General features: G+C 45.0%; 2 protein-coding genes and 1 pseudogene across 2 annotated transcripts; 2 read left to right on the forward strand and 1 right to left on the reverse strand.

Moving 5' to 3' along the window:
- Window positions 1-10222: 10222 nt before the first annotated feature.
- Window positions 10223-13858, forward strand: LOC541874 (homocysteine S-methyltransferase-2). Its single transcript, NM_001111542.2, has 7 exons — window positions 10223-10517; window positions 11991-12047; window positions 12125-12330; window positions 12422-12551; window positions 12644-12847; window positions 13055-13126; window positions 13304-13858. The coding sequence occupies exons 1-7, from the start codon at window positions 10338-10340 to the stop codon at window positions 13472-13474; spliced, it is 1020 nt and encodes a 339-aa protein (NP_001105012.1). The 5' UTR covers window positions 10223-10337; the 3' UTR covers window positions 13475-13858.
- A 115-nt stretch (window positions 13859-13973) lies between these two features.
- LOC103645061 (L-type lectin-domain containing receptor kinase IX.1-like) lies at window positions 13974-77477 on the reverse strand (annotated as a pseudogene).
- Window positions 49414-50344, forward strand: LOC103640587 (uncharacterized). The gene is made up of 3 exons (XM_020546531.3): window positions 49414-49595; window positions 49671-49939; window positions 50028-50344. Exons 1-3 carry the CDS (start codon window positions 49422-49424, stop codon window positions 50272-50274), a joined length of 690 nt encoding a protein of 229 aa, XP_020402120.1. The 5' UTR covers window positions 49414-49421; the 3' UTR covers window positions 50275-50344.
- Window positions 77478-102655: the final 25178 nt, after the last annotated feature.

The following is a 102655-nucleotide window of genomic DNA, read 5'->3' on the forward strand; positions in this document are numbered from 1 at the left end:
GCACTCACATAGAGTTCGATCCGGTTGAAGAGCCCGAAGAACTCGTAGGAGAAGCCCCTGAGCAGCAGTCAGTTGGTGGAGGCAAGTGTCCCTTGACCTATCTCTGTCCTATTCATTATTTAATTCACCTCCCGCATTACACATTTATACCTAAGGATTGACTAACTTTTGTTATCCATGTCCTTGTTTACCTATTTGGGTTGGATTATTATTGCTTAGTCTTATGCTATTGCTCAACTATAATCAATGAACATGATGAGAATTATCTATGATACAATGTTTTCCCCTCTCTTATTATGATGTTATACTTGTGGCCTTTAAGGGGGCTCGAGCGGTTTCTCGAGTGCCTCTCCGTAAGGACCTGTTCTTTGGATGACCGCCCGGGAAAACAGTGCAACCATGAGGGTGGAATGGGGTGCCCTTAGCTGAATAATTAGAGGATCCGGGGTGTAGTTCGCTTAGCCGTCGTGCCGTCAATGGGGCTCGGTGTATGCGGCTCGCTCTGCCAAGCTTAGGTTCGCCCCTTGGGGAGGAGTGCGGTGCATTTAGGAAACCTAACAGGTGGCTACAGCCTTGGGGAATCTTTGTAAAGGCTATGTAGTGATGCCCTGCTAGGTCACCTTGGTAGTTGTAGGAGACGGGTGACGCCTAAGAGGGGGGGTGAATTAGGACTTCTAAAACTTTTACTAAACTAGGCCACAATTAAATCCCTAGAGCAAAACCTATGCAAGTAATCAAAACTAGAATGTGCAAACTAGGTTTTGTCTAAGTGTTGCTATCTCTACCGCAAAAGGCTAAGTTTCAATCTACACTAAATAAGTATGACTACAAGATTGAAACTTAAATGCTCAATATAAATGCGGAATGTAAAGAGCTAAGTAGAGAAGCAAACTCTCGTGGATGACGCCGGTATTTTTACCGAGGTATCCGGAACCGCGCAAGGTCCCGACTAATCCTCGTTGGTGCCCCTACGCAAAGGGAAGCCCACGCGAGGGCCAAGCACCACGGTCGAGTAACTCCGTAGAGAGCCGCGGGCCTTCTCCACGCGCAAGTGGTGCTCCGCTTCCGGCTCCTCTCGGACGCTCCCCGCCGTCTCCACTATCGAGCTTCCGGCCGAAACGCCGCGGGCCTCGTTCCCTCCGGTACACGGTGGCGGCCGTGACACAAACGCGGTTGTCACGGTCTCGCAAGACTCTCACCCCACTCGGTACAATTACAATGGCTCGCGCAAGAGCCGAGGGGTTGTGTGGTTTGTCTAAACTCACTCAACTAACTAGGGTTCACCTAGAGCAAGCGCTAAAGCGGTCTAACTAACCTAAGCACTTCGCAAAGCACCTACGCTAATCACCGAGTGATTCTATTAAGCACTTGGGTGTATGAGCACTTAGAAATGTCTACAATATGCCTTGGTATGTTGCTTGGGCTCCCACACTTGAGAATGGCCGGTTGGGGTGGTATTTATAGCCTCCACACCCCCAACTAGCCGTTGGACAGAAAGCAGCAGCTTTCTATCGTCGGGTGCACCGGACAGTCCGGTGCACCACCGGACACTGCACAGTGGATGTCCGGTGCACGCCACGTCAGCCGACCGTTGGCGCCTGTAGCAGTCGACCGTTGGATCCGACCGTTGCCTTCTGCCCGTTGGCACACCGGACAGTCCGGTGCACACCGGACAGACCGGTGCTACAGCCAGAGAGCGCCTGTCTGTGGCCTCTCTGCGCAGACTGTCCGGTGCCTCACCGGACAGTCCGGTGCCTCACCGGACAGTCCGGTGCACACCGGACACCAATGTCCGGTGCGCCACCAGGCGCTGGCTGACAGCCCTTGTCTTGGATTTCTTCGCTGATTTCTTCGGGCTTCTTTGTTCTTGAGTATTGGACTCCTATGCATCTTTTTATGTCTTCTTTTGAGGTGTTGCATCCTCATTGCCTTGGTCCAATTCTCTTCGCATCCTGTGAACTACAAACACAAACACTAGAAAACTTATTAGTTCACTGATTGTGTTGTTCATCAAACACCAAAACTCAATTAGCCAAATGGCCCGGGGTCCATTTTCCTTACAATCTCCCCCTTTTTGGTGATTGATGACAACACAACCAAAGCAAGCAAATAATATAAGTATTTGAATGAAAAGATGCAATCTACTTGCTAAGATGCATGATTGTCCCCACAATGTGACATTATGGACTTAAGCCTCCTCCTAACTCCATAATTCACTTACTTCCTATTTTTGGACCGAATAACCAAAACCACTTGAAAAGTCATTTGTAGATATAAAATTTTAAATTGGTGGTGTTTGGTGTTTGATAAAGTTTTCATTGCTTTGGTCCCTAAACTTCTCCCCCTTTGGCATCAACCACCGAAAAGGAAGACATTAAAAGCATGTAGGAAGTAAATAAAAGCTTGCCCTCAACAAGAATTGTATCAAATGATATCACTAGAAGGATATTAAATTTAGTCATGAAAGATACCACTTGTAGGAGTTCCTCAAAAGATTACTCCCCCTAAATGAGTATTCTCCTTTAGAAAGAGTTTTCTCCCCCTTTAGAGATGAAGAAATACTCCCCCTGACAGAGATCCTCTACTTAGGAAAAAGCATGTGAAAATTAGAGGTGCAAGACATGATTTGAAAAGACTAACTTCCCTTATGCATAGGTAACAGAATATGAGTTAACTACTTATGCATTTTTAGCAACATGGAAGCATATGATATGAAATATAGTCTAATCAAATATTGGAGAAGACATGTAAATGATACTAAAAGTAGTCTCAAAAGATACCAATTGAAGATCAATGGCGAGCTTGAGAGACATGAGAGTTCTTGGAGATTTTGCAGTGGAAGATTGTTGTCTTTCTCTGGGGACCTTATTTTCCTTACAATGAGACTATCACATAAAATAGACTTGAAAAGGTGTTAGTCTCAAAGTGTTAGATTATAGAGTAACCTCCCCCTAAAGGTGTGCATACAAGTTTTGAATACTTGTAGGAGACATGCACTTTGATTTGATATCAAGCGGGGCAAATTATCCATAATCCTAACTTTGGCACATATAAGTTAAATGATACAACTTGTAAAAATCAAAATTTTCAATTGATGCATCATTTACTATGGAGTGATATAAAAGCTATGTGCCGTGCTTAAATAATCATTTTAAGCCATGTAGGTTTGCTTAAGTATATGAATTAAAAACAAGCAATCCTACCATATGATTTACCTAGTATGCATGATTTTAAACAAAAGTACCTAACAAATGTAATACTAGGCAAGAAAGGTAAACTAGATACAAGGTAAAATAGATACGCATATCTAAAAACAAGAGAAATACAATAAACTAGTTACCTTAGTCACGGGTGGGAAATTTGGGTCCAAAATTTTCACTAACCCACTTGGCAATAAACTTGATCCAATATGATGTATCCCATGATATACATCCCAATTTTGCCAAGTCTCCAAATTTCCCGAAGACCTTTGGTCCACTCACTTCCCTTTCGGGATCCAAACCTTCTTGGTGCTTTTCATGGTTGAAATTATCTCTTTTGGCACCCAGATGCGTTTGGTCCCTTTTCCTTTGTTGGCTTGCTTGTTGGCCTTGATTGCTATCACCTTTCCATTCTTCTTCTTTTTGATCAAATATGGTGTAGCATCCTTTTTGTTCGCCTTTTTGATGTAGGTGTTGGAGATTTTGCTTGTTGGCTTTTGCTTGAGCTTTTGCCTTTGTTTATCCCCGGTCATCGCCTTGCATTGGAAAGACTTGTGGCCTTCTTTGTGGCATAGCCTACAAATCACAGTTTCTCCCTCTACAGGCTTGTTCACTCCCGCAGTGGTGTTATCCTGTGGAGGTCGGATTTGTTTGGCTTTGCCTTTCTTGTTATACAAGGCCTTGCCAAGGCGAGCCACTTCTTGCTTTAATTGTTCATTTTCCTTTGCAACCTCATCCGAACATGTCTCTACAACAATATTCTCAACAACAACTTGGTTGCAGGGGTTAGAATCATCAATTAAATCAAAGCAGGAAGTAGAAGCATCTTTCTTAATTATTTCAGGTATTTCAACTAAAGATGCTGCTGGGGTGCTACCAATGTTTTCTAGCTTAGTAGTTAGCTCATTATTGTGTATGCTAAGAATTTCCATTTTCTCTAGCAAATTTTCAATAGCTTCTTGGGAGCTAGCTAACTTAGCCTTAAGTTTTTCATTCTTTTTAATAAGGCTATCATCGGTAGCAGTGGATGGAGCACTAGACTCTAATAGCTCAATTTTAGTTGATAGCTCACTATTTAAGTTTGCAAAAGTTTCAAATTTATCTAGCAAACCTTTGTAATCATTTTGAGAGCTAACCAACTTATTTTTCAAAGTTTTAAGTTGAGCTTTTTGCTTAGTGCAAACATCCTGGAAGAAATTTACGGCTTCCGCAAGTTCTTCTAGAGAGGCCTTTCCCTCACCTTCATCATCACTACTACTTTCATCACTAGAGGATGGAATACTTCTGTTACCTCTTGCCATAAGGCATTTGTGTGATGAGCGTGATGATCGTGATGAGGACCGGTGGCTGCGCGTCCTTGGAGGCTCATCTTCACTTGAAGAGTCATCCCAAGTTCTAACACTTGTGAGCGCCTTGCCTTTGCTCCTCTCCTTTTTGGGTTTGGCCATATTTGGACAGTTGTCCCTGAAGTGGCCCTTCTCCCCACATGCGAAGCATCCTCTCTTCCTTTGCTTTTTCCTGTCAATGTTAAAGAGAAGATCCTCGACCTGCAGGGGCACACCCATTAGATTAATCTTGCGGATCATCCTCATTACCTTTCCGACGCGTCGGATTGTTTCTTCGTCCTCGGAGGATGATGTGCATGGTTGATTATCTTCATCATCATCACTTTCTTCTTCTTCCTCTTCTTCACTTGAGGAACTTGGAGTGGGAGCCTTCTTTTTGCCCTTCCTTTCATCACATACAAAAGCATATGGCTTTGAGGAAGTTGGCTTCTCTCCCCGACTCATTTTTCGCGACATCTCAAAGGCCGCGATTTTCCCAATCACAATAGTCGGGGTCATGTTGCTCAAGTCCTCCATGTTGTGAAGGATGGTGATGATGCTCCCATATCTTTGTTGTGGTAGCAGGGAGATAATCTTCCTCACAATGTCCGCATCACCTAGCTTATTAATGCCAATAGAATTGAGCTCATTGATAATTAGATTCAAGCGAGAATACATGTCTCTAACAAGCTCATCATCTTTCATGGCAAAAGAATTATACTCATTTAAGACTAGGCAATGTTTTTGCTCACGGACATTGGATGTGCCGTCATGGAGCTCATGCAATTTTAGCCAAATCTCATTAGCAGTTTTCAGGGTAAATACTTGATTGAAAATATCCATGCTAAGAGATTCATACAAGCAATTTTTGGCTCTAGCATTTAAATGAATTTCTTTTTCTTCACTCGTGGTGGGTTTCTCGGGATTCTTGAGGGGTTTCATCCCGTCACGAGTGACTCTCCAAACACCTAGATCAACGGCCTCTAGGTAACAAGCCATTCTAGCACTATAATATGGGAAGTTAGTGCCGTCAAAGTGTGGTGGCCTATGGGTATCCATCCCTTCCTCTAAAAAGCGTCGGCTCTTTTAGCGGTGAAGCTAAAGCGTTTCAAATGAGCCAAACCGGGCTCTGATACCAATTGTAGGAGACGGGTGACGCCTAAGAGGGGGGGTGAATTAGGACTTCTAAAACTTTTACTAAACTAGGCCACAATTAAATCCCTAGAGCAAAACCTATGCAAGTAATCAAAACTAGAATGTGCAAACTAGGTTTTGTCTAAGTGTTGCTATCTCTACCGCAAAAGGCTAAGTTTCAATCTACACTAAATAAGTATGACTACAAGATTGAAACTTAAATGCTCAATATAAATGCGGAATGTAAAGAGCTAAGTAGAGAAGCAAACTCTCGTGGATGACGCCGGTATTTTTACCGAGGTATCCGGAACCGCGCAAGGTCCCGACTAATCCTCGTTGGTGCCCCTACGCAAAGGGAAGCCCACGCGAGGGCCAAGCACCACGGTCGAGTAACTCCGTAGAGAGCCGCGGGCCTTCTCCACGCGCAAGTGGTGCTCCGCTTCCGGCTCCTCTCGGACGCTCCCCGCCGTCTCCACTATCGAGCTTCCGGCCGAAACGCCACGGGCCTCGTTCCCTCCGGTACACGGTGGCGGCCGTGACACAAACGCGGTTGTCACGGTCTCGCAAGACTCTCACCCCACTCGGTACAATTACAATGGCTCGCGCAAGAGCCGAGGGGTTGTGTGGTTTGTCTAAACTCACTCAACTAACTAGGGTTCACCTAGAGCAAGCGCTAAAGCGGTCTAACTAACCTAAGCACTTCGCAAAGCACCTACGCTAATCACCGAGTGATTCTATTAAGCACTTGGGTGTATGAGCACTTAGAAATGTCTACAATATGCCTTGGTATGTTGCTTGGGCTCCCACACTTGAGAATGGCCGGTTGGGGTGGTATTTATAGCCTCCACACCCCCAACTAGCCGTTGGACAGAAAGCAGCAGCTTTCTGTCGTCGGGTGCACCGGACAGTCCGGTGCACCACCGGACACTGCACAGTGGATGTCCGGTGCACGCCACGTCAGCCGACCGTTGGCGCCTGTAGCAGTCGACCGTTGGATCCGACCGTTGCCTTCTGCCCGTTGGCACACCGGACAGTCCGGTGCACACCGGACAGACCGGTGCTACAGCCAGAGAGCGCCTGTCTGTGGCCTCTCTGCGCAGACTGTCCGGTGCCTCACCGGACAGTCCGGTGCCTCACCGGACAGTCCGGTGCACACCGGACACCAATGTCCGGTGCGCCACCAGGCGCTGGCTGACAGCCCTTGTCTTGGATTTCTTCGCTGATTTCTTCGGGCTTCTTTGTTCTTGAGTATTGGACTCCTATGCATCTTTTTATGTCTTCTTTTGAGGTGTTGCATCCTCATTGCCTTGGTCCAATTCTCTTCGCATCCTGTGAACTACAAACACAAACACTAGAAAACTTATTAGTTCACTGATTGTGTTGTTCATCAAACACCAAAACTCAATTAGCCAAATGGCCCGGGGTCCATTTTCCTTACAGTAGTGATCAATGGAGAGTCATGATCTCCGGGCAGAAAGGGAATCACGGCTTGTGGGTAAAGTGCACAACCTCTGCAGAGTGTTTGAAAACTGATATATCAGCCGTGCTCGCGGTTATGAGCGGCCAAGGGAGCTCCAGTGATTAGTGGTACTTGATCAGAGACATTTTGGTTTACAGGTGACAATGAGATTGATGGTTCTGGTTATGACTATGGTACTGGTAAGTGGTATTCTTTCCGTCTGGAAAGGGTACATCGGGCTAATAACTTGGGTTAATGCTAAAACCTGGCTTTCTACTAGTAAATAATAATCTGACCAACTAAAAGCAACTGCTCGACTTATCCCCCACATAAAGCTAGTCCACTACAGCCAAACAAGACACTTGCTGAGTATGTTGATGTGTACTCACCCTTGCTCTACACACCAACCCCCCCCCCCCATCCCCAGGTTGTCAGCATTGCAACCACTGCTCAGGAGAAGATGAAGCCGTGGAAGGAGACTTCCAGGAGTTCCAAGACTACGACGAGTTCTAGGCGTGTGTTAGCGGCAACCCCCAGTCGGCTGCCTGTGAAGGCCGCGTTATCTACGTTTCGTTTTCGCACTTTGATTTATTGTAAAGACTATGTGGATGTCTCAGACTTATGATGTAATCGACTATTATTCCCTTTTTTAATACTATTTGAGCACTGTGTGATGATGTCCATTTTATGTAACTGCTGTGTACGTGAATTGCTGATCCTGGCACGTACATGGTTCGCATTCGGTTTGCCTTCTAAAACCGAGTGTGACATGGAGGAACTCATGAGCCAACAAGGGTTGGGGTTGTTCGTCTGCAGGGTCTGGACCCCACATCTTCTTTGAGTAGTATTGCTTGGGAGTCTCTATGTGTTGTTTGAGTCTCAGTTGGCCCTCGCCCAGACTTAGTCGAACTTGTTTCCAACCTTGTTCGGGTCTGTCCTCTACCGTGTATGTCCTCCCTTTTATAGCCCAAGGCAGGCACACACATGGTGACTAAGCCCCGACAAGTGGGCCCAATAATCTATTGCTAGATATGGGGTAAGTGGAGCGTCGATCTATGGAGAACGAATATCTTCACTTGGTCTTAGTGTAGATCTCCTGGCTTGTCGTGCCCTGGCCCTGTCTAATTGGAGTAGGGCGCGGGTGTAGGTTGTGGCGTAGGTTGACGCGCTACCGCTCGTAGGGATGATCAGGTGGCGTCCTGTCTTCTCCATCTGTCACCCTTCGTCTCGGTACCGTGTGGGATACAGTGGGAGTCATGATGATAGCAGTCCATGCGGCACAAAGAGTCAATGATCCTGCCTCGGTAACACGTGAGTTACTATGCGACCTGCGTACTATGGATGCACCGCCTGCCACTAGGGCGAGCAGGTATACGTCTTGTCCGCAGTAAATGTAGAGGCACACTATACTCAAAGGCTGATGTCGGGCTCTCCCCGATGGCTTATGTCACACGTCGTAGAACACGTGGCAGCACTAGGCCTCGCCTTGTTAGGGGAGTAGTGACTAGGACCGTCCTTCCTCACGACAGCTCTCGACCACCCTTGGTTGGGGGTCCGGATGGTGTTCGGGGGAGGTCCCGTCTCGTCCGGAGCTGGTCAACACGTGGCAGCACTGGACCCTCTTAGGCAGAGGTTTGGGTGGCCCTCCATGAGGGCCGGGCTGTTCCTGGGGTTCCGGCCGGCCGCAGGTTCCGAGAGCCCTCATCTTAAAGGCACATGGCAAACCCAGACCCTCTTTGAGGTTCTAGAGTGCTGATTATAGGTGTTGGCCTTCTCCCGAGCGCAGTGGGCTTACTGGGCAGGCCCAACCACTAGGTTAGGACAGATCACCATTAGCATGCTAGCTAATGGTAGTGCGGGATGGTCCGCCTTGACCTAGCAATAGTGTGTACTCCAATATTGAGGTACCGACAGTACCCAAACCATTTCCTATCTTATTTTTAGAGGAAATTTCGCTCCTTTATATGTTGTGTCTTTCTTTTAAATATAGAGAACTTTCCTTTGTTCTCTATATACATATAGAATCTTTCCTCTCTTCTCATTCTATTTTAATATTTTAAATAACGAAATAAGTCTAACTAAAATATTTATAAGCCATTTAAGTGTATAATAAATATGTACGTAAAAAAATCTAGAGCAAATATGTAGATGACTGAGATATAAAGGAAGGAATTTTTTTAGAAAGCCTTGTAAAGAGGGATATAAATGATACCGTTGGAGATAGTCTAAACCACCATAGTGAATACTCTATCAAACTTAGTCAATTTTGAATGGGACATATCATATGCAATCATCCATTTAGTGCGAGTGAGCAATCAAACAATTTATAACATCCAATCTAGATCCAACTATTTCATATGGAATGAGTTAAATATAAATAGGAGCTAGGTTTAAAGGGGAAGGAATTAAATATCAAATAATACTAACAGTTGGATTTTAATTGAATACACTAGATCGCTTTATTGTGCACGATATTTTCTCATTTTGAACTGACCTAAAAGATGGCGCGAACAACTTATCTATATCTCGTATTTCAAACTCTATATATAAATAGTGCAATCTATATAATGCAAAACAGTGGTTTGCACAATCATATATATGATCTGCTGGCTATAGCCTTAGGCCATCTTCAACAGACTTCGATCATGTGTGAATGCAATAGAGCTAATAGTTAGCTCGATAAAAAGTTGTTAGTAAATTAGCTAACTAACAGATAGTTGGCTACCTATTAGTTGATTTGCTAAAAGTAGCTATTAGCTGAAATATTAGCTAGACTGCTTGTATGTCTGCAGCTGATTTGAGTAGCTAACTATTATCTCTAGTGCATTAAAACATAACCTTTCTATCCACCTTTCATTCCACGTCTATTTTAAACTCTACTATATGAACAGTACACTATATAAAACAATATTTTACAGACAACTTAAATTATTAGAGACAGGTTTAAATTATCTCCAATAAATCTTCTATCTCATTTTTCTATAACATCTTATATTTAAAACTTCGTTCTACAAACAACTGCAGTTTCACATCACATATTGTATTTTATAAAGACGTCCCCCATCCTGCATCTGCAAAGGCCGCCCACTACCCTCTCCGGCTCTCCGCTAACAAAATCTAGAACCCTCTGAACCCTCCACATTCCTCCAGATCGAATAATAACCTAGCTCTGCACACCGCCCAGCCACCAGTGGCAGCAGGAGCAGGGGTCGGAACAAGATGGTGGTGACGGCGGCCGGCAGCGCGGAGGAGGCTGTGCGGCGGTGGGTGGACGCCGCCGGAGGACGCCTCGTCCTCGACGGCGGGCTGGCCACGGAGCTCGAGGCCAACGGCGCCGACCTCAACGACCCGCTCTGGAGCGCTAAGTGCCTCCTCTCCTCCCCGCACCTCATCCGCAAGGCAAACCACTCCCCTCAAACCCTGCTCTTCGTATGACGCGCATTCGGCCGCCGTTCCGCGCTTCCTCCCTACTAGAAAGTTGGCGGGTACTTCGTGGCGGTCTGCTGGATCTCCGCCCTCTGTCCTTCGAGCGAGGGAGAACCCAAGCGCGCACGCGGCGATGCGGCCGTGCTGCTCCTTTTTTTTTTACCCACCCTTCTTTTGTTTCTTCTGTATTCGGAACAGGCGAGTAACAAACGACGAGCCGCCGAGACCTTGACGGGGTGAGATCGACGCGTCACTGCTTGTTAAGACGTACTACTAGTTTATTACTGCAAGGTAGTAGTGGGGAGGCTTTCTTTTTGTTGTCATGGTCCGAGAGTATTGGAATGAAATATCGTTGCAGCAAAAGAATATCTGGGAGCGTCCCCACCAGGCACCAGCTACTACGACATCGTGAACAGGACAGGAGCATGTGTTCCTATGCGTATGGGTATGTTGTGGAGATTTGAACGAATAAGGCCCATGCGGCCATGCCTGCTGCTGAATTGGCTCATGCGTCAAGGGACAAAAGCTTATGCTAGCGACTGAATTTGGTGGCGGTCCAGGAATATGACTTTTATATATTCTAGTTGATGATTCTGAGCTTGCCCTGGATCGGTCTTCTTATCCAGACTTATCCCCAACTGAGCTGAGTCCTTTACTATGGCCTTCGTAAACCAGAACTCACGTTTGGCTCAATCCATCCATTACGGAGGAGGCCGGACAGGAACATCTGCCTGGATACTATTATGGGCCTGTTCTCCATTTTTAGTCTTATTCAGTTAGGAATAAAACAGAGATTAAACTGCTTTAGGGCATGTACAACCCTGAGCCTCTACCCTGAGCCTCTGGAACGGTTTTTTAAATACAAGAGACAGCTAAGAGACCGTATAATACAACTCTTAGCCCCTAAATAATAAATACAGTCAAGACATAATATGTATAGAATACCGTGTAGAGACGGGCTCTTGGTGAAGAGCCTATCTCTTGACTTTTTTCCATTTAGCCCCCTAAAGACTCCTCAAGAGCCCCCTCATTCAATTGGGTTGTACAGGCCCTTAGTCCCTAGGTGACTAAAAGGGACTAAACCATATTAATTTCACCTTTTGCTCCTCATTTATTTCAGTTGTATTAATGGCAGGAGAATGATAAGGTGCATATTAGCCTTATGAGTCATTTAATGTGTTCTAGATACTTTTAATCCTTTTCTAGAGTAAACTTTAGTCTATAGACTAAAGGAACAAAACAGACCCTATATTAACAGAACCGAATTAGCAATTTTCTGTCGTTACCATACTGTTCAAATCCCTTCTTTGTTCTGCCTGCAGTTTCTTAAGCGACAACTCATATTTTTTGTATTTTGGTTTAAGCAATTTTTTTTCATACGAAAACAGTCATTTTCAGATTGCCATGGTACATTAAATAACCGTTTATGTATATTTGGTGAACCAGGTCCACATGGACTATCTGGAAGCTGGCGCAAACATTATAATCACAGCATCGTATCAGGTTGAACACTCAACTTTTCAGCTTCATGTGGTGCCCATTTGTCAATATGATACTGACACTCATCTTGGGTACTGCAGGCCACTATTCAAGGGTTTGAATCAAAGGGTTTTTCAAAAGAACAGAGTGAAAACTTACTAACAAAGAGTGTCGAGATTGCACTGGAAGCTCGTGAGATGTTCTTGAAGGAACATCTGGAGAAGTCCACTCCTATACAGCACCCGGTTCTGGTCGCAGCGTCTTTAGGGAGTTATGGAGCTTATCTTGCCGATGGCTCCGAGTACAGGTATTTACAACCCACTTAACGGCACATAGCCACATACTATGGTTTCACAAACTTATGGCAGATACTCACTTTTGTTTTTCGCTGTAAATAGTGGGGATTATGGTGAAGCTGGTACGAAAGAGTTCCTGAAAGATTTCCATCGGCGGAGGCTCCAGGTTCTTGCGGAAGCAGGCCCCGATTTGATTGCTTTCGAAACGATTCCCAACAAACTGGAAGCTGAGGTCTACTATTTTGCGATCCGAGTCTTTTGCCTTGCATTTCTATCCATTCTTAGGAAACAGTTTCTGATTGTTGGCAACTTTGTCTTTTTTAGGCGTATGTCGAACTTCTCGAGGAGTGCAACATCAATATCCCTGCATGGTTTTCCTTCAACTCAAAAGATGGAGTGCATATTGTGAGCGGTGACTCGTTAATCGAATGCACTACTATTGCTGACAAGTGTGCAAAGGTTGGTGCGGTCGGGATAAACTGCACACCTCCAAGATTTATCCATGGACTGATACTCTCCATTCGAAAGGTATCCCTAGTATCCACCACACTTTGCACAGTATTCACCGCATGTTTGGCCCCGCCCTCGGTTATGGATGACTGTTCCACTTATCCCTGCGGAGTGCATATACCATGGTCTCCATTCTTGGTTTACCTTGGCACGAATCACTGTGTTGGAGATGGGGAAGGCTGCTGTTATGTTTTTACCTGGATAACTTTTGTTGCGTTACCACAGGTCACGGACAAGCCCATTCTGATATATCCCAACAGTGGCGAAAGATACGATGGTGAAAAAAAGGAGTGGGTGGTAGGTTCATTGAGCAAACTTAAGCCTATTCGTATAATAGAAGCTATCTTCTTTAGAACATGAAAAAAACAACAGGGGAAACACCCAGTTTTATCTCTTCCATAGTTTTAGGTTCTAGTGTTAAATGCAAGCCATCCTTTTAAAATTTTGAAATTAAATATAGTGATTTTGTTGCAGGAATCCACTGGTGTGTCAGATGGTGATTTTGTTTCTTATGTGAACGAGTGGTGCAAAGACGGGGCTGTGCTTATCGGTGGCTGCTGCAGGACAACTCCAAACACTATCAGGGCCATACACAGAACTCTGAACAAAAGCCCCAACAAGCAGCAGTTACCTGCTGTAGAATAAGAGCTGTGCTCTACTCTGATGCGCCCGCCTTCCTCCTAGCAGTACCTCGAGGCTATAACTCCATGATTCCGTAACCGTACGTGTTCGTTCTCTTGCAAACGAGATGTTTGTAAATAACGCTGTATTTCTGGGTTCTGAGATATGCAACTTGGATGGAGGTACAACCGGTGAAGGGGGGTGAGGAAGCAGCAACAATGGTAAGAGTTCTACTACTGAGTGGGGGAAAAACAACTTGCGGCTGGGTTAGTGAAGCTTAGTAGCTACCACTATTCAAGAGTTAAAGGGAGTTCGTATGACAGTTCCTCTGGAGATGTTATCTTCAAAGTCTTATATCACTGCTACTTGTGAGCTGTGTTAAAACCTATATATATAAGTTTTGTTTGACGTGACTGCATTAAAGATAGTACACCAAGCTTCTCCAGTTCTCCTAGCTATGTATGTTCTTGTCCATTCCTCCGCTTCCACAATTCTAAGCAATAAATTAAGGGCTAGCTTCTCCAGTTCTCCTAGCTATGTATGTTCTTGTCCATTCCTCCGCTTCCACAATTCTAAGCAATAAATTAAGGGCTAGTTTAGGAGCCACAAACTGGAGGGAATTAGAGGGATTAAAATCCCTAGCTTATTTAATTTTGAATTAGTTGAATAACTAGGAGATTTTAGCCCCTCCAATCCTCTTCGGTTTTTGAACTCCTAAACTAGCTCTAAGGGTGATGAGATGTGACAATTTATTAGGTAGCGACAACTAAAAAAAAACGGAGGGAGTATAAGGTTGTATGGTTCTGGGGCTGTCTTTCGTTGTCCTGTAATCGAACACATTATAAGTGTCTAGCTGGGATATGCTGTGGCGGCAGTTTATAAGATGTAGCGAGTTAGACCCTATTTGTTTCGGATTATAATCTCTTTAAATTATATAATTTAGTGTAAATAATTCAGTAAGTAAACAAATACCTAGATTATGGTTTTAGATTATATAATCTAAAACTCAGATTATAATAATCTCATAATCTACTCAAGAGTAGCTTATTTGAGATTATTTTTGGCAAAAGTCCCACTACCCATAGTTATATAAATAGAAATTATAATATATGATATCTTTTTTCCTCACATCGAATAAATAAATAAGGGTACCCTTGTATTTGTAAATAATCTATATTTTTATAATCTAGACTACCAAATATATACATGTAGATTATAACCTGTCTAAATTATAATCTAGATTATATAATCTATAAATTGAAACAAACATACCCTTAGCAGCCGTTTCATCCATCGATCCATCACCAATGCCCAATAATGTCGTCGTTGGGCCGGCGTCTCGTCTCCGGCTTCATCAACGTCGCGCGGCGGGCGAACAGCAGCCACGCATGCATGCGCCGGATGGACGCCTATTCACTTCGCTAGCAGGCGATCAAACCCGGCAGGCGCGGTCACTACTAGCTATTTCGCCGTCGGCGGCCGCAGGTGGCAGGGCCCCTCTACGGCTCTACCCCAACGGGAACGACACCGACCACCGTGGGTTCGTGCCCGCCGACCTCACGCTCGCACTCGACGGCAGTGGTCTGCCAGAGGCCACGGCCACGTACCGCGTGAGCATCCTCGATTACGCCACCAACCCGTTAAGTGGCAGTGGATATCGAGCCAGCTCAACTCGTTATAGCTCGTTATACTAACAAGCTAAACATCTGGCTCGGCTCGACTCGTTAGAAAGTTCGAGCCAGCTCGTTAGGCTCACGAGCTACACGATTAAATACAAATATATATATATATATATATATAACCGAAAAATCATATTTTAAGTGTTTAACACTACAAACCCTAAACTTTTATAATATTATTATCATATCATCGTCCTAGCTTCTAACTTTTAATATTAAATTAAATAACCAAATATGTATTAACCTACATATTTACAAACCCTTATTATAATAAGATAGCAACAAGCATCATTATAAAGCAATTTATCATCCATTCCACAAACATTTAACATTTCATCGCACAACACTAATATCATATGCTGCTAGAAACAAAGTTCACAAAATCATAACCAATAATCAAATATTAAATATACAATGTAGGTATGTAGCCATGCAATAATACAAATATTTAAGCACATGGCACGTCTACACATGTCCATATCATAGATCATAACTACGAGAAAACAAGACTATGAGAGATGAGACGACACCAACGACTAGACAAACTTGTGTTGTGGCTTGGCTCGTTTGGCTCGCGAGCTAGCTCACGAGCTAACCCGAGCTGGCTCATTAGAGAACCGAGCTAGAATGCTAGCTTGACTCGCTACAAAATTAAAACGAGCCGAGTCGAGCCGAGCTACTAACGAGCCGAGTCGAGCGAGTTATCGAGCCACGAGTATTTCGTCCAGCCCTACCGGCAAGCGCACAGCAACAGGCCGTGCCGCTTCGATGGATCGTGGTACACTACACCTGCGGTACAGCGGGTGGTTGTTGGGGAGGAAGGGCGAGGTGGAGGAGCTTGTGAAGAAGACGAGCGTCAAGTTGTGGAGAGGCGGAGGTCAGCGCCCTTCGTGCTCCGTAACGACCGCCTTAACGTCCAGGGCGACGACCCATTATGTTGCTGATGAATCGGCAGGTCCTAAGGTGAGTTCAGTCAAACCATCTCAACGGCCACGCCGCGGCCATTGGAGCCGGCCGCACTGGTATTAGGCGCGGCGCCACAACTGCTGGCTGCAGAATCAAACGACGACGCATCGGCCGCCACAGGCTAAAGGCGTGTTGCGACGGCCGACAACTTGGCCGGGAGGATTGGCAACGGCGCGTCGAGGCGCAGCACATTGAGGGCATGCCTGATGTCCGGCCTCTGGGTCTGGTCCGGTCCGGGCGCGCGAATTGGTATCAGAGGCAGGTTGGCCCAGTGCATTCTCAGACAAATCTTGGCTCACAATATGTGAGGGGGAGATTGTTGGGAATAGTCACACATTGTGTGGTGATGGTGGGAAAGCATGGTTTATATGGTTGAGGGTGCAACCCTTAAAAGGCTAGCTTTTTGGGGGGAGTGTTGGCCCAAGAGACCTAAAGCCCGCTGCTATACGTGCGGGCGCGTGTGTCGCGGCCCGACAGCCTGGGTGGGCGCGCCGTGTGTGCGGGCAGCCCCGATGGACACGCCATGTGTCGGCGGTCCGGTTCCAACATCGCGCACCAGAGCTCGACGACGAGAACACGCTCCATCCCCTGAACGTCGTAGTCCCCGCCCAGCCGCGCGTCCAGAACCCTCCCGGTTTCACGGAGCTCCCAGACCCTGTGCGCCAGGTGGAGCGTGTTCCCGTTCGACAGCGTCACCACGGGGCACTGGCCGGCCACAAGCGATCTCGAGGAGCACGATGCCAAAACTGTACACGTCGGACCCCACGCTCGTCCGCCCAGTGCTCAGGCACTCCGGGTCCACGTACCCGGTCGTGCCCGCCGCCGCCGCCGTCGTCCGTGACCATCGGCCGTCCTCGACCACCGCCCTCGCCAGCCCGAAGTCCCCGAGCTTGGCGGCGAACGACGCGTCCAGCATCACGTTGCTTGGCTTGACGTCGCGGTGCACGACGCACGACTCCGTCTCCTGGTGCAGGTACAGCAGCGCGGAGCCGATGCCAAGCACGATCTGGTACCTCGCGTCCTCGCCCCCACGCCAGCTTCTTGTCTGTGTCGTACAGGTGCCTATCCACGCTGCCTTTGCGCACCAGCTCGTAGACGAGCAGGAGGTCGTCGCCACCGCCGCCGCCGAAGCACCACCCGACGAGCAGCACGAGGTTCCAGGGCCGGAGTCGGCTGATGATCCTCACCTCCGACATGAACTTGTTCCAGCGCTGCGTGGAACTTTTGGAGTTGGAGAATCTTGATGACCACGTCTAAGTTGAGCTCACTACCGGAATCCGATCCTTTGTCGAGTGCTCGATGCTTTGCCGAGTGCTTTTTGTCGGGCACTCGGCAAAGTCCTGCTCCAGTGGCAGACCTAAGATTTTTATATAGAGTGTGCCGCAACAAAATTTTCATGTAGAATTCTATCTAATGTACATATAATTTATAGTAAATTTGGTAAACAATTCAATATATAGATATAAAGTTTGGCATTCAATAATTAAGCATGAAAGTTGCATACATTAAACATAAAGATTGCAATAATACTACTTATCTGGCCTGCGCTTCCTCAACGCCATAAAAGTCTCAATTATATGTGGCAGAACCTCCCAAGTTATTGGACCCACATGCACCTGCCCTTGTCTCAAAGACCTCAGACGACTATGCATGTGCACCAGATAACTTAACAGGATCTGTCCGAGTGCCCCAAGGACCTCGGATAAATCACTTACAACCAGAACCACGGGATTAAGTAAACACAAATCACACACCAACAATTTGCAGCGGAAATCTTATAACCAAATTTTACAAGTTACATGAAGTTTACAATGTACATGATCGGAGTGATTAAAAAATTTGGTTCAAAGCATAAACTTTGAAATGTTATAAATTATTTGTAGTTTTGAAATATATGCTAGCTCAAGTGACCATCCTCAATAAGAAGTATAGAAGAGGTACTTAGACTTATAAGAAGGTCGAGCCCACCGGCACTTAGCACCATCCACAACAACACACTTCTATTTCGGTTCTTCCTCCTACTAGGGAACCACCTTTGCACAAAAGTAGCAAAGCTCTGCAGGCTCTTCACCTAAAACAACATGGGACAAAGCCCTGAGTACGAAGTGTACTTTTGCAAGTCTTACCCGACTAAGGAAAAAGACTCTCAAGATATGCGGGATTTAGGAATCAAGGAGAGGCTTTTAGCAAGAATCAACTTAGATACTTTTTGCAGAAATAGCTTACTAAAGTGAGTCCTTACTTTCAATATTTTAACGCCAGATTAAATATTAATAGAATCTGGTTGCACCTAGTCTAATTTCACCATCTCATCAATACAACATCATTTTTATGCATAATGTTTACATCCTGACCATGGTTGCAGGTCAGTGATCAAGTATCCACTATCCGGGGATATAACGGCGATCCAAATCGATTTACTCAGCTGAGGATCTCTAACCACACGACATATGTAGCACTTAACCCTTGTATATGTCATCCGTTCCCACAGATCCTCCACAACGTGAACCAGTCCGCGCTACCCGGGAGCACAATACTCCTCTATCCATCTAGCCAGGAGGGTACACACTACTCCCACCATCTCCCACGCCCAGTGCACGGTTGTATTTTCACGTATGGAATAGCCGGGTTCAAGCTTATCCTGTCCCATATCTAGGGCATGTGGCCATTTAAGATAGTTCTTGATCATACAAGCCTACATACACATCCAATCCTTAATTAACCTGGGTGGAGCATCACCTGTTCCTAGCCCAAGTCTCGAGTTAAGTACTTCCACCCTTAGGATTGTTTTGTGTTCCTAAGGATGAAAAGAGCATTATAGGGAACTTTGCAGTAAGATCCCACCATGCTCCCAATGAAAATATTCTTGCAGGTAGAAGTCATGCTTCCTCAGGATAAACCTGAGCTAGGCATAAGTGCAAAGGACAAACTCTATCTGCTTATAAGCAGGGCTAAGCATTTTTTTGTAAATCATATTTTGATACTTCACCAGAAGTATCTATAAAAGAAATGTATTTCAAGGTAGCCAATGCATCAAAGGGTTTCCAAGCAACTCCTATAAACCTAATGCACATTTAGTAGACTTAAAGTGTGTAAAAATAATTTAAAAACACAAGGAAGGGGTTGCATGCAACGGGGCTTGCCTGGGATAAACACTAGGTTAGTGTTGTTAGACGATGTCTGCTTGACGACCATCTTTTATCTTGACATTCGTCAAATTATCCATCTTCAGGTTCGTCCGACTGACGACGTCGTCTTGCGGAGATGTTCACTCTCTGCATTATCCTGGGGTCGTCTTCCGCATCACGTGATCAACAAACGTACCTAAATGATTTGCATAATGCACATGAATGCATATAAACAAGAATAGTATGAGACTAAATATTACTACATGTTCGCGAATTAAACACCTAGCAGCAAGGCGTTGTACTATTTCATACGGAAACACTAGTTATCGACATACGACTAAGCGCAATAATCACAAAATAATAAAATATACATACTAACACTCACGTCCTTCCTACTTAACCGAATTTAACTCATACATCAGGCAACAACACCCTAAGTATAAGTTCCATACTTTAGCCTATACCAAACAATTAACAAAAATTAGGCTCACGTTTCCAAGATAATTAAATTCAAGACTACAGATAGAAATCATTTATAGCTTTCTAACCCACTACGCTAATTAGTTCATACAGTACACTAGACAAACAACAATATCACATATGACTAGACTGACCACATCAGATACGAAGAACCAATTTAATTATACGTTGCACAACTAATATGTTTAACTAAATTCATCCGACCAAAAGCAGAAGTAACAAATTGGCTACTATTACCTAAATCTGACTTGAAACCGCGAGATTGACAATGATGCCCAGTTCGAGCCTTTCATTGCGCCACAGGTGGACAACGAATAGGGACCTTCACGCAAACACACACACATACATAAATCCACAGCTAGCCACATCGGCGTCTGATAAGAAATTAAACAGAGCGAGGACTGCAAGTATCACCAGTGGGGACGCAAGACGCGACAAGGCCGTTGGAATAATGACAGTTCCGAGGGTCAGGCGTTTCATCGAACATCTGGCGGCTGAAGCGAGGACGACATCGAATCCCAAGAGACGGACAGTGCGTCGACGGCCGAGTCTCACATTTAGCCGGACAAGTGGCACACGAGGCGCGACGGGAAGGAGTTTGACGCGTCAAGTCTAAAGAAAGCGCGACATCAACGATGCTGCAAGCAGTGCTTGAAGTCGAAAATGCACGACAAAGGAGACGGGGACAGCCACTGTACAACACCATGGAACTTGGTGCGGCCATAGCATGGCACACAAAAATAGCAGTGCCCGACCACCATGGCCAACCCCGGCCAGCCTTCCCGTGCGGCCATGGCACGACGAGAACCTAAATGAGTGGACAAGGATGATGATGACGCCACGCACGACGTTCGATGGTAGGATCGACAACGATACAAGATGGTGGCGTAAAGAGCTGCAGGGCTAGCGAGCTGAAGCAAGTGACGGAGACAGCCGCGTCCGATAGCAAGCCCGTAGCGACGCACGACAGTGGGGAGCTCGGCACGATGGGGAGCAGCGACCATCGGCGTGAGGAGAGCCAGGAAAACGACACGCATACAAAACGATCCTGGGCGCGACGGGAATGATGGAAACGTGCAGCATGGACAGAAGGAACTCGGCACCATTGCTGGCCGAGGCGAGTGCGCTTGGACATGGACACCGAGGCGAAGAGAGGAAAACCAAAAGGTGATCGGGGATGTGACGGCCGGACATCAAGTGCTCCCCGGATTTGGGCGAGCGATGCTGGCTGCTTCATTCCCCCGTTCGTCGTGCCAGAACTCCAGATGCTCTGTGCGGGCGCGAACGCATACCGGCCATGAGCAGTGCAGGCAAGCACGGCCGGTGGAGAGTTGGGTCTAGAGGGAGAAGATAAGGTGTGCGCCGTAGAAGAGACCGATGGCACCAGAGGCCCTGGTGATCTCCCCATGGTGATGCAGGGGTACATGTACCTGAGCCCCATCCCACCGTACACCATGACTGAAGCTCGGAAGTCAGGGAGAGGGACGCGGCAGAGGGGGTTCAGGCGAGGTCGACGGTGCGGCTTCCATGGTCGAGCAGGGAGGAGCGCGGCGTGCTTGAGGGAGGCGAGCTGAGGGGGGGCGGCCATGGCAGGGAAGAGCGCCGGCACGAAGAGATCTGAGCTGGGCGAGCACGGTAGTAAGATGGGCGTGCGGCCAACCTGGAGAGCAGGGGCGCGACGAGTTTGGGGATTGGGCAGAGCGCCGGTCGAGGGAGAGAGTGTTGGGAGGCCTCGGCACAGGGGCTGGGCGCCGTGGGAGCTTGGCAAGGAGGAGAAGAAAAACTGGGTGCGCTGCGCGTGGCCGGAGGAGAAGCGGCTGGGGAAGATAAGGACGTGAACGGCTTCAGGAAATATCCCGGTCAGCGCGAGCAGAAAAATCTGAGAGGGGCGGTGAGCCGGTGACAGCAGATGGAGACGGCTGGGATTTTTCTGAGGTGCTTGAGCGGCGCGGCCAAAAAAATCTGAGAGAGCGAGAGCAACTGGAAAAATTCAAGGGTAGAGAGAGAACAGCGGGAGGGAGAAAATATTTTCATTTCTTTTATTTTTGCACTCACGAGTTTAAATACAAACGTAAATATTAGCGGGGGTTAAGGCTAGAATTCGGAAAGTTATAAGGGAATTAAGGGCCTGTTTAGTTTGTGGCTAAATGTGTTACACTTTGCCTAAGGTTAGTCGTTCGAATTGAATAACTAACCTTAGGCAGAAAAGTTAGGCAAAATGTGGCAACTGAGGTAGTGAACCAAACAGGCCCTAAATTAAAATGGTTTTGGTCACCATATTTTAATCGGTGTTAGAGTAATTGAAATCAGACAAACTTCGTCTGGTTTTCCTTGGATTCCGAGTGTGATCCGATTAAATTTTACATTAAACTTTTGTCGTTGAGTTCAAATAAATTCGTTTGGAGATAAAATCATCAGAGTGGGTCGGGCCTCCGAGTTCGTATTCGCGCGAGTGATGATTTTAAATAATCACCGGACACACCGATTTTTGGAACAACGATGTTCCAAACATCACGAAAGTTTAGGATGAGCCCGGATAGATAAAGACGATGCCGAACTCGCGACAGACGAAACAGATGTGATATTAAAATCGCGATAGACAAAGATGATTAAAATTTAGCATCCGTTTTATCCACTGATATTACGTGCTTAAATCCATACTCGTTGTCGAGCAGAATATAAACACCAGGGGTGTTACAACCCTCCACCTTAAAAGAATCTCATCCCGAGATTCGGAGCGAAAGACTTTTAAAAGTAGAGAAGCATGTAACCCATGTCCATATTAGCGATAACCATAAGACAACTCCAAGCAAAGACGAGTGCCTCAGGATGGGGTTTCTTTAGTGAACATAAAATATATCGCCTTAAGCTAATTTTAGAGATGTCTACCAATGGAGACGATGTCTGCCAGAAGAACACATAAGGTCCCATGTGTGCAGTTTGCTTTTTCTGATGACACTGTACTATCTAAGTCTGTTGAGAGAGCGGCAAATACGCGATTTTACCCAAACAGAATCAGATGCAACCTCTTGGGTAAAACATACAGAAAGAGGTTTACCAACAAGTGGTCACTGGAAATTCATAGCACATAAGACGTGTGTGAATGTCGTATAACATCACAGTTAGCTCGTGTTAGCCAGAGAATCCAAGTCCAAGAAAAATGATAAAGACTTGAAAAATCACCAGCGAAGGAATCTGTAGATGCAGACTTTGTGTCTAATCCATGTTATCAAGCACTAGGCATGGCTCGACTTGATCTCACATGCTGGAAAAGCACACGTGAGGCGATCGAGGTATGGCTAGAACGATAATTAGGGGATCATTAGCGACTTAATCTTGATTCTTATAAGTACTTCCTTTAAAGGGGTTATACAAAAGTGAGTTTAGACAACTCGATAAAACGATCTCTAAACTCAACCTTTGTTCATTGGGCAGTTACAAGTTAGTAAAACCAACTTGTTGAACTACTTTTGACATTGAGCAGGTCCTCTCAGTACCATCGGTAAGCCAAGGGTTGAGAGTTCACATTTGCTAATAGGAGATCATGTATTTGGGTAGAAATTCATTTGGTCAGGTTGTTCTTCCGTTTCTTCATGCGAGATGAATTATCCACTTGGTTAAGGAATATAGGGATTAATAAGAGAGTGAATGAACAAACTCCTGCATCTTAGCAGCAGGGGAAACAAATCTCCACTTTGAGAGCTAATCAGTTGTCTCTCAACACTAAAAAGCTCCAAGGCTTCACCTTTACACAAAGGATGTAAAGGGAACTTCTATAAGTAGTCACTACCAAGATCAAAAAAAGAGACCACACCTAAAAGTGGTATGCCCCTTTTGATCCAACTGAGATGATGGACGTTGCTTGATCACTTGACAAACAACATAGAAATTGTTTCAAGGAAGAGATCTACGGGAGATAACACATCAGTGTAGTTCCACAATGGATCATGACCAGAGACCTTGGTACTGGCATGCGCCAAGCAGCAAAATCCTGTGTGCGCATTCACAGGAGGCCCTCAGTTTTGCCGCGGTACCATAAGTCCTTAACCATGACACCATTACAAAACTGGCACCAATAATGAATCTCACGTGGTAAGAACAATTCGTGCAGAGATAACATATTGATATAATCTCATAATGGATTATGACTACCAACTATGATACTAGTGTGTGCCGAGCAGCACAACCGTGTGTGCGCACACACAGAAGGCCCCCGATTTCGTCACGGTATCATCAATTTTAGTCATAACGCCAATACCAGACATAACCAATAAGAAATCTCGCGCGGCACCAATAGACTAGGCAAGGATGGCAATATACGAAAAGACTCTACCTATCAAAACGGTTACAAGTAGAGAGTCAAATAGATCATGGCCCGATGAAACGAACAAGGTATGGCCATAACTAGACTTGTTAATGAAAGGAGTACGATGGGAGACTGTTAATTCAGCCCCGAGCATATTTCTATGCCCATCACAGAGATCACAAGGTCAAGGATCAGTATCTGCTTAGATACGGAGGGAAAACAATCATAAGATGAAGTTGGTATGCCTTCAACAGATATGGGGAACCAAAGACATCAAATTCAAGAAATGATGAGACATGTCTTTCCTAGATTAGGTTGATAAAGCAACATGGCGATCCTTAAGAACAGACAAACTGGATTAGAGACATCAACTTACGCCAATCGAATAAGGACGTGATCTAGGATGGAAATATGACTCAAGATTCTCATTTTAAGCCCGAGTACACTTTAGGTTCAGCAAAGAAATTACCTAAGCATTTATTTGCATGAGTTTGGTCATGGAGTGATAATGGAAAATTCAAATTTGGATCATGGTTCACCAACTAAGAACATGGCCTAATTTTCGGTTTAGGCAAACAAATTACCAACCTTCTATCGGCACATCGGGTACCAGACCAAACACATATAACATCTAAATATATTACCTAAAGAACAGAGGACAGCTATTTCATCGAAGTTCACAATACAACATTACACCACATTATCTACAATCACCGGTTATTAGAATAAAGGTGAGAGAAGCATTTTAGGTGTATAGGTGACAAACATGATGCAACAATCAGGATGCATGCTCGTCTTATTCGTCCTCACTGATTTTGCCAACATAATGTGGCCATAGTGTTCTATATCGGTGGCATACGTTCTCTCTCAGTATTTTGCTAATCGTCAGCTACACATACGTTTTCGAAGTTAGTGTACCTGCAGAAAAATCCATCACAACCCATTTTCCAATGATGCAGTTCACACATGATAGTTTATCATAGTTTATACTCCATATATTGCTATATGGAGGCCAGCTCATCATTAAGCGCCGAGCCACGCATAGGCGCCGTTGCCACACTTTAACCATAGGGCAACTCATTATGGTAACTCACCTTCTTACCTGAGCGTAGGTGCGTCATTGCGAGTACATTACACTTCTCAGTATTCCCATGTTTGTATACCCATACACATCCATGGGGTACTGAATTCCCAGAAAATTAAATACTCCACATCGCAGCCTTCATATATACATATGTGGAACATGTATATAATCAAGCACCACAATTAAGCACTCCCATAGACCGACGTTTGTTCGGTCATGCTCGCACATCTCACCTTACCTTGAGCGTCGATTCATTCACAATCAAATGGCCTCAAAAATAAAAATACACATGTATGCAATACCCCCGGTTGTGGGTTAGTGGTTTTTAACTAAGCCACCTAATAGTCCTTAGTTTAGGGCTTAACAGAGGATGTCGCTAGCATTATAGTTTTTCAAAGCCAAACAATGTGTTTACTTGAAAATAGGTTTTCTAAAACCAAAACTTTGTTTTTAAAATACGTATGTGACCGTATTATACTTAATCCTGCTCCGATACCAGCTGTGGCAGAACCTCCCAAGTTATTGGGCCCACATGCACCTGCCCTTATCTCAAAGACCTCAGACGGCTATGCATGTGCACCAGATAACTTAACAGGATCTGTCCAAGTGCCCCAAGGACCTCGGATAAACCACTTACAACTAGAACCGCAGGATTAAGTAAACACAAATCACACACCAACAATTTGCAGCGGAAATCTTATTACCAAATTTTACAAGTTACATGAAGTTTACATTGTACATGATCAGAGTGATTAAAAAATTGGTTCAAAGCATAAACTTTGAAATGTTATAAATTATTTGTAGTTTTGAAATATATGCTAGCTCAAGTGACCATCCTCAATAAGAAGTATAGAAGAGGTACTTAGACTTATAAGAAGGCCGAGCCCACCAGCACTTAGCACCATCCACAGCAACACACTTCTATTTCGGTTCTTCCTCCTGCTGGGGAACCACCTTTGCACAAAAGTAGCAAAGCTCCGCAGGCTCTTCACCTAAAACAACATGGGACAAAGCCCTGAGTACGAAGTGTACTTTCGCAAGTCTTACCCGACTAAGGAAAAAGACTCTCAAGGATATGCTAGATTTAGGAATCAAGGAGAGGATTTTAGAAAGAATCAACTTAGATACTTTTGCAGAAATAGTTTACTAAAGTGAGTCCTTACTTTCAATATCTTAACGCCAGATTAAATATTAATAGACTCTGGTTGCACCTAGTCTAATTTCACCATCTCATCAATACAACATCATTTTTATGCATAATGTTTACATCCTGACCAAGGTTGCATGTCAGTGATCAAGTCTCGACTATCCAGGGATATAACAGCGATCCGAATTGATTTACTCAGCTGAGGATCTCTAACCACACGACATATGTAGCACTTAACCCTTGCATATGTCAACCGTTCCCACAGATCCTCCACAACGCGAACCGGTCCGCGCTACCCGGGAGCACAGTACTCCTCCATCCAGCCTCTAGCCAGGAGGGTACACGCTACTCCCACCATCTCCCACGCCCAGTGCGCGGTTGTCTTTTCACGTATGGAATAGCCGGGTTCAAGCTTACCTTGTCCCATATCCAGGGCATGTGGCCAGTTAAGATAGTTCTTGATCATACAGGCCTACATACACATCCAATCCTTAATTAACCTGGGTGGAGCATCACGTGTTCCTAGCCCAAGTCTCGAGTTAAGTACTTCCACCCTTAGGATTTTTTTGTGTTCCTAAGGATGAAAAGAGCATTATAGGGAACTTTGCAGTAAGATCCCACCATGCTCCCAATGCAAATATTCTTGCAGGTAGAAGTCATCCTTCCTCAGGATAAACCTGAGCTAGGCATAAGTGCAAAGGACAAACTCTATCTGCTTATAAGGAGGGCTAAGCATTTTTTTGTAAATCATATTTTGATACTTCACCAGAAGTATCTATAAAAGGAATGTATTTCCAGGTAGCCAATGCATCAAAGGGTTTCCAAGCAACTCCTATAAACCTAATGCACATTCAGTAGACTTAAAGTTTGTAAAAATAATTTAAAAACACAAGGAAGGGGTTGCATGCATCGGGGCTTGCCTGGGATAAACACTAGGTTAGTGTTGTTAGACGACGTCTGCTTGACGACCATCTTTTGTCTTGACATTCGTCAGATTATCCATCTTCAGGTTCGACTGACAACGTCGTCTTGCGGAGATGTTCACTCTCTGCATTATCCTGGGGTCGTCTTCCGCATCACGTGATCAACAAACGTACCTAAATGATTTGCATAATGCACATGAATGCATATAAACAAGAATAGTACGAGATTAAATATTACTACATGTCCACGAATTAAACATTTCGCAGAGAGGCGTTGTACTATTTCATACGGAAACACTAGTTATCGACATACGACTAAGCGCAATAATCACAAAATAATAAAATATACATACTAACTACAGCACTCACGTCCTTCCTACTTAACCGAATTTAACTCATACATTAGGCAATAACACCCTAAGTATAAGTTCCATACTTTCCCTAAGCTATAGCCTATACCAAACAATTAACGAAAATTAGGCTCACGTTTCCAAGATAATTAAATTCAAGACTACAGATAGAAATCATTTATAGCTTTCTAACCCACTACACTAATTAGTTCATACAGTACACTAGACAAACAACAGTATCACGTATGACTAGACTGACCACATCAGATACGAAGAACCAATTTAATTATACCCTGCACAACTAATATGTTTAACTAAATTCATCCGACCAAAAGCGGAAGTAACGAATTGGCTACTATTACCTAAATCTGACATAAAACCGCGAGATTGACAATGATGCCCAGTTCGAGCCTTTCATTGCGCCACAGGTGGACAACGAATAGGGACCTTCACGCAAACACACATACATACATAAATCCACAGCTAGCCACATCGGCGTCTGATAAGAAATTAAACAGAGCGAGGACTGCAAGTCTCACCAGTGGGGACGCAAGACACGACAAGGCCGTTGGAATGATGACTGTTCCGAGGGTCAGACGTTTCATCGAGCATCTGGCGGCTGAAGCGAGGACGACGTCGAATCCCAAGAGACGGACAACGCGTCAATGGCCGAGTCTCACATTTAGCCAGACAAGTGGTACACGAGGCGCGACGAGAAGGAGTTTGACGCGTCAAGTCTAAAGAAGGCGCGACATCGACGATGCTGCAAGCAGTGCTTGAAGTCGAAAATGCACGACAAAAGAGACGGGGACAGCCACGACACAACAACATGGAAGGGGGTGTGAGTGTGACTATAGCGTGGCACACGAAAATAGCAGTGCCCGACCACCATGGCCAACCCCGGCCAACCTTCCCGTGTGGCCATGGCACGACGAGAACCTAAACGAGTGGACAGGGACGATGATGACGCCACGCACGATGTTCGATGATAGGATCGACATTGATACAATATGGTGGCGTAAAGAGCTGGAAGGCTAGCGAGCTGACACAAGTGACGGAGACAGCCAAGTCCGGCAGCAAGCCCGTAGCGACGCACGACAGTGGGGAGCTCGGCAAGATGGGGAGCAACGACCATTGGCGTGAGGAGAGCCAGGAAAATGACACGCATACCAAAACGATCCTGGGCGCGACGGATATGAGGGAAACGTGCAGCATGGACAGAAGGAACTCGGCACCATTGCTGGCCGAGGCGAGTGCGCTTGGACATGGACACCGAGGCGAAGAGAGGAAAACCAGAACGTGACCGGGGATGTGACGGCCGGACATCAAGTGCTCCCCGGATTTGGGAGAGCGATGCTGGCTGCTTCATTCCCCCGTTCGTCGTGCCAGAACTCTAGATGCTCTGTGCGGGCGCGAACGCATACCGGCCATGAGCAGTGCAGGCAAGCACGGCCGGTGGAGCTTGGCAAGGAGGAGAAGAAAAGATGGGTGCGCTGCGCGTGGCCGGAGGAGAAGCGGTTAGGGAAGATAAGGACGTGAACGGCTTCAGGAAATATCCGGTCAGCGCGAGCAGAAAAATCTGAGCAGGGGCGGTGAGCCGGTGACAGCAGATAGAGACGTCTGGGATTTTTCTCAGGTGCTTGAGCGACGCGGCCAAAAAAATCTGAGAGCGAGAGCAACTGGAAAAATTCAAGGGCAGAGAGAACAACGGGAGGGAGAAAATATTTTCATTTCTTTTATTTTTGCACTCGTGAGTTTAAATACAAACGTAAATATCAGCCGGGGTTTAAGGCTAGAATTTGGAAAGTTATAAGGGAACTAAATTAAAATGATTTTGGTCGCCATACGGTGTTAGAGTAATTGAAATCAGACAAACTTTGTCTGGTTTTCCTTGGATTCTGAGTGTGATCCAATTAAATTTTACATTAAACTTTTGTCGTCGAGTTCAAATAAATCCGTTTGGAGATAAAATCATCAGAGTGGGTCGGGCTTCCGAGTTCGTATTCGCGCGAGCGATGAATTTTAAATAATCACCGGACGCACCGATTTTCAGAACAACGATGTTCCGAACATCACGAAAATTTAGGACGAGCCCGGATAGATAAAGACGATGCCGAACTCGCGACAGGTGAAACAAATGCGATATTAAAATCACGATAGACGAAGATGATTAAAATTTAGCATCCGTTTTATCCACTGATATTACGTTCTTAAATCCATATTGTCGAGCATATATCTTCTTCAGAATATAAATACCAGGGGTGTTACATTATATCTTCTTCATTCACTTCGAAGAAAATATCTCTCTCGATGTATGTAACAAGACAATCATCCAAAAGACTATCACACATCTTGTTTCTCAATTTAGTCTTCACTAAACTCATTGCAGAAAATGCCCTTTCAACACTTGCTGTCGCCACCGGCAAAAGCAATATCAATTTGAGAAGCAAATAAACCATATCAAACACCTTATGTCTCTTTGTTTCAACAAGCTTAACTGAGAGGTCCACAAGATTAGTTATGTCTTTGAATCTATCATCTTCTCTTATGCCATCAATATAATTGTCAAGTTGCAAGTCAAGTTTTAACAAGTCAGTGTTTGACATGTCATTAGAATAGAAATCAGCTAGCTTTCGTACCTTGTGTGCATCAAAAGAAGCAAAGGAGTTGGAAGGATCCAAGGCTGACATACAAGAAAGCAGCTCCATATTAGCCTCACTAAACCGACTATCAATCTCTAGGCTAATTTGATCAATGACCCCAATATATACTTCTCTTCTGAAGTGGTCATCATTGGTTTGGTTATGAACAAATCGTGATGATCTTCCATAGGGGTTATAATTTCCATCCATAGCAGGAACTTCGATATCATGTTTGTTGCAAAATGAAGTGATTCTTTGAAGGAATTGATCCCAACCATCAAGCCTTAACTGTTGCATTCTTCTCTTTGCCACATTAACAAGTGAAATTGCATTAATAATATCTTGCTCCCTTCTTTGCAAACACACTGATAGATCATTTGTATATCCAAGAATAACAAACATTAAGTGTGCATCAAAAACAAAGTCAAATGACTCAAATGCTCCAAGCATAGAATGTATTCTTGTTCAATCACTTCTAACTGTAGTATCCTCTCCAAGAATCATGAGAACATCTCTGATTACATGATACATAGTAATTATGTTGCATATAGTTTTGTAATAAGAGCCCCATCGAGTCTCACCAGGCCTAGGTAACCCCATCTCTTGATTCAATCCTCTCCCAGTTTCAAGTTCACCACATTCAAGTGATTTCATAAGATTCTCAAGTCTAGCATCTCGAAGCATACCGTGACGCTTACAAGAAACTCCAACAATATTCAATAAGAGAGTTACTTGATCAAAAAACCACACACAATCATTATTTCCCTTGGCAACAATGACAAGAACTAGTTGGAGTTGATGTGCAAAACAATGGATATAATAAGCAGAAGGTGACTCTTGCATGATCAATGTTTTCAATCCTTTAATATCACCTCTCATATTGCTAGCCCCATCATAACCTTGTCCATGAATTCGTGTCAAAGTCAAGCCATGACTAACAAGTAAAGCTTCAATTGCATTCTTAAGTGATAAAGAGCTAGTATCATCTACATGAACAACTCCAATGAAGTGCTCACATGGCCTTCCCAATGCATCAACATAACGCAAGCAAAGAGCTAGTTGTTCTTTGTGCGATATGTCACTAGACTCATCCGCTAAAATTGCAAATGGCTCTTCACCAAGCTCTTCAATTATTTTCTTTCTAGTTTCTATAGCGCAACACTGAATAATCTGCTTTTGTATCTTTGGGCTAGTCAAAGTGCAATTACCTGGAGCGTTGTTAAGAACATACTTGTTGACCTCTTCGCTATTTGCAGCAAGAAAGTTCAAGATTTCAATAAAGTTTCCTCTGTTGCCAGACTCCTCACTTTCATCATGTCCACGAAATGACAATCCTTGATGCAAAAGAAACTTCAAACATCGAAGTGAATATGTCAACCTTATCTTATAAAGATTGCGATCATCATCACTCCACTTCTCAATTTTATTATCAATTGCTGCATTAGGATTTATAAAGCCAAGATATTTCTCTTCGGCTGTCTTATGTGCCATAGAACCCACATGTTTTAGAAGTGCTTCAGACCCTTTATTCCAATTATTCCAACCATCTGAAGTAAATGCAGAAGTCCCTTTGCCCTTATTTGCTTTACTTTTGAATAAGTAGCACATAAAGCAAAATACAACATCTTTCTTGACACTATATTCAATCCAAGGAAAATTTTGAAACCACACAAAATTAAAATGGCGATCTCTATCTCCAATTTTCCTATTTGGGAATTCATGTGCATATGGTTGAAATGGACCTCTAAGAATATATGCTCTTCGAATTATATCGTGATCATTAGCATGGTAACTTGCAATAGGTTGTCTTTCACCTGGATCATGTGGAAGACGACTGACATCATAAATTGTTGGCGGTGGCGATGCAGATGGTATTGGATTCACAATTTCTTCATTTATCCTCTCTTGCTCTTGTTCTTGAGGTGTCGGCGCTTGAGTAACATCCGGAGATAATGAAGAAGCAATAAATTTCTGTTTCTTTACAACATGATTGCGAAAAAGAGAGGCAATATCTTCCTGCTTCTTCATATTTTAGTCACTACAAAAACAATTGTAGTGAATCAACAATCAATAAGACAAAAATCAACAACAACAATATATATACACACACATTGTGTATTTGCGTTAGACAAAATTCAACAAAAAAACATATATGTACATTAGTACATTACCTGACTGAAGCAGAACACAGACGCGCAACCGTACGGCACGTCGGCACTACGGCCAGGCGCCCAGGCCGTAGCCCGCAGCCAACAGGCAAGAGGCAATCGGCCACACTACGGCCAATAAGCAAGGCAACTAGGAAAAAGGCAAGACTGCAATGCAACACTGCAAGACAGCAAGTGATGAGGACATCACTTCTATACATACAATGAATGGACCGATAACACAATCTCGTGCACGACAGCTAAATCTCTAGGTACGTTCTACCCTTGTTAATTGTGTTTCAGAGCCTACGCTTGGGGCCATGGATGTTTTGATGATTAGGTAGCTTGGAGAGGACCAGCAAGGACTTGAGAAAGGTCAAGGTGTTGAGGAGGAGCAGCAAGGGCGTCCACAACAGGAAGGAGATCAAGTCCGAGTCGGCTGCGACTCCATCTCGGGTTTCAGGACCAGTCTGCACTAAAATGGACGCTCAAGATGCATCCGGACTCCGATTGTGACGGACTGGATATGGTTGGAAAGATAACGAGATTATCTAACCAACCCAACTGTTTCCACCCAAAAATTCATCCGGAGTCAACGGGAATCATCGAAACAAGTCAGTATTCAGATTCTGTTTTGGTGCTGCGACACCATCTGTTGGGCCGTGTATCGCGTCGGAGCCCATTAGGGGCGAGTCCAGGGGTCACGTACGCCCTAATACTCTATTTATTCAGCAGCCGCCGCCACATTTAGGTTTGGGTTTTGCTTAGATCAATTCTGTCATCGAACAGTATCGCCCGTCATCGGTTTGTGAGACCACATCCCGTAATCAATACAATTTTGATTGTGTTTCTTTCCTGTTCTTGCTTGAGTTCTTGATTGCGCTTGCAGGGATAAGCCTTCGTGGCAAGGTCATTCGTGTGTCACGGGTGATAACCAACGGAGCCGTGGTGTAGTGATTGTGAGGAATTGTTCGCTCGGAGCCTTGGATCATCAACGTCGAGATCTCCACTCAATCAAGTTATCGTATCTCACGGAAGATCGGGCCGCGTCTACTATCAATTGGTATCAGATTTACAGGTTGCCCGTGAGGTATAATTCTACCTTTAGATTAGTTTTGTTTCGTCCCATAGTCCACAAAAAGCCAAAAAATAATATTACGATCAGTTTATTCCGACCTAAAACCATCGCCTTAGCCTTTGCACAATTCAGTTTTAGAGTCCGCGGTTCTGAGTTCGTGTTCTAGTTGAGTTTGGTTGCTGGATTAGATTTGTTTTGGTTCAGTTTGATTGTGTCCATCCGCTTCATCCTACAAAACCGATCCTATCTACAAAACAGACCATATCTCTACAACCGACCCTATCCACAAAACAGATCATATCTCTACAACCAATCCTATCCACAAAACAGATCCTATCTCTACAACCGATCCTAGCCACAAAATAGATCCTATCTCTAAAACCGACCATATCCACAAAACAGATCTTATATCTAAACCGACCATATCCAGAAAACAAATCCTATCTCTAAAACTGACCCTGCGCTCCATAGCCGCCGCTTCGGTTCCTGCCGATTTGTGCCTTCGAAAACCATAACTTGAGGTACCTTCCATAAAACGGGCATAACTTTTCGCTCAGTGCTCCGTTTGAGCTCAAATTTTTACAGCAGATTCCTGACTCCATTCTGGGGTGACCCAAACTTTGGTTCGGTCAAAAAATTCAAAAAAAAAACAGGAAGATAATTAAAAAAATTGTTTAAGTGTTTTCAGGAATTTCAGAGATCCTTTGTGAATTTCTCTAGGCCACAATACAACTCTGTATCAAGTGAAATTTTGTGTGCTTCCATCCTTTGTGTTTTTCGATCAGTGGTAAAAAAATTCAGAATATTTCGAGCTCTTTTGATGGTACTCCTTTTGAAACACGCCTTTGATTTCTACTAGTGCTGAAAAATCTGCCCTATTTACAGAACTGCCATTCCCACTAGATACTTGTACCTCCTTTCTTGTGCTTTAGTCCAACTGTTCTATTACATTTTCTAGGCCAACAACTAGGACGAGTACTTGTAACACTTATTCAGCATTGCTATCTGTTACTGACTTGTGTGCCACATATATATATTTAGTCAGCCTTCCCGTAGCTCCAATTTTCTCTCGAGCAGAACAGGTACTCCTTTGCAATCACACCCACACTCATTGGACAGTCACACCGGTCACCGTTTGCCACATGCAGTGCTGGTAAGAACGTTGTAAGAGCGGGGTAAGACGCTTCATAATTTGTATTCCACCACCTCCACCACCACCCCTGAGAGATAGTTGTAGGGTTCACATTGTTTGTTGTCTTTTTGTCTCTGTTTTGTGCTAACAATGACAGGACCAAAGAATCAAATGGACAAGGACAAGGGGCCTAAACTTAACGACGATGAGTGTGTCTCTCAAATGGAATTGAAGGAGATGATGCGCGCGATGACTGAAGCTTTTAAAAAATACCAGGACTGAAAGTGCATTCATCCCTTTTGTGAGTTTTGGTGATTTGGATAACAACACATTTAAAGGTCTAACGAGTTTGCTAAGTGTTGAACAGGAAATTCAGTATAATGAACATACTTGAATAGTGTATAATGATCAGTGAACAAAGGTTCAACACGAGGTTAAATAACCAATGAGACAATGCAAATGGATATAATATGATCTCTACATTGGTTTGAATATATGGACAAGACCTGAGAAATCACTACATACATATGATCAGAATAGAGGATGAAGTGATTAAGAGGATAGGTCAAGCCAAAGTTAATAAGATATGAGGAATCGTGAATTGGCTTGACCATATTACTATCAGTCCATATATGCTTCTATGAGAATCAAACTAGAGCTTGATTAATCTTAACAGTTATATCTAGAAGACATTCAAGCAAGGTTCACAATATTGAAGAAATGATTCTCTCAATGGATGCTCAAAATGATGTGACTCAAGAATGGCTTGATAGGGTGAAGATAGCAACACTACACCAAAATAAGAAACTTCCGAGAGGCAAATAACTTCCTACGGTTTCTTTTCAAAACCGTAGGAAATTACTAAGTTCCGAGCGGCAACTAGTGCCTCTCGGAAGTTAAGTTAACTTCCGACGGTTGGTCTATCGCCTCTCGGACGGTTAGTTAACTTCCGAGAGGTCATCAGAAGTTAACTTAACTTCCGACGGTTGGTCTATCGCCTCTCGGAAGTTACCTATGCAGGCGTTGACCGATCCGGGTATGCCTTAACTTCCGACGGTTTTGCACTGTGCCTCTCGGAAGTTAGCAATTTTAGGCTAACGGCGCGCGCCCGTCTCTGTCCGTCTCACATTTTGCAGCGCCCGCTCACCGTCTCCGCGCGCCACCGCCGCCGTCTCCGCGCGCCACCGCCGCCTGCTCGCCCGCGTGCGCCACCGCCGCCGCCGCCTGCCGTCTCCGCGCGCCACCGCCGCCTGCTACGCCGTCTCCGCGCGCCACCGCCGCCTGCTCGCCCCCGCGCGCCACCGCCGCCTACTCGCCCGCCTGCTCGCCGGAACGCGCCGCCGCCGCCTGCCGTCTCCGCGCGCCACCGCCGCCTGCTACGCCGTCTCCGCGCGCCACCACCGCCTGCTCGCCGGAATGCGCCGCCGCGCTCGCCCGGCCTACCCTCCGCGCGTTCCGGCGCCTCCACCACCGCCTGCTCGCTCCACCCGCCCGCCTGCTCGCTAAACCGCCGCCCGCTCACCTCGCGCCCGCCGGCGAGCTCCACCGCCGCCCGCTCGCAGTGCGCCCGCCTGCTCGGTCGCGCGCCCGCCTGCTCGGCCGCGCGCTCGCCTGCTCGGCCGACGCCCGCTCGCTCCACCGGCGCCTGCTCGTCCGCCGGCGTGCCCGTCTGCTCGGCCGCCTCCCCACCGCCGGGTGCTTAGCCGCCCCACATCCCGTCGTCTCCGTTCCGCCCCGCCCCGCCCGCTACTCGCCCGGCCCGGCTCCGCCAGTCACCGTCGTCGCTTCAGGTAACTACTTCCGATTATTTATATTATATTTTTTATATTAAATATGCAAACTTCCGAGAGTTAACTGTTTTTAAACCGTAGAAAGTTATGTTAATACGGTTAATTAACTTAATAAGCTAGGTGGTGCATGTAATTGAATTATGTTAGTCTCTTGTTTGTTGTGTGTTAGTAATATTTTTGCAAATTCTGGATAGGCACGAGTCACATGATATATACACATATGACTCGTATTGGTCCGAAAATGTCCCTTTTTGGATAGCCTGTTAATGGATGATAGAGCTATGGATTTATGACGATGACGGGTCCGAACGGGATTTCGGTGACATAACCCTGTTGTTCTCTATTGCACCATTTATGGGCATGTAAATGGAGAACAACGGGGTTATGCTGCTGAAATTTCGTTCGGACTCGTTGCTCGTCATAAATCATTGCTCTATCGGTCACTCATGGGTGGGTTTAGGAACTATCTTTTTCTATAGATGTAGTGACACGATCGATATGTGTTTAGTACCGGAAAAAATTTATGAATCATGTGTTCTACTATTTTAGAATCAAATATGGTGGGCGAGGACCGTCGATGGATGTATGAAGGTTGGCGTATGAATGATCCCTCAACAGATTGGATAAGAAAGACAGAGGATTTTATTGATCGTGCTTTTGCTATATCAAGAACCGGCACGGATGTGCGTTGTCCATGTAGTATGTGTCGGATTTGTAGATGTCAAGACAAGAGAACTCTGTCGGGGCACCTTTGCAAATATGGCTACATGCCTAACTATGAAGTATGGGTGTATCACGGCGAGGACTTTCCCCGTGAAAATTTGCCGGAAGCCAACAACACTGACGACGTGGAGTACGATAGAATGGACGAGATGCTTGAAGATTTAAGGGAGGATCCTGATTTGGTGTTTCCACCAAATCATGAGGAGCCGCCTCCTCCAGAGGTTAAAAAGTTCTTCGACCTCCTTAAGGCTGCAGAAGAGCCATTGCACGAACACACAATAGTTTCAGTCCTCGCTTTCGTGACTCGACTTATGGCTATCAAGTCGAAGTTCGTGTTCTCGAACAATTGTTACAACGAGCTCTTGAACTTAATCAGTGAAGTGTTTCCACCAAATCACAAGATGCCGAAAGACGTGTATCAGTGCAGGAAACTGCTCTCTGGTCTAGGTATGGACTATCAGAAAATCGATGTCTGTCCAGATAATTGTATGCTGTTCTGGAAGGATCATGAGAATGATAGTAAGTGTCTAAAGTGTGGCAAGTCGAGATATGTAGAGGTAAAAAACGATGATGGTGAAATGGTCATATCAACTGTAGCCCAAAAGCAACTTCGTTATATGCCTCTTGCGCCTCGTGTTTGAAAGGGAAATGTGCCCTTGGGCCATTTCTAAGTATTTTGGTGATTGAGTGCCAACACAAGTGCTTAAATGTGAATTCATGCTTATGGATGGACAAAGTGCAAAACAAGAGCAAAGGTATGTTTCTAAGTCTTAGTACATTGGTTTTGTGTACTAATATACTTGTCTAAGTATTAGAAACAGAAAGAAGAAGAAAAGAGAAGAGTTGGCTGTGTACAACCAAAAGGCTGTTTCGGTCTGGGGCACCGGACTGTCCGGTGGTGCACCGGACAGTGTCCGGTGCGCCAGGCTGCCTCGAGCGAAGTAGCCGCTCTCGGGAATTCACCGACGGCGTACGACTATAATTCACCGGACTGTCCGGTGTGCACCGGACTGTCCGGTGAGCCAACGGTCGGCCGGGCCAACGGTCGGCCGCGCGATCTGCGCGGGACACGTGGCCGGGCCAACGGCTAGAAGGGGGCACCGGACTGTCCGGTGTGCACCGGACATGTCCGGTGCGCCAACGGCTCCAAGTCTTCCAACGGTCGGCTTCGCTATTTAAGGAAGGAAATCGGGCACCAGACTGTCCGGTGCACCCGACGACAGAAGGCAAGAAAGGCCTTCCAGATCTGCTCTCAACGGCTCCTAGCTGCCTTGGGGCTATAAAAGGGACCCCTAGGCGCATGGAGGAGTACACCAAGCAACCTTAGAGCATTCTTGATCATCCACACTCAGTCTTTGCGCATTCGTTTGTCATTCTCAGTGATTCGAGCTCCGTTCTAGTGAGAACTTTGAGATAGTCTTTTGAGCTCGATTCTTGGCCGTGTGTGTGCGCATTTTGCTATGGATTTGTGTGTGTTGCTTCCCTCCCTTACTCCGTATTTCTTTGTGAATCTCAAGTGTAAGGGCGAGAGACTCCAAGTTGTGGAGATTCCTCGCAAACGGGATATTGAAAGGAAAAGCAAAACACTGTGGTATTCAAGTTGGTCTTTGGACTGCTTGAGAGGGGTTGATTGCAACCCTCGTCCGTTGGGACGCCACAACGTGGAGTAGGCAAGCATTGGTCTTGGCCGAACCACGGGATAAACCACTGTGTCACCTCTGTGTTTGATCTCTTGTGGTATTGTGTTTTGTTGAGACTCCTCTCTAGCCACTTGGCAATTATTGTGCTAACACTTAACAAGTTTTTGTGGCTATAAGTTTAAGTTTCCCAGGATCACCTATTCACCCCCCCTCTAGGTGCTCTCAATTGGTATCAGAGCCGTTCTCTTCAAAAAAAAGGGACTAACCGCCCGAAGAGATGGATCCTAAAGGCAAGGGGATGGTGATCAACGACAAGGAGAAGGAGTCCTTCGTCAACGAGCCCAATGATGACAAGCCCACCGACTCAGGCTCGGGCCACAAAATAAAAGACGGGAGGAAGAAGAAGACAAGGCGCATCAAGGAAATTGTCTACTACGACAGCGACGAATCTTCCTCCTCCCAAAAGGACGACGACGACTACGATAGACAAAAGACGGTTAACTCAAACTTTTCTTTCGATTATTCGCGCATCCTGCATAGTTCAAATGCTAAATTGCTCCCCATTCCACTTGGCAAGCCCCCTCACTTTGATGGAGAGGATTACGGATTTTGGAGCCACAAAATGCGTACTCACCTGTTTTCTCTTCATCCAAGCATTTGGGAGATTGTGGAAAGTGGAATGAAATTTGATAGCTCAGATAGCCCTGTGTTTATTAATGAACAGATTCATAAAAATGCACAAGCTACTACTGTGTTGCTAGCTTCTTTGTGCAGGGACGAGTATCACAAGGTGAGCGGCTTGGACAATGCCAAGCAGATCTGGGACACCCTCAAGATCTCTCATGAGGGAAACGATGTCACCTTGCTCACCAAAATGGAGTTGGTGGAGGGCGAGCTTGGACGGTTCGCGATGATAAGGGTCGAGGAGCCGACACAAACATACAACCGGCTCAAGACCCTTATCAACAAAATAAGGAGCTACGGGAGCACGCGATGGACGGACCACGACGTCGTTCGCCTAATGCTAAGGTCATTTACCGTTCTTGATCCTCATTTGGTGAACAATATTCGTGAAAATCCCAGGTACACCAAGATGTCGCCCGAAGAAGTTCTTGGGAAATTCGTTAGCGGGCGAATGATGATCAAGGAGGCGAGGTACGTGGACGACGCCTTGAATGGTCCGATCAACGAGCCGCAACCCCTTGCTCTCAAGGCAACACGAAGCAAGGAGGCGCTACCTAGCAAGGTGGCACAGTTTGAGGCGGCCGGACTTAATGATGAAGAGATGGCTCTCATCATCAAAAGATTCAAGACGGTGCTTAAAGGTCGCAAGGGACAACCAAGCAAGACCAAAGCCAAGGGGAAGCGCTCATGCTTCAAATGCGGTAAGCTTGGTCATTTTATTGCTAACTGTCCCGACAATGATAGTGATCAGGATCAAGAGAACAAGAGGGAGAAAAAGAAGCATTACAAGAAGGCCAAGGGCGAGGCACATATCGGAAAGGAGTGGGATTCGGATTGCTCCTCCTCCGACTCCGACAATGAAGGACTCGCCGCCACCGCCTTCAACAAGTCATCTCTCTTCCCCAACGAGCATCACACTTGCCTCATGGCAAGGGAGAAGAAAGTAAGCACTCATGATACTAGTACTTATGCTTCTTCAAGTGAGGATGAGTCTAGTGATGATGATGAGATAGATTACTCATGCTTATTCAAGGGATTAGATAGATCTAAGATTAATAAGATTAATGAGTTGATTGATGCTTTGAATGACAAGAATAGATTACTAGAAAAACAAGAGGATCTTCTTTATGAAGAGCATGACAAATTTGTAGAAGCACAAAAATCTCATGCTTTAGAAGTTAAGAGAAATGAAATGCTTTCTTGTGAATTATCTTCTTGCCATGAGACAATTTCTAGCTTAAAGAGCATAAATGATGATTTAAATGCTAAGCTAGAAAAATCTAGTAAATTAACATCTTGTGTAGAACATGTTGTGATTTGCACTAGGTGTAAAGACTTTAATGTTGATGCTTGTAGTGAACACCTAGAGTGCATTTCTAAATTAAATGATGAAGTAACTAGTCTTAATGCCCAACTTAAGACTAGCAAGAGTAATTTTGATAAGCTAAAATTTGCAAGAGATGCCTACACAATTGGTAGACATCCCTCAATTAAGGATGGTCTTGGCTACAAGAGGGAAGCCAAGAACTTAACAAGCCATAAGGCTCCCATCTCCGCCAAGGAGAAAGGGAAGGCTCCTATGGCAAGTAGTGCTAAAAAGAACCATGCCTTTATGTACCATGATAGGAGACAAACTAAAAATGCTTATAGGAGTTATAATGCTTATGATGAGTTTGATTCTCATGCAATGTTTGCTTCTAGTTCTTCCTATGTGTATGATAGAAATGTTGGTAGGAGAAATGTTGTTCATAATATGCCTAGGAGAAATGTTGTTAATGTTCCTAGGAAAGTTAATGAACCTTCTACAATTTATCATGCCTTAAATGCTTCCTTTGCTATTTGTAGAAAGGATAGGAAAATAGTTGCTAGGAAGTTAGGGGCAAAATGCAAGGGAGACAAAACTTGCATTTGGGTCCCTAAGGATATTTGTGCTAACCTTGTAGGACCCAACATGAGTTGGGTACCTAAGACCCAAGCCTAAATTTTCCTTGCAGGTTTATGCATCCGGGGGTTCAAGCTGGATTATCGACAGCGGATGCACAAACCATATGACGGGGGAGAAGAAGATGTTCACCTCCTACGTCAAGAATAAGGATTCCCAAGATTCAATAATATTCGGTGATGGGAATCAAGGCAAGGTAAAAGGGTTAGGTAAAATTGCAATATCTAATGAGCACTCTATCTCTAATGTGTTTTTAGTTGAGTCTCTTGGTTATAATTTGCTATCTGTTAGTCAATTATGCAATATGGGATATAATTGTCTTTTTACAAATGTAGATGTGTCTGTCTTTAGAAGAAGTGATGGTTCACTAGCATTTAAGGGTGTATTAGACGGCAAACTTTATTTAGTTGATTTTGCAAAAGAGGAGGCCGGTCTAGATGCATGCTTAATTGCTAAGACTGGCATGGGCTGGCTGTGGCATCGCCGCTTAGCACATGTGGGGATGAAGAACCTTCACAAGCTTCTAAAGGGAGAACACGTGATAGGTTTGACTAATGTGCATTTCGAAAAAGATAGACCTTGTGCAGCTTGTCAAGCAGGTAAACAAGTGGGAGGAGCGCATCACAGCAAGAATGTGATGACCACTTCAAGACCCCTGGAGTTACTACATATGGACCTCTTCGGACCCGTCGCCTATCTAAGCATAGGAGGAAGTAAGTATGGTCTAGTTATTGTTGATGACTTTTCCCGGTTCACTTGGGTGTTCTTTTTGCAGGATAAGTCTGAAACCCAAGGGACCCTCAAGCGCTTCCTAAGGAGAGCTCAAAATGAGTTTGAGCTCAAAGTGAAGAAGATCAGGAGCGACAACGGGTCCGAGTTCAAGAACCTTCAAGTGGAGGAGTTTCTTGAGGAGGAGGGGATCAAGCACGAGTTCTCCGCTCCCTACACACCACAGCAAAATGGTGTGGTAGAGAGGAAGAACAGGACACTCATTGATATGGCGAGGACGATGCTTGGAGAGTTCAAGACCCCCGAGTGCTTTTGGTCGGAAGCCGTGAACACGGCTTGTCACGCCATCAACAGGGTCTACCTTCACCGCCTCCTCAAGAAGACGTCGTATGAGCTTCTAACCGGTAACAAACCCAATGTATCTTACTTTCGTGTATTTGGGAGCAAATGCTACATTCTAGTGAAGAAGGGTAGAAATTCTAAGTTTGCTCCCAAAGCTGTAGAAGGGTTTTTGTTAGGTTATGACTCAAATACAAAGGCGTATAGAGTCTTCAACAAATCATCGGGTTTGGTTGAAGTCTCTAGCGACGTTGTATTTGATGAGACTAATGGCTCTCCAAGAGAGCAAGTTGTTGATTGTGATGATGTAGATGAAGAAGATGTTCCGTCGGCCGCTATACGAACCATGGCGATTGGAGAAGTGCGGCCACAGGAACAAGATGAACGAGATCAACCTTCTTCCTCAACAACGGTGCATCCCCCAACTCAAGACGATGAACAGGTTCATCAACAGGAGGCGTGTGATCAAGGGGGAGCACAAGATGATCATGTGATGGAGGAAGAAGCGCATCCGGCACCTCCAACCCAAGTTCGAGCGATGATTCAAAGGAATCATCCCGTCGATCAAATTCTGGGTGATATTAGCAAGGGAGTAACAACTCGATCTCGATTAGTTAATTTTTGTGAGCATTACTCCTTTGTCTCTTCTATTGAGCCTTTCAGGGTAGAGGAGGCCTTGCTAGATCCGGACTGGGTGGTGGCCATGCAGGAGGAGCTCAACAATTTCAAGCGTAATGAAGTTTGGACACTGGTGCCTCGTCCCAAGCAAAATGTTGTGGGAACCAAGTGGGTGTTCCGCAACAAACAAGACGAGCACGGGGTGGTGACAAGGAATAAGGCTAGACTTGTGGCAAAAGGTTATGCCCAAGTCGCAGGTTTGGACTTTGAGGAGACTTTTGCTCCTGTGGCTAGGCTAGAATCAATTCGTATCTTGCTAGCATATGCTGCTCACCATTCTTTCAGGTTGTACCAAATGGATGTGAAGAGCGCTTTCCTCAACGGGCCGATCAAAGAGGAGGTATACGTAGAGCAACCCCTTGGCTTCGAGGATGAACGGTACCCCGACCACGTGTGTAAGCTCTCTAAGGCGCTCTATGGACTTAAGCAAGCCCCAAGAGCATGGTATGAATGCCTTAGAGACTTTCTAATTGTTAATGCTTTCAAGGTTGGGAAAGCCGATCCAACTCTCTTTACTAAGACATGTGATGGTGATCTGTTTGTGTGCCAAATTTATGTAGATGACATAATATTTGGTTCTACTAACCAAAAGTCTTGTGAAGAGTTTAGCAGGGTAATGACGCAGAAATTCGAGATGTCGATGATGGGCGAGTTGAACTACTTCCTTGGGTTCCAAGTGAAGCAACTCAAGGACGGCACCTTCATCTCCCAAACGAAGTACACGCAAGATCTGCTAAAGCGGTTTGGGATGAAGGACGCCAAGCCCGCAAAGACGCCGATGGGAACCGACGGACACACCGACCTCAACAAAGGAGGTAAGTCCGTTGATCAAAAAGCATACCGGTCAATGATAGGGTCTTTACTTTATTTATGTGCTAGTAGACCAGATATTATGCTTAGCGTATGCATGTGTGCTAGATTTCAATCCGATCCTAAGGAGTGTCACTTAGTGGCGGTGAAGCGAATTCTAAGATATTTGGTTGCTACGCCTTGCTTCGGGCTCTGGTATCCAAAAGGGTCTACCTTTGACTTGGTTGGATACTCAGATTCCGACTATGCTGGATGTAAGGTCGATAGGAAGAGTACATCGGGAACGTGCCAATTCTTAGGAAGGTCCCTGGTGTCGTGGAAATCTAAGAAACAAACTTCCGTTGCCCTATCCACCGCTGAAGCCGAGTACGTTGCCGCAGGACAGTGCTGCGCGCAACTACTTTGGATGAGGCAAACCCTCCGGGACTTTGGCTACAATCTGAGCAAAGTCCCACTCCTATGTGATAATGAGAGTGCTATCCGCATGGCGGAAAATCCTGTTGAACACAGCCGCACAAAGCACATAGACATCCGGCATCACTTTTTGAGGGACCACCAGCAAAAGGGAGATATCGAAGTGTTTCATGTTAGCACCAAGAACCAGCTAGCCGATATCTTTACCAAGCCTCTAGATGAGAAGACCTTTTGCAGGCTGCGTAGTGAGCTAAATGTCTTAGATTCGCGGAACTTGGATTGAATTGTAGCATACATGTGTTTATGCCTTTAATCATGTTCATTCTGCATTTTGTTGCTTATTGTGGTGCTCAAGTTGTACAAACACTCCCTGGACCTCACAAGTCCGTTGCAAAGTGATGCACAGTTTTAGGGGGAGATGTGTTACAACTTGACCCTTTGAGACTAACCATATGCTTGAGTTTACTTGATTTAGTCTCGAAGGAGAATTGAAAGGGAAAAGGTGGACTTGGACCATGAAAGACTTCCACTGCACTTCGATGAGAGGGTAACTTATTCCAAGTTCATCTCATGAACTCTTATTGCCTTTGTATTCTTATTGAAGATTTTGGTGAGGCAATGGGGTTCAAGGGCCAAGATTGATCCCGTTTTGGTGCTTGATGCCAAAGGGGGAGAAAATAAAGGCCAAAGCGATAAATGGATCAGCTACCACTTGAGAGATTTTGAAAATAGTAGGATAGAGCTTTTGGTTTGTCAAAACTCTTTTGTTGTCTCTCTTGTCAAAAGTTGGCTTCTTGTGGGGAGAAGTATTGATTATGGAAAAAAGGGGGAGTTTTTGAAATCTTTGATCAATCTCTTTTGGAATGACTCTCTTTATGCTTCAACATGTGTGTTTGACTTAGAGATAGAGATTTGAGTTTGATTTGCAAAAACAAACCAAGTGGTGGCAAAGGATGATCCATATATGCTAAAATTGAATCAAAATAAATTCGAGTTTTATTTAAAGTGATATTGCACTTGTTCTAGTTGCTTTATGTTGTGTTGGCATAAATCACCAAAAAGGGGGAGATTGAAAGGGAAATGTGCCCTTGGGCCATTTCTAAGTATTTTGGTGATTGAGTGCCAACACAAGTGCTTAAATGTGAATTCATGCTTATGGATGGACAAAGTGCAAAACAAGAGCAAAGGTATGTTTCTAAGTCTTAGTACATTGGTTTTGTGTACTAATATACTTGTCTAAGTATTAGAAACAGAAAGAAGAAGAAAAGAGAAGAGTTGGCTGTGTACAGCCAAAAGGCTGTTTCGGTCTGGGGCACCGGACTGTCCGGTGGTGCACCGGACAGTGTCCGGTGGTGCACCTGACAGTGTCCGGTGCGCCAGGCTGCCTCGAGCGAAGTAGCCGCTCTTGGGAATTCGCCGACGGCGTACGGCTATAATTCACCGGACTGTCCGGTGTGCACCGGACTGTCCGGTGAGCCAACGGTCGGCCGGGCCAACGGTCGGCCGCGCGATCTATGCGGGACACGTGGCCGGGCCAACGGCTAGAAGGGGGCACCGGACTGTCCGGTGTGCACCGGACTGTCCGGTGTGCACCGGACATGTCCGGTGCGCCAACGGCTCCAAGTCTTCCAACGGTCGGCTTCGCTATTTAAGGAAGGAAATCGGGCACCGGACAGTGTCCGGTGTGCACCGGACTGTCCGGTGCACCCGACGACAGAAGGCAAGAAAGGCCTTCCAGATCTGCTCTCAACGGCTCCTAGCTGCCTTGGGGCTATAAAAGGGACCCCTAGGCGCATGGAGGAGTACACCAAGCAACCTTAGAGCATTCTTGATCATCCACACTCAGTCTTTGCGCATTCGTTTGTCATTCTCAGTGATTCGAGCTCCGTTCTAGTGAGAACTTTGAGATAGTCTTTTGAGCTCGATTCTTGGCCGTGTGTGTGCGCATTTTGCTGTGGATTTGTGTGTGTTGCTTCCCTCCCTTACTCCGTATTTCTTTGTGAATCTCAAGTGTAAGGGCGAGAGACTCCAAGTTGTGGAGATTCCTCGCAAACGGGATATTGAAAGGAAAAGCAAAACACTGTGGTATTCAAGTTGGTCTTTGGACTGCTTGAGAGGGGTTGATTGCAACCCTCGTCCGTTGGGACGCCACAACGTGGAGTAGGCAAGCGTTGGTCTTGGCCGAACCACGGGATAAACCACTGTGTCACCTCTGTGTTTGATCTCTTGTGGTATTATGTTTTGTTGAGACTCCTCTCTAGCCACTTGGCAATTATTGTGCTAACACTTAACAAGTTTTTGTGGCTATAAGTTTAAGTTTCCCAGGATCACCTATTCACCCCCCCTCTAGGTGCTCTCAGTGTTAAGCGTTTGTTTCTTTCGAGGAACACATCTAGGCACATGAGATGGCATAAAGAACGTGAACGAGGGGACACTCATGTGATGACGCACCCGTCTGACAGTGATGCGTGGAAGGCTCTAGATGACTTTGATCCAGAATTTGCTAGTGAAGCGAGAAATATTCGAATTGGGTTGGCGACAGATGGTTTCACACCTTTCAATACGAACGCAACATCATATTCTTGTTGGCCTGTTTTTGTTATTCCATACAACCTTCCACCTCATCTGTGCATGAAATATGATTACATGTTTCTTTCCCTAATTATTCCTGGTCCAGACCATCCTGGGAAAGGGCTGAATGTGATGATGCAACCCTTGATCGATGATCTCAAAAAGTTATGGAAAGGAGTCGAAGCATACGATTGCTACAAAAACGAGAAATTCACACTTCGAGTTGCATATTTGTGGTCCATTCATGATTTCATGGCATACAGTTTATTTGCTGGATGGAGCTGCCATGGAACTCTGACATGTCCAATATGTGGTAAGGATACAGATTGTTTCCGCCTTGAGTTTGGAGGGAAGATCTGTTACTTTGACTGCCACAGATGCTTCTTGCCCCAAAAACACCTGTATAGGTTCGAGGTTAACACCTTTAAGAAGGGCACTATCGTGACAAAGGGACCACCCAGGCGTCTTAGCGGAATAGAGATTGAGGCTATGCTTAATAATTTGAAAGAGAATGAAAGTGGTGATGGATACATAGGTTTTGGAACCGAGCATAACTGGACACATAAATGTGGTTTATGGGAACTACCTTATGTTAAGGCATTGATTCTGATGCATAACATTGACGTCATGCATCAGGAACGTAATGTTGGTGAAAGCATTCTAAGTACCTGCATGAATCTAGGTGACAAAACAAAAGACAATATAAAGGCCAGAAAGGACTTAGCAAAACTTTGTAACCGACCAACCCAGGAACTCGACGAAAATGGAAAAAAGCCACGTGCTCAATTTTGTCTAAAACCTAAACAGAAGAAAGAAGTAATGGAATGGTTGAAAATTTTGAAATTCCCAGATGGTTATGCGGCCGGGTTTAGGAGAGCTGTGAACTTAAAGACAAATAAAATAACTGGATTGAAGAGCCATGATTATCATATAATGATGGAAAGGCTCCTCCCTGTAATGTTCCGAGGGTACTTGAAAGTCAGTATCTGGCAGGCTTTAGCTGAGTTAAGCTACTTTTATAGGCAACTTTGTGCTAAAGAAATAAACAAAGATGTGATGGAGAAGTTGGAGACAGAAATTCCTGTCCTTATATGCAAGTTGGAAAAAATATTCCCCCCAGGATTCTTCAATCCAATGCAACATCTACTTGTCCACCTTCCATATGAAGCTAAGGTTGGTGGTCCTGTGCAATACAGGTGGATGTACCATATTTAAAGGGCATTAAAGAAGCTTAGTTCAATGGTTGGTAACAAAGGAAGAGTTGAAGGGTGTATAGCTGAAGAATTCAAATATAAAGAGGTAGCGGCCTTCACGAGTGTATACTTTGCAGACGAGCACAATATCAATGCCCCTACATTGAGGTATCATGATGACAAAGTAGGGACCCGCAGCAATCTCCAAATTTTTGAGATTGAGGGCAAGACTGTTGGGGCATCCACAGAATATCATCCTGAGCGCGAAGAAAAGTTGGACGCTTTGCTCTATATGTATGAAAATATGGATGAAATGACTCAATATTTCAAGTAAGATGACTCCATATTTCAATTTGTTTACTTGTAGTAATCGTGTTCCGCACCTCATTTGTTTACTTGTTGTAACAGAGAATTCCAATCGCATCTTAATGAGAAATTGTCCTCGAGGCAGTATGAAAACGCGCTTCGAGGAAGACATGGGAAGCCCAATTTCATTAATTGGTTTCGAAATTATGTAAATAACCTAACACTCTTGTTCTACTTTATATATTTTGTTTTAGAAATCTAATTTCACCATCTGATTGGCAGTGTGACAAAATTCCAAATTTAGACGAGGACTTGCTTCAGATGTCTTACGCAATCGTAAAAGTCAGAAGCTACGGTCGTTACGACATTAAGGGGTTTCGTTTTCGTTCGACCAAATTTGAATGTACTCGTCCATTTGCGGCGACAAAAAATACTGGAGTTGTATGCAGGGCAGTCGATGATCGTGGAAGAGAGATGAATTATTATGGAGTTATTAATGACATACTCGAGTACGACTTTGCCGGGAGCAAAAATCTTAAGGTGGTGTTTTTCAAATGTGATTGGTTTGATCCCAATCAAGGGACTGTAGAAAACCAATTTGGCATGGTAGAAGTCAAACATGAGCTCAAAACAAGTGCATGTAGCAAATTTGTTCTTGCTCACCAAGTTGACCAGGTGTACTACATACCATATCCATCTATAAAGCTGGAAGCCACATGGGTAGTGTACAAAGTGAATCCTCGTGAACAGTTACACACCAGGGGTGAATGGTTCGAGGCGGAAGTTGAAGAAATTTACCAAGAAGATGAACTTCCGACCAATTTTAATATAGATACTGAGGTTTTGGCAGAATCATTAGTGGGAGATCCTGAAGATGTAGTAAGCCCCAAAAAACGGAAACGGAAGTCAAAGAAGAAAACATCGAATCGAAGAAAACAATTTGATCCTAATTTTGAATACGACTAAAAAGTAATTATATATTTATTGTTCATTTCAATACATTATGTTCATTTACATTATGTTCATTTCAATACATTATGTTCATTTACATTATGCTCAATTACTAATTTGATTTTGTTTTAATAACAGGATGTCTAAAAAGGTCAAGCAGCTCGCTAAGGGACTAGCGCGGAGAGCCTCCATTTTTGGTAGAAAGGAGGACTTAGTGTTCCAGGGCACTAGTTCAAGCTCGAGCAGGCGTAGAGCTTTGTTGGAGCATGTTCCAGAGTTGCAGGGTCAGGCAGTCGGCGTACAGAGGAATGAGGTAACCAATATATTTGTTTTGTAATGTAATATTTGTATGAGTTCGAATAACTAAATTATTAATTTTGATCTATAGGATGAGCCTGAAGATGAGGAAGAGACAGAGGAGTGGAGACAAGTGGAAGATGAGGAAGAGACAGGGTGGGGTGAATGGCCCAATGATGGAGGGTCGGGAGTTGGGGGAGCTAGTGGGTCAAGGGAAGGAGAAGCTGGTGTTTCAGGTGGAGGTTCTGGAAGCGGGGGAGTTGGAGGGTCTTCACGGGTCCGGAAGCCGCGGAAGACTAGTTGGGTCCCCCCTCCTAAAGAACCAGTTAACAAGGTTGAGATAATCCCGAGTGGAGATGGGTAAGAGCATATTTGCTTTGTTCTTATGTCTTACACATTGATGATAAATAATTTTTTTTGAATTTGACAATTGTGCTTGTGTTGTTAGGGCTTGGCTGGATAGTAGTTTCACCGGCAAAGATCGTGTAAGGCAAGTAAATAAAGTGTTGGGCAATATCTGTCGTATGAGATGGCCTGGATTGGTGATTGAGAATGGTATTGAGGTCCCTGTCACAAGATGGGATCAATACGGCCTTGCGGTTAACGCGCAACATGGGAATGCGCAAGGTGCAGTTTGGCACGACTTCTGGGTATGTTTATCTATCTTCTTGCGAAGTTATCAGCTCAATGATTGATTCATATTATGGATTCTTGACTATGTTTCTTTTTCAGAAATATTATAAGTTGCCTGATGGAGATACTCATACCGAGCATGCACACTCCGTGTTCCATAAGAACGCGACAGATGTTGTTGCGGATATGATGTACTATGTTCGAATCCAGGTGATTAATCAAGCTATGTTGAGTAGTGAAGGACGACGAGCAACCAGTAAGAGCGAGGCGTCACAATATGGACTTTCTATGACTGAGCAAGATTTTCTTCAGGTAATCGATGTTTTTGCTTATGTTGGAAAAAATTGATGTTTTTGCATATGATGTACTGTGTTCCTTGTATATGTTACAGTTACTTATAAATGAATTGTGTTTCCATAGCATTCGATTCCATGGATAGCCGCCAATGATGTTGCTTGGCGTGCCTTATGCCGTTATTGGGCTTCAGATAATTTCAAGGCAAAGTCTATACGACAAAGTTCCAATCGTGGAACCGAGTCGTATCACAAGTATGGAGGTGATGATCACTTTCGTTTGGCAAAACGAATGGTAAGTACAGGAAACTAGCAGTGGTGTAGTTTTGTTGATTGTATATGACTTGATGTCATTTCTGATTATAATGTTTGTCAAATGTACGTACAGGAAGCTAGCAGTGGTGTAGTGCCCAGTGATGTTCAAATATACCTGAGGGGGCACAGAGGACCTGATCCTGCAAATCCATATGTGTTGTGTAGCCAAAAGGCAACAGATCGTCTGGTGAGTGTTTTGAAATGCTTGGTAGATTTTGTTCATATGAATTTATGTATGTGCCCAGTGATGTAAGATTGCATTGTTCTTTTGTATGGAGGCTGCATATGCTGAGGCGATGTCTAGTCAGCACGGATCGGACTATGATTGGAGGACCGCACCTATTGATCCTCAGGCTGTGTATGCAAGTGGTGGAAAACCCCATGGAAGGTGTGGACTCTACATACCTTATCTTATTTCATCGGTTTAAGTACAATAGATTATTTTTGAATCTGTCGTGATGTTACTTGTTTGAAGGTACTCGATTTTCGATAACGTCATTGACTCGAGCCAGGTGACGGTTCAGAGGGGAGGTTCGTCGAGGTCTGCTGCTCGTAGCTCCCGTCGCTCTACTCAGGATACTGCAGAAGTTGAGCAACTACGAGAAGAGCTTAGGCAACATCAGGAGCGGCAAAGGGTTCAGGAGGAATACTTGAGGCAGCATGCTGCTCAACAAGAATACTATGCTACTCAGTTTCAACAACAGCAAGCACTGATACAAGTAAGTTCAAAAAGATCATTCATTTTAAGTTATGTATTGATTTAAAACACTGACATTAATGTGTTCGGAAATTTGGTAGCAACTAGCACAAGCCCAAGGGATACAATTTCCGATGGCCCCCCACCTCCACCTTCCATACATTTTCCTTGGCCTTCACCTCCACCTCCACCTACCGGACATCAGGTATGCAAATTTATCATAATTTACTTGTTACATTACGATGTAACTCCGTGAATGTCATTTGTATAGGTATATGAGACTCCTCCAGCTACCTTGCCGGCGCAGCAACAAGATGATGGGTTAGACTTTGTCAATACGCTCTTCGCGAGTGGAGGTAGCGAGCATCACTCTTCGATATTTCCTGATGTTGATCGACAGTAGTGGGCTTCCATTCGATGTGTTTTGTGAGACTTCAAACTTGTGTCTTGTGAGACTTGTGAATTCTTATGTCGAGGTGGATTTGACTTGTGAGACTTGTGTCTTGTGAATTCTTATGTATGTTAGATGATATATGTGATATGTTGTGTATTGTGGCTGTTATATATATTTGTGGCTGTTATATATATTTGTTATGTATGCAATGTGTTGAATTGCCAAAAACAAAATGTATATTAAGTGCTGGTCATATTAACTTCCGAGAGGCGTGGAAAACTCTCGGAAGTTAATTATTAACTTCCGAGAGGCCGTCGGAAGTTATTCCGCGGACGGAGTTAGTCCGTGCTGGACGGCGTCAGCAATTAACTTCTGAGAGGCGGACGCCCCCTCGGAAGTTAATAATTAACTTCCGAGAGGCGGACGGCCCTCTCGGAAGTTTCTTTAACTTCTGAGAGTCCGTCGGAAGTAAGCCTAACTTCCGACTAATTTGTTCCGACGGACTAACTTCCGACGGTTTCGGCTAACTTCCGACGGTTTGAATAACTTCCGAGAGTTTTGCGCTAACTTCCTACGGTGTAGGCCCTCGGAAGTTAGGTATTTTGGTGTAGTGCAAGGAAAGGGCTTCGAGGAACTAAGCGAAGGTGAAGGCCAAGCGACAGCTTGTGGACCGAGGTACCATGGCTAAGGTGAAGAAGAGAGTACTTGCACTTAGTCGATGAACTAATCAGCTATGAAGAGTTATAACATGTTGATGCATCAGCAAGGTGACTTGAAGCCATGATTTGAACTCATACATGGTGATATGGTACAAGTCACAGGGTTTGATTTATGTTTGCTTCAAAAGGTGAGACAAAGATGTTTGCGATCCTTATGAAGCAACGCCATGGAGAAATCACACATGAGACGCCAATTACTCAAGGAGTTTACTTAATTATATTTTATTTAACTTGAGTATAGGAATCGTCGTACTATAAAGAGGGATCCAAAAAAAGAAGGTTGGTGTTTGCCAAAGCTCAAGCCTCTATATTCAAAAGCTATTTTTGAAAACCAAAAATCTCTTGAACGTTCTATGGTTGACCGCGGTTAGGTTTGAGAAACCTAGAGTGTTCTTGTTGAAAAGCAGCTGAACTTCTTCAACTGCAGCTGAGCTTTTCAGCTGAGCTAAACTTCAGCTGAGTTGAGCTTCTTCAGCTGCAGCTGAGCTGAACTTCAGCTGAGTTGAGCTTTCTCAACTCCAGCTGAACTTCAAGTTCAACCAGGGTCTAGGGCAAGTTCAACCAGGGTCCAGAGAGGTTCAACCGGTGTCCAGAGAAAGTTCAGCCGAGGTATTTTCCCCAGACCTCACTGGTCAAAACCGGTTGAACCGGTCCTAGGGGAGGTTCAACCGGTGTCAAGGTCACCTGACCGGTCTGACCTCCTGACTGGCAGACTGACTGCCAGTCTGACCCTCAGGCGGTTGAACCGGCCCTAGGGCCGGTTCAACCGGTGTCAGGACCTGTTTTTACAGTCTGACCTGCAGTCTGCCAGTCTGACTAGCAGACTATCTGTCAGCCTGCCCCAGGCGGTTGAACCGGTCTTAGGGGCGGTTCAACCGGTCTTGGTCAACTTGACCAGTCTGCAGGTCAGTCTGCCAGTCAGTCTGACAGTCAGACTGGCAGACAGTCTGCCTGACCTGCCAGGGGCGGTTCAACCGGTCTCAATCAGAAAAATCTGCCCAACGGCTAGTTTTGAGCTCCACCTATATATACTCACTCCTACCTCTCTCCCCACACATAAGAGCATGACCCAAACTCCATTTCTAACTTGAAGAACACCTCCCACTCTCTCTCACACATCTCTTGCCTCTCCCATTTCAAATCTTTGGAGAGAAATCTTTGAGTGAGTTTGAGAGCTGCGGTTTTTGTGCTTCATCTCCACATCTCTCTTGCTTTTCTTCATTCGAGCTTTGGTACTACATCGAGTTCTTTGTGGATTCATTACTCTTGGAGCTTCTAGCTCCTAGACGACTAGGTGTCTCTTGTGAGTCTCCAAATCTTGTGGAAGACCACAAGAAAGTTTGTATTACCCGCTCGTTTGAGCAAAGATTAGTGTGTGAGCTTGACCTTTGTGGTCGGCAAAGGGAGGATTAGGGTTGAAAGAGACCCGGCTCTTTGTGGGCGCCTCAACGAGGAAGTAGGGCACCTTGGTGGTGTGACCGAACCTCGGGATAAATCTTGTGTCTCTTGTGTTCTTGCTCATTGTGTTTGTTTGTGTTCTTCATTCTCTCACCATTCTGTGGAAGATTTGTTTATATCTGTTTGGTGTGTGGATTTTGAGAAGTGCCCTTCTCAGATCTACTACTTTGAACCATGTGGATCATTTAGAACATCTCATTTCCAAAGTTAACTGGGTGAATTTCGAGATCAATTCAATTTTACCCAGTTTGCTTCTAGTTTTTGTTGAAAAAGTTTTAACTTGCCAATTCACCCCCCCTCTAGGCAACTTTCAATTGGTATCAGAGCCTAATCCTCGTTCTAACGCTTAACCGCGTGAGGAAAAGATCATGTCGGGGGGACTAAGAAACGAAAGTGCTTCTAAGCTTGAAAAAGTTGAGATTGTCTCGACTTCATCTTTTGGTGCAGATGTTGATCCTAGGGCAATAGATCTTGCCATGAGAATCGTCGAAAAGATGTTCCTCAAAATGAAGGAAGATGAGGCGAAGAACAAAATTGAAGAAGAAAATGATCGATGGAGACCAAACGACAAATCCACCTCTTCACAAGGTTCGTCTTTCAAATCCACTTCTCATATGTGCTTTATTGCTAATGGGAGTGACAGTGAAAGCGAAAGTGAGGATGAGGAGGAGCAAGAAAGTGATAGTGAAGATGAGGATGATCTTCAACAATTCTTCGCTCAGCTAAGCAAGAAACATCGGATGAGCTTGCTCAAACTCATGAAAAGAGCGGAAGAACAAAAAGAAATGCTTCATAAGCAAGAAGACTTCCTCATCAGAAAAATTGAAGACTTAGAGAAGTTGACCAAAGAGCATGAGAAGCTAAAGTGCTCTCATGATGATTTGGTCCAAAGGTATGAAGACATTTCAATTGAGAAAATTAAAGTTGTTAATCATTCATCATATATTGCTCAATTAGAAAATAAAAATGCTATGTTCAAGAACACGATAGAAAGGCTAAATATTGAAAATCTAGCTTTGCAAGAAAAACATGATATGCTTGTGTGCTCTCATAATAAATTTATGGATTCACATATCATGTTAGAAATGGCTCATGAGGTTGTGTTAACTAATTTGAAATCATACCAACCTCACTTATGCACATGTACTCAAACAGAAACTATATTATCATGTGCTAACAAATGTTGCTCTCAAGAAGGCCAATCTTCCATTGAGCTAAAACTTTCAGGAACAAGTAATGTTTCCTATGCAAAAGAAAACAATGAGCTCAAGGAAGAAAATGAGAGGCTAAAAAGGAGCTTGATTCAATTGAAGGGAAAGTGTCATGCTCAACCTTCTCAAGATAACCGTGATAATATGGTGAAAAAGCTTGAGAAGGGGACAATAGTAGCATGCACAAAACCCCTTCAAAAGAATATCAAGCTTTCCAAGAAGGACATGAGCAAACATCAAGAGAAGAAAGCCAAAGCTCATGTCAAGTGCCTCAACCACGCCTCCACATGCTCCACACAAGGTAACAAACAAGTCACTCTTCCAAATAAGAGAAGATGCGCTAGAAAGTGTTATCAATGTCATGAGAAGGGACATGAGATTAAGTCTTGTCCCTACACAAAGGATAGTGGCTTAACTTTAGAAAGAAAGAGGCTCACTAACCATGTAGCAAACATGAAGCAAGGCAAGAAGGAGTCTTGCAAAATTAAAAATCAGATTTGCTACACTTGCCGAAGAAAGGGACACCTATGCAAGGATTGTCCCATGAGTGAGTATCCTAAGCCTATCATGTCAATTCATTCATATTCTCTTAGGAGACCCAAAAATGAGACTTGTGCTAGAAAGGTGATGAGTTCACCACATTCTAGGACTAAGGCTATTTGGGTGCCTAAGTCCTTATTGGCTAACCTTGATGGACCCATCATGAGATGGGTACCAAAATATACTTAATAAGATTTTGCAGGTACCTAGAGATGATATGAAGCTTTGGGGTGCTTGAGCAATTTAACTCAATCTTTATCTCAAGCTATCAATCTTACATTGTCTATCCTTTAAGATTGACCCAAAGATGAATTTAGTTGTTATATCACTAACTTCATATTCATCTCTAGCAAGAACTTGTGTTGTAGGGAATAAGGATTAACCTTTGTCAAGCAAAAGGCCTACAACTAAGGGATATCCAAAGGATGGTAAAAATTAAATCTTAGGTGCACATTGCTTTTAATTATTATATTCCTTTGTGTCTTTTGTAGCCACATAGGAAAAATGAAGCACATGAGAATGAACTTAAAATATTTTACCTTGCTTTGGAAAGAATCCAATTATATGGTAGATTGCATATTTGTTATTCTTATATGTGGCAATCTACATACTTTAATTGATGATAATTAATTCGTGGCATATTTCAAATGAATTATCGTATTATTGCCATGACCTAGACATAAAGAGGATTATCCCATGTTCTTAAATGAATAGAGTGCTAAGTAAGAAATTCAAATTCTTAAAGCACTTATCAAAAGGGGAATTCTCTATATGACTAGAGTTGTGAGACTAATGTTTCTATCTAAGTGTTTATGTAGTCTCACAACATGAGAATGTGTTTCTCAAATGGAGTGTGCCATTCAACATTCAAAGAAGATCGAACCAATACTATGTGATGTATTCATTCTCGTTTAAATTGGTTTTGAGTCTTCTACATTAATCACTCACCATGCTATGAATTAAACTTGCCATGTAAACTTAATTAAATAATCATGCTTTGTTCACCTTGTTTAATTTTGGTGTTACGCATGATGCTTGTAAGGGCAATTTAGTTCATATCATGAGGTTTCCTTATTTTAGTAACCTTCTTGTCATGCATATACTAGAGGTTTCTAAATAGGAAACTATTGTTTGTGTTTCTAATGCAATCTCTTCTAAGCCATTTCATGAAAATTCATAAGTAGAGATTGTGCTATTTCATTTGGTAAAATCACAAGCATTAAAGGTTAATCTTCACCTAAAAGAAAGATTAGGAATGCTCAAGGCAAAAGTATGGAACTAGTTGTTTCATTTGGTATGTGACCAATAATAGTTCCTTTCAAGTGGCATTCTTTCAATTGGTAATAATCTATTTTATGGAAAGAAATGTCAATATGAAGGTTAAATTCCTTTTGACTTAAATTTGTAAATTGGTGCATATTATTAATTCACTCATCCATGTGCATTAACTTAAAAAGAATTTAACTTATGCCTTTATGCCTCATAAATGATGATTTGTTTGCAATTCATATCTAAAGATCACCATTCATTAAACACTTCCATGTACTACTAATATCTCTTTTCAAAGTTCTTTTTCAACTAGTATTAAAAGGAAAAGAGATAATAAGCTAAAGAAGGAAGTCTCCACAAATGATGAAAAGAAGAATACTGCGATGACACCACCACAGATAGTAATATCTTTAAAATTGGTATAACAAATGGTACGCTCTACTTGGTGGTAAGTATTCTTAACGATAAGTTAATTCATTGCAAATTTGTCATGCCTTGACCAATATATGTAATGTACTCCTCATGAGACTCTTAACTGAATTGAAAGTGCATGTGGCAAGTCATTCAAATACTTGATGCACATATCTAGTGGGAGAACATTATATATCTTGTGTCGTAGAGAATAAGTTTCCCTTGAGTAAGCTATATTAAGACAATCCAAAATGGTAAATTTCTATCTCATTCATATGGATTGTAATCTTTGTTTTCTAAATAGCTACAATTGATGCAGTTTAAAATTCCCTTATCGTTAAATCTAAAAGTGCATAAGAATCCTTTTTGTTGATATTCATCACATACATATGCACTAACATGGATATGATTTTAAACTGTAAAAGGTACAATTAGTGATCCATACTCTCTAAATTTTGGAAACCCATATTTTGATATCTTAGAAATCTACTTCAATCGATATCCATATGCTTCACACTGGATTGGATCACTAAGTTGTAAATTCCATGCATAACTTGTCCTCATTGGTTAAGATATGATATGAATGCCTGTGTGACTAACCTTGATAAGCTAGGTGCACTCAAGGTCAAGCTAGGTACATTATCAAGAAGACGTTCACCAATTATGATGTATCAATAAAAGTTGAAGCCAAGAATAAGTCCCTAAGAAACAACCATGGACGAAGGGCACTTGGCTACAACCCATCTAAGCATATAACATGATCAACATGGGTTGTTTGAAGAGCAAGTTAAGTGAAATGTAACAAAAGGAGAAAAGGCTCCTATTCTTAAGTCTAGCTCTTATCTGTATTATTACATATTGACTTGAAACCATGTAAGATGGTTGTCAAGTATATGTGGGTACCTACACAATGAGAAAGGCCACAATAACGATTGTGTGGGTACTCAAGGCTCTTCCTACTAATCTCAAAGGACCCAATTCAAATTGGGTACCAAGATATGAAGCTTAAACTTGTTTTGCAGGATCACTCCTTCAATGGATCAAGTTGGGTGCTCGATAAGGAATGTATAAATCATATTTGGAGATAGTAGCAAGGGTAGTAACAACTGAATCTCAAGTGCATATTATTTTCAAATCTTATCTCTTTTGTGACTTGTGTAGCCACTAAGAAAAAAGAAGCACTTGAGGATATACATCAGTTGTTGATTATGAAATAAAGGTCTAATTGGAAGATGAATGAATATTATCTTATGGTGAACAATCCAAAATTATGTGACGTATTCTCTATCTAGTTAATTTGGATTTGATTCTTCTTTATTAGACACTCACCAAAATATGGATTAAGTCATCCCTTTAGACTTCATTGAACAACCATGCATATTATTCATGTCATTCAAAATATATTGTGCATGAGGGCTCAAGAGAAATTTAGTCCATATTATGAGGTTTTTCTGTTTTTAGCAACACGCTTGTCTTTCGCATATAAAGGGTTGCTAAATAAGAAACTAGTGCTTGTGCTACTAATGCCATCTCTTGTGTTGAGTTTATCCATAGAAAATCTATGTTAAGAGATGGTGCTTGTTTTAAATTGGATAAAACACAAGCTTAAGGATACTATTCAACTAAAGTAAGATGAAGTTGATAAGAGGCCAAGGTATGAAAACTTCCTCTCCTTCAGTTGTTTTAGTATTCTATCCTTAGTGGGATGTACCATAATATAGATTAATTTCATTGCAATATAAAATGTTCAATAGTGCATATAACTTTGACATCAACCATATATGTGCACTAATTTAAAATAATTTAATCTACCCTTTTGGGTTCTAAGAATGATGATTCATTTGCCATCCTCATATAAGGATCATCATTTGTGAAACCCTCCTTTGTGTTTCTAATGCTCTCTTTTCTAAGTGTTTCAATAAGGTCCTTCCAAGAGCTTTCAAGATGGATTCAAAATCTATGGATATAAGAGTCTTGGTTGTTTCAATCATTGAGTTTTAATTGATCGAATCAAGAAAAGATGAAAGAAGTTCAAGATCACTTGGTTGGATGAAATCGTAAAGAGAAAAGAGATCACAGTGATTCAAGAAGGGAGTTATACTTTTTTTGTCAACCAAATAATGAAGATGTAGTGACATATTTATATGATATCCTTCATTATGAGGTTTTGAGGTTCATATTAGCATGCTTTACCCTTCAGGATTTCAATTGATATACTTTCAATTCTTAAACTTTCAATTGGTTTAATTTTCATCATCTATGTAAAGCATGTTATGTTAAACCAAGATATAGTGCAAACATCTCCTTTAACCTCGTATTGTTGATGTGCATAAGTGTACTTTGTGTACTCTTGCATGCACAAATTGAGGGAGAGTTTAGCCTATATCTTGTGAGACTAATGAATTCTTTCAAGTTCATGTTGTGTAGTCTCACACCTTGGAGAACATCAAATGAGGATGAATGGTTCCATAGAAATGAAGAATTTCTCTTGATTGTTTGAAGAGGATAAGTTTCTCTCTGAAATGTCAAGCCTATCAAAAGCTAAGATTGAAATTCATGATTATAATGGAGACCATATAGCATAGAACAAAGGTGTGTCACTCCATGAACTATTGTATTACAATTGTGTATCTAGGCTCTTACATGCTAGTGTGTGCATGTATATGCAATATCTTAAGTCACGCCATAAGGTTGCACTTGTGGTGACGATTAAAGAATCTCTAGATATTTGATTAATACCTCTTGTGGTGATGTCATAAGTTTGTCTTAAGTCATCTTAGTGAGGTATGAGTCAAACATGCTAACTTCTCAAGAATCTTGGCTTAAAATATTGCATATCATGTCTATTAGTATACCTTTTGGATTATGAGCAATTCCTTCAATTGGTACAATTTCACATTTTCGTACTTTATTTGTACCAAGGTTCAAATTGTAGGACTTAATCCCCTAGCCTCACAAGTCGAAGTGCATAAGTTAAACAAGTATTCATCACTTGTATGCACACATTTAGGGGGAGAATAGTCTATGATTTGAATCTTTGAGACTAACTTCATTTTCAAGTCTATTATGTGTGTAGTCTCAAATTAGAAAGGAATCTTCAGGCAAAGACAATCGCTTCCACTACAAATTTGATGGGTATCAAAGATTCTTTGCTCCAATAAATGACAATCTTCATTTGATATCTTGGACATAAGTCACAACTATGCCAACAAGAGCTTGCTAATGAATTCTAAATCCAACACAAGTCTGGAAACCCCTTGAAAAGGTAAAAGACAAAGGTACATCACTTATGACACTTATCCATTACCTTTGTGCCATCTAAGGACCCTTTTCATAATAGTGTGTTCCCATCTTGCTTAATCATAATTTCTACCCTTTATATTCTTTGTATCCTTTTTGGAGATTTATGACAAAGGGGGAGAAATTTTGCATTAAAGCTTACCTTTAGTCTTATGTAACTAAGTGTAGAAGACTTTAAAAAGGGGAGAAATAATTAACAAAAGGGGAAGTCATAAGAAAAACATAAGATGTAGAAAATTGATGAGTGCATACTATGTCATGAACATCACGTTTATTTTATGACACAGTGCACCCCATGAATAGTATGATATAAGTTGTCTCCATACTTTGACCCAAATATGTGCTTTTGGCATTTGAGTACAAAAGTGTTATTTTTCTGAAATGCACATATTTAGGGGGAGGAAACTATATCATAGGATTCAAAATCTTATTTAACTTTAAATGTGTTGTCATCAATCACCAAAAAGGGGGAGATTGAAAGTGCATTCATCCCTTTTGTGAGTTTTGGTGATTTGGATAACAACACATTTAAAGGTCTAACGAGTTTGCTAAGTGTTGAACAGGAAATTCAATATAATGAACATACTTGAATAGTGTATAATGATCAGTGAACAAAGGTTCAACACGAGGTTAAATAACCAATGAGACAATGCAAATGGATATAATATGATCTCTACATTGGTTTGAATATATGGACAAGACCTGAGAAATCACTACATACATATGATCAGAATAGAGGATGAAGTGATTAAGAGGATAGGTCAAGCCAAAGTGAATAAGATATGAGGAATCGTGAATTGGCTTGACCATATTACTATCAGTCCATATATGCTTCTATGAGAATCAAACTAGAGCTTGATTAATCCTAATAGTTATATCTAGAAGACATTCAAGCAAGGTTCACAATATTGAAGAAATGATTCTCTCAATGGATGCTCAAAATGATGTGACTCAAGAATGGCTTGATAGGGTGAAGATAGCAAGGAAAGGGCTTCGAGGAACTAAGCGAAGGTGAAGGCCAAGCGACGGCTTGTGGACCGAGGTACCATGGCTAAGGTGAAGAAGAGAGTACTTGCACTTAGTCGATGAACTAATCAGCTATGAAGAGTTATAACATGTTGATGCATCAGCAAGGTGACTTGAAGCCATGATTTGAACTCATACATGGTGATATGGTACAAGTCACAGGGTTTGATTTATGTTTGCTTCAAAAGGTGAGACAAAGATGTTTGTGATCCTTATGAAGCAACGCCATGGAGAAATCACACATGAGACGCCAATTACTCAAGGAGTTTACTTAATTATATTTTATTTAACTTGAGTATAGGAATCGTCGTACTATAAAGAGGGATCCAAAAAAAGAAGGTTGGTGTTTGCCAAAGCTCAAGCCTCTATATTCAAAAGCTATTTTTGAAAACCAAAAATCTCTTGAATGTTCTATGGTTGACCGCGGTTAGGTTTGAGAACCCTAGAGTGTTCTTGTTGAAAAGCAGCTGAACTTCTTCAACTGCAGCTGAGCTTTTCAGCTGAGCTGAACTTCAGCTGAGTTGAGCTTCTTCAGCTGCAGCTGAGCTAAACTTCAGCTAAGTTGAGCTTTCTCAACTCCAGCTGAACTTCAAGTTCAACCGGGGTCCAGGGCAAGTTCAACCAGGGTCCAGAGAGGTTCAACCGGTGTCCAGGGAAAGTTCAGCCGGGGTATTTTCCCCGGACCTCACTGGTCAAAACCGGTTGAACCGGTCCTAGGGGAGGTTCAACCGGTGTCAGGGTCACCTGACCGGTCTGACCTCCTGACGGCAGACTGACTGCCAGTCTGACCCCCAGGCGGTTGAATCGGCCCTAGGGGCGGTTCAACTGGTGTCAGGACCTGTTTTTGCAGTCTGACCTGCAGTCTGCCAGTCTGACTGGCAGACTGTCTGTCAGCCTGCCCCAGTCGGTTGAACCGGTCTTAGGGGCGGTTCAACCGGTCTTGGTCAACTTGACCAGTCTGCAGGTCAGTCTGCCAGTCAGTCTGACAGTCAGACTGGCAGACAGTCTGCCTGACCTGCCAGAGGCGGTTCAACCGCCCTAGGGGGCGGTTCAACCGGTCTCAATCAGAAAAATCTGCCCAACGGCTAGTTTTTAGCTCCACCTATATATACTCACTCCTACCTCTCTCCCCACACACAAGAGCACAACCCAAACTCCATTTCTAACTTGAAGAACACCTCCCACTCTCTCTCACACATCTCTTGCCTCTCCCATTTCAAATCTTTGGAGAGAAATCTTTGAGTGAGTTTGAGAGCTGCGGTTTTTGTGCTTCATCTCCACATCTCTCTTGCTTTTCTTCATTCGAGCTTTGGTACTACATCGAGTTCTTTGTGGATTCATTACTCTTGGAGCTTCTAGCTCCTAGACGACTAGGTGTCTCTTATGAGTCTCCAAATCTTGTGGAAGACCACAAGAAAGTTTGTATTACCCGCTCGTTTGAGCAAAGATTAGTGTGTGAGCTTGACCTTTATGGTCGGCAAAGGGAGGATTAGGGTTGAAAGAGACCCGGCTCTTTGTGGGTGCCTCAACGAGGAAGTAGGGCACCTTGGTGGTGTGACCGAACCTCGGGATAAATCTTGTGTCTCTTGTGTTCTTGCTCATTGTGTTTGTTTGTGTTCTTCGTTCTCTCACCATTCTGTGGAAGATTTGTTCATATTTGTTTGGTGTGTGGATTTTGAGAAGTGCCCTTCTCAGATCTACTACTTTAAACCCTATGGATCATTTAGAACATCTCATTTCCAAAGTTAACTGGGTGAATTTCGAGATCAATTCAATTTTACCCAGTTTGCTTCTAGTTTTTGCTGAAAAAGTTTTAACTTGCCTATTCACCCCCCCTCTAGGCAACTTTCAAGGACTCTGCCTCGACATCCTATGAGCAGCTTGATCGATGAGTTGCTGAACTTGTTACACGCATGGATTCTTATGATGTTGAAGCTTATGATGTTGAAGCTTACTTAGACTGGGAGATGACGGTAGAACAAAAATTTAATTCCCATCTTGTTCCTGAGCAGCATAGGGTTAGACAAGCCACTAGTGAATTTAGAGATTTTGCTATCATTTGGTGGAATGAACTTGTTAACACACGTGCTGCACCACAAACATGGAATGCGTTAAAAGAGGAGATGCGAGCTCGCTTTGTTCCCCCTTCTTATAGACGTGATCTTCGAAAAAATTGCAACGCTTAGATCAGGGAGACATGTCGGTACAGGAATACTACCAAGAGCTTCAGAAAGGTATGCTACGATGTGGGGTAGTTGAGGATCCGGAGGATCAAATGGTTAGGTTTTATGGGGGATTGAGGCGGGAGATTCAGGATGTTGTTGATTATAAAGAATATCATTCTATACAACGCTTGTTCCATCTTTCTATGTTGGCAGAAAAAGAATTGCAGGGCCGTCAACAACGAAGGAGCAGCACTTTCGCTCCATGCTAGCCACCGGCGCCAGCCAAGGCGTCATCATCTTCGGGCGTACGGACGTCCACATCTTCCGTTGTACCTTCGGGTGTTGCAGCAAAACCTGCTACGACCACCTCTTCCACAGGCCGCTCCTCCGACATCAAGTGCCACCGCTGCCTGGGACTTGGCCATATTCAGCGAGATTGCCCCAGCAAACGGGCATACATTGCTACTGGTGATGGTGGGTATGTTAGTGCTTCTGATGTTGAAGATGAAGATACTATTGGAGCTAACATTGCAGAGAGTTATGATGGTGATGAAGAGGTTCTTGGTACAACAGCGACCGAGACCTATAAGGCCTTGATTGTGCAATGAGCTTTGAGTGCCACAGCTAGTGACGACGACAACAGACAGCGCCACAACCTCTTCAACATGTTCCTCATCGTTAAGGACTATCGTGTACATACCATGATTGACGGTGGTAGCTGCAACAACTTGGTGAACGTTGAGTTGGTCAAGAAGCTTGGCTTGACCACATGAGAGCATCCCCACCCTTATCACATTCAATGGTTTAACAACAGCGGTAAGTTCAAGGTAACAAAAACAGCAAGGGTGCATTTTTCTATTGGCTCTTACCATGACTCTGCTGATTTCGATGTGGTGAGTATGGATGCTTGCTCTCTTTTACTGGGACATCCTTGGTAGTTTGATATTGATGCTATTCACCATGGTAGATCTAATAAATATACTTTCATGCATAAGGGAAAGAAAATTGTGTTGCTTCCTATGACTCCCACTGAAATGGTCCACTTAGAACATGAGAAAAAGATTAATGCTAAGCAAAAAGGTGTTTTGAACTCTGAAAATCAGCAACCTATTAAGTTAAAAACTCCTTCTTTGCTAGCCACTAAATCTGATCTTGATGAGTTACATGCCTCTGTTGGACTTTGCTATGCCTTAGTGTGCAAAAATGTTTCCTATTCTATTGATGATACGTATATTGCTTTGCCACCGGCTATTGCTAACCTTTTGCAAGAGTATATGGATGTGTTTCCCTCTGAGATACCCCCTGGATTACCACCTGAGTTGCCTCCAGATTTTTGGGTTAGTTCCACCTTTAACATTTCAGATTTGAAGTCATATATGGGTGACGAAGATGAGATCGAGTCGAGGACAACTCCAATTCAAGAGGAGGAGGATGATGAGGACATCACTTCTGAATGGACCGATAACACGATCTCGTGCACGACAGCTAAATCTCTAGGTACGTTCTACCCTTGTTAATTGTGTTTCAGAGCTTACGGTTGGGGCCATGGATGTTTTGATGATTAGGTACCTTGGAGAGGACCAGCAAGGACTTGAGAAAGGCCAAGGTGTTGAGGAGGAGCAGCAAGAGCGTCCACAACAGGAAGGAGATCAAGTCCGAGTCGGATGCGACTCCATCTCGGGTTCCAGGACCATTCTGCACTAAAATGGACTCCCAAGATGCATCCGAACTCTGATTGTGACAGACTGGATATGGTTGGAAAGATAACGAGATTATCTAACCAACCCAACTGGTTCCACCCGAAAATTCATCCGGAGTCAACAGGAATCGTCGAAACAAGTCAGTGTTCAGATTCTGTTTTGGTGCTGCGACACCGTCTGTTGGGCCGTTGGGCCGTGTATCGCGTCGGAGCCCATTAGGGGCGAGTCCAGGGGTCACGCACGCCCTAATACTCTATTTATTCAGCAGCCTCCGTCACATTTAGGTTTGGATTTTGCTTAGATCAATTCTGTCATCGAACAGTATCGCCGTCATCGGTTTGTGAGACCCCAACCCATAATCAATACAATTTTGGTTGCGTTTCTTTCCTGTTCTTGCTTGTGTTCTTGATTGCGCTTGCAGGGATAAGCCTTCGTGGCGAGGTCATTCGTGTGTCACGGGTGATAACCAACGGAGCCGTGGTGTAGTGATTGCGAGGAACCGTTCGCTCGGAGCCTTGGATCATCAACATCGAGATCTCCACTCAATCAAGTTATCGTATCTCACGGAAGATCGGGCCGCGTCTACTATCAGCAAGAGCCACTACGGCCAGACGCTGAATGGAGGCAGGCTAGCAGGGGCCGAGGGGCGCAGGCTGCAGGGCGCTTGGGCAGGGCACCGATTGACCGGTGCTAGCGCACCGCACGTCCAGGCGCAGTGCAGATCGCAGATTTTGAGTTTCACAGCAACCGTCAGCCGCCGGTGAAAGCTGAACCGCCTAAACGATCGCGTTGTTTAAATAGGAACGTGATGCTGAGATGGCTGGATGTGGTCTTTGGTGGGCCTGGCTTAGGGTGTGCCAGGGCCCACCTAGACCCCCCTGTGGGTCAGCCCATGTCCTGCTCTCGGTAACGAGATCGTTTACCGAGTGCAGGACTCTCGACATAGAAATACACACGTTAAAGATGTCTTTGCCGAGTGCCAAACACTCGGTGAAGGTCGCGCTCGGCAAAGGGCCGTCAGCGGCCGTCTAAAGCTGACGGCCGTTAACCTTTGTCGAGGGCCGAGCGTTGGCACTCGGCAAAGAAGATTCTTTGCCGAGTGTCAACCGGCTGACACTCGGCAAAGCCTTCTTTACCGAGTGCCTTCTTTAGACACTCGACAAAGCATTTTTTTATTTTTTTTATTTTGCCAACCAAACTTTTTGTGGTATGTTCCTACACTATTTAGACCTACATGTACCATTTTGGGACAATTATAACAATGTTTTCTATAGCTAGTAGATTTAGTTCGTTTATTTGAATTTCTTTGAAAAATTCAGATTTGAACTGCAAGTCACTCGAAACTTGGAAAATCGTGCATGCAAAAATGACACCCATGCTATTTAGCACAAGTTACGATCGATTTCAGGAGCGGACCGGAAACTTCGAGCAACATGGTCACTAAACATGGTCGTGAACTTGCCATCCAACTGTTTAAAAATTGTATAAAACACAAACAAAGTCTGAAAATCATGAATCTTTTCCACATGTCATGATATCATATATATAGAGGTTGTGATAAAAATTTGAGAATGTTTCGAGAAAGTTGTGAGGCAGTATATGTAGAAATCTAAGAGAACTACATTAAAACTTTATGATTTCATGTGTAGTTGTATTAGGTTTATACACATACTGTCTCATAACTTTCTCGAAACAATTCTCAAATTTTTATCACAGACTCTATATATGATATCATGACACGTGGACAAGTTTCATGATTTTTTGACTTTGGTTGTGTTTTATACAATTTTTAAACATGTGGATGGCAAGTTCACGACCATGTTTAGTGAGCATGGTGCTCGAAGTTACCGGTCCCCTCCTGAAATCGGTCGTAACTTGTGCTAAATAGCATGAATATCATTTTTGCATGCACGGTTTTCCAAGTTTCGAGTGACTTGCAGTTCAAATTTGAATTTTCCAAAGAAATTCAAATAAACGAACTAAATCTAATAGTTATAGAAGACACTTTTATAATTGTCCCAAAATGGTACATGTAGGTCTACATAGCGTAGGAACATACCACAAAACGTTTGGTTGCCAAAAATATTATTTGCCGAGTGCCAAGGGGATGACACTCAGCAAAGACGCTAGAACAGACCTTTGTCGAGTGCCTGTCAGTTGGCACTCAGCAAAGATGGCTTTGCCGAGTGCCCGCAATCTGGCACTCGGCAAAGAATATTTTTAAATTAAAAAAAATCTTTGCCGAGTGCCAGATCGCGGGCACTCGGCAAAGAACGGAAATATACTGACCGAAAGGCTTCTCCTTCTCCTTCTTCCTCTCCTCTCACTCTCTCTCACTCACGCGCTCACCCGCCGCCACCGCCCTCACCCGCTCCCTCACCCGCCGCATCCCTCTCTCCCTTACCTGCCGCCTCCCTCTCCCTCACCCGCCCACCAGCGACGTCTAGCCCACCACCGACGAGCTGACCGGCCCCATCCCCGACTCCGCACATCGCCGGCCCGATCACTACTCGATTGTGTAAGAACCCTCATTTCATAAATTCATGCCTCTTATTTATAGTTAAGTTGGGTGTGGTTTGGATAGTCATGCTTGATTGTGTGGATAAACAAAATTGATATGCTATATTGTGTGGATTGTGTGGATAACCTTTTTTCTAGTAGATTAATAAACGAAAAAGAAAGAATGCCAAACTCTAAAACATGCATATTCCAAGGATAGAATAGAAGCGGTTATTTAGCTTGGAACGATTACCATCATCACCGCATTCTAGTATTTGTGTGTTGGTTGCATGTCCTTATCATTTTATGCATTGGCCACACATCATGTATTGATGTCTCATGGATTGAATATATATATATATATATATGTGATTGCCGGCCATCGTGTCGTCGAATTATGCGTGGATGTCAGTCATCATGCTGATACTTTTATATGCAGGATTTCAAAACCTCCTCGTGCAGAGGAGGTGCTGCCAAAATTTTTGATAGGCTTCTGTTAGAGGATGGAGGACCGTGAGTGGATGTACACGGTCGTAGAGGAAGGAACGATGTCACCCCTAAATGGATTAGAAAGACCGATAATTTCGTGGAACAGGCATATGGCGAAGCTGCTAAAGGAACGAGTCTAGTCTCATGCCCGTGCAGCAAATGTGCCAACCGGAAAAGAAAACCAAAGAAGGCCATGGTAGAACATATTTGGAAGAATGGATTTACGCCGAGCTATACTCGGTGGATCTTTCATGGTGAAGCGCATCGTACGAGAGAGTAGGTGCTGAGACAACGTGTCGAGGATTATGATGCCGATGCGGGTGTAGCGGATATGTTAAACGACTATCACGAGGCACAGTACACGGGAGGATGTATGGATGACGAGCCAGAGCCGACTGCAAAGGCGTTCTACGACATGTTTGACGCGACACAGAATCCCCTTCACGACCAGACAAAGGTTTCTCAACTGGATGCCATTGGGCGTGTAATGGCGTTCAAGTCGCAGTACAGCATAAGTCGAGACGCATTCGATGGCTTGTTAACGGTTATTGGGAGCCTACTTCCGAAGGATCACGTTCTGCCAAAGAGCATGTACGAGGTACAGAAACTCCTTCGTGCACTCAAGATGACGTATGAGCAGATACATGCTTGTCCGAAGGGCTGTGTGCTATTTAGGAAAGAATACGCGGAGGCAAAGTACTGTCCCAAGTGTAAATCGTCTAGGTTCATGGAGGTAGATTCTGGTGATGGACAAAAGAGGCAGCTTGACATCCCTTTGACAATCGTACGACACCTTCCGTTCATACCGAGGATCCAGCATCTATACATGACAGAGGAATCCGTGAAACAGATGACATGGCACAAAAATGGAAATGATACAATCCTGACAAGATGGTGCACACATCCGATGGTGAAGCATGGAAACACTTTGATGCCATTCACCGTGAGAAAGCCGAAGAGGCTCGTAATGTACGTGTTGCGCTGGCCATAGATGGGTTCAATCCCTATGGAATGAGCGTTGCCCCGTACACATGTTGGCTCGTGTTTGTTATCCCAATCAATCTCCCCCCAGTGTGTGCTTTCAAAGGCATAATATATTCGTGTCGTTGATAATTCCCGAACACCCGGGGAATAAAATGTGTGTGTACATAGAGCCTTTGATCGATGAATTGGTACGTGCTTGGGAGGAAGGGGTATGGACGTATGACCGAGCTACGAAGACAAACTTCAGAATGCATGTTTGGTACCAGTACTCCATGCATGACTTACCGGCGTATGGGCTATTCTGCGCCTGGTGTGTTCACGATAAGTTCCCATGCCCAGTTTGCAAGGAAGCTCTTAGGTTCATTTGGTTGAAAAAGGGTGGCAAATATTCGTCCTTCGATAAACATCGATAATTTCTCCCTCTTGACCATCCATTCCGCCTAGACATCAAGAACTTTACGAAAGGTGTCGTAGTGACAGACCGCCCACCTGCAACGATGACTGTTGCTGAAATTCGTCAACAGATAGATGGGCTCGTGGCAAATACAGAGGTGGTTTTGTGGGATATGGTGATCAGCATATGTGGACACCTAAGTCTGGCTTAACTCGGTTCCCCTATTATGACGACCTGCTCCTTCCACACAACATTGACGTGATGCACACTGAAAAGAATGTTGCCGAGACACTTTGGGCAACAATTATGGACATTCCTGATAAGTCAAAGGATAACGTAAAGGCATGAGTGGATCTGACAGCTTTATGTGATAAACCAAACCAAGAGATGAAGTCGCCAAGTGGTGGAAAGACATGGAGAAGGCCTAGATGTTGATGTTCCCTGATGGGTATTCAGCTAACCTGAGTAGGGGGTGAACTTATCTACTATGCGAGTCTTAGGGATGAAGAATCATGACTTCCACATATGGATTGAACGGATTCTTCCTGCGATGGTTCGAGGCTATGTCCCTGAGCATGTCTGGCTAGCGCTTTCAGAGTTGAGCTATTTCTTCTGTCAGCTTTGTGAAAAAGAGTTATCTCAGACCGTGGTTGCAGACTTGGAAAGATTGGCACTCGTGTTACTGTGTAAGCTTGAGAAGATATTTCCACCCGGCTTATTCAATCCAATGCAGCATTTGATTCTTCATCTCCCCTATGAGGCACGAATGCGGGCCGTGCAGGGACGTTGGTGCTATCCAATCGAGAGATGTCTAAAGACTATTCGAAAGAAATGTAGAAATAAATGCAAAATCGAGGCTTCCATTGCAGAGACATACATTCTAGAGGAGGTGTCAAACTTCACAACAACTTATTATGGTGAGAAACTGCCGAGCGTGCATAATCCACCCCCTCGTTACAATGATGGCGACAATGAATCGAACCTTAGCATATTTCGAGGCCAACTCGGAAGCGCAAGTGGCTCGACCACCAAGACTCTGACACATGAAGAGTGGCGGCATATCATGCTATATGTATTGACCAACCTTAAAGAGGTGATGCCATACATGGAACAATTTCTTTATGAATTATGGCGTCGATCAAGGGACCCCACTCCACAGGAATATGACACTCTTCTTAGAAATGGTGCGAGAAATGGATTGCCCGATTTCATTTCCTGGTTCAAACGTAAGGTACGTGCTTAGTTTGTCAAAGAGATCCGTCTATAAACTCAATTTAGCATCTTTTAACTTGCGAATACTTGCAGGGCCAAAGAGATCCGTCTATGAGTGCCGAGTTGAGACAAGTAGCCAAGGGCAAATGTAACTTTTTTGCCGAGTGTCACCAAGGACACTCGGCAAAGACGCCGTCTCCGTCACCCCGGCGCCGTGACGGCGGCTTTTCTTTGCCGAGTACTGCCTGGCACTCGGCAAAGTCTGTGTCGAGTGCCCGAAAAAAAGTACTCGACAAAGAAGGCTTTGCCGATGTACTGTTCGCCGAGCCCTCTTTGCCGAATGCGAAACTCGGCAAAGCCTGTGCCGAGTGTTTTTCAGGCTTTGCCGAGTGCTTCAGGCACTCGGCAAAGAGGTCGATTCCGGTAGTGGCTCCTCCAAGAACCCACGGTACACCGAACCAAAGCCACCTTCTCCTAGCTTCCTGTCATCGGAGAAGTTGCCAGTGGCGGCGGCGAGGTCTTCGTAGGAGAACCTCCTTGGTCCACTAGCGTCGTGCTCCAGCTCGATGGCTTTCACAGCTTCACCTTAGAAATACGTCAGTGATCCAGCGGAACTCTTCTTGGCCACCACCGCCTTTCTGTCGCCTTTGCGCCGTTGTTGTAAGCGGCACTGGTGGCATAGACTGAGGCAGCCAGGAACCCCACTGCGCCGATGACGGACATGCCGGCTACCAACACGAACAGCTTGATGCCCTTCAATCTATGACCTGAGCTACCTTCATAGGACTGCTGGAGCTGGACTGAGACTGGGGTGGAGCTAGCTAGTAGAGTGCTGGTAACCTAGTGGTAGTGGTGGATATCGAGCTAGCTTGGCTCATTATGGATTGGCTCGTTATGGCTTGTTACTGTAACGAGTCAGCTCGGCTCGGCTTGTTATACTAACGAGCTAAACATCTTGCTCGCTCGTTAGGCTCACGAGCCACACAAATATATATATATATATATATATATATATATATATATATATATATATATATATATATATATATATATATATATATATATATATATATATATTTATATATATATATATATATATATATATATATATATATATATATATATATATATATATATATATATGGTAGTGGTGGATATCGAGCTAGCTTGGCTCATTATGGTTTGGCTCGTTATGGCTTGTTACTGTAACGAGTCAGCTCGGCTCGGCTTGTTATACTAACGAGCTAAACATCTTGCTCGCTCGTTAGGCTCACGAGCCACACAAATATATATATATATATATATATATATATATATATATATATATATATATATATATATATATATATAAAACCGAAAAATCATATTTTAAGTGTTTAACACTACAAAACCAAAACCTTTATAATATTATTATCATATCATCGCACTAGCTTCTAACTTTTAATATTGAATTAAATAACTAAATATGTATTAACTTACAGATTTACAAAGCCTTATTATAATAAAGATAGCATCAATCATCATTATAAAGCAATTCATCATCCATTCCGCAAACATGTAACATTTCATTGCACAACACTAACATCATATGATGCTAAAAACAAAGTTCACAAAACCATAACCAATAATTAAATATTAAATACGAAATATAGGTATGTAGCCATGCAATAATGCAAATATTTCAGCATATGTCACATCCACACATGTCCATATCATAGATCATAACTACGAGAAAACAAGACTATGAAAGATGAGACGACATCAACGACTAGACAAACTTGTTTTGTGGCTTCACTCGCTTATTGGCTCGCGAGCTAGCTCACGAGCTAACCCGAGCTGACTCATTAGAGAACCGAGCTAGAATCCTAGCTGGGCTCGCTAGAAAATTATAATGAGCCGAGTCGAGCCGAAGGGTTTAGGATTTAATAATAAACTAGCGGGTAATAAATATTCGAAAACGAAGGTAGTATAAATTAATTTAGCTAAGTGGTAACTGTTGTTGGACGACTACTTGTGATCAAGCATCCTATCAGAGTCATCAAAGAGACAGCTAGCAAGTAACCATAGCTAGGAGAGGTAGGGATCACTATTATTCTATGTATACATTTCTTTTCTTCTATCAACAATTAAACTCCAACAAAAAAAACTTATATATTATGAGTAGATCTGCAATATAATTGGCAGACATGGTTATGAGCTTGTTGGAACGACGAAGTCGCATACGAATTCTCCATCCAAGAAAGGCTAGGCTATTTGCGTACGTAGCTATTTCTATTTCATTGTATGTACGTATGCTACACGTACAGAAACTTAGCAATGAATGAATCCTCACCAATTAATACAACCAACACGTACGTCATGCGTAGGGTAATTTATGTTGACATGTTGTAGCAGAGAGCAAAATGTGCCGTCTCTTCCCTTCCATATCGTGCATGCTAGCTTCTCCACCATGCATGCATGCATGCAGGGACCCTGATCCAACATCCAACAAGATCTACACAATAACATCCAATAAGCATACAAAGCATATGTTACTATATGTTAGTTCAAATCACCGGCCATATTAATCAGCAAACATCAAATTAAAATTCAAAATCAAAATGGGCGGTGGGGTCTATGTCTACCACTAATACATAGAAGCTCTATAGTGACGGTCCTAGAACTATTTACATTGGCGTTTTCAGTGCCGCCAGTGCTAGGGACCAGTAGAAATCGGCCTTTTTCACTGACGGTTGTTTGCCAACCGTCAGTGAAAATATAATTTTGACTGGCGGTTTTCTTAAGCAGCCCGCCAGTGGAAATAACATTAGCACTGACGGTCTGTTTAAAAAAACCGCATGTGGAATCATGATTTTCACTGACGGTTTTCTTAACCAGTCCGCCAGTGCTAATGTTATTTCCACTCGCGGGCTTCTTAAGAAAACCGCCAGTGGAAACATGATTTTGACTGGCGGTTTTTTAAGCAGACCGCCAATGGAAACATGATTTTCACTTACGATTTTCTTAAACAGCCCGCCAGTGCTAATGTTATTTCCACTCCGCGGGCTTCTTAAGAAAATCACATGTGGAAACATGATTTTGACTGGTGGTTTTCTTAATCAGACCGCCAGTGGAAATAACATTAGCGCTGGTGGGTTGCTTAAAAAACCGTCTGTGGAAACATGATTTTCACTGGCGGTTTTCTTTAGCAGCCCGCTAGTGGCGGGCTGCTTACCATTTCCTGCTAGTATAAGTTTTCCCGCATTTTTTTCAAATTTCAAACAAAACTGAATTTTATATTTATTAACACAAATTCTTTTGTTTACAATATATTCTTCTGTTTACAAAATATTGTTTACAACATATATTTTTCTGTTTACAACCATAAATTTTCAAACAAAACTGAATTAAATTCGATACATTCTATACATCAATTGTTTTCACCTATGCTATAGTAACTATCTCGTTTAAGAGATAGTCTACTAACTTCTGTTAATATTCTAAACTGCGGTATAGCTAATGTACTAGAAGCGTCGTGATATTTCCCTTCAGCGGGAATGACCTATTTTAATATGAATGTGCATAGGTCTTCAACTATACCATACAATGCACCTTCGGTCAAGTTCTCCGGATTTCCTTTTTGAAATTCATGTAAAGGAAGTTTATAAACATCATCTATTCACACTCGATAACACATTTGCATCTTTAATTGACAAATACAAACATGACTATTACTAATAATACCTTGCTAGGATTTGTGATGTATCGTCCGTTCATTCTCATAAACTCGCACGCATAGAACTCACATATGATCGATCCTTGTGGTTGCTTGTGGCACTACATACATAACAGGAGATTGGTTATTTAGTTGCAGCATTGTGTATGATATGTATTCATAAATTTTCATACTTACCGGCTAGTGATGATGGATGTCTAGTGGCACACATTTTTTGGTCTTGTCGGACTTGCCACCTTTAAACTTATAGAACCTAAATGCTCTGCGATCTCAAGTAGAATCTCTATGTTATCATGGGTTCAGGTCAACACAAGAGGTCGAGTCATGTGAGGCATTAGGGATGTTCTTATGGGCATGTGGGACACAACAAGCAACACGCCAAATTAGAGACAGATTTGAAAGGTCTTTGGATACCATTAGTAGAAAAATGGCTATGGTGACAGATGCTATGTATGGTTTTGCACAAACCATTATATGTCCAAAGGATCCAACATTTTCTAAAGTACATAACAAGCTTAGACCTTATGTCCCTTTCTTTGATGGGTGCATAGGAGTCTTAGATGGCACACATTCCAGCTCACGTATGTCATGAGTCGAGGCTTGAACACATAAATAGAAAAGGGTGGCCTAGCTACAATGTATTAGGTATACTGGACATGGATATGCAGTTCACTTTTGTAGGTGCTGGGTTGTCTGGTTCTTGCCATGACATGGCAGTGCTCGTGAGTTGTATGGGAGAAGCGAACTATCCACACCCACCAGCAGGTGTGGTGGCATGCATGTTATGTTGGCGCCATTGTATACATTGTATTCATGCATTACGATCTAGTAAATCTTTTTCTGAGTTTATTTGTTTGTGTAGAGGGAGGTATTATCTAGTGGATGTTGATTACTCAATTCGCGAAGGTTACTTGCCACCATATCGGAATCAGAGACATCACTTAGAAGATTTTAATCAAACAGGAGTAGAGACTGTGCAGAAAAAGTTTAATTTCCACCACTTGAGTCTACGAAATGTAGTTGAACGGGCTTTTGGACTACTCAAATCAAGATGGCATGTGTTACGAGGACTCCCATTTTACAAAAGAAGCATGCAAGTGAAGATTATAATTGCTTGTTTTGCTTTGCATAACTATTTGTTAGATCGAGGCCACATAGGAGGATCAGGGAGTTGTTCGCATGGCCAAGCTGATTACGATGTGTCAGATTGGGTGAACGTAAATGCAAGTCAAGAAATGACATTAGTGAGAGATTGGATCGCTGCTGGAGTATCATTGATGTAGTGTATGTAATGAAGTAGTTAAATGTAATGAAGTAGTTAGTGATATATAGTGTATCTCAGATTGGTGGGTATATAGATTGTGTAATCATGCAATGTATTGATCACCCCTCTCGTATTGAGAAATCATGCAATGTATTGGGGTACCGATCAATGAGTAATCATGCAATGTATTGGGGTACCGATCACTGAGTAATCATGCAATGTATTGGGGTACTGATTCCTCTCTGGTACCGAGTATTCATGCAATATATTGACAGTTTCGTTAATTAAACCGCTAGTGTATATATATTTCCATTAACAGTTCACTTAATACAACTGCTAGTGTAAATATCTGTTTTACACTGACGGTTTAGTTAAGTGAACCGCCAGTGTATATGATATTTTCACTCGCGGTTTACTTAATACAGCCGCTAGTGTAAATACATCCTTTTCACTGATGGTTCTGTTAAGTGAACCGCCAGTGTATATGATATTTCCACTGCCAGTTTACATAATACAGCTGTCACTGTAAATATATCCTTTTCCACTGACGGTTTAGTTATGTTACACTGGCGGTTTCTTAAGGTGGGCCCATCTGTTTTTTCACGTGTTGTAAGTGAAATTGTCAGTATAAATTTTTACGTGCCGCCACCTTAGAGCTCTTTTCTACTAGTGTACTATTTTCTTTCCTTCGCAAATAGTAATATGTAAATTTCATTAGCAAGGAGGCAACGCGAGATTTCAGAGAGATTTCATAAGCTGCCTATAGCTCGATATGCTAGAACGACGAGCAGAATATATGGCGCGGCGGCGTTTGCATTGCATGGCAAGCTGTGTTCAAATCGCCGCCGTGACCGAAGGGTCGTAGTCGAGGTCGGCGGCAGCGGGGATCGGCGCGACCGAGTACCGGAGCACGCACGCGTCGTACGCCGCGTCCACGCTCCGGCTGCCTGGGCACGCCGCCGCGATACCGGGCGGCGCCCTAGAGAGGCAGTCGAGGCACTGCGCCGCGTTGCGGTCCACGAAGCACATGATGAGGCCGAACGCCATGTCGGCCGGCCCCCGCCCCGGCGTTGCCCTTGTAGACCCAGTCGTTGCCGCTGGAGCTGGCCGCCGCCAGGAGCGCGGCCTGCAGGAGCTGGCCCAGGTTCCTCTCGTATTGGGTGCCGCCCGTGTAGTTGCCCGTCGTCGAGCAGGACACGTAATCCGGCATCCATGGCGCTGTTGTCCGGCTGCCGCGGCGAAGAGGAAGACATAGTATAAGGCCCAAAATATGTATAAGAAAATAATAATAATAATAATAAATATATGAAGAAATAAAATAGTAAATTCAGATATCTCAAATTATACTAGTATTGAAAATTGAGGACTGAATTTATGAAAACCAAGAATTATATTAGAGAAGAAGTAGTAGAAAGGTTTTCAATTCAACTAAATGACTATTCATTTCATTAAATAAAGCGCTATAGGCATCTTATACTTATGAATATGTGGTGGAACATGTTGATAAAGAGTCATAATTTAAACTTGGGACCTCAAAGTATAAATGAAAATAAAATAGAAAATATGAAAGGGGATTTAATGGAACCATTTATTTCTTCTATAAATAAATAAGAAGGAGAAGATTAAATAATAATATTGTAAATAGTAGATGTTATAATCACATTAGTGTTAACTTTTACACTTGGAAATTTGAAGTTCAAAATGGAGTTTGAATTTGAATTTGATTTGAATGGAGAAAAGAGAATAAAGAGAAAAGAAGGAAAATACAATGCAAACGAGATAAAATAAATATATAAATAAGAGTATACTTACCTTCCATTAATATTTGAATTAATACAATTTTTGAGCAAGGGTGAATTTCATAACCTAATTCAAATTCAAATTTGAATTCTAAAAACAAAGAGGAAAATAAATTCAGAAAAAGGAAAAAAAGGAAAAAGGTGAAAACCGCGCATGGGCCCAAACCACCTCTTCGACCCACTCTCCCATCCTCCCCTCGACCCAGTCGTCACCTGCACTTCCGCGCTCACTGCACTTGGGTCCCACCGTCCGGTCTCAGTAACTCGGACTCTACCACGCGCACTGATTCCTCCTTCCACTAGCATCGGGGGCCTGCCTGTCGGGATCTTCCCCAACCTCACCGTAACAAGCTCCGAGTGGTTCGTGCGTCCGCACCCTAGCTCCACCTCCGTGTCGTTGGCCGTGTTTTGTGGCACTAGCGTGGGACCCACACGTCAAATGCCTCTCACCTGTACCGAAGTGGCAGGGTTCTCGGCTGCGCTGACCACGAGCCCGAGCGAATCACGTAACCTGCGGGCTCCCCTCTGATAGCACAACAAATTGTGGGTCGTTGCAACCTCCCTCGCTCGCGCCCACCTGGATACAAAAGGAATCGAAGCCACGCTCTGCTCTGCCTCATCGTCATCTACTCGACCAGAGGAATTGTGGCACGGATGCTCAGTAGAGGGTCGCCGCCAGAGATCTCCGCCCACGGAGTGTTGGGGCGAAGGCGAACATGCTACCCTTCGCTCTACGACTTCGTCCTCTCATCATGCTGACGAAGGCTACATCGACAGAACACGCCAGAACAAGTCGGGGCGCCGCCGGAACGACGACCAGTGCGACCCCCTTCGGTCTGGTGTTGCTAGACGAAGGCCCCGCCGAAGTCTATGGGCCTCCCGCGCCCCCATCCGCCTAGGAAGGCCCATGTGTGAATCGGCTCATAGTGATGGGCCTCGTGAGGTCAGGTGCGATAAGGGTCATGTCTGTAATAGGGTTTACCTTAATGACTATCTATAACTATGGGGGACAGATATCCCCCGGGTCCACTAGAAGGCTAGAAGACCTCGCGAAAGGCCTTGGGCCCATTATTTTGCAAGGCCATCCCTTCGTGGGCCTGGGGAGGAATGTCTGGCGGAATGGATCGACGCAAGATTGGATCAACTCGAGCCCAGGCGGTCCAATGAATTCAAGCATTATCCACAGCAGTGATCTGATTCTCCCGCGCTGCGCCCTCTGGCGTCGGAACTGAATGATGATAAGTCGGTAGAATTTTAGGAAGATAAGCTCAGTCGGTTCACTATTACTTAGGCACACATTGTTATCATAACCGCATGTAACGCCCCACGGTCGAGTATATAAGGCCTAGGGGGCACCCCCTCAAAGACAACTCACTCATTAGCCGTCTACTCAGCTCTCTAGCATCCCTCGTACTAGAGAACTCCCCTGTAACCTACCACATAAAAACATCCACACCAGGACGTAGGGTGTTACGCATCTCAAAGCGGCCCGAACCTGTACAAGATTGTCTACTGTCTCTCGTGCATCTGGCACGAACCATCGAGCTACAGTCAGTAACACTGTCCTACTCCAAAAAGCACCTCAAGGGGCAACCCTGGGTGCGCGGTCGGACCCAAAACACCGACAGCTGGCGCGCCGGGTAGGGGGTGTGTCACTGATCCAAGCTAGCTCAATGGCCATCACTTTCCAGCATAAGATCATCCTCCGCCCTGGATCCGTGTTCTGCTTCGGAACCATCTCATCCATGGCAGACGAGGAAGGAACTCTACATCGCATCGCGGATCCGCCGGAGAGAAAACCTTCCTCGACGATCTCCGGGAAAGCTGGAGCGAAGCAGGAAAAAGCGCAACCTCCAGCGCTCCAAGCGAAGACTACCTCCTGCAAATCAGGAGCACAGGATCTGTCTACCCGGAGAACCCCGCTGACCACCTCTTCTACGGAAAAATGGACACAGATCACAAGGAAAAAGGAAACAAACGAGGTGAAAGCTCATCAAGCTGCTCTTCTGGTACCTCCGCCCTCAAAGGAGAACAGAAAGAAGCTTGTTGCTACGACAGTTCCATTCTACCCCGACGTCCACTTCATTGGGGGGAGAGTAGAATCGTCCCCCGTCTCCGACGATGAACCAACCCCGCCGGGGGAGGAACCTCTTCAGCGGGAATCTCGTCGACGAAGGAACTGACACCGAAATATCCAGCGACATTATGAAGCCGGAGAGCGGGACCTAGCGCAGCCTGTGTCACGAGACGAGATCTCGGAGGTGGGAGAAACTCCAGAAGAATGGGTCTTCAAGGAAAGAAGGAATTCCCAACGACGTGACCGTCGGCAAGCTCAAGAACAGGCCAAACAGGAGGCGAGACAACGTCGAGAGAACCCTCTTCTCGGACGGAACCTGAACCCCGACTTCGCCCGAGCCATGAACACACCGAGTGAGGTCGGTGGAGTGTTGTCTCGGATAGTCGATGGCCTCCCTCGGACTCCGGACGCTGAGGGCTATCGGCGGCTGCTCACTCGGGCAGCTAATCATCTTCTGCCTCTCGCTCATCCTCCGAGCGATCTACGACACGCCATCAATAGTCGGCGGGACACACGGAGCTCCATCAACGCTTCACGTGAACGACGACACGAGAATGAGATTCGGTGCCGAGAAGAGTATGATCGGGATCACGGCATCCCTGCGCAAAGTTAGGCCACCAGAGTTGAGTCAGCCATAGCTTCAACCGGCGGTACGACCCGGGGACGGTCGAGGCACCATGTCGACAACTCCCCTCCCCAGGACCGACATCATCATCGTCGACAGGAGGACACATGTGGAGTATCGGCGCTCACTCCATGTCTCAGGGCCATTCAGTGGCCCCCTAACTTCAAAGTCTCCAACGTTGACAAGTACGAGCCTAAGCAGGACCCGGGAGGCCGGTTGGCCGTCTATACCACCGCTGCCCGAGCCACTAGGGCAACTGAAGATGTGATGACTGCACACTTGCCCATCGTCCTCAGGCAAGATGCGCTGCAATGGCTACGACACCTACCCCGACACTGCATCGACGACTGGAGCGACTTCAGTCGGTGCTTCATCGCCAACTTCCAATCTCTCTCCAACAAGCTGGCGCAGCCATGGGACCTCAAATCCATCAAGCGCCGAGGGGATGAGACTCTCCGGTCGTATCTCAAAAGGTTTCAGACAATGAGAAATCATATCTTCGAGGTTGCGGAAGCAGCAGTAATCGAGGACTTCTACCGGGGATCTAATGACTCGGCCTTCGTCCGAGCCATACTGCAAAAGGCGCCGACTACCTCCGAGCAGCTATTCTGGGAAGCAGACCTCTACATCACTACCGACGAACGAGCTCAGGACCTCATCGGAGGGGCAAAACCTGCACCAACGGCACCACGACGCGACACGAACCAACAACCCTACAAGCGTTGGGAGAAGAGGCCTCGTGAAGAAGTCCACGTCGCCGGACCACCCGCCTCTCACGCCCGAGGAGCACCCCACGAAGGCGAACGTACATTGGACGACATCCTCGACGCTCAGTGCCCGTACCACAAGGACATGCGCCACACCCTCCGGAACTGCAGAGACTTCAAGCACTCCATCAGGAACGGCCGACCCTTCCAACCTCTACCACCTCCCCCACCACAAGGAGGACCCGGAGAACCTCGACAGCCTCAATAGCAGGAAGGGGGAGGAGGCTGAGCATTCCCGCGCATCGACGGAGAAGTCAACGTCATCTTCGGCGGACATTGGTCGCAAGAAAGTAAGAGGCAGCAGAAGCTCAACGACCGTCAGATACTGGTGGCGGCCACCGGTCCTCCCACCTCGTATCGATGGTCCGAACACCCGATCACCTTCACTCGAGCGGATCAGTGGCTCAACTTCGATCATCCGGGCAAGTACCCGCTCCTCGTCGATCTGGTGATCCGAGAGAGCAAGGTAAAGAAGGTGTTAGTGGACGGGGGAAGCAGCATCAACGTCACCTTCCCCCGGACACTTCAAGGCTTGGGAGTCGCACTCAAAGAGCTCCACGAGTCAGACACTCCTTTCTTCGGCATCGTGCCGACTGAAGGAGAATATCCACTCGGACACATCTACATGCCGGTCACCTTTGGAACTCCGGATAACTACAGAACCGAGTTCCTGAGGTTTGAGGTAGCAAGCTTCGACTACGGATATAACGCCATCATCGGCAGGCCTGGATTGGCGAAGTTCATGGCCATCCCGCATTATACGTACATGATATTGAAGATGCTTGGACCACAAGGAATCATCACTGTGCGCGTTGACTTCCAAGGCGCCGCAGAGTGCTTCCGAGTGGCCATTCAAGCGGCCCTCACCACTAAACCATCGACGACTTCTTCTGCGCAGGTGAATTCAAAGCCTAAGGAGAACCTCACAGTACCTGCAAATGAAGCTCAAGTCGTGACCTCTATGCCGCCGACTAAGGAAACAAAGAGAATCAACCTCGGGTTCGCTGATGAACGCAAGACTGCCATCATCAGCTCCAGCCTGGATGACAAATAGGAAAGCGCGCTCGTCCAGTTTCTGCAAGATAACCGAGACGTATTCGCATGGCAACCTGTGGATATGCCGGGAGTCCCGAGAGAGCTGGCCGAGCACAAACTGAAGGTCTATCCCCAGGTGAGGCCGATCTAACAAAAGTTGCGTCGTTTCACGCCCGACAAGAGAGAAGCCATCCATGCTGAGCTAGCTCGCTTAGTCACAGCAGGATTTATTAGAGAAGTACTGCATCCTGAGTGGTTAGCAAATCCTATTCTTGTACTCAAAAAGAATAAAGTGGATTGGCGCATGTGCGTCGACTATACGGATCTCAACAAACATTGTCCGAAGGATGTCTTCGGACTTCCTAGAATAGACTAGGTGGTAGACTCGACCGCCGGGTGTTCTGTGTTGTCCTTCTTGGATTGCTACTCTGGGTACCATCAGATCAGCCTGGCAAAAGAAGATGAGGAAAAAACTGCATTCATCACCCCGTTTGGGGCTTTCTGCTATACCTCCATGTCGTTTGGCCTCAAAAACACTGGAGCGACTTACCAGAAAGCCATTCAGACATGCTTAGCCGATCACTGGGGCAAGCGTGTACAAGCTTATGTGGATGACGTGGTAATCAAGATAGAAAACTCAGAAAACTTCATTGAAGATTTGCAGCTATTCTTCAACAGTCTGCGGCGATATCGGTGGAAGCTTAACCCAGAAAAATGTGTCTTTGGAGTACCAGCAGGAAAATTGATCGAATTCATTGTCAGCCACCGAGGAATTGAAGCCAACCCAGAGAAAATCGAAGCTATTTTGAGAATGGAAGCACCACGATCACAGAAGAAAGTACAGAGACTTACTGGATGCATGGCAGCTTTGAGCAGGTTCATATCGAGGCTAGGAGAAAAAGGCCTACCGTTCTACAAATTGCTCAAGAAGGTGGACAAGTTCTAGTGGACCTCAGAAGCTCAGAAAGCCCTTTACGCACTGAAGAAGTTCCTAACAACACCACCAGTATTAAAGCCGCCACGCCGAGCCACGCCGAGTCAGTCGGCTGAAGATCTGTTGTTGTACATCTCTTGCACGACTCACGTGGTGAGCACCGCGTTGGTAGTCGAGCGAGCAGAGGAAGGACATGCATATCCAGTACAACATCCCATCTATTTCATCAGTGAAGTTTTGGGACCCTCAAAGAAGAAATATCCTCAAGTTCAAAAACTATTGTATGCAGTACTTCTAACTGCACGCAAACTCCGTCACTACTTTGATGACCACAAAGTCATAGTAGTCACTGGATTTCCAATAGGGGATATTCTCCACAACAAAGAAGCCATCGGAAGAATAGCCAAGTGGGCCTACGAGCTGGGAGCTCACGACATTGAGTTTTGGCCTCGCACTGCAATAAAGACTCAAGCACTAGTTGACTTCGTATCAGAGTGGACCGAGCAACAAGTACCAGATAACCCGGAAACTGCAGAAGTATGGCAGATGTATTTTGATGGCTCGCTGAAGCTGTAGGGGGCAGGCGCAGGGATCCTCTTCATTGCACCTGGAGGTGAACAACTCAAATATGCTCTTTAGTTGTTATTCTCAGCATCCAATAATGCAGCAGAATATGAAGCTTTGATCCACGGATTGAACATTGCCATATCACTGGGCATTAAGAGGTTGATGGTCTACGAAGATTCGCTGGTGGTCATAAGTCAGATAAATAAAGAATGAGATTGCTCGAATGACTCTATGGGCAAGTACTGCACAGCCGTCCGAAAACTAGAAGACAAATTTGAAGGGCTGGAATTTCATCATGTGGAAAGAGATCACAACACGGCGGCAGACGCGTTGTCAAAACTAGGATCCAGTCGGACCCAGGTTCCACCTGGAGTTTTTGTTCAAGAGGTGCCACGTCCAAGCATTTCCTCAGATCAAGCAGAAGAGTGTAACATTTTGAGCCAGCTAGAGTCAGACTCTAATGACTGGAGGGAGCCCATCATCGGATACATAAAGAATAAAGAGGAACCGGATGACAAAGTTGTAGCAAAACGCATCGCAAGGCAGTCAGCTCACTACACCCTCATTGGGGAGGCACTGTACAGAAGGGGCGCAACAGGAGTCCTCATGAAGTGCATTCCTTCGGTTACTGGGAAGCAACTGTTAGATGAGATCCATGCCGGACAGTGCGGGATACACGCAGCATCCAGGACTCTAGTTGGAAAGGTCTTATGATCTGGTTTCTACTGGCCGATAGCAAAGAGTGATGCAGCTGAATTAGTCTAGAGGTGTGAAGCTTGCCAATTCTTATCAAAGCAGCAGCACTTACCAGCTCAACAACTGCAGACCATACCCTTAACATGGTCATTTGCGTGCTAGGGACTGGACATGATTGGACCCTTCAAGAAAGCTCAGGGAGGCTATACTCACGTGCTGGTTGCCATTGACAAATTCACTAAATGGATAGAGTACAAACTCATCGCTTCTCTGACTTCAGCTAAGGCAGTGGAATTCATACAAGATATAATATTCAGGTTTGGAATACTGAATAGCATTATAACTGACTTGGGATCCAATTTTACTAGCTCTGAATTCTTTGATTTCTGCGAACAAAGAAGCATCCAGATCAAATATGCGTCAGTAGCACACCCAAGAGCCAACGGTCAGGTAGAAAGGGCTAATGGAATGATATTGGAAGCACTCAAGAAGAAAATCTTCGACAAGAATGAAAAGTTCGCGGGAAAATGGATCAGAGAGTTGTCGTATGTGGTTTGGAGCCTAAGAACTCAACCTAGTCGAGCTTTGCATGGAAACACTCCCTTCTTCATGGTCTATGGTTCGGAGGCAGTGCTACCTGCCGACCTCAGGTTTGGGGCACCAAGGCTGGTCTTCGAAAACATAGCTGAGGCAGAAGCTACCAGACTAGAGGATATTGATATATTGGAAGAAGAACAATTGAATACAGTAATTCAGTCAGCTAGATACCAGCAAACCCTGAGGCGCTATCATGATAAGGCCATACGACATCGATCATTCACAGTGGGAGACTTGGTCCTTCGCCGAATTCTAACGGGGGAAGGACGACACAAATTGTCGCCACTATGGGAAGGGCCATTCATGGTAGCATAAGTCACTCGGCCAGGATCATATCGGCTTACTCAAATGGATGGCACGGAAATAGGAAATTCATGGAATATAGAGCATCTCAGGAAGTTTTACCCCTAGCTAGATTTCAAAGGTTATCGAGGCAGCATTGTATTCTGTAATCGGAAAATACATCATCAATAAAAAGACTTCATTCTCAAGGGCACTCAAACTATTTATTATCAATCTGCATGCTTACTCAACTTAGGGTGACCACTATACCCTACTAACAGAGCAATCGCTTAAGTCGGCAGTGGCTTAAGACGGTGCAACGTGCTCATGCTTACTTAACTTAGGTTGACCACTATACCCTACTAACGACGCAATCGGCTTAAGTCGGCAGTGACTTAAGACGGTGCAACATGCTCATGCTTATTCAACTTAGGGTGACCACTATACCCTACTAACGGAGCAATCGGCTTAAGTCGACAGTGCTTAAGACGGTGCAACATGCTCACGCTTACTTAACTTAGGGTGACCACTATACCCTACTAACGGAGCAATCGGCTTAAGTCGGCAGTGACTTAAGACGGTGCAACATGCTCACGCTTACTCAACTTAGGGTGACCACTATACCCTACTAACAGAGCAATCAGCTTAAGTCGACAGTGACTTAAGACGGTGCAACATGCTCACGCTTACTCAACTTAGGGTGACCACTATACCCTACTAACGGAGCAATCGACTTAAGTTGGCAATGACTTAAGATGGTGCAATATGCTCACGCTTACTTAACTTAGGGTGACCACTATACCCTACTAACGGAGCAATCGGCTTAAGTCGGCAATGACTTAAGACGGTGCAACATGCTCACGCCTACTCGACCTAGTATAACATGCTTACAATCACTCATCCTAGGGCAATTTCTATGCCTCACTAGCTAATCAATTAGCATAAAATAGGAAAAAGCTTCGAAACCAGCACACTGCATTTACTTCTGCAATCATAACAATTGTTGAATTCCAACAACAGAAAACAAAATAGCATTCAAGAACACGTTCTAACCGAGTATTCAGGCACATTGATCACATACACATATAGTTCATGAATGTATTCAGTATTTCTACTTGGCAATATATTTCTCAGGAGCGATCGATGAAGAAGGGCGACTCGAGGAGTCAGGAGCAGCTTTGACATCGGGCAAGTATATCATCAGGAACAACTACGCCTGGCCTTCTCATCAAGATCCGCCCCGCGCGAATGGCTTTATCCATAGCCTTGTCGCGCTGAGCCTTCAGAATGGTGGAATTTTCTTCGGCAACCTTGGTAGCCAGTCGAGCGGTTTCTAGCTCATGGACGACCGATCTCTTGGAGGTGCGCAGATCCTTGATGATGGAGTCTTTGCTCGACACCAACTGCTTGAGACGCAGGACCTCATCCTAGGATACTTGCAGCTCGTGACGGTGATGATCCAAATCGGCCATGGTAAAACGGTGGCTCCTCTCCAAGACGGCCAGAGATTGCTGGCGTCACGATACAACCTATCAAGATTATCACGAGAAGCCGCAGTACCTGTTTCTCCTCCTACAGACAAGAATCAGCTCTCAAGTATCCAGTAAGTAGTAAAAACACAGTAGAGAAAGTCAAGTAAGCTTACCTCATTAGCCGCCCTTTCAGAGTCAAGCTGAGCACTAAGAGAGGAATTCAAAGAGCCGACATCATCTAAAGAAGCAGAAACCCGAGCCAGGTCAATCTGACCTTGGGAATACTTCTCCTCGAGTTCAGAGCACCGTTGGGCCATATCTAACAAAAAACAGTCAAAGAAGGACACACAGTTAAAAACAGACTAATCAATCAGCCAAGGAAGAAACAAAAACACTAACCAACATTTGACATTTTCAAATCAGATATCTGCTTCTGAAGCAGCAACAGATTCCATTGCGTCAGAGATAGGGCTCCTTCTGGGATAGAGGCACCTTGTGATCTCAGTTGACTAGCCATCCTGTTGACCAAAGCCTGATATTAAAAGCAAATGAGTACAAAGACAGTAATTTGCCAGGAGTATTGCCAGAACAGAAAAAGCCAAATTACCTGAAGATTAGAAAAGAACGAAGGAAATCCCAAGTCACGATAAGCTAGGTGGTGGCTCGACGAAGGAATATCAACCGGCGCAATCTGAAGAACATCGCCAGGGATTAATTCAACACCACTGGCAGGCATCAGAACCCCAGCATCCGGTGCGCCGACCTCTAAGGCGACTCCCTCATCTAAAGCATGTGCTGCTATTATGCCATCAGAGTGTGGTGGAGAAGAACCGACGCGGACATCCATGGAGGTATGAGAAGGGGAGCTCGCTGGGACACCCTCGGGGGCTGGGTTGCAGCTCGCACTGCCCATCAGAGCCGGATCATCACCGGCAACACCCTCGGGGCTGGGTTGCAGCTTGCGCTACACCCAGGTCGGATCATTACCGACAACACCCTCGGGGGCTGGGCAACCGCCAGCACCACCCTTGAGGACTGGGTCCTCTGCAACAGCCACCTCTAAGGTTGAAGGATTCTCAGTCACCTCCATGGGAATTGAGCGACCTTGACCAACTTCTTGGCTTTGAAGACCGCCTTCCAAGGTCGACGATGCACGAGATGCTACCCAGGAAACCTCTAATCCCACATCTGGAGTGTCAGAGCAGACGTCCATCATATCACCATCAGTTGGCTCTGATAGCATATCTTCAGGAACAACATCCTCGAGAGCCTGATCAAAATTTGCTATGGATAATTCTTGCAGGCTAACGAGAGCAGACAAAGTTGGAGAAGGAATATCGTTGTTCCCCCCACTAACTCTGTAATGTCAACTGTTCTTCTAAATCAATGGGACTTCCTCTTCTTCTTCTTCATCCTCGTCAATAATACGGACAATAAATGGCACAGGGTCACACCCATTGGGATCAGATCTGGCAGGGTCACACCCATTGGGATCAGCTCTGGCAGGGTCACACTCATTGGGATCAGCATCAGCAGGGTCAAATCCATTGGGTTCAGCTCCAGTAAAGATTTCCATTGGTACTTCTTCAGCAGCAGGTGCAGAAGGGCCAGCATCCTGGTCCAAGCACGACACTCACCGAAGTTGTCTCTTTTTCTTCTTCTTCCCCTCGGCAGGCGCAGTTGGATGACTGACCTGGCGGAGACGTTTCGGGCGAGTACCCTCAGGCTTTCGGGTGTCCATGGTTTTTTAGGCTCTGGGAGAGTTACAACAGCCATTGTTTCAGGAGGGACTGAGTCAGAAGAATCCCCAGCCAACATGTCCAACATAGCACTTATCTCTGCATCACCTAGACTCGTAGGCATCTCAAAGTGAACTTGCTTCTCATCATTGGGAAGATCACCAAGTGAAGCAACCAGGACCTCAACTTGTTTGAGAGAGGGCCGCACTCTAAGACCCAAACCACTATCACCAGCAGGAGGATTGGACACAAAATCGAAAAAGGACCTAGAATGTGGCAGATTCCAAGCAGAATATGCAACAGGAGCACCAATATTTGATACTTTGCCCCTCAAGATCATCTCCAGTCAGCTCACCAAATCCACAGCAGGAATCCTCTTGTTGGTAACCCGGGTTGAGTCGGTGACACCACTGTACAAATAAGCCGGATATGCTCTGCCCTTCAGTGGCTGAATATTCTTAAAAACAGAGTCTGCAACCACAGCTTCAGCGGTCAGACCTCTCTCCTTCAACAAGCAAATTTCAGCAAGCAGAACCTTGGCTTCTGTTATCTCCAAGTCTGTAGGAGACTCAATCCAACTTGGAGTATGAACATCCGGATGTCTCCCTGACCGAGGGGGGAGGGACTTGCCATGGTTTTCCACAATGAACCACTCTAAGCGCCATCCTTTAATGCCATCCTTGAGTGGGATATCAAGGTATTCTATTTTCCTCCCACGGCGCATCTCCAGGCTCGCACCGCCCACGAGCTGGTGCTGCCCCCCAGCCATCCCAGGACGACAGTGATACAAATACTTCCACAAACGGAAGTGAGGAAGAATTCCAAGGTAGGCCTCGCACAGATGAACAAAGACAGAAATTTGCAAAATAGAGTTGGGATTCAGGTGAGTTAGATTCAGATTGTAAAAGTCAAGGAGACCGCGAAAGAAGGGAGAAATGGGAAGAGCAAGGTCGTGGATAAGAAAAGGGATATAAACAACGGACTCGTGAGTATCCTCTATCGGGACAGTAACCCCACGGCAAATCCTCCAAAAGCAAAGCTCCTTCGGAGGAAGAAGTCCAACATTGACAAGGTGGAGAAGATCCAACTCGGAAACAACGGACATATGATTACCTGCGAAAGGCAACTGGCTGTTGAGATCGATAGGAGGAATGACCGTAGCAGCAGAATTTTGGTTCTTCCGCTTGGGCGCCATCGCAATCTCGTCGGTGGACTGAGCGGAAGCGAAATCAAAGGAAAACAGAGGAGGTTCGGAGGCAAAAAGTGAGGCTAGGGCTCAAAACGCAGAGGCGTGCGGCGACGTGATATAAATGGAGTTTTCCCGAGTCAGACACCGTTTCTAAAAAGTGCTTAGTCACCACTCGGCTGTTATTTCTAAAACGCCGACGTGGCTCGATATGACTCGGTTGTTACCTCTAAAACGCCGACATCGCCAAGCACCACTCGGTCGTTATTTCTACAACGCTGACGTAGCTCAGCATGACTCGGCTGTTACCTCTAAAACGTCGATGTCGCCAAGCACCACTCGACCGTTATTTCAAAAACACCAACGTGGCTCAGCATGACTCGACTGTTACCTCTAAAACGTCAACGTCGCCAAGCACCACTCGGTCGTTGCCTCTAAAACACCGACGCAATCTAGCATAATTCGACTATTACCTCTAAAGACACCAGCAGTAACTCAGCCGTTTTTTCTCCATGTAAATGCAGAATTAAATACGACGCAGCAATAATAAGTCGTTACTCAAGCGTTATCTCTAAGAACAACGGCTGCGTTGGGCACAAATACAAGCTGTCGATCGACTATAAAGGAACGATGGAAAGGCATAAAAGGGGAAGTCCTTCCACAAACTCAAAGACCGACTCATTATGAGCCGGTCTTCTTCCCGTTTTTTGATACATTACATTACTACCTACACTACACTATACTACTAACTACTACTACATTATTCCACTAATATTACTTCTACTACTATTTACCTATACTAATATTTAAGCCAGTGGCGCTTTGCCACTGGCCTTGCTGCTGCCGCTGCCGCTCTTGCCGTCGCCACCGTCGCCGTCGCCCTTGCCGCTGTCGCCGTCACCATCACCGCCGCCTCCGTCATCGCCGTCACCGCCGCTCTCCTCCTCGGACGACTCAGAGGAGTTCTCCTCGTCCGAGGAGACCTCTGACTCATCCGAGCCCTCGAGCCCGGAGCGCTCGACGGCTCGGATGTATGTCCACACCTCAGCGGTGATCCCCTGGGAACCGTCCGAGTCATCGGACGATGCCGGGGGAGAGGTGTAGACCGACGACCCCTCGGACTCGGAGGAAAACTCCTCCTCCGAGTACTCGGAATCGCCGAAGTCCTGCGAGGGAGGGCTCGGCTCGCGCTTCCGCTTGTCGCCGGAGTGGTGCGACGAACTTTCGCCTTTCTTGCTCTTGCCCATGGTGGAGTAGAAGAGAAGAGAAAAGAGGAGAATAGGCAACAAACGGCAGAGAGATGTGTGAAGACGCCAGTGAAGCAAGCGCTCTATTTATAGAGGAAGAAGGCAATCGCTCATCTCCTACCACGGTCACTGAACAGTCACAAATATTCAATAAGCAATTCAAATCGTCTGGAAACAAGTCAGGCGGCAGACGCCGTTTCACGTAACACGACACCCATTGGGACTCAAGTCAATTGCTTGGACGATATGATTACACCCCGCGGTTACGTCAAGTTACTACTCCGGGGCAGTTTGCTAAACGCTCAGCGCACCAAGCCATCCCTTGGCTACACCCATTGGGGGGGACGTCCAGGCATTTTCAATAGATTTTCCCAAGCAGTCACATTCATACAGTATACGCAATGAATGTATCAAGACAGAAGGAAGATATCGATAGAGATCAGAGGAAAGCCAAAAATAGCTGCTGAAGTACAAGTCTAATCAACAGAAGCATTGAAGCGCGAAGCGAAATGAAGACCAGCCAAGAGCCATCTACCGGACGTCCAATCTGCCGCAGATCAAATAAATTTCAAACCTAACAGGACATGGGTAGACCGCGTTGTTGATCACAAAGGCAAAACCTTATGTTGATCTCTAAAGCATAAAGCTGATGATATAATGCTGAATTCTAAGGCATTCGACGAAGATAAAAGGATGATTTCTAAAAGCATGAGATGAAGACCTTTGAGTGGATTATTTTCAGTAATCCACTCAAAGCTCGGAGGCTACACCCTCCGGTGCACCCAATGAATCATTAACCCCAAAAGACAGAATGTTGATCTCTAAAGCATGAACTAACGATAAAGTGTTGATTTCCAAAGCATGAGATGAAGATAAAACAATGCTGATTTCTAAAGCATGAGATGGAGATAAAAATGATTTCTAAAAAAGCATGAGATGAAGACCTTTGAGCGGACTATTTTCAGTAATTCACTCAAAGCTCGGGGGCTACACCCATTGGGTGCACCCAATGAATCATTAACCCCAGAAAGCAGAATGCTGACCTCCAAAGCATAAGCCCAAGGCAGAGCACCGATTTTTGAAGAATAAAGCGAAGACCGATGAATAATGACAGGAGAGGATAACAGAAGATTGTTTTTACCGAGTTACTCAGAGTTCAGAAGCAACAACTCGATAGGCCTATTTTTAAAGCATTCCTTACCAAAATCAAAAACTGCAAGCTGGACCTAGAATCTTTGGGCTGATTATTTCAAAGTCAACTCAAAGGTTAGGGGCTTATGGGGGACAGATATCCCCTGGGTCCACTAGAAGGCTAGAAGACCTTGTGAAAGGCCTTGGGCCCATTGTTTCGCAAGGCCATCCCTTCGTGGGCCTGGGGAGGAATGTCTGGCGGAATGGATCGACGCAAGATTGGATCAACTCGAGCCCAGGCGGCCAATGAATTCAAGCATTATCCATAGCAGTGATCTGATTCTCCCGCGCTGCGCCCTTAGGCGTCGGAACTGAATGATGATAAGTCGGCAGAATTATACGAAGATAAGCTCAATCGGTTCACTATTACTTAGGCGCACATTGTTATCATATCCGCATGTAACGCCCCACGGTCGAGTATATAAGGCCCAGGGGGCACCCCCTCAAAGACAATTCACTCATTAGCCATATACTCAACTCTCTAGCATCCCTTGTACTAGAGAACTCCCATGTAACCTACCACATAAAAGATCCACACCAGGACGTAGGGTGTTACGCATCTCAAAGCGGCCCGAACCTGTACAAGATTGTCTACCGTCTCTCATGCATCTGGCACGAACCATCGAGCTACAGTCGGTAACACCGTCCTGCTCCAAAAAGCACCTCGAGGGGCAACCCTGGGTGCGTAGTCGGGCCCAAAACACCGAGAGTAACCTCCCCTCGTGAGAATATTCTAGGGATAAACCAGGTACTCGAGGGTCTAAACGTCTTTGACAAGGACAGGCGGCCCCTCGAGTACCTATAAATACCCCCGTACAGTGCCCACATACGGGAGATTAAGATTTTGGCATTTCGTGCTAAACTTTGCAAACACACTTTCCACCCCCTTGTTGGATCAACTTGCATAGGCAGATTAAATCCCAACATTTGGCGCCCACCATTCGTGCTACAAAAAAACAACCCGCGATGGCCCCCAAGCGAGCTAACTCGAAGGCTGCCCCATCCATTGACGATGCAGCGAAGGCAGCACTACTGGCGGAAAAGAAAGGCAAGGCCCTCACGGACAACACCCCCCAAGAGGCCTTCAAAGATGACGCTGTCAACAGCCTCCGAAGGCGCACCACAAGCACCACCGCCAGGCTTCGCTCCACCAGAGGGCGAAGACACCATAGAGGACGGAGAAGTCATCGGCATCTCAGCCAAAGACCAGCTAAAGTTGCGGGCTCCACGCATCAAAAACAACCACCTCCAGAAGTAGAAAGAAACCCTCGAAGCCAAGCGCCAACAAGTCACCATGCAAGCCAAGGTGCGTCAAATGATACAAGATGAGGAGTAGAGGGCTCGGGAGCTCGAACAAGAGATCACACTTATGCAAGGCGAAGGCCAGTACAACCTGTAGCGCGGACCGCCCGTACCGCCAGCGCCTCTACAGCAGTACGTACAAGCCGGAGACCCATTCATACCACAGCGCGGCCCCCTTATTCCACTCACCGCATCTTTCCAGGGGATCAACTACCTCGACGAGCGAAGCCCCCTGGCTCCACAACTCCAAGCATCACCCTGGCCCACCAACTTCTCGGCTGGTACCTACCCGAAATACAACGGCAGTACCGACCTGGCTCAGTACATCATGAGCTACCAGGTAGCCATCGTATCATCCAAAGGGGACGATGCCACAATGGCCAATTCCTTCATCATCGCACTCGAAGGCCCGGCCTTGACCTGGTACACCAGGTTACCGCCATTGTCCATTGATTCCTGGAAAGGGCTTCACGACAAGTTCCTGCTCAACTTCCAAGGACACCGACCTGATATAGACGCCCTGACTGAATTATCTCTCTGCAAGCAGCAAGAGAAGGAAACCCTTCATGAGTACTACAGGAAATTCCAGTCGCTCAAATCGCAACTGCCTTCAGTTGATGACCACATCATAATTCATTACGCCATCAGCGACCTTCGGGCTGGCGTCCTATACAGTCATTGCATCAGGGACCCACCCAAGAGCCTACAAGAGCTATACCAATTATTTGAGAAGTATGCCAGTTTTGAGGAGCTCCATCAACGCAAGATTGAATCTCAAAGGAAGCCCAAGGACCCTCCACAGTCCAGCAGAACCTAGACCAGGCCAGCGCAGCCAGACTCCGGCCAGGACAATCGCAACCATCAATAGGTGCACAACATAGCCAACCAGCACCCAGCCGGAGAGACCGCTCGTCGTCAGGAATACCACCTCCAAGGCCGCGGCAACGGCACAAAAGGAAGAGGCCGCGGACAAACATAGCAGCCGCGCAGATTCTACTGCTTGTTTCACGGCGAAGACTGCGCACACCCAACAAGGGATTGTCCGGAGACCAAGGCCACCAGGGACAGAATGTCCAGAGCACAACCAGCCGACAACCAGAGGGTCGTTGCGCACACATATCATCACCAGCAACCCTACCACAACGAGCAAATCCAGCATCCACCCAACCACGCTTATCAGCACCATCAAGAGGTGCAGGTTTTGCCTCCGCCGCCTCCTCATCACCCAAATCCACCACACCATAACCAACACCCACAACCACCCAAACAGGAAGATTTTGCCGAACAACCCTATCGCAGAGTCATCCACATGATCACTGGGGGATCAAGCGTGGACTTCGACACAAAGCGGCAGAAAAGGGACCACTACCGGAGTGTGAACCACGTCGCTCTCACTGTCCTAGTAGTGCAAACAAAGTGGTCTCATGTACCGCTCACCTTCGACGCCAGAGACGTTGATTTCCGCAGCGCTCCTCACGTAGACGCCATGGTGATCAACTGCGGTGTAGCAAGTTGGGACCTACACAAAGTGCTGGTCAACAACGACAGTCAAGTTGACATCATTTTTCTGCATGCCTTCGATCGCATGGGGATAAGCCATAGCTTACTCAAACCTTCAGACAATCCCCTATACGGCTTCGGCGGCAAGGGCACCTTCCCCGTCAGCAAGATAGAGCTTCCCCTATCATTTGGTGTAGCACCCAATGCGCGAAGTGAGTAGGTCACTTTCAATATTGTCGACATGGTCTACCCATACAATGCCATAATGGGTCAGGGCTCGATCAACAAGTTTGAGGCGGCCATTCACAGACTCTACCTCTGCATGAAAATACCAGGCCCGCAAGGCATGATCACCGTCTATGGCAACCAGTAGACAGTGTGCAACATTGAGAGGGACTTCGTTCCAGGGCAACGGAACGTACACTACCTCACGACACAACACGAAGGCTTCAAAAGCAGTCGCCCAATCGTAGATGAAAAAGTCAAAGCATAGCTCCAAAGCAACGACGGAACGAAGGCGGAACCCCTCAACCCGGCAACGCCTAAACAAACGGTTATAATAAGTGAAGACCTGACCTCGCGAGACGAGGAAAAATTCATTTCCTGTCTCTCCCAAAACAAGGACGTCTTCGCTTGGTCCGCCCTCGATCTGGTCGGGGTCAGCCGCTCCATCATCGAGCATGGCCTGGGCATCGACCCTTCGGTGTGCCCAAAAAAGCAGTGACTCCGCAAAATGTCCGATGAGAAAACTGAAGCCGCCAAGGCCGAGGTGCACCGCCTATTGGAAGCCAGATTCATCGAGCCAATCATTTATCCTACATGGCTTGCCAATGTGGTCATGGTGCAAAAGAAGAGTGGCATGTGGCGCATGTGCATAGACTTCACAAGCCTCAATAAGGCTTGTCCCAAGGATAACTTCCCCTTGCCACGGATCGACAAAATAGTCGATAGCGCAGCAGGCTGCGAAGTCATGTCCCTCCTTGATTGCTTCTCCAGTTACCACCAGATGTACATGAAAGAGGAGGACAAGGCAAGCACAAGCTTTATCACACCCTTCGGCACGTACTGTTTCGTCCGAATGCCAGAAGGACTCAAGAACGTCGGATCAACCTTTTTTCGCCTCACCAAGAAGGTCCTCGAAAGTCAAGCAGGACGCAACATTTCACCTACGTAGATGACATTGTCGTCGCAAGCAAAAACAAAGAGGATCACCTGGCCGATCTTGCAGAAACATTCGCCAACATGCGCGACGCATGACTCCGGCTCAATCCTGAGAAGTGTGTCTTCGGAGTTCGCCAGGGGAAAATACTTGGTTACCTGGTATCGCACCGAGGGATCGAGGCCAACCCAACTAAGATCCAAGCGATCATCGACATGGCACCTCCGCAGTCCACCAGGGATGTCCAGCGACTGACAGGCAGATTGGCCGCCCTGAACAGATTCATCTTCAAATTCGCAGAGCGCAGTCTACCTTTTCTCAAGACATTGCGTGGTGCAAAAGACTTCGCTTGGGGACCAGATCAGGCGGTGACCTTCGAGTCACTCAAACAACACATGTCCGACCTAGCAACCATCACAAGTCCCAACCCTTCGCTGTCGCTGCTTCTCTACATTGCGGCTTCACCATGTGCAGTCAGCGCAGCATTAGTCCAAGAGCAGCACAGAGCGAGAAAAAGTCAGCAATGCCAGTGTACTATGTCTCCGAAGTCCTCACGGCTTCTAAGTGCAACATGACTGAACTTGAAAAAATATACGCCGTTGTCATGGCTTCACGCAAACTATGACACTACTTCAAGGCATTCAAAGTACGGGTCACTTCGGACAGGGGTCTGGGAGAATTGTTCAAAAACCCGAAGGCATCCGCCAGAATTGCCAAATGGGTAGCTGAACTATTCGGGTACCACATCACCTTCGAGCCTAGAACAACGATCAAATCACAAGTCCTGGCAGACTTCATTGTCGACTGGACAGGACCAGCATGGCCACAAGAATCGTCGGAAAACGTTTGGACCATCCACTGCGATGGCGCATGGTGCCATGCTGGGGCAGGCGCCGCGGCGAATATCACATCACCCGCAGGCGTCAAGTACAGATACGCAATGCGCCTCAGCTTTGCCTTAGAGTCCGACAGGTGCACTAACAACATCGCAGAGTACAAAGCCGTCATCCTGGGACTTCGTAAATTACGAGCCCTTGGTGTCACTACATGCATAATCAAGATAGACTCCAAGGTTGCGGCCGGCCAGATCGAAAAGGATTACTCAGCAAAAGAGTCTATGCTCATGCAATATCTCACTGCTATCCACAGCCTCAAGAGACAGTTCAAGGGTTTCACCCTGCAGCATGTCAACCGCAACAAGAACGAAGAGGCCGATGCGTTGGCCAAAGCAGCGTCCAAGGGCGAGGCCCTGCTCTCTGACGTGTTCTACCACGTCATCGGCACGCCAGTCATCCGCAACCCGAAGGCCTGCAAATAACCTAGGACACCGAGGGCCACCACATTGTCAACCTCATCATGGCCGAAGACTGTCGGGCCCCAATAACACTATACCTGTAAGTAGGGATGAAAACGGTCGGAAACAGTATTTATTCGGTAATCAACTTTTTCTTTGATTGCGAATAAATAAGATATAGAATATACAATATAAATTTGTATTCTTGTTTTTAACATCCAGCTTGTTAAGATTCATAAAAGGTAAACCTCAAATTCATCCTACATTTTCTCAAATAATAGATATAAACTTCGGTATGGATTCGGAAACAAATTCGGTAATTTTTTCAACTTTTTGTGTGGTAGGGAGCAAATAATACATAAAACAACTTATATAATATTTTATTCATATTTGTACTAATGTGCTTGATAACATAAGAAAATATCAACATCAAATTTTATACATATCTATTTTAAAATATTAAATTTGTTCTAACAGTTCGGATTACCGCTTTCATCCCTACCTGCAAGGCCACTACCATCCAACAGATCGCAATGAGGCCAAGCGACTGAAGCACAGGAGCAGGGACTTCGCAATAGTCGAAGGTCAGCTGTACAAAAAGGGGATCAGCCAGCCTATGCTGAAATGCATAACCGAGACCAAAGGCATAGAACTCATCCGCGAAGCCCACAGTGGAACCTGCGGCTCACACTCAGGACCCAGAGCCCTCGCAGCCAAAGTGATTCATTAGGGATTTTACTGGCCCACGATAATTTGCTCTGCCAATCGAGTCATAAGGTCTTGTGAAGCATACCAGAAGTTCTCTCCTCGCTCAGGCAACCCTTCGCAATTCACCAAGCTCATCGCCCATACATGGCCACTTCAACACTGGGGGCTGGACATCGTTGGACCACTGCCTACAGCTCAAGGAAACCTCAAGTTCACCTTCATCACCGTTGAATATTTCACAAAGTGGATTGAGGCCAGGGTAGTCTCCACAATAACATCAAAGACCGCCCAAAATTCTTCTAGCAAAACATTTTCTGCCATTTTAGAGTCCCGTCCGAACTCATAGTCGACAATGGAAAACAGTTCGATAGCCAAGACTTCAGGGAATTCTGTTGTTCCATCGGCACCAAGCATGTCTTCGCCTCCGTATACCACCCACAATCCAACGGTGTCGTCAAGCGCGCCAATGGCAAGATTTTTAGCACCATCAAGAAAAGACTTCTCGACGACAAAAAGGGCAAATGGGCCGACCAATTACCTGAAGTAGTATGGGCCCTGAATACGAAAGAGTGCCGAGCAACTGGGTTCACACCCTTCCGCTTGATGTATGGTTCTGAGGCAATGACACCGCAAGAGTTAAAACATGGGTCCCCCAAAACAAACAAATCAGTCATCCAAAAAGTCGACGAACCAACTTCCAAAGATCTCATCGACGGAGACCGTGTCCTCGCCTTGCAGGCCCTCAACAAATATCAAATCCAGACCAAAGCCTGGCGTGACAACACAGTCATCCCAAGAGAATTCAATGAAGGGGACCTCGTACTTGTAAGAACCACCAGGGCAAGCTAGAGCCAAAGTGGGAAGGGCCTTACATAATCAAGGCGAAGGCATCCCCTAGTGCTTACAGGCTAGCAACGTCGTCCGGCGAAGACTTAGAACATTCCTAGAACATCGATAATCTCCGTAAATTTTTCATTTAAGTCCCAAGGCCTAAGCGCCTTTGTAATTCTTCGAACAATGCTATTCAGGCCCGCACTCTTTTCCTCCCGGGGGATGAGGTTTTTAACGAGGCGGTGCCATGTAATATACCAAAAGCCCTCGCAAAAAGAAAAAATATACAAGCATCATTACCATGTCAAAAAAGACCACTCTGACGGCCTTCGACATTCAATAGATACAAAGTCACCGCGACAGGTAGCATAGACTACCCTCGCGTGCGACAAAATCCGCGCAAAAGTCGCCTAAGGGTGCAGCCGAACAAGCACAATAAGTGCACGATACGAAGTCTTTACTGAAAGACATCTGCGCAAAATTCGCCTAAGGGTGTAGTTGGACAAGCACAACAAGTGCACGATACGAAGTCTTTACTGAAAGACATCCATGAAAAAGTTGCCTAAGGGTGCAGCCGGACAAGCACAACAAGTGCACGATACGAAGTCTTTACTGAAAGACATCCGTGCAAAAGTCGCCTAAGGGTGCAGCCGGACAAGCACAACAAGTGCACGATACGAAGTCTTTACTGAAAGACAAATCCGTGCAAAAGTCGCCTAAGGGTACAGCCGGAGAAGCACAGCAAATGCATGACGCGAAGTCCTCATCTCATTCCACAACAAACAAATCTTGTCATAAGGTTACATACACACAACAAAGGGCCACCGGCCACGTTACACAAACAACAAACAAAGTTGTCATAGTTTACATACACAAAGCGAAGGGCAACCGGCCACAATGCACAAACAAGAACAATTTTGTTGCCCTCCCTCTTTATTGCGAGCCGGGGGAGGGCAGCGTTTTCACTCACTACCGCAAGACAAGAGCGAGGGCAGCAAACACGCTACATCGGCTCAGCTTTCGGGATAAGCCATGCCTCCCGAAAATTAAACAACATCATTTTCAACTCCTCACCCTCAAAAAGATTCTACAGATCCCCCTCCCTGATACATGTCTCGGACGACGAGGACAACAAATCTCATTGGCCACCCCGATCCACCCGAAGACGCCTACCACTTCGTGACATCTCGTTCGCTCCATCCCCATCCGACGACGCCTACCACTTCGCGACATCTCGCCGACACTATGATTCGACACCACTTTGCGCTGGCGGTGCTCCTCGGTCCTTGCCCCAGCCGGAAGATCGGACGCTTCACGCCCTTCTAGCCGCGGAACGGACTCCGCCGCGGCCACATCCAATGCAACAAAATAATCCAAACCTGTAATACTCAAAGTTGTATACCAAGTGTAATAGAGAGTTATCCGCAATTCTATGTGCCTCATTTGCATCATAAAAAGAGCATACTTAAAATTTAAGGGATTTATCAAAACAAATGATTCTGAAATAAAATAAAGTGCATCATGTTAGAATTTTGTTTGTGCATTTAATACAATCGCAATAAAATAAATGAAAATATAATATTGATAATGAGGTGGAGAATTAAAGGAAATGGGAAGAAAAGAGAAGAAAAGGAGAGTATATAATACAAAGAGAAACTATATTTTTAGAATTGATACTACTTAATTTTACAAAATGATTAAGAATAAATTTATCACATGTTTGAATTCAAATTCGAAATTCAAATTTAACTTGGAAATGGAGAAAGGAAAATGTGAAAGAAAAAAAAAGAGAAGTACCCAAACTGGGCCTCGGTACCCCATTCTGGCCCACCAAGAGAAGCATACCGCGCACCACCCAGAACCTGGCGCCGACACCTAGGGCCCACTGGCCAGCCCTCCCTCTCGCGCTGCTCAACCCTTCACTGAGTCGCGGGACCCGTTGGTCATCCCCGACTTCTTCGCGCACGGTTGGCGTAGCTGCCGCCGAGCTTCTCGGCATGGCGTGGCCGTGCGGACCTGCTCGGACCCGTGAAAAGCGCCGCTGACCGAAACAATCCGGGGGTTAAAACCCCAATCGACCTTCGCCCGTCCTCCGCACCTCATCCCTGCCCAGAAACGCGCCGCCGCCACCACCAGTATCGCGTTCGCAGAGAGGGAGAGATCCGCCACCGCGGTTCTGGCCGACTGAGCCATAGAGGGCGCTCGAATTGGTTCAGGGAGTATCGCGGGATCTCGGCGGGCGTATTCCTAGAGGAATCAAGTGCGGTGGAGGCTGGACCGGCCGCCAATTTCTCGACGTTGACGCAGAGCCGCTGCTGTTCCGCTAGCTGTCGTGGGCAGGGTTCTCCGTTCCACTAGAGCCGGTGAGTATTCCCCTATTCGGTTCGGTACATGTCCCTGTGTGTGCATGCGGTTGTGATTGAGGAATTGCGCTCTGGGGATGGAGGTTGTCCTCGCCGGAATGTAGTTGGGCGCCGCGGCCCTGTTCGCCGTTGTTCGCCGCGGTGCGGAGGAAGGGAGAATGCACCAATGCCGTTGATCCCGGGATGAACGGCCCAGGGTCAGATGGGGTTTGGACCGTGGGATGGATGTTGTGCGGCTCAGATCAAATGGTAGTATACCTCCTTCGCGCATTAGATCGTGACCATCGATTTCGTGATCGACGATCCTCGGCGCGTACCGTTTCATTAAATACTAGATTCAATCCAGGCCGCAGGATCTGGATCGTCCGGCCCACAATAGAAGATACCCCTTCGCGGGTACATTTTGCTAAAGAAACCCTAGGGTATTTTATAATGAACCCGCCGTCCTACTTCCACTGTTCTCTGTGTCTAGGACGACTTACCCCGAGCCCCCTGTGCTTAACTGAAATTGAGGCCCAGTCCAGAACCTTATAAAACCAGAGAAAATAATTTATAAATGGATTTTTAATATGAAAATAATTACTAGAACTTGATAAATTCATAGAAAATCCATTTTTAGTCCAAATTAGTCCATTCCACTTTCTAAAATTTTGTAATTTTATTCTCTAGCACTTAGTGTCTCTGTTTTATCATGACAACAGTAAGAAAATTAATCCCACACTTAATCCCATTTTAAACACATAAAACCTTTGAAAATCCATAACTTAAAATCTATAACTCCAAAAATTATGATTCATGTTCCTAGAATTTTATTTTAATGTATAGATTATTATTGTGTATTTTGTATATATGTTTGGTGTAATGTTAATTTCTCTATATGCACTGTGCTTGTTTGTATTGTGGCAAGTAGAAGAGCCCGTGATTGAGGATCCTGGTGTGCAGCAGATAGAAGTAGCTGAGCAGGAGCTCATTGAAGGCAAGTTGTGCCCTTGATCACTTCTTTTACCCACTCATGTT

This window comes from Zea mays, chromosome 1, assembly GCF_902167145.1.
Source record: "Zea mays cultivar B73 chromosome 1, Zm-B73-REFERENCE-NAM-5.0, whole genome shotgun sequence".
NCBI classification, from domain to species: Eukaryota; Viridiplantae; Streptophyta; class Magnoliopsida; order Poales; family Poaceae; genus Zea; species Zea mays.

What these genes read in the sequence shown, in the direction of transcription:
- LOC541874 (NM_001111542.2), top strand. Translation starts at nt 10,338, where the DNA reads ATGGTGGTGACGGCGGCCGGCAGCGCGGAGGAGGCTGTGCGGCGGTGG. An exon ending in CCCCGCACCTCATCCGCAAG is followed by an intron (nt 10,518 to 11,990) that starts GCAAACCACTCC and finishes TTGGTGAACCAG; the next exon opens with GTCCACATGGACTATCTGGA. An exon ending in TGATACTCTCCATTCGAAAG is followed by an intron (nt 12,848 to 13,054) that starts GTATCCCTAGTA and finishes GCGTTACCACAG; the next exon opens with GTCACGGACAAGCCCATTCT.
- LOC103640587 (XM_020546531.3), top strand. Translation starts at nt 49,422, where the DNA reads ATGTCTAAAAAGGTCAAGCAGCTCGCTAAGGGACTAGCGCGGAGAGCC. An exon ending in TCGGCGTACAGAGGAATGAG is followed by an intron (nt 49,596 to 49,670) that starts GTAACCAATATA and finishes TTTGATCTATAG; the next exon opens with GATGAGCCTGAAGATGAGGA. An exon ending in ATAATCCCGAGTGGAGATGG is followed by an intron (nt 49,940 to 50,027) that starts GTAAGAGCATAT and finishes TTGTGTTGTTAG; the next exon opens with GGCTTGGCTGGATAGTAGTT.